The sequence below is a fragment of the Poeciliopsis prolifica genome, unplaced genomic scaffold (genome assembly GCF_027474105.1).
Source record: "Poeciliopsis prolifica strain line A6 unplaced genomic scaffold, Auburn_PproV2 SCAFFOLD039, whole genome shotgun sequence".
Classification (NCBI taxonomy): domain Eukaryota; kingdom Metazoa; phylum Chordata; class Actinopteri; order Cyprinodontiformes; family Poeciliidae; genus Poeciliopsis; species Poeciliopsis prolifica.
The window spans coordinates 774,528-899,936 of record NW_026562414.1 but is presented as its reverse complement, the minus strand read 5'-3'; the positions used below and the strand labels follow the sequence as shown (position 1 = coordinate 899,936).

The 125,409-nt window shown below is 38.1% G+C and overlaps 11 protein-coding genes across 15 annotated transcripts; 5 read left to right on the top strand and 6 right to left on the bottom strand.

Annotated features, from left to right (window-relative positions):
- The first annotated feature begins 15,050 nt into the window (after window positions 1–15,050).
- Window positions 15,051–22,376, top strand: rd3 (retinal degeneration 3, GUCY2D regulator). The gene is made up of 3 exons (XM_055054534.1): window positions 15,051–15,307; window positions 18,108–18,415; window positions 21,555–22,376. Exons 2-3 carry the CDS (start codon window positions 18,126–18,128, stop codon window positions 21,913–21,915), a joined length of 651 nt encoding a protein of 216 aa, XP_054910509.1. The 5' UTR covers window positions 15,051–15,307; window positions 18,108–18,125; the 3' UTR covers window positions 21,916–22,376.
- A 166-nt stretch (window positions 22,377–22,542) lies between these two features.
- On the bottom strand, window positions 22,543–26,663 carry si:ch211-22i13.2 (uncharacterized protein LOC553945 homolog). Its single transcript, XM_055054535.1, has 7 exons — window positions 26,508–26,663; window positions 26,178–26,254; window positions 25,183–25,331; window positions 24,043–24,101; window positions 23,851–23,940; window positions 23,426–23,515; window positions 22,543–23,325 (listed from the first exon to the last, which is right to left on the bottom strand). Exons 1-7 carry the CDS (start codon window positions 26,508–26,510, stop codon window positions 23,275–23,277), a joined length of 519 nt encoding a protein of 172 aa, XP_054910510.1. The 5' UTR covers window positions 26,511–26,663; the 3' UTR covers window positions 22,543–23,274.
- A 398-nt stretch (window positions 26,664–27,061) lies between these two features.
- Window positions 27,062–35,413, bottom strand: rhag (Rh associated glycoprotein). Its single transcript, XM_055054380.1, has 10 exons — window positions 35,153–35,413; window positions 31,375–31,558; window positions 30,718–30,868; window positions 30,483–30,630; window positions 29,899–30,065; window positions 29,677–29,814; window positions 28,736–28,860; window positions 28,577–28,647; window positions 28,420–28,493; window positions 27,062–28,326 (listed from the first exon to the last, which is right to left on the bottom strand). Exons 1-10 carry the CDS (start codon window positions 35,328–35,330, stop codon window positions 28,252–28,254), a joined length of 1,311 nt encoding a protein of 436 aa, XP_054910355.1. The 5' UTR covers window positions 35,331–35,413; the 3' UTR covers window positions 27,062–28,251.
- A 7,271-nt stretch (window positions 35,414–42,684) lies between these two features.
- On the bottom strand, window positions 42,685–53,652 carry LOC129375272 (cysteine-rich venom protein TEL1-like). 3 transcript variants are annotated; one of them, XM_055054237.1, is made up of 5 exons: window positions 53,578–53,652; window positions 52,021–52,447; window positions 51,631–51,721; window positions 50,656–50,798; window positions 42,685–43,695 (listed from the first exon to the last, which is right to left on the bottom strand). In XM_055054237.1, the coding sequence occupies exons 2-5, from the start codon at window positions 52,114–52,116 to the stop codon at window positions 43,648–43,650; spliced, it is 378 nt and encodes a 125-aa protein (XP_054910212.1). In that variant the 5' UTR covers window positions 52,117–52,447; window positions 53,578–53,652; the 3' UTR covers window positions 42,685–43,647. The 3 variants fall into 3 exon arrangements, 2 of the variants coding, with proteins under 2 accessions (XP_054910212.1, XP_054910213.1); XR_008607615.1 differs by lacking the exons at window positions 42,685–43,695; window positions 53,578–53,652 and adding exons at window positions 49,606–49,770; window positions 49,931–50,013 and having other exon boundaries at window positions 52,021–52,230; XM_055054238.1 differs by lacking the exons at window positions 42,685–43,695; window positions 53,578–53,652 and adding an exon at window positions 50,227–50,570 and having other exon boundaries at window positions 52,021–53,295.
- si:dkey-12h9.6 (macoilin-1) lies at window positions 53,197–68,050 on the top strand. The gene is made up of 11 exons (XM_055054236.1): window positions 53,197–53,458; window positions 55,277–55,418; window positions 55,579–55,705; window positions 56,256–56,379; window positions 57,775–57,956; window positions 58,368–58,842; window positions 58,911–59,069; window positions 61,662–61,832; window positions 63,061–63,187; window positions 63,751–63,925; window positions 64,948–68,050. Exons 1-11 carry the CDS (start codon window positions 53,382–53,384, stop codon window positions 65,136–65,138), a joined length of 1,950 nt encoding a protein of 649 aa, XP_054910211.1. The 5' UTR covers window positions 53,197–53,381; the 3' UTR covers window positions 65,139–68,050.
- A 59-nt stretch (window positions 68,051–68,109) lies between these two features.
- nrbp1 (nuclear receptor binding protein 1) lies at window positions 68,110–76,685 on the bottom strand. Of its 2 annotated transcripts, none has more exons than XM_055054234.1 (18): window positions 76,082–76,685; window positions 75,650–75,908; window positions 74,914–75,036; window positions 74,285–74,386; window positions 74,105–74,194; window positions 73,922–73,962; window positions 73,614–73,708; window positions 73,414–73,497; window positions 73,268–73,326; window positions 72,774–72,872; window positions 72,547–72,679; window positions 71,537–71,627; window positions 71,348–71,398; window positions 70,810–70,945; window positions 70,464–70,517; window positions 70,305–70,368; window positions 69,566–69,621; window positions 68,110–69,490 (listed from the first exon to the last, which is right to left on the bottom strand). In XM_055054234.1, the coding sequence occupies exons 2-18, from the start codon at window positions 75,878–75,880 to the stop codon at window positions 69,395–69,397; spliced, it is 1,605 nt and encodes a 534-aa protein (XP_054910209.1). In that variant the 5' UTR covers window positions 75,881–75,908; window positions 76,082–76,685; the 3' UTR covers window positions 68,110–69,394. The 2 variants fall into 2 exon arrangements, with proteins under 2 accessions (XP_054910209.1, XP_054910210.1); XM_055054235.1 differs by having other exon boundaries at window positions 75,650–75,905.
- Window positions 76,686–78,121: 1,436 nt separating this feature from the next.
- capn3b (calpain 3b) lies at window positions 78,122–88,128 on the top strand. Its single transcript, XM_055054187.1, has 23 exons — window positions 78,122–78,611; window positions 80,061–80,130; window positions 80,811–80,929; window positions 81,561–81,694; window positions 81,956–82,124; window positions 82,328–82,411; window positions 82,502–82,593; window positions 82,710–82,787; window positions 82,995–83,155; window positions 83,234–83,403; window positions 83,492–83,503; window positions 84,069–84,277; window positions 84,390–84,426; window positions 84,847–84,864; window positions 85,622–85,708; window positions 85,805–85,882; window positions 85,967–86,024; window positions 86,106–86,170; window positions 86,750–86,818; window positions 86,893–86,971; window positions 87,076–87,192; window positions 87,428–87,486; window positions 87,992–88,128. Exons 1-23 carry the CDS (start codon window positions 78,291–78,293, stop codon window positions 88,016–88,018), a joined length of 2,313 nt encoding a protein of 770 aa, XP_054910162.1. The 5' UTR covers window positions 78,122–78,290; the 3' UTR covers window positions 88,019–88,128.
- A 332-nt stretch (window positions 88,129–88,460) lies between these two features.
- znf106b (zinc finger protein 106b) lies at window positions 88,461–98,759 on the bottom strand. 2 transcript variants are annotated; one of them, XM_055054184.1, is made up of 21 exons: window positions 98,673–98,759; window positions 98,227–98,416; window positions 98,068–98,129; window positions 97,375–97,578; window positions 95,325–96,545; window positions 94,928–95,246; window positions 94,781–94,847; window positions 94,098–94,252; window positions 93,955–94,015; window positions 92,676–93,324; window positions 92,081–92,130; window positions 91,869–92,002; window positions 91,634–91,768; window positions 91,068–91,184; window positions 90,788–90,979; window positions 90,072–90,134; window positions 89,791–89,910; window positions 89,620–89,691; window positions 89,474–89,545; window positions 89,231–89,377; window positions 88,461–88,851 (listed from the first exon to the last, which is right to left on the bottom strand). In XM_055054184.1, the coding sequence occupies exons 2-21, from the start codon at window positions 98,350–98,352 to the stop codon at window positions 88,795–88,797; spliced, it is 4,023 nt and encodes a 1,340-aa protein (XP_054910159.1). In that variant the 5' UTR covers window positions 98,353–98,416; window positions 98,673–98,759; the 3' UTR covers window positions 88,461–88,794. The 2 variants fall into 2 exon arrangements, with proteins under 2 accessions (XP_054910159.1, XP_054910161.1); XM_055054186.1 differs by having other exon boundaries at window positions 94,943–95,246.
- A 111-nt stretch (window positions 98,760–98,870) lies between these two features.
- On the top strand, window positions 98,871–100,266 carry churc1 (churchill domain containing 1). Its single transcript, XM_055054188.1, has 4 exons — window positions 98,871–99,040; window positions 99,116–99,251; window positions 99,688–99,758; window positions 99,848–100,266. Exons 1-4 carry the CDS (start codon window positions 99,002–99,004, stop codon window positions 99,938–99,940), a joined length of 339 nt encoding a protein of 112 aa, XP_054910163.1. The 5' UTR covers window positions 98,871–99,001; the 3' UTR covers window positions 99,941–100,266.
- Window positions 100,267–100,651: 385 nt separating this feature from the next.
- On the bottom strand, window positions 100,652–109,488 carry ttbk2b (tau tubulin kinase 2b). Its single transcript, XM_055054183.1, has 16 exons — window positions 109,281–109,488; window positions 108,945–109,067; window positions 108,749–108,858; window positions 108,492–108,639; window positions 107,777–107,850; window positions 107,540–107,680; window positions 107,345–107,449; window positions 107,110–107,175; window positions 106,684–106,776; window positions 106,470–106,595; window positions 106,211–106,368; window positions 105,746–105,935; window positions 104,637–104,851; window positions 104,089–104,548; window positions 102,960–103,657; window positions 100,652–102,408 (listed from the first exon to the last, which is right to left on the bottom strand). The coding sequence occupies exons 3-16, from the start codon at window positions 108,815–108,817 to the stop codon at window positions 102,075–102,077; spliced, it is 2,877 nt and encodes a 958-aa protein (XP_054910158.1). The 5' UTR covers window positions 108,818–108,858; window positions 108,945–109,067; window positions 109,281–109,488; the 3' UTR covers window positions 100,652–102,074.
- A 2,266-nt stretch (window positions 109,489–111,754) lies between these two features.
- On the top strand, window positions 111,755–123,478 carry mideasa (mitotic deacetylase associated SANT domain protein a). Its single transcript, XM_055054359.1, has 13 exons — window positions 111,755–112,216; window positions 112,677–114,452; window positions 117,485–117,688; window positions 118,626–118,968; window positions 119,051–119,117; window positions 119,207–119,349; window positions 119,430–119,533; window positions 119,616–119,691; window positions 119,765–119,853; window positions 120,341–120,484; window positions 121,085–121,216; window positions 121,338–121,504; window positions 123,172–123,478. Exons 2-13 carry the CDS (start codon window positions 112,926–112,928, stop codon window positions 123,434–123,436), a joined length of 3,261 nt encoding a protein of 1,086 aa, XP_054910334.1. The 5' UTR covers window positions 111,755–112,216; window positions 112,677–112,925; the 3' UTR covers window positions 123,437–123,478.
- The last annotated feature ends 1,931 nt before the right edge of the window (window positions 123,479–125,409 follow it).

The following is a 125,409-nucleotide window of genomic DNA, read 5'->3' as shown; positions in this document are numbered from 1 at the left end:
AATAATGGTCAGCAGCAAAGCAAGTTGCGGAGTGCTGTTCTGCAATTACATAAGTCCATAATTGCAGCATTTTCACAGCTTCTCTTTTCTCTCTGACAAAGCAGTTTTCCCTGGGATTCTCAGCCAGCTGAGGCTGGCTGGCTGTAAGTTGGGGGCTGAGGGGAGTAGACACTTGCTGAAAGGGGGCTTATATAAGAGGCGAGGGCATTCCTGGGGGCAACAAGTGCACAGACCTACCCAGCATTCTTCTGTGCAGCCGTGGCGCTGGCTTTTCACTCGCTGTTCTCGTGTGGAATGGACAAACACTGGCTTTCATTAAACTTATGTTTTCTCTGACTCGTTTCTGTTACATTTCTCTTTTTGCGAAGTCCTGAAATGTTTACCGGCAAGGATGCTAGATAAAAGCAGATCGGTTTGGTGTTCATCTGTGTGTGTTTGTGTGTGCGTGGGTTGTGTGTGGTAAGTGTGTGTGTGTGTGTGTGGGTGTGGTGTGTGTGTGGTGTGTGTGTGTGTGTGTGTGTGGTGTGTGCTGTGTGGGATTGCACTGTCTCCGGTGAGTGGGTTCAAGGGTCACCTCAGGGGTCACTGGTTATGTATTCACCTTTGCTAACGCAGCATTTGTGGGAACAGTAACTTGTGTAAGCTGGGCAAAACCCCTTCCCTCCAAAGCAACCTGATGTCACTTTTTGTACTGCTTGCACCACTTATTATTATTTTATTAAATAGTAAAAATCTTTATAGATGGTTTTACTTTAATTGCTTTTTTGCAGTTGGTGTTAAAATAGTTCTCCATCCTATAATACTTAAATATACTTATTGTAATACTGTATGTATTTTTATTTTTTATGCATTTATGCAATGAGGGAAAAAAAAAAACTCGTATTAAGAAAACTGTAATAATATGAAGGGATATTAAGAAGTTATTGTCACAAGCAGCACAAAAAAAGAGCCTTCCCTCTCTTAGCAACTCTTAAGAGGAGTTGCAAAGAGACTCCTTAGTCTTTTATGATTATTTAGTTAATTGATTCATCTCATTTAGAGCTTATTATTTTACTATGAAGACAGTTGATTTTGCTTGTAAATAATATCCCCCGGTGATTTTGTGCCATTTTTCTCATCTTTTAACACATTTGAGTCATTAAGACTCATCTCATTCACTCATGTTAATCTGGTAATATATGTTATTTTAATCACCAAGCCTCGATAAACAGTTGAAGTACTCTCAGATAAAGATAGCTACATTTAAAACAGCAAGATAACGACAGGTGACTGTGGCAAGCGGTGCAACTACTAGAACCTTTCTCTGGTTTTCACAATAAATATTTTGGTAGTTGTATCACAGTTATACACATGGATTAAATATAACATTAAGAGCCCAATGAGTCAAAATGTTGTGGGAAAACCTTGAGTTTTATCATTTATTTTATTTGCGGCTTTGTTTTGACACATAATCAACAGCTAACCTGATTCAAGAGCACAAAGCAGAGCCTGAGGGCCAGAAAGCCCTGCTCTTATTTCTGGACAAACAAGAAAGATGTGACGTCCAGGCCCTAAACCAGATTGGCTGTATGGTTTAATCTTACAGATTATAGTGTTTACATCCAGTTGTATCAACTTAGCATTAGAAAAACAGGTCAAATAACATGTATCTGATTCCTAATTGAGCTAACATTTGAACCAAAAAAAATTGGCAATAATAATTAGTATTTTATGTCAACCATTGTAAAAAAATCCTGTTTAAAGTAACAAATAGTTAAAGATTTAAAGGCTTAGATTGGGAAATCCAATTGTGCAAAAATAAATTAAACCTATACCAAATGTGTGTGGTAGAAAAATTACATAACAAATTTCAATTGTTGTGAAATTATGTTGTAAAGAAGTGAACTGACCACAATTAAAACTTTTCTATCTTTAATTTACTGGGCTGAGCTTTCATCAGTGGTGTTTCCAGGAAGAGTCCACAATGACACGTTTTAGAGACTGTGGGATTTTTGCGTGCCGGATTATCTCCAGCTTTAGTATCAGTTGACATTAATTGGAAAAGGGGGCTCTTTTTGTCTTTGAACGTCGGGGTTTGATAAAATGCTGTGTAATCAGTTTCATGTTTGCTTTGAGGGAAACAAAAACCTGAACTGAAACAAGGACATGTGAACAAAAAGCAGAACGGGGAGCTGTGGCTCATTCACTTTGCTTTAAAACTCATCATCTGGTGAGGTTGTTCCTGCGTCAGTCGGTGTGTAAAGTGATGATGACAGGTTGTGAGTGAGGATGAAGGAACCTTTTATTTTCTCTCAATCAGGGATGCTTTCATTTTTTTGTTTTAAATTTTAGGAAGGTCATGGACAACAAAGAAAATGTGTCTCATCACCAACTAGTGCCAAGTAGTGAATTATTAAAATAAAGCAAAGTTTAACCGTCCAAGCAGATTTAATTTGGAAAATATTTATCTTTTGTCAAGCTGATTAAAGGTAGTTGTGTTAATCTTGTGGCATCACATTCAAAAAGCCTGTAATTGCTGTGAAAGGTGAATAATCTAAAAAAAACTTTTTGTCCATATTGTTGTACGGCGTATTTGTGTGTAGAAGTTTGAGGAAATAAATTAATCTGAAACAATTTAGAACAAAGATGTGTGAATATTTTTCAGAAAGTGCTGCACCAAAGTCTGGACCAAAGTGTAGAGTTCCAAAAACAAACATAAACTTTTGTGCAATATTTTCAATTGGTTAAAAACATCACTCCATGTCATAAAAAAACAAAACAACACACCCACAGCGAAACACGGTGATGGCAGCGTCATGCTCTGGAGAAACTTCTCATCATATGATTCTGAGATTTTTGTCAACATGGAAAATGTAAAATAATTTCAAATGCAATTTAGCTTTATTGTCTGATGCAGATTTTTCCCGCATTCCTTGTCGTCCGAGGTCCAAGTAAACAAAAAGGAATCACTTCATGCTTTATCAGATCGGAGCGCGCACACTGATCAGCATCATAATTCACTCATACTGTGATCAAAGTTCTTCTAATGGGGCTGAAGTGAAAGAAAGTCATAGATTAAACCTGCAGGCTGAAACTCTTCAGTACAGTAGGAGTGTTTATGTTTATTGTTCTGAAAATGCAGAAAACGGATCAACTGCAGCTCTGACTGGCACTGATTCAAGCTCAAAAGCGTGAAATCTTTCGCTTTAACGTTCAACTGGGTTTCACAGCTGACATCCAAATCCACTTTTGGGATATAAATGAAAAATGAAAGCAATACCTTTTAGATAGAAATACAGTAGGTTGAGTGATCTATGTAAGACAATTGGCAGCTCGTTGCAAATGTTACTGTGACCATCATAGTTCAATAAAAAACCAATAAACTGGGGCAATTATGTCAGATAGCTGAGTTTATCTTATCAGAGGCTGTGGTTCAACACCAGCCTGCAAGACACACAGTAGATCCCTTCGTGTTGCCAGGTGGAAGTCAAAAGTGCTCTTTAAGTGCTGCCATAACTCAGATTAGATTTTATCTCTCAGTGCACAGGGTGAAACAAACTTGAGGTGAAGAAATGATGTAATTCCATTTTTCCTTTCAGAGGGAGAAATAGTTTCTAAATTCTGTTTATACTTTCTTTCTAGCAGTTCAACATTTTTGTTTCAGTTTTACGTTCTCTCCAATTCTCATGGTTTTAAGTTTGGGCACAGAAAATTTGTTGAAGCTTTTTATAACAGAAAATATTTTTTTAGGCTCATCAATATAAAAATTAGTTCTATCCTGGATAAAAACAATCCCACCACGTAAACCAGGATGAGAAATACAAAGCAAAGCCGTAAGAATTAAGAAAGATAAAGTTAAGATGAAATAGAAGTTTGCATTTCCTCATCCTGAGTGTGTTTATCTGATTCAGATGAGTGTTTGGTTCATAGTTCTGCAGGAACACCTCAACATGTCCTGCAGACCTTCTAGCATTTGAGTTAGTGATTTCTGCAAACGACCATTTCTGCTGACAGAGGGACAAACCTCCCCCAGCATCATGCTGCCTCCACCATGCTTGACAGTTGGTGAAGCATTGATTCTCAAGCTTAGACTTTACTGTCTTCCTCTTCAATTGCAGGAAGTAAAGTTTATTTCTGTCTTTATGATTTTTGTTAGCAGTTTTTATAAACAGCCAGAGAGCATTTACAAAGTTGTAAAACATTTTTTTCAAAGGTAGATATACAAACTTTATAACTCAGACTGTAGAAAAACAGGCAATCAGGAGCATCATTTATTATATGCTGCCATAAAAGGAACATTGCTGAGTAAGCAGAAGCATTAAATAAATTGGAATTAGCATTTGAAGCCTTTGAAATATTTGAATCTGAGATTTTAGGTGTGTTTCCTGCGATGCAAAATGACAGGAAATAATTTCAAAGGTTAAAACCAGTTTATCTGAGATGGTCGGGACATTTTATCAGGTTGACAAGAGGACACTGGACTGCTTTGCATCTTTTGCAGTTGATCTGATGGAATGAAGATATGAGGATGGAAAGAAAAGGGAAGACTGCATTTTTAAAAATCAAATACTTTCATTTCATTCTTATAAAGAGGAGCTACACAATTAATTAATTTAATCAGTGTCTACAAACGGGTTGGAGTTGGAAGTTGGAAGGAATAACTGGGTTTCCCCCTCTTAACTCCAGGCCCTGTAATAAAAAAAAGGGTGAATCAGATCATGGCTTTGGGACACGGAGTTAATGTTTCACCATACAGCCGAGCCTCACTCACCAGCCTCTCAGACTTTGAACACAGAGGTGAGTGGGTTCAACCAGCAATAATTATTTCCACACCAGTTCGGTGTTAACAGCTCCAAACCTCACATTGTCGCCGTCATTATGCAATCAGCATTCAGGAACCAGAATTACTGAGGATGAATGACATGACTGCTGTCAGCATGCAGGCTGCAGCAGCTTTTTTTTTTCACTTCCTTTCCCTATTTAACCTTTAATTAACCAGGACTAAAAACAAATCTACTTCAGAAAAGTGTCCTCAGATAGAGAATGTTGAAAATAAGACAATTTCAACCTTTAAACATCGAGATTCAATATATTCAATATATGACTCTAGATAAAATCCAACAGCTAGTGGTTTCTGTCTCCTTGTTCTATAACATTAACCAGATAAATACGATTATATTTATTTATTTAACTCTATAACCAGGTCTGAGAATATTTTGGTAATTTTCTGATGAATTATGGAATAATTAGAATGACTTTCACTATAGTGTAAGATGGAGGTCAGCCATTAGTTTTTGGGGAAAGCTATTTAATCTCTAAGTAGATTGAGGCTAATAAATGCTACTAATGTCCACAAACAAATGAATAAAAAGGTCTACATAATGATGTGTGTGTGTGGTAGCTGAGGAAGACACAAAGAGAGAAAAACACGAGCTGCTGCAGACTGCTGAGTCATGGTGTCGGAAGAGGAGCGGCTGCTCAAACCTGTTTTAGGGACAGCTAACCACAACTCCTCCTTTTGAAAAGCATTTCATGGAAAGCAGGACATGAAATGCTAGTGATGATGCTCACTGAAGAAGTTATTTTCTTTTCAGGAAAATAACTTCTTCAGTGTTACTTATCAACATTCAGTTGATAAGTAGAAGGTATAGAATTAGTATTTTTGCTTAATTTGGGATAAAAAAAATAAACAATCAATAATGAATGTTTAAATCAAGAATGTCCTAAGTCTTGATTTGGGAATGTTTAAGCTTAAAAGGACAAAAACTATCAGGCCTCAGATTTCTCTAAGGAGACAAAACATGTGGTCACATGACCTCAGGTCGTCCCTTGCTGACCGACGCACAAACGCTGCTTCATGAGGATGTGAGTAAACACCGGTGATAGTAACAAAACATTCTGTTTATTTCATTGTGCTCATTTAAAGTGACTTTACTAAACTATTATATAATAATGATTAAAAAGTTTTATGAAGCTGGTTTATAAAACACCTTTAAATTCAAATTGCAACACACATCTAACTTGCAAATATGGAGGGCTAAAAGGGACATAGTTAAAAAATAAAAGCAGAAATATTTAAATGTTTAAATGCATCAGACTGAGAGGATATCTATTGATTTCTCCTCAGGGGATTCTTGTTTTTGGAACTTTAGATTTTCTAATCGTCCATTGTTTCCTTGGAAATCACTTAGATTCACTTTGATCCTAAAAATTAACACCGTTCTTCATCATCTATGGAATATCCAGAATTTGGATCAAAGCTTATTGGCATTTAAAGAATTACCATTTATATTTAATCCAAATTGTCAAAGGTGTTCCACATAGGGAATGGTAATCCTGCAGATCGCTGCTTTTACTGAAGAACAAGGGTTTCACTCTGGAAGAACACAAGAGATTGTTTTTACTTGCCAGAGATTCCTGCAGCTCCTCTGTTGTTGCTCTTGGCGTTCTCCCTGAACTGTTCTGGTTCTGTCTTCTTAACAGCTTTTAGGAGGAAATGTTATGTTTTCAAACCTCCACCTAAATGTTAAACTTGAGCAAAGAGCTTATCTGTAACCTGTCTGAAAATGCAGAGAAAGAAATAGCAGGACAATCCCAATAAACATTTTCCTTCTATAAACAGAAAAAGAAAACTAAACAAAAACAAAACATCGCCAAATGTGTGATTAATGATTAATAAATGCAGTTTGTGAGTGATTACGTCATATCTGCTGTGTTTGTGATCTGTTTCCTTTGATTAGTGAACAAACATCTGATTTCCTGTGAAGAGAGTCAATGCATAGAGGTCTTAAGATTTATTAAAATATAAGCACATCAATAGCTACTAAAGTTATGCACCTCCTCAACATAAAATTTTTCCTTCTAAAATATTGACATATTTGTACATGTTGTAAAAATAAATAATCTAAGAATTTAGTTGCAGCTTTGTAAACACTTAGTATCATTGAAACGTGTTTTACACGTGCTCTTATTATATTTACGGTAATATAATAAGATTATAGCGCGGCTCATATCCAGCTGCTGCTGAAGCTGTTCAAAGGTTTGTGTTTCTAATGACATTTCCTCTACAGTAAGAGAGGAAATGTCATTAGTTGTTTGTCATCAACAAACAAGTGTGTTTGAAAATGAATCTTCATGTGCAGCTGGGGCCACTGCGGCCGTTTCTTGTTGTGAGCTGGTTAGGGGCCCAATAGTCGGTTCATGCACTGCAAGCCTCAGGAGGATCCTCCACCTTGAGGTTCCAGAGGCATCAGCAGCTTCAAATAACTGTTTGCTGCTTTGTAAGGGCATTTTAACAGCTGCTCTCTTAATCCAATGAGTTTGTCTAACAGAAACCTTCCTCATTATACCTTTATCTGTACAAACCCATCTTTGTTCTGAATCAGCCACAAATCTCTTCACAATACAATAACGCTTCAGTTTTTGTTAAATATTTAATGTTTTCATACCTTGTCATAAGACACTGCACTGTCTGATGATTTTCGTCAGCAGAGATCCTTTCTCTTTCCCATATTGCTTCAAACCTGTGGCCTGCTTGATAATGTGGAACATCCTTCGTAAGTAGATTTCCTTTAATTGAGCTCACCAGACAAACTGATCAATCCAGCTCTCTGAAATTAATTATAGTGATTCAAAGAGCCCTGACACACAAAACCATCTGGAAATTTAATAGCACGACAAAAAATGTAATCTTTATGACACTTAAATCCAATTTGCATAATAATTTGGACCACGGTGTATGTCAGCATAGCAGACAGAGAAACAGGCCTGGGGCTGTCCCTCTGACATTCATGGCATTCCTGTAGGATTTAAAGCTTCAGGGCATGTTTGCTCTGAGGATAGTTTATCAAAAGTATCTTTTTTGACAAATCACCGTAATTCTGTCTGTGCTAAAAGGGTTTTCTTTTAGCATTTTTGTTGTTTTTACAGCTCATATTTTTATTGTTTAGTGTATTCAGCAGCAGAAAACTGGCTTTGGCTGTTTTCATAAAACTACCTGCGTAATAATGCTGAAAGAACCGTACAAACCAGAGATTTATTTCATTAGTTGATACCAAAAGGTTTGTGAATAGCTGCGATATGTCAGCATGTTATTTAGCAGAAGAAAGCAAAAAGCTTTTGAATGCAACTCATGATCCCAGAGTTGGAAACATGCCATAGAAAGAAAGAAGATCTTTCCAAAAGCATTTTATAGCAAAACCTGAGTGTCAGTATTTATGCACTTAAAGTTCACTCTGCTGAGTAGTGAGAGCTGATTCACTGACCTCAGTCCACAGAAAGTCTTTACAGCGAAATGGGACTTTGGATAAAGGCCAGAGAGAAAAAACACTAAACAAAACAAATCCGAGGTGTCAGCGTTTTGGAGGTTTTTCCCCTCTCGCTGCTCATGTGATTGGGCCTGGACTTCCTTCCCTATAAATGGATCCAGAAAGCAGCTTGAGATTTTTCTGGCTGCTCATTTCAGCACCACTCAAACAGGGAACATGTCTGTCCCTTGATAACTTTTAAACTGCGTAACTTAGTCTGATCAGAAGGAAACTGAAGAGACTAAACTCAAGGGGGCATTTTGACATGATATCAATTCTTTTTCTATTTTCACTTAATTCAATAATTTTTCTGTCTTTTCTCCACATTTTACTCTCATTTTTTATTTTTATTTTTATTTTTTGGGGTTAATTGTGTCAGCATTTTTATTTATTTATTCATTTTTTGTTTGCATCAGCGACCGGGATGCCATTGTTGTAACTTTTTCTTATATAGTAAAGATTTGCAACAAAGTGTTAAGGCTTTGATCCACATAGAGTATTACACTGTGTGATGACTGCAGAGGTAAAATCCCCAGCATTTATTTTCACTTGTTTGAATTATTCTAAGGTTTAGTTTTGTTTTCTGCTTTCTGCTTGAGTTTTTTTCACCTTTTGGTTCCTTTTCCAACACTAGAAACATTTTAGTTTTATTTTAATTTCAATTAGTTTTCATTAAAAAAAAAACACAAACAATAAGTTCTTGCCTTATTGGAGATGTAATTATGGCTGAAAACATGATTAAGTTAAATATTTTCACAATAATACCAGATAGAAAGACTTTCAACAAATCATGAGCAGGTGGGCAGAAATATTAGAGATACATGCCGATACACTTCTGCAGCATCGACTAGAAGATAAATCTGATCCTGCCCTCACCAGCAAGAACTGAGAATGTGAAATTTAATAGTCAAGCTAAATTAAAAGAAAATGAACAGAAATAAATAAAGCTGATGCTGAAAAATTTAACTTAGGTCGTTCTCCGTTTGCTCAGTACAGCCCAGATCCCAACTTTATACAAATGTGCAACAACCAAACCTGAAATTATCGTGCAAAGGAAGAATAGAAGCAACATTTGCTGGATAAAATTACCAATGTGGGCAGAAAGCTGGTTTTCCAGCTTAGACATCACATGACCAGACGTGAACAGCATTGTCCCTTCTGTGATTTCTAACAATTTCACTTACATGCACACACAAAGGGAAGTTATGTTTAGCTTTGCAAAACAGCAACTTGATTAAATCCGTGCGTTCTGAAAAGCATCTTTCAGTAAGATTACAAATTGTTTGAGGCTTTTTCTTACTTTCTAAACTTTTTATGTGTTTTATGTCTTACTCTGCCATCTTATTGTGGCATTGCAGGCTTTTTGAATGTTTACGCTGGACTAGGATGGGAAATCTATTGGCATATCAGCTCTACCAAGATTTTCTTTTTCACCAGTTAAATGAGAAACTTTAACGTTTTAAATGAACGTTATTATTTACTTAACAGAGGAAATAGATGAGTCGGTAACATTGTGTTCTGCTGTGCTAATCATGTGACTGTTAGTGCCTCTCAGTGTCGAGTGCACAAAGCTCAAAATGTGTCCATATGAGCTCAACAACGCACACATTCACAGCGTCTGCAGCCGGCCACAACGCTCCACTGCCTGATCCTTCACTGGAGAGGCGTTTATTGTCTTTTAATGTGCTGCTGGGACTGAGATACACCTCTGTTTCTGATTCTTCTAGGAGTGGGGATGTGTTCAAGCATGTGCAGTTATGTTTGTGCAGAAGTGCTGTTTGTTTGATCAGGTCTTTGTATTTTATCTAAAAAATGTGACGTTCCCAAAACAAGGACCTTTATTCCTGCTGCTTCTTTGTATCCACCCAACAGCTGCTAAACTCATGCCACATGTTGTAACTTCAGGTAGAGATTGTTTTTTTTTATTTTAAAAAAGGAGCTTTTTGAGGATTTCATGAGGTTCTTCAGGAGCTGAGACGGTGGTTCTCCTCCCCCTAGTGGTGCGTTGGAGTAGTGCAACATCAAGGAGTTGGAAGAATTCAACTTTTTAAAAAAATATTTTCTTTTAAAGGAAAAAAATATAAGTATGGAATATATAAAACCAAATATATTTATTCCAATACAATTGTAAAAATGTAAAAAAGAAATATAAAAAAATAAATGTATCTTTTTAGTTTACAGTGATAAATTGATAAATCTCCTTACTGCTGCCAGATGTAAAAAAAATAAAAAATGTAAAGATATAACACATTTTAGAATATAGATTGTTAATATATAGTTAGTTTGGTGTTCAGAACAAAAGTCACCCTGAGGCACCATGTTAAACTCTTGATGATCTGATTTGAAAATGATGGCTGTGATGATCCTGTGACCTCACAAGATGTGCTCCTGCAGTTGTTTACTCCATGGCGATCTATAGGCGTAATGTTCTTCAGTCTGAGTCAGGCTGACTCATTGATACAATAACATACGAGTCATTTCATCAGAAAAAGTGCATGCAAGATTTAAAAGTACATATATTTTGAAAATTCTTTTACAAAAATGTTCATTGCTTGTCTCTGGTCAACTTGTTGATCCTCTGCAGAAATAACCTCCAGTGTAATTGACATAAAGGTCTTCACATTAAGAGTAGATGAGCCTCAGAGACTCATGTTGTCCATGCAGAATGGACAACATGAGTCCATGAGTGAATAAAATACATTCATCAGTGGAATGAATGGGCAACAATTTGGCTTTTTGTGCAATAATGTCTTTAACTTTATTGCTGCAGCTTGAGATTGTTTTGGCTCAACAGTGAAAAAAAGAATGAAGAGCTCTATGCAAAGGTCAAAACTAAAGATTCCTGATTACATTCAGAATGTTCAGAGTTAGAACAAAGCTCCTTTCTTATTTATTTTCATTTTTAGAAAAAATCTTTTTGTTAAATAGTCTTCGAAACAGAGAATCAAATATTAACAATACAAACCATTAGAGCTGATGCTTCCACAAATTGTTCTTCTTGCTTAAATGGTTTGAGGAGTTCCCACACCCCACTCCTCAAACCACACACACATTGCAAAACAACAACAAACTTTTTTCTATGTGACAGAACAACAGATGTTATTAATCAATATCAAATACTTTAGCTCAGTTCATATCGAATGGTTTACATAATTAATGTCATTTTCAACAAGAGATAGTTTAACACAGCCCATACTCAATAAGAAATAATTACATATCATTTTAATAATGTATCTTAATCCTTAAATCTAAAATTGGGACTTCACACCATGATGAATTCATTTCAGATGCTGTTTTCTGTTTCCCAGGGATGAAAGGAAAACCAGAAATCTTCCAATTCAGCAGTTTCTGTTTTGTTGATAATCCAATTCACACAGTTAAGGTGATAAACATGCGATGAAGTGAGGAGGAGCAGAGACATGCGTCTTATCACGTAGCCGATCTGACAAAACTCTGGAATTACATCGGTGCTGATGACGCACCGCAAAGACCCCCCCACAGCAGCAGCATGCCACTGACGGAGGGAATCACTTTAGAGGATTAAGACTGTTTGGATTAGAGAGGCTGCTTACCTGGCCATCTGTCACCTTCAGATGGTTGTCCATATTATTCACATTTACAGACACAACAGATTTGCCACAAACTGATTACACTTCAGAATCAAGTCTGATGCAATGTCAGACTATTTGTATTTACAACTGAAACCAGATGTTTCCATACATGCCATGGAGCACAGGTGTCAAACTCCAGTCCTGGAGGGCAACATTCAGATGTGCCTCTGCTGCGCCACACCTGAATAGAATAATTAGGTCATTAGCAAGGCTCTACACAAGAAGGAGGTAATTAAACCATTTCATTCCAGTGTTTTGTACCTGCAGGATAGTGGTCCTTGAGGACTGGAGTTTGCCACCCCTGATGTAGAGGGATGCACAATATGACAAGAAATTAGACTAAACTTAGGGATTATCAAAGGTTTTACTATTAGCTCAACTCTAAAGTAAATTCATAAATATTTTCCCCAATAATTAATTTAAAAATAAACCAGGATGACAATTCCCGACGTCATGGCTTGATAAACTTCTTATAAAAACAAATGACACTGTGGCAGTAGCTGACGTAAGATGTTCATTATTCACAATGAAACAAAAGCTAACATGGATTAGAAAGAAGCCATTAAAGTAACAGAAAAAACACAGTAACAGTAACTCATTCTGTAGTTAATTATTTTGGTACTTTGCAAACAGAATGAATAGCAATTCTGGTGGGAACTATGTTTCTTCATATATCTTATATATATATATATATATATAAAAAAAAAAAAATTCCCTTCTCACCCACCACGGGTGGTTCTTATCCTCTGAGCTCGGTCCTCTACCAGAGGCCTGGGAGCTTGAGGGTTCTGCGCAGTATCTTGGCTGTGCCAAGGACTGCACATTTCTGGACTGAGATGTCTGATGTTGTTCCTGGGATCTGTTGTAGCCACTGCTCCAGTTTGGGGGTTACTGCCCCGAGGGCCCCGATGACCACAGGCACCACTGTGGTCTTCACCTTCCAGGCCCTCTCCAGTTCTTCCCTGAGGCCCTGCCCTGGTATTTCTCCAGTTTCTCGTGGTCCTTTTTCCTGATGTTGCAATCACTTGGTATTGCTACATCTACCACAACGGCTTTCCTCTGATGTTTATCCACTACGACAATGTCTGGTTGGTTCGCCATTACCATTTTGTCTGTCTGGATCTGGAAGTCCCACAGGATCTTAGCTCTGGCGTTCTCCACCACCTTTGGGGGTGTTTCCCACTTTGATCTCGGGGTTTCCAGTCCATATTCTGCACAGATGTTTCTGTACACTATGCCTGCCACTTGGTTATGTCGCTCCATGTACGCTTTCCCTGCCAGTATCTTGCACCCTGCTGTGATGTGCTGGACTGTCTCAGGGGCCTCCTTGCACAACCTACACCTTGGGTCTTGTCTGGTGTGGTAGATCAGGGCCTCTATTGCTCTGGTGTTTAGGGCCTGTTCCTGGGCGGCCAGGATGAGGCCTCTGTGCTGTCCTTGAGTCCAGCTTTTTCCAGCCATTGGTAGGATTTACTGATATCAGCCACTTGGGTTATTTGCTGGTGGTACATCCCATGTAGAGGTTTGTCCTCCCATGATGGTATCTCTGGCACCTCAACCTCCGTTCCCTGTTGTCTGAGACATTCACTGAGCACATTGTCTGTTGAGGCTTTGTCCCTGATGTATTTATGGATCTTAGTTGTTTCGTCCTGGACAGTGGTTCTCACACTCACTAGTCCTCTGCCTCCGTCCTTGCGGCTCGTGTACAGTCTCAGGGTGCTGGATTTGGGATGGAACCCTCCATGCATGGTTAGTAGCTTTCTAGTCTTAATATCTGTGGCTTTCATCTCCTCCTTTGGCCAGCTGATTATTCCAGCAGGGTATCTGATTACTGGCAGGGCATAGCTGTTTATCGCACGGATTTTGTTCTTGCCATTATATATATATATATATATATATATATATTATATATATATATATATTATATATATAGATATATATATATATATATATATATATATATATATATATATATATTTTAGAGAGAGAGGTGATAAACATTTCTGAATCAAAAGTGTGTTTTGTACATTCTCTTTAAATTTAGTTTTCATTAGTTGTTAGTGGAAAATCATCTTAATTAACATAAATAAAGGCTTGAATGCTTTGGTTGGTTTGTAATTAATCCACACAACGTGTTTCATTTAGTGAATTGTGTTAATGAAATAAATTTACTGCAACAGGAAAACTTCTCCCACCCACCATAAATATGGATATAAAACTTCTAACTAACTCATTCGAAGTCTTAATGAGCTTCAAAGAAATGAATATTTTAATGTTCATATACTTGCTTCTAAGCAAATTCAGATGTAGGTTTATCCAATGAAGTGCAGTACTTTGTTCAGGACTAGAAAGAAAGCAAGTCTTATGATCACTAACCACAGAGAATGTTGTATTTTTGCCTGACTGCATTTCTAAGACGCTGATAACTTCTGAGTCTTTGACCTTTTTCCTCAGATGAAGCTCAGTCAGGAAAAAATAGATCTAGGTCTTTTATTTTGCAATCAGAAACCTTTTATATTTTTTTTCACTGTGAAACTGGATGTTTTCAGTGTTTCTCGTGACTGTCCAGAGTTCGGAGGTCACGCAACGAGAAAGAAGAAGAGGAGGTCTGTTGTGGTAAGGATGGGATTTGGATTTTTCAGGTCACAGTGAAAATGTGCTGAAAGTAAAAAAGAAAGAGAGAAAGCGTCTGAGCTCAGCTACTCCCACCTACACGCAGAATAAAGCAACAAAACCTTGAAATCCACCCACACATCAACCGCGCATTCAGAATCGATTCGATTATTTGCATCACACACACACTTCCCGTAGCGGTTCAGACATTTCTGAGCCTGCTGTAAACCACGCGGACTGCCGATGCTGGTTAATTTACGCGTGGTGACCTCTCACTGCTAAACCAGCGAGAACGAACTGAACCACCATCAGTCCGTTCACTCCATCCTCACAGCAACATGTCTTTGATTTCTGTCTCTCTGTCCATCTCACCGCTCGGCCCACTCTGTTCCCTCACTATCTGCCTCTTCATCGCTCTCCAGCTCCCTTACAGCTGATGGAGCTTATCACGGACAAATAGGCTTAAGAACTTTGCTATGGCAACGGCGAATCGTAAAAAGCTGCATAAGCACTTCATCCGGGGCCGTGATCCAATGCCTCCCCTTGGAGATGGTGCCCTCAACCTCCTGCAACAAGTAAAGGCAGGCCAGAGAGGCTCCTGGGAGGAGGAAGAGGAGGAGGAGGAAGGCTCAGAGAGGTGGAGAGAGAGAAGAGAGGCAGAGCATCTCTCTTCTGTCTCTGGTTTTCATTTAGACTGTCCAGCTGCCTCTCTGATGTCCGACGACTTTGACACCTTTTTCCCTTTGTGATTTTATTCCCACTGGAGCCGGACAGCAAACCTGAGAACAAGAAGCAAAGGTAAGAAAAAAACAAAACAAAAAAAACTAAAGTTGATTTTCCATTTCAAGATTTACAGGATATTTTTTCTTTCTTTTAATGAAAAGTAAAACAGAAAACTCGCCCATTTCCAGTTTGGTGATGTAGTTTGTCTTTTTTTAGCTAGAAAGAGAAAATCAGAAAAAGTAAATCTTTGCAGTAATTGCTCAAGAAGGATGGGCTGAAATTCACTTATTTATATTTACTTTCTGAATTTTTTTATGTTAAAAAGGAAGAATTTGCAAAAGGTTGCAAGATATGACGAGTGACCTCAATATTTGAATAACTAATTAAGGATAATGTGTCGTTTGCAATTCAAAATATTATTATAATTTTACTTTTTGCACATTAACAGACAGAATAAAAATTATTATATAATTGAATTGAAATATTTTTTTGCTAAGTTCCTTGAAACAGCATTTGTTTTGAAATGGTGCTATATAATGGACAAAATTGAACTGAATTTAAGTATTTATTTACATGTTTACTGAAATGTTTTAGCAGTAACCAAGAGAAAGAATCACAATTTTTCTAATTTGCAAGAAAATGTAAAACTTGACAATGAAGACGAAAAGTTTTGTTTTCTGAATAGTACATATTTTTTGCTAGTTTTTGCTATGAAATAAAATATTTTGTAGATGGTTTATAATGTTTAATGGTGATCTTCTTGCCATCCTTTTACATGTACATACAGAATGTAAGTAAACAAATCACAAAACAATGAAAAAAGATCCTTCAGATCCTCAGACTTTTGGTGAAAAACTTACATAAACCACATTAAAGATGTTTGGTTCAGATTTTCGAATTAACTGAAATGAAAAGACAATAAGGCATCTGATAACCTATCGCCATGTTTACAGGTCAGTCACCTCTCTGTTAAACCTGCGGCTGCAGCACTAATCTCACCTCGTCTGTTTGGAAACCTTCAAGCTGAGCATGTTGAGGATAATCTGACCTGCAAGCCCTAAAAAATGCAGCAGCGTGAAGAGCAGCTGTGGTTTAGATGACAGCATGAGCAGGACAGGAGGACAGAAAAGAGGACAGGCTTTGGGGAAACACATCCAGGAGTTTTGTTTATGCCTTTAGATTACATTGAGAATTCATGAAAGCAATAGAGAAACTTTGTCTTTTAAGTGCTGGGACTTATTCATGCCTGAAAACAGGACAGATTACTCAAACCTCTCCTGCTTCTCCCCCCTTTACCATCACAAAGAATAATCAGAGGCTGTAGCCCTCAACACCAAGCAGCACAGTGACTGTAGTACCTGATTAAATCTTTCATCTCAGTCATTACACATCAATCGGCTGCCTGCACTCCAGTTTTTATTTATTTATTTATTTCCTGCGCTAACAAAAGAATCCCGATTGATTATGGCTGTAAGCAGATACAACACCTGTTGAAGAAAAAGAGGCTGGAGGACAAAAAGGAGGATGTTGAACTTTGGTCAGACGATTGGACTTCATCTAAAGGAAAATTTATTAATTAGAGCAATAACAGTAAAGGAAAAACACCAACAAAATTGCTTAATTTATGATTATTTTTATGTAAAAAGGTTTAAATGATTTGGGCCAAAACAATTTTACAGCCACAGCACATTTTTTTTAATTTTCTAAGCCAAGTCATGCTCTACCGTAGCATATTTTTAAAAAAGTGTCTCGGCATTAAAACACCAAACTTCATTTCAGTTACGTTGTAAGCAGAGGTGAAGCTGTGAGTCCAGCTGAAATCTCTCTTCTAATAAAAGCAGCAGGGTAATTTTCACAAATGCATTTTTCTTGATGATTATTGTCATAATGTCTTAGCAGATCTTCCAGGATTCCTCAATTAGCATCAAAACAATCGCTGCTAAGGTTACGAGATCTGAGATAAGTTTTATAATTCACCAAGAGCTTCAATGGAAGTGGTTGAGGAGTAAAAGCCTGTACTATTATGTATGGGCTTTGTCACTTAATGTCATGCAAGAAAAAGGTTCTGCCAGGAAAATGTGTTAAAAACAACCTGCAAAAGCAAAAAAAAAAAAAAAAGTGTTTTGCATGAATAAAATTCTATAATTCTGGGTTGGAGGAAGCGTTTTTCTGCAATGTCACAAAAAGAAATTGCGTGATTCACAGCAAATTACCGGCAGCAACGTTTTCCAGAATTTTACTGTAGTAAATACAGCCATAATGTATGAGAGCAACAGCACAGAGCTACTAAAGCTAAAGCTACTAAAGTTTTCATTTGCTTGAGACAAATTACTTAAGAGTCACAAAAGTTCAGTTTTGTTTTTTTTAGCAAAAAACAAAACTGAAGTATAAACCTGTTAATAGTAAATTCTTAAAAACATTTTCATTTTATTTTTTATTTCATTCACTCAATAATAAATATGAATAGTTTATGGAACAACTGAAAGAAATTCTAAATGAAAAGGAGCAGAAAGAAGAATAAGTTTAGAATATACAGAATGTTATACAGAATATGCAAAGCCTTTTTGTTCCTGAATTACTTTATCTTATTTAAAACAACAATGGTTTTGGATATTTTGACTTTTATAAGGGTTATATAAGATTTCCATGAAAATTGTTCACCAATGAGAACACCCTAAAATCTAACTGTTTGCATCTCAACTCCTTCAACATAATTAGTTGAGATTGGTGAAAAGCAAATCAGAACTGTCACTTTTATGCTACAGATTTCCCAAGACTTTAAACAAAAAAAGACAAACAAAAAAAAACATTTATCTGTTGCCAATAAGAGAATAAACCATGTAGGTGGTAACTTTCCGTCGTTTTTATCCTCCAGGAGACGGAGGGCAGGTCCATGGCCTCCTGGTTCAACTGGAATGAGCCGTACCAGCGGAGCCCCCGCAGGGACCCGGCTGACGTCGTCTCCGACACCCTGATGCTGGAGTTCAGCTGGCAGCTGAAGGAAGCGGAGCGGCTGCAGAGGGAGAGGGAGAACGAGTACCGGCGCTTGAAGACCGGCGTGGATTACAGCTGGCTGGCCACCACGCCTCGCTCCTCCTTCAACATCAGCACCGGGGAGAGGCTGGCCCTGGAGGACCTCTGCTCCAAGGTGCCGCCCCCCTGCTGCGGCCTGGTCATCCTCAAGTAAGGGAGTCAAAAAATGTCAAAATTTTACAGCGGCTTTTTGTTAAAACTGCAAAAATAAATAAGCAATTTGAGATCCAACAAGGTGGGGTGATTGTCTGAAACTCGATTGGTTGTTCATAGGATTTACAATTTAGAAAAAAAAAATGGTAAAGGCATTCAAGTTTGTACTTACTGTCAAGAGTCTGAACTTTTTAGAAAGACTTTTTGGTGCAACAGCTGCAAGTATTTTGGGATATTTCTATATTATGATGACGTATAAGGCCATTGTGGATATTAAAATAAATAAGAAAAAGTTTCAACAAAACAATTTTGAATTTTGAGATGAAACTCAGAAATTTTCTAGAAAAAACTTTCAAAATTTGTAAAAATATATATTTTTTTATTTTTAAAAATATAAATTTCCATGTTTTTTAGAAAATTTCTGAGATTAATCTCAAAATTGGATTGGATAGGATTTTATTTTGGAGTAACAAATGGGATTGAACGCCTGGGTTCACAACATTATACTGATTTTAATCCGTTAAAACCTTCACATTTATTTTCACTTCATATATGAACTAAAATATGTTAAGGTTTGAGGTTGCAACATGACAAAATGCAAAGTTCAGGGAATATGAATACTTTTGGAATGCACTGCATGTACAGTTCATTTACCATTTAAACAAGTATTTAGTCATATGACTGCATTAGGTCTGCAGATTTATAATAAAAAATACCCACACGGTGCTGTCAGCAGAGAAAAAATGGCTTTTTCATTTGAAACCAAGTGGAACAAAATAACACCAGTCAAACATTTTTATTTCTGATGACGAGAGTGACAAGAAGTCAATCTTCAAAAGTAATAATTTAAAAGAAATACATCTATTTAAAACAGAATTCAACCTATTTCAGAATGTTTTATAACGACTCAATTTTCTACACGAATATGGCTTCAGCATATGGGGGAAAAAAATTACACCATCAATGGCACACAGTAAGTAGCTGTGTGAGTAGATTTGTCCTTGAAAGAGACACATCTTGAATAGCAGCGCTAAGTTTATTCTCTCATTTTTTAAATAAAAAAGTAATAGCTAGATGTGTATCAGTATTTCTCTCAGGAAAGAGTCATAGCTTTACACAGAAGGACTGTGCTTGCAGTAATTTTTATAACAATAGCAGCTAAACACCAAGTCACTGGGCAGAAATAGTTTCTATAAAAAAAAAAAAAAAAAAAAAAACTTTTATGTTGTTAAGATTAACAATCACTCCATGAATGGATTTTTTTCTGGTAAAATATAGAGCTAAAGACTCATAGTCATCTCTTGTGTCGAGAGAGGTCTAGTTTTTATTATTACAGAAAACACACAACCACCACCATGTTTGTTTGATTTAAAACATTTAGAATCTCCTTTAAAATAGAGTTTGTTGTTGTATCAACACTTTTATTTATTTTATTTTAAATGACCGAAAGTGACTCAACAAACCTGTTCCCAACCACTGAAACTAACTCTATTAATGGGAGATTCAACTGATGAGCTAAAATTCACCAGTTTTATGCATTTTCTGTATAAACAGAAACATTTTAAGTAACTCTATGCATCAGATTACTTGAGGAAACCGATTATTGTGGCTCTCTTGTCTGTCGTTTGCCAGACGTTAATCTGCAGTGGAAATGTTCTGAGTTCACCTCGCCACCTGTTCTTGGAAAGCTGCTGTCGTCTCAGATGTGTCGTTAGAGCAAACAACACCCGCACCATGTTGTTTTTGCTCATGTATTCACTGTTTACCACTTATTATAACATTAACTGTTCAAACCTGTTATAGATTGTTTGCTTTTTAATGAACTATTAACGTATTTGTTACCAATAAGAGAATAGAATAATGTTTTTGTCTTCAAATGAAAGTGATTTCTGATGTAATTGGTAAATTATAAATTCTGCAAAGCCAAAACAAAGGGCAAAGGGTTCAGAAAATTTTCAGAAATGCTCCGTTCTTAGAACTGCTGCAGTCGGGCGACTTACAAAAAAATATCACTTAACAGAAGAAGCAACAAGTGCTTAAAGGCTTGTTAAGGCAAAGCCATCTCCTGTGGGGAGGCGGAGCGGTAATTGGGAGCTTGGCAGGAGTGTAGCGTTCACACAGGTGGGTGGGAGAATAACTATTATCCTCAGATGTTGTGTTCCTTGTTTCTCATCACTTTAATGTTTCTGGTCAAACCTGGCTGAGAATTTCACTTAACAGGACTGTGAGTAGGTTTAATTTTCTGTTTCGTTTAAAATCCACCTGAACGAGAACATCTTGACAGCTGTGACTCATCCTGTGCTTGTTTGTGGTTCAGATTATGATCGCTGTGTTTTGACAGTATGTGAACCCTTGGTTTTCAAGTCTTTAATTCAGGAAAGCTCGGATTTATGGCAATGGTTTTCTTTAAACTTCTTTACTTAATTACACTGTGCACAAAGGCTCATGCAAATATAAAATTCCCAATAAGATTTGGATGAAGATTCGTCTGACAAGTTTTTCTTATTTAGCCCAGTGTATAACTTCAAGTCTGTATGCATCAGAAAATGTTGCTGGTAAATAAAAATGTATACAATGAAATTCAAATTTTTAAGAAACATTAATGTTGCTCCACCCTGAGTAAAAACACCTTTTAAAGGTCTAAATGAATGTAATATTTACACATTCGTTGAGTGAACACAAACTTCTCAATCAGCTCTGCTGATGATCCTAACTCTGCTAGCGTCGTCTTGACCTTTTTTAAAATTCCACTCAGTCGTTGTTGTTTGAAAGTGAATGTAAAAGTTCACCTTATTTGTCATTTCCTATTCTGGAAAAACATTAAGCTTGACAGTTGAATATTAATGAAAATTTTTCAGCTTTGTTGCCTGAGGAAAGATTTTCATTGCACATTTCTTTGTTTATGAGATTATCCCATAAAAAATTGGCAATGGCTTGTGTTTAACTTAAAATGTACTTTAAATACATTAAGATTTGAAGCTGCAACATGACAATAGTCTTTAAGCACCATCTGCTTCTTCTAGCCTGAATGTTAAGCAAATTGACACATCAAGTAACCAGAACGAGCATCTTACCACCAGATTCCTCTCCTTTTGTTTTTCTGACCAGTTCCTGCTTTCTTCATTTCTGCTCACAGGTTCCGGGATGCTATGCAGGCCAACGAGCCCGAGCCACACGAGGTGTCGGGCCACTTCCGGGCCGTCCTGCTGGAGGTTCTGGATCAGCTGAAGGAGGAGCAGGAGGCGCAGCGGCTGGCTCGCCAGTGGAACAACAAGCGAGCCATGAGCATGAACTTCAGGTCGAAGATCAAGATCAACCCGTTTGGAAGCACGACGGGCCTCACCACCGCGGTGGGCAACGGGACGGGGCTGAGCGATCTCAAAACCGTCTCTGAGGATGTGGAGAAGGGGATGGAGAGGGACGAGAGGTCGCAGAGGGTGTGGAGCATGCCCGACTTTAGATATAAAGGAACCAGCAGCAGCAGCAGAGTGGTCTGATGGTGGGCGTGTGAAGGAAATGTGGACTGATGAGACTTTATGTCTAACACGTTCAAGGCCAAGGCAATATTTTCTCTTTTCTCTCAACCATGTTTTCAGTACTTGAAGCAGTTAATAAGTTGCCTGAGATTATTTTCTGCAGCGATGTCTCTTATTTTGTAGAAATTTGGCATCAAAGCATTGAGGGATATTTATACTGCGGCCTAATAGTATTATTTAAAAATTGTCAAAGTAATTAAAAGTTTTTTTTTCTTTTTTGACACAAAAGATGCTGCTTATTTGGTCAAGGAGGAGAAACTAAATGTGGGAATGTATAAAACGGCATTAGAGTGCAAAATGTTTCTGTAGGAGGGATGCAGTTCGTTTCCATATGATTCAAACAGTGAGTCATCCTCTGTGTGTCAAAACAGCAGGACTGAACAGTGAAATGCATTATCCAAGATTAAACAACTGAAAGCTTTTCCTCCTGCGCTTTTATTTTCAAGAGGGTTTAAAGGGAAGAAAAAATCCCCCAGAAATATTCAATAAAATGTTGTTTTTTTTTTGAGTAAAATTTCTCCAGTGGTATTTGCTGTCCTGTCAAATGGATCTGCACGCACCATCATACAAACACAGACTCAAACTGGCTTCATATAAAGAAAAGCTTTTTTTTTTTAACCACCATTTTTAAAACAGACACATACGGAAAATAATCAGCATTAATAGGTCACACCTAATTGAATCCAATGCACTGTTCCATCCTCAGAATAAAAAGAATAAACAAAAAAATTATTATTTTAGAATAAACTGAAAACACTTTGGCTCCTAAAGCCAGAATTTACATCAAAAACTTAATGATTCATTTCCTTAAATAGAGTTGGACAACATATTTTTAAAAAATATATAGTTAAAACCTTATATTTCTTTTTTAATTATGAACAGAAAAAGGTGTCAAGCCCAGAAAAGATATTTCCACACAATGCAGACATTTAAATGACAGACAGGTTTGTGTTTGACTTGACATTTCGACTGTACAGACTGAACTGGTAGATTTTATGTTTAAATGGTGTTTCAACCTAAAGCATAGTTAAAAATTGTCAAAGTAATTAAAGATCTTTAATTACTTTGACAAGTAATCCGCTCAAAAACAAAACTTTCTACATAACAGTTCTTACACTGGACTCAAGGTAAAGAAAACGCAGGTAGTGAACCTGCACTGAATCCAGCTCGACGCTGCCCCTGTGTGGTGGAAAAAAGTCACTTCAGTTCATCGCCTCTCCTTCAGAAAACTCGTTTGCTCCAGGGAAGCAGGAGGAGCCGTTTCCTGAGATCTGCAGATGCTGACGTCTATGACCAACAAGAGGGGTCACCATGGCGGCTTCACAGGGTAGAGTTCAAGAACTCCAGCAGCTCTGCTCGATTTTTATCCCGCTGTTAGCACAAATTTCACCCAAGACAACAAAAAGCATCAAATTAAACAACTCAAAAAAGTGTCTTTTTTTTACCTTAATTAGGGGAAAAAAGGTATTACCTGTTTGTCTTTTTTCGACTTCTTTACTTTCATTTTTATCTTCTTCCCTGAAATCATGCTGTACTTTCCTTTTTTTCTGTCTTTTAAATACTGAAAGAAAAAAATTGCTAAAATGAAACACTACAAACTAAAAATCATACTAAAAGGAAATAGAAATAGTTTCAGACACCTAAAAGTGATCAATTAAAAAGTTCGAATTGATCAACTATTTGATCAATATCGATCATAAACTGAATTTCAATGGTTCTGAAGCTGTAAAAAATTTTTTATCATGAATATCAATATAATGAATAATAATATTTTTAGAACTGAATCCTGCTTTTTTAATTTTGCTATCAGGGTTTCTACATTTTTTTACATTTCAAAATGCCACCCTGGTCTTTTTTCACATAATAAACATTTAAGTACAAAAAAATCTTTGCTACCTTCGAGATCTGAACCGGTCCTGATTTGTCATCCTCTCCTTTTGTCTTCTTGTCTCTTTTACGCTTTTGCTTTTTCTCTTTCTTCCCTTTCTGTTGCAAAACACAAAGAAACTAAGTTATGCATTTCAAAAGAAAATGTATTTCTCCTTTAAATATGAAGAATTAATTCAAGAAAAAAAAAGTTTTTGTTACTTTTTTGTGCTTCTCCTTTTTTCTTCTTTTGGACTGCTTTCTGGTTTTACTGCGAGAGTCTGAAAATAATAAGAAAGCAATACACTAAGACAAAAATATTGTCTTTGACATTCAGATACAAACATTAATTCCTAAACCTGACCATATGCAATTAATAAAATTATATTTCATAAAATTTCACACTTAGACACACCCACATGCTTTGATGTCCGAGAAAATTTTTATAACTTTTGACCTTCAATGCCTCAAGACTATGCTGAGTGACTCTTAAGTCTGTATCTGAAAAACTGCGGGTCAAGTTCAATCAGACACGGCGTCTATAAAAAAGAGAAAATTATGTCTTTGATCCAAAATGGTCGACTTTCTATTGGTTTCAGACCATGGCTCCAAGAGACTTTTTTGTACGTCCTGACAAGATACACATCTGTACCAAGTTTCGTAATTTGAGGACAAAGCATGGCTTGGGCTGATAATTTAAAGTATTCTAGGGGGCGCTATAGAGAAATGAGGCCACACCCACTAAAATTTGTTCTGGATTCCTGTTGGGGAGTGGAAAAGGATCCATCCTACTGAGTTTGGAGCAGATCGGCCCGAAACTGGAATTCAGAGCCAAACATATGGCATCGACATTACAGGTCACTTCGCCACACCCACCTGCTCCATAGAATCTGGTCAGGGTTGGAATCCACAACACACCAACATGTCTTCTGTCTCTGGACATAGTTTCAGGTTGATTACGTCAAAGGGATAAGATAGCGATTGTTCACAGTAAAACATGACACTTCCTGTTGTCAGGGGGCGTGGCCTAACTGATGTAATCATTTGACCATTGGGTATTGTAGGACACTCGATGATGATCAATCACTGAAAGTTTGGTGCCTCTGTGAGTTTTTGTGTAGAAGATTTAACGGTTTCGTGTTTGATGGCGAGTAGATGAACTTTCAGCTTAAAATACACCATTTTTAAACAGGCTTGACGCGTCCGCCAAGTTTGGTGAGTTTTGAATATGATAAAGCCCCCAAAAAGCCCCCTCTTTAGGGTGGAAGAATCGTAACAATAAACAGTATAAAAACAATAGGCCTTTGCAGCGCTTAGCTGCTCGGGTCTAATAAAAGCTTGGACATTTTTAGACACACTTACCACTGCTGCTAGAGCTACTTCTGCTGCTGCTTGAAGAATGTGATGAATCTGAGGAGCTGGAAGAAGTGGGAGAGGAAGAGGAGGGTGAAGATGATGAGCTAGAAGATGAAGAAGATCTGCTGCGACTCCGTTTCCGCTTTCTTTTTTCTCTTCCTAAAAAACAAAAGAAAACAGAAAGAAATCAGCAACAAAAACATAATTGATCCATCCTTAAGAATTTCCTCTGTCACATCCTCCTTCAAATAATCTATTATCCTCCTCTGTGATTTTCCTATTTTTCTTCTCCAATATTTTTTGTCCAATACATCAACAGTCCCCTGTATGCATAAGAAAGAGCTTTGCCTCTTTGACTTTGCCTTCCAACAGTGAATTGTTTCCCATTCCTTTTAAATGTTAAATATCAAAATTTTCTGCTCTGCCTCCTGTTACTTTCTTTACACCACCTCCAAACCACACTTCATTTCATTTTTGCAGCTATTCAGGGTTCCCAAGCATTTTTCAGAATTCCACACTTTTCAAAACTCAAATATCCAAAGTTTTCCTTAAATGTTTTATTTTTTTTTTAAATCTTTTTTAATTAAATAAAAAACTTCACTGTTAATTTATTGCAGCAGTTTCTAAAGATGTCAAGATTACACATATGGAACCTAGAAAATTAAGAGATGGACAAACTGGTGAATGACTGACAAAAATAAATGATGACTGGATGAATAAACTTGTAGATGCCAAACATGCATTAATGTACAGATTAACAAACAGATCAATTATCAGATGGAGACAAACTGATGGATGGATGAACAGCAAAAACCTGTCTAGAATGAATAAATAAATACTATGCACCTGCAACTTCTCTCCTTTAGCCTCTATACACTTTGTAATATAAATTGCTAAATGAAAAATAAAATAATCAAACCCCAAAATCTTCAATGGAAACAAGTAGGAAAATGTAGTGAGATTGTATCTCCATATTTAGCCAGAAAGACGGAGAAAGTAACCTGCCTCTGCTTCTTGACCTCGTTCTTTCATCTGTTCTGGACGAGGAACTGGACACCCTGTGTTCCGTTCTGGTTGACTAGAAACACAATCATCATAGTTTGTATATGGATGCACATCAGACAAATCAGGAAACTAATTTGTATTAAAACGAAACATATTATTCAAGTAATATAACATTACACACAACGTAGCGGTCTAAAAAGCTGCACAAATAACACACGTAAGATACTTTAATTCGTTAGTTGTATTTTCAGTTGGTGCTACAGTACAAGAGCTACGATAGGCTAAAGCTAAAGCTGTGCGGGTTAAACAATAGTTCCCGTACTCACCATAACGACAAGTTACGACAGTTAGGACGTCATATAATTATTAACACAAACACTACTGTGGAAAAATGTCAAATTGATATTTATTTGCAGTTATCACCGGCGTATTAGCAGCAGCTAGCCATCTTTTTACACATTTCGTATCCCATGATGCACCGCTGGTGGCTACATTCAAAACAACAGGCGCCAGAGGAAAATGCCATAGCGCCCCCCGTGGTGAGTGAATGATACCACTGCCTTACTCTTTAAAGTTAAAACTGTCAGTTTGACATGTTTTCATTTTCTTTTTATTAAGTAATAATTTATTCATAAACCAACATAAAACAAAGTCAACTCGTAGATTATAGAAATTTAAACCAATAGCTTCATGAAATACATTATTCCTGTACTAATCATAGCTTTGATTTATTATATTGTTTCTTGTTTTTCTGAGGAACTTTTTTTCTGCTACATACGATGCTCGAGTTCCTTCTTTAGTAAATAAAGAAAATGAGAAATTTTTACATTTTTATTCCAATCTTAGAGATGTATAAAAGAAACCAGCACATCAACAGTAGTATTGTACAAAACACTTTTAATATTGTATTAGAATATTGTACAAATAGGAGCAAATGCCCATATTATAAAAATGAGAAGCAAAACATGTTGAAGTATCAGTGGTTTGAGGCATGAGAGATCATTTGAAAAGCTTTGAATGTCAGATAAATCCTATTCGTGGTCAGTTTCATCAAGCCATCAGAGTAGCATTTGGATGTAGAAAGAAATAAAAAGCACTTTGGCACCATGCATCTTCAAACATAAGGAGAAGCTTTTATACTATGAATAACACATGAGTTTTGTTGCAGTTGTAGTTTTTTATGACTCAGTAACTAGAAACAAAGAAACAGACACAGAGTAAAATGAGCTGAAAATAAAACCTAAATATGATTAATAACTTTGAAAAGATTAATAGAAAATCTCAGTACCAGTTGCCATTGTTTGCTTTGATAAAACTGACCATGTCGTTCCATATACAAACTGTATGTACATTTAAAAATACTTCTACACTGAACAGAAAAAAAAAACAGTTTAGTTTGTAACATGCATTTGTGCTTATTTGTACAAGAGTCCTTGGAAATAGAGGAAACGCTTGGAAATTGATAGAATTAAAGATAAATAAAAGTTCACTAGTTATCAGAAGACAAAGCGACCATCTCAGCCTGCATCAGAGCTGAGCTGTTGGACTCTGATTCCTTGCACCAGGGCCGGGCTCCAGTGAGGTAAGGTGAAGCAGCTGATCAAAGGCCTCCTATTTTCAATTTAAGTTTCAGCAGATATACCAAGAAAAATACATGAGGCATCCATAAAATACAAAAATAACATTATCAAAAGCTTATCAGATAGCAGTGAAGGGAAGAAGTCGCCTGCTTTGACTGCTGTAATAATTATTCAACATTCTTTTAAAATCTTTAGTGAAAAAAGTAATTTCTTGCTTCCCATAATTTGGAAGAACACATATTTCTTCTTGCTTGAAAAAAATAACTCATTCCTATTTTTGAGTCTGCCATATGTCATGTTTAAGATAACAGTTTCAAATGTAAAAGCCTTTGTTCAGATGTCTTTGTGCACAAAAAATGTAAAAAGAATAGTAATGTGCTGATAAATTGTGTTTTTCAGATCATAGTAATATGTTTGAAAACCAGAGCTTGGGAAAAAAAAAAAAACCTCTGTGTCTGCTTTTCTATATGAAGGGATGAAATGATTCTATTCAGGCTTCTGTTTTGTTCTTTGAGTTTTCTCCAGCAGCCATACTTCCTTCGTTCTCCTCCTCCTCAATGGGAACCTGAAAGAAACACAACATAGCATCACAAAATACTGCAGAATAATAAATGCATGATACAAGCAATGGTTAAAATACAGCAGTAAGGATCCTAACCTCCCAGTAAAGAGAGTCATCAAAGCAGTTCTGATCTGGAGGCTGTCCCCAGAATGGTAGCTTCATTATCAACCCTGGAAGAAAAAAAAAATTAAACGTTATTGCTGCTTGTGCACAATCATAAACCAATTATTGTTTCAGCTTTACCCCTACTCACCAGTTATAGCACCTCCAATCAGAGCAAACCCGAGAGACGAAGCCAGGGCAGCAGCTTGCATGTCTGCAGAGCTGACATTTAAAGTGAGAGGAACATTATTTCAAAGCAACACGTTTGTTGTAAGTGCATAATTTTAATTACTGTATATGGAATATTCACCCTTTATTTGCCTTCCCCAAAGCCACAGCAACAATGCCAGCCAGTCCTCCAAGGATGCCAGGCATGCCGTGCAGATTGTGGACTCCACACGTGTCCTGGATGCCCAGGTTGGACGCCAGGATCGGCTGCAAAGTCAAGAAAAAGACAAAATAGTCTCTGTTTAAAAATAATAACATTTTAATAATGAAATTCTCTTTTAAATGTGTTTGCCACAAATATTTACTACTGGACAGAAAGTTGTTTAACGCAAAATGCAAAACTATAATATTGAGGAAATTTCTTTTTTCTGACTTTGAATAAAATCGAGACCTTATACACCTGGATTTTGACTTGGAGGGATAATGTATTGTGCCTAAATTCTGCTAAGTTACTTGTCTTTTTTTTGTCAATTTCTTTTTAAATTTCCATCTTTTCAGGTATACAAAAGTAAATCCCACACATAAAAATATCATAAAAGAAACCTCAGCATCCAAAAAACAATGTTCTATCCATTTTTCGGTTTTATGCTTGTGGGAACTTTTCCGGTTCCTCACAATTACCGTAGTCTTGATAAAATAAATCTAACCGATTACTGAACTTTTGGATTGAACAGGAATCCAAGGCAACTAGTGTAATCATGGAAAGGAGTGCTTCTAGTTTGGAAACATCTAGTTCTAATTTTTATAACTGATTTGGCTCTATTGGTATCTTAATGCCACTTCATTTAGAACAGCTGAGTTGTTCATAGTGCGTCTGAGACTCAGCTGGAAAAAGGTTCTGGTTCACAAAAAATGGTAAAAGATGTAAGAAGTGGGCATAGAGTCTGGGCCCTCTCCTGCAACATTGAGGACGCTGTTCTAGTTTGATGTGATGGTGACACATTCACTTTTGTGACACATTAAGGATTTGAAGAACTCCTTGCTGTGGCTATATTACTTTTAAATTGCTAATTTTCAACTCACAGAGAGGAGTTTGAAGCCCAGGGTGGAAATGATGCCAGCCACTAATCCAATCAGCATCGCTCCAAATGGCTGGATGTTCATGTCGGCACACGTTCCCACTGCAACACCACCAGCCAGAGTGGCATTCTGTATGTGGACCTGTGTTATTATAAGGCATATAAATGAGTACAAGTCTAAAATATCCTTCAGTTAACTATTTTAGATGAATGTAAGGTGCCTGACCATGTCCAGTTTCCCTTTGTGTTCAACCAGGCTGGAGATGGCGTACGCAGACAGCACACAGGCGGCCAGGGAGACATAGGTGTTGATCACTGCAGTAAGCTGACTGGCACCTGATTCAGCGATGGCTGAGTTGAAACTGGGCCAGAACATCCACAGGAACACAGTTCCTGCAGAACAAGGTTGTTCATTTAAGATGGTGAGACAGTTACAGCAAACCCAAATTTATAAGCTGCACTGCTATTTGTGTCCACTTGGTGGCAGTAGTAGCGCATGCGGAGAAGGACGGCACATGTTCTAATACAAATCACAACATTCTAGTTTCTTATTTTTATTATATGCAAGTGTTACGTCTATATGTGTTTAGGCAGAATGTGTCCAAATGTGAGGAATCCAGCGTCATATATTTGCACGTATTTGAAAAAGAAGGTAAAGATTGTGAAAAGCTGCCCAGACAAATGCATAACTCCTGAAATAAATATACCATCATGTTTATATCACTGAAATTTTCAGTACAATGTTAAATATCGGAGTGTAATGTATGCTCCCTTGCAATAAAAAAGTCATTGACAGTTATTTTCACTTACCAATCATAGCAAACAGGTCAGAATGATAAACAGATCCGTCATTTTCATGTCCGTTCCTCAAACCGGGTCGGTAAAGAACCCGAGCCACTGCCAAACCAAAGTAAGCACCAAAAGCGTGTATGATCATTGACGCTCCAACATCATTAGCCTGTAAAATGAGATGTTTCACAGTATTTTCAGGTGAAAATGCCAGAATTGGGGTTATAATCCTTAACATAAACTGTTATAAACTCACGTGAAGAATTTCAGCCACCAGATGCTCATTGACGGAGAAGATGGTGATCTCCAGAATGGTCATGATGAGGAGCTGCACTGGGCTGGTTTTACCCAGAACAGCACCAAAGGAGATCAGGACTGTTGCTGTGCTGAAGTCTGCATTTATCATTCTGCAGCAAAATAAGAAAAATAACCCAGTGATTATTACTAAAATTATTTACCCCTTGATTCTTTCTTTTTTTTATTTGACACATTTTGTCACCTTAATATTTGGTGAGGATTTTACCTGTTGGCTATGTTGCCTGGTCATTGGAATATTGTTTATTTACTACAAAAGCACAGCTGCATCCATTTTAAGATTATATATCTTTTAATGACTAGCTAACTTATGAAGGTAGTCGATTGCACTTGATTTTGTTTACGTATCAAAGTAAAGAACTTTGGACTTTTTATTGAAAAGTGCAATTTCTGCACTAAAAGCAGAAATTGAGAATCATTTTATTTCCACTTTGTCATCGGTTCTTCTTATAAAATCCCAATCAAAAGAATTGTTACATTAAAAAAATACAAGAAAATTCAAGGACTGTGAGTGCTGATGCAAGCCTAATATTAATTTTAAACGATTAGATTTTTGTGATTGCAGCACACAATGGGCTCGGCCATTTCAGAGACGTACTTGAAGATGTTCATTTTAATCTTGCCGTTATCCAGGTGCCACAATCCCTGCATGAGGAGGCCCCACTGGAGACCAAAGGCGGCCAGCAGCAGGTTGACGCCGACGCTGCTGAACCCGTATTTCTTGAGGAAAGTCATCAGGAACCCGAAGCCGATGAAGATCATGACGTGGACATCCTGAAACACTGCAGTGCGAAATAAAAAGCAGCAGTCACTTGTTCTGTTGCTAAACGAGGACACGATCAAATCGAATGAAGAACTTCAAGGTAAAAATGCCGGTCTCAGTTTAAATCATGTTTGAATGACTTATTGGAAAGTTAGTGAACTTAACAGGAGTCATGTTTCTCAACAGAGGTAACGTTGTTGTGACCTGTTTGCTGTGAAACCAAATTAATCCCACCGTTAATAGTGTTCTGGGAAAAGCCCATCCTGTTCCTGCTTGGTGTCTTTGTCCGAGGTACCTCTGATGAAGTGCATATGATCCTAATATACTCCCAAAGCATGAAGAGATGCTTTAAATTACAAAGACAGCAGTATTTTTGTCATGTGGGACTCTCTGCAGCAGAGAAGAAGAGGTAACTTCTGGTATTTTCAGGGAGGATTTACATAAAACTGGGTGCGTCCTTTAAAACTTATCATCCTCCTCATCATCAGGAAGGAAATCAATCTCCTGTTTCCATACAGCCTTTAAGCTTGACATGATGAGCTTTGCATGTGGGAAACACGTCAAGGAGGAGATATGTGGGCTGGGAGACAATAGGCTTCATTTCCTTTGCTCTAGACAAATAGCTCCTGTAAACTATGTTTGATATATAGTCTGGAGAGAAATGCTTTATGCAGCATTAAATGAGCTCTTCAGTGACTTGAGAAACATTTAGGTAGATTTTCCTACATCAAATAAAGATGAGAAAACTGGGGACTCCATTTAACCAGGAGGCCTCCTGAAGGAGGCAAGGAAATATAGGAACCACTATTAACCTCGGTTTGGCGCATCAAATCCCAAGGCTAGTTTTACTATGTTTTCATTATTTAAAAGGATTGTTTGGGTGAAAAAAATACTCTGGTAATTTATCAAACTTTTACTACTCTGCTATCTTAAAACTTCATTCACAAAATATTAAAGCTGCAAGACTGTTTGTATAGGAATGTGGTAATGCCACTGTTGCTTAGATTGTTATTAAGAATTAAAACATGAGTAGAAAATGTAGTCCACAACAATTAATTTAATATGCTTTGGATCTTAATGTTGAGAGTTGCAAGTTTGCTTTCACTTAGTGGTAGCAGGCAACATAGAGAGGCTACAATAAGTTATTATTGTAGCCAAGACATAATGTGCTATAATGTGGTGACAAAGAAAACAGCAACAACCAAAATCACCTTGATCAAAGACAAAAAATAACAATAAACACAATTATATGATGATAAGAATATACTTGCATATTTCCTAAATTTTCACAATCCAAAACTGCACAAAATTTTGTACAGTAGTGGGCCTGCAACTGATTCAATGAGTTGTGCATTGTGTCTCATTATGAAGGTAATTAGCACTGTTTATGTGAAGCAGCCATGTTGGATTCTGAAATTATAGTTGTTTTGGCTTCTGTACAGAAAGTAGTCACTAAATTAAATGAATCTTTATTCTTCTCTAATTTATGAATTTAATCTCAGGACCAGAAGACAGGAGAGTTTCCAAACTTTCACTATTTCTTTCTTTCTTCTTATTGTACTGAGTACAATATTAATGTTTTTAACACTTTTTTCAGTTGATTGTTTTCCGCTGGTATTTACACCAACATTTAGAAATTATGTAGCACCGCTTTAATTTTATTACTGCTTCTCAAATTTTCTTTTCAATCTTTCCAAAGGAAGTTTCAGAAACAACAGTTTTGGAAATGTTATGAGGTACAAGTTTTAGTTTTCAAATCTACAGATAATTTATAAAATCAAGTGCATTCTAGACATAATAAAAGTTAGACGCTACATCATTATCTTTGCACTGTGTTGTTTTTGTTCTGCAATGCCCATGAAAACTCACATTCCTCACGTCTGATTCCAAAAATGTTCTAATGTAAGTTTAATTTGTTCATTTGAACAGTTTTTAACCACATCTAGAAAGAAAGAAATATTATGTGGACATACACTTTCCTTTGAAAGACTTTTAATCTTAACTATGAAACTAAAACTTGAAACGATCCCTACTAATCGCTACTAACTACAATTTGGATTTGACTAACATTTATTACTTCTTGTTATATTTGGCTGTACGTGTGGATTATCTCATAAGACATTTTTCATCTAGTTGTTTCTCTTTTGTCCAAGCTGAAGGGATAAAAATGTTTAAACTTGCTTTCAAATGACACAAAAATAGTAATATGTCTCCTCACTTGTGTTTTGATGGAATTATTGAGTGTTAAAGTTTTAATCCAGATTTTAATGTGCACCAAAAAAGGGTATTACAGTGCAGTGAACAGTACTTTGAGGATGCCTGTAAAATAAAGATGGTGAGCAACCACTGAAAGTGGCAACGTGCCAAGAAGTTAGGTAACGCTGAGTGGGCGAGCCAAGACAGAGGAGAATCCCCTCGAGGAGCATCACAGACCTGAGTGAGGGAGATTGATGCAAGCCGCTCAAAATTTATTGTTCTTTCATTTTAATTTCTCATTTAAATTTGGCAAGCTGCATAATTTCAAGAAAGTGCTCTTAGTTTCAGTAATTTGTTACGAAGTGTTGCATATTCATTTGTTAAAACAACTATTGCATATAAATGTTTTTTTTTTTTGTTGTTGTTGTTTTTTGCATAGAACCACAAGTCTTGATTCTTTTAAGTCTCACTGCAGAAATGATTTTTGCATCACCTTCTCTGGGAGAATTAATGATTCCTCAGCATTTTTCTGAGCCATGCTTGGAGAAAATTCCAAAACATTAAAATGAGTTTCCATATTACTTTAGATTTCTAAGTTCATGGATTTTTTTCTGAAGAGAGAAAAACAGAACAAAGTCAGCCTTGAAACATGATATTTACACAGAGTTGGCCTATTAAGTTAGAGATGGAAAGAAATAAAATATAATTTTTCATGATGAAGCTAAACTGCGAAAGATTTCTACATACTGTAGACCGAGCTAATCTCTGAGACGCACACCTGCCCCACCCAGTCATCAACAGACTGAACAGTACCTTGTAGCTGTAAGTTATGTGGATGTTTATGCAGATAAGTAGTTCAAATGCAAAGAGGAGCTTGGAACTTCTTGAAACGCACTAAAAGCAGAAATTGAGAATTAAGTTTTTACAAGCACCAGAAGCTGATTTGTTGCTCCGACCATCTTATGACTGCCTATAATTACCCGTTTGACACAGTAATGCAAATCACATGTAACCTCTTTCCTGCACCAGATCACACTTTCTCCTGCAGGATCCTCTCCACTTCTCTGACTGTTGGAGAGAAAAGTGACCTCATGCACCTTTTTTTTTTAATCTCATTTCACCAACCTGCTCCAGAAACAACTTTGAAACACTTCTATATCTGTTTGCCAGGAGTCAAGGATAAGGCATTTCAGGAAAGATGTTAGAAAGAAGAAGCAGCCTCCTGTTTTTAGTCTCACACAGCTCCTATCTTAAAAAAAACAAAAGTTTTACTTAACTACCTCCCACATTTCACCTCATGTCAGAAAAACAGCATAGGTGTTGGGATATTTTCTCTGCTGCTTTGGCTAATTAAAAAGCTGCAGCACATGCAGTGTGAGCCTCAGTTAGAGTTAAAGCATCTCTCTGCTTCACTTACTAGGGTACAGCTGCAGAGGTGATTGTTCTTCAGTGGTATTAGCATCATGGTGACCATCGTGATGACCCTTCCCATCATCATAGACCACAAACACAGCAAACAAGATGATGGTGATAATCTCCAAAATCAAGGCCAGGATGGGGAACTTCAGCCTCATGTTGGTGGAGTATGCAGGCATCCTGAAGCCAATTCTTGTTATCTTTCAGTAGCTTTGACTGTCAGTCCCTCCCTATCTGTTCTGGTGTTTAGGGGTTGTGCCGTCTAAAAAGGGGGGAAGAAAGCCGTGCCTGCTTTTAAACTGGTCCAGGGTTTGTTTTTTTTAACCAATGACAGGGCAGCAGACTGAAGTCTCCTCAGTTAACACCCCCCACACTTCCCTACACCCTGTTCACTTTACTCACAGAGGGTGGGTTTCCTCTGTGGACTGTGGGGATGGCTAAACAAAAAACAAACGTAATAACACCCAACCATCAAGCAGTGATAGCTGTCAAGTCTTCGTTCAACAACATTTCTTAAAGCCAAACAAATTTCGTTTAAATTTTTTCACAGCTTTCATATGGAGAGAACTATCAAAAGCAGCGCCATGTCAAATTTTAAATTACAAACATGACTGTGTCGATATTGCCTTAAAAAGTAGTCCTACCAAATCCATTTCTAATTGGGGTGGAACCAGAATGTTTACTATGTTTTTTCTTCTTTGTAGAGCATAATTATGAGGACTTAATGTATGGTTTTCATTTTTGGTGCCATTTTACAGTAATTGATTTGTAAACATTTTAGAAGTCATTAATAAGAGTTTAATGTGCATTAATTAAGGCCATACTGGATTGATAAAATGCAACATTACATATTAAATAATTCTGTTTACAAATGCTTATTGTACTTACAAGCTTGTAACGAAGTATGAAATATTTAATTCAGCAACTCCAAATGGAATATATAGATGAAAAGATTTTGCTCACTATTTCATAAAAAGTTATCAGTTTTGTCTCTTTCTTGCACTTTAGTAATGCATAATAAACATCTATAGATTGTTTATAAAGTGTTTGCATATTGCTTAATGACATATCTATGAACTATTTGTTAATAAGAGGTGCCATACAGACCTATGTTTCATGTAAACATTCAATTATAGTTATTTCCCCTTTGTTATCATTTGATGTCACTCAATTCTTGCTAATTTTTCGTATTTTATAAATACTGACAAATGACAAGCAATGAAAATCACCAATGTTGTGATTACAGTGACCTTCAACATGATCACATGAAAAATCACTTACAAGCATTCTAATTTACTACAGGAAAACTTTTTAAAAAGTATAAAAGAGAACACTCCCCTTTCATAGAGAGACCAGCAAATTCTGGTACAGAAAAAGCTAAAAAGCAAGAGGCTTCACATTTACTCTAAATCTGATTAGATTCAGCTGCGAGTTGATTTCAACCAAGAATAGCGCTGACTAATTCATCTCAAGCGTGTAAACTTGACGTCAGATGGTCATGTTAGTTATAAAAGTGAGTGTTCAAACCTTTCTTTTAAAAAATTAGGTGCACAATTTTAAATTTGCTGTGGATTCTTGTTTTTTATCAAATACAAAAAGTGATCTTTGTGTCTCCTCTGGGCCTGATGTAGGCAGATTTGTCATTTTCCTTTCATTTCTTGATGATGGATTTAACTGAAATCCACCAGAGATTTTTTTTTTTTTTGGTATCCATTCCCTGACTTATACGTTTCAGTAATGTTTACTCTGATTTGCTTGGAGTGTTTTTTTGTCTTCCACCTGTAATGGTAGCCATGAATACTGATGAAGCAGTGAATGCACCTTCCAGACACAGACGTCTTTCTACTGAAATCACTAGAGATGCTCCCTGCACGCTGGTGATATCTCTTCCTCTCATTGTGAGGGAACAATGGGGTGGTTCTGTTGAATTAGGTCAATCACTTTAAAAGGAGATGAAAATTTACCCAATCGCTTATTTGTTGGTACTCATTTTATAATTAGATTTTCTATTAATTGTACTAATTAATTAACTTTAACTTAAATCCAAACACTTTAAAATCTAATTGGTAATATTAGATTTGTTGTAATGTGTTGCCTTCATTTTATGGGATAATCTCTTTTTTTACAGTCTGGATTTTTACTTTTGCTTTTCTGTTTGACTGGATTTTAGCTATTAAACAATCTGAATGCAACTTGTTCAACTCCTTTACTTGATTCTTTGAGCTGATCTGCAGATGCGGTTTACATTTTTTACTTCAACTCTGATCTGACTTGAGATTCTGTTTTAAATTTCCTTGGCCAAGAGGTCTTTGATAAAGGCTAGGAGCTTTACAAATGAGCTGAGTTACTATAATCACAGCCAACAAAACATTTCTGTTTGCCTTGGAGCTGAGAAGAGGAAAGGTTTTCCTTTTGGGAAATTACCTTCAAATGTTGAGAGATATTGAAACCTTTGCAGCTCTGTCGAGAGTAATCTACTTGCTCTGACTCATTATTACATCAAAGTACAATTTGTACAAATTTTCTGGGTCACTGAGATGCTTTTTTATAATGAGAGCTGAAGTGAAAGTTTATTTTATAAGTCAAGTGAGAAAATTGGGTCTTTTTTTAACCTGTGGTAGATCTGATAAAGTTCTTCACTCAAATACACGGTTCAGGGTTTTTCCTCTACTGATGTTTTGATCTGTGCCTGGTTGGTTTTTACATTCTGTTCAGTAGTAATAAAAGCTCAAACCATCTCATTTCACAGCACTTATCTGAATGCATTTATATTGTTTTGGTTTTCAGGCTGTTGCTCACACCTGATTACACTTGAGATTTTGATGCAGAGTCGTGTTTGATCCGCCATGAAACCAGCTTATTGCCTAACTGAAAGAACTAAGTCATAATCCCTCCGCAGCTATGAAAATTATATCTAAAACAAAACAATTTACCTTCCCCGGATGATTCAAATGATTTTATACATACAAATCTGCAAAGTGTGGCATGCATTTATTTCCAGAATACACTTATGTTCAATTGAGAATCTGTGGCAAGAATTGAAAATTATTATTGCTCTTAAAATCCATAAAATGTTTAGAAAATCTGCCGTGCATAATAATTTGAAACAGTTCATTTTGAGTTTTTTATTTTTGGAAAAAAAAACATACTGTTCTCATGGGAAGTTTTGTTCAGTGATATAATAGTTCATCACTTGAAATTATTATACTGACCATCATTTACATTGACCATTTAAGAAAATCTGAGAAAATATCACTTGCATAATAATTTGGAACATGGTGAGAAGCATCAGGCTTCACAATTATGAGCCACATAAAATCCCAATATAATGCACTGAATTAATGATTACAAAACAGTAGTTTGAGAAAATACTTTTGCCAGATATTTTACACAAATTTAAAATTCTGCTCAGCTAAAAAAAATTTTTTTTGCTTGACATTTTTGACGTTATTTCTGTTTTTGTCTCAGTCGTTGTGAGTAGATGCAACTCCTTGTTTTCTGTAATTTTCAGTGTTTTCTAGGAATAAGTTGGCAATTGGATCAAAGCTGAAACATGATTTCTTTCTGGGAAAAAGTTGTGTGTTTTCACAGAAAAAACATGCTCTCTGGGGCTTGCATCCTGAGGCCAACTTCACACATTAATGGCTACACCAAAGAAGTTTTTTATCAGCCAAAATCAGGCCTCTCTGTGAAGTTCACATTCCAGAAAAGCCATTAGACAATTTATCTCCCCTCATTCACTACCTTGTCGTGAAACACATATTTGAGGGGAATAAACAATCCATCAGGCTCAATGTGTTCCTTTTGTCTGAGATGCCCACATGCCGTTATGCAACATCTGCTAATCTCCATTGCTAATGCAAACATCCCCATGAATATTATTCTTGTTTTGTGAGCATTCATCCAGCTTACCCTATGATGCTGCTTTTGCAAAACACTTTGTAAATTTTAAATATTAGAAATCACAATGCCTTTGATTGAAAATTATTCTATCATGTGCATTGACCTGATGCAGTCAGTTTTTATAATTTTGGGAGTAATAAATGCTTATTTCTGACTTAGGCTTAGGTTTAGATCTGCTTTAGGCGAAGCTATTAGCAACAAGTTGTTACTTATAACAGAATGCATTCCGACATAAAAGTCTGTTAAAGAATGTAAATAACTTAACAATCAAAGTTTTTTTCACAACAACGCAATTAACTGTGGAACATCATGTAGCTCAGTATTTCTATACTGTGTTTACCCTTTAAATACTCCTGTAGAAATATCAAAAGTGTGTCGGAGGTACCAGCAAACATATCTTGGAGGTACCCTGTAAAATGGCTGTGAGTCAATCAGGCAGTTCAGACTCATGTTTTTATTAAAACCAGGATATAGAGCACATCCTGGTTTTAATAGGAACCACATTTCAATTTTAAAGTTTTTCCTCTTGCTCCCTGTAGCTCACAAAATAGACTTTTAACTACTATGAATCACTGAATGACTTAGTGCCAAAATACATTAAAGCTCTGCTGTTGTTGTATCAGGTCTTCTGGTTTTGGACTGCTCTGCATCGTCCCCAGAATCAGAACTGCATTCAGCTTCTATGCACCACAAATCTGGAACAAACTTACAGAAAACTGAAACACTGAGTTTCTTTAAATGAAGGCTAAAAACCCACCTGTTTAGAGTTAACTTTGATTAACTGGAACATTGATCAATATATCTGATTGGACAAAATGTAACGTAATTGCTGACTGTATGATGTTTTATGATGTAAGGCACTTTGACCTGCCTTGTTGCAAAAATATAATATGCAAATAAACTTGACTTGACTTAAGTACTTTCTGTTATTTTATATGTATTCTATGGCAATGTGAACACCCTGTGCTGTACGTTTCCCCCAAACTACCCCACTTGTACGTCACAACTTGAAAAACATTCTCTACACAGCTGGTAGAGAATGTGTTGAGCAAACTCCTCTTGAGGTTTTCTGGATTTTTTTTTGAGGAACCTCAGACTCCTCATTGGCTGAACTCTATAAGCATAGCTCCTTATAGATGCATGCATGTTGCTGATTAGAAGCAGGCGTTTGGTTGGTGGTTCAGACACAATCCAGACATTTTTGAGTGAAAACTGTGAAGCAATTCATCTTTTTTTGTGGGGTTTTCAAGCAGCTCTCCTGAAAAATGCTGCATGTTAAATAATATCTTCAGTAATTCAGATTGAGTTCTATATAGTGCTAACACTGTATGTGCTGAAGAAAGCATCTGTGAAACAATAAGTGTTGAGTGAAATTTTATTCCTAAGTATATACTGTGATGGTTGAGAGGCAGGAAGATCAGGCGTTGATGCTTCTTCTGTCTTTCTCCGCGCTGCTCTCCCACCACACCCGTCGTTTCCTGTGGCTGGGGCTGAAGGGAACAGTTGCACCCTGATAAGCTCACACAGAAAGAAGCCATACATACTGCTTAATCAGCGAGCTGGACGCTTTCAGTCAACAACAATCACAAGCTCTCATCATGTTTATGCTGATGTCCGTTTTTTCTGATGTTTAAGCGTGGTCAAATTCCTCCATATATGGTGTCCCATATGTGCCATGGCAACAATGGGATCCATATGATGATTTCCAGCTCTTTGCAAAACATTCAGGTGAAAAGAAAAGTAGCTTTCTTGTACAAATGGTCAGTTTTCTATTTTTGTAAACACTCTCAAATCGTCTGGAGATGGTTGGAGAGCGTCTCCAGATGAGGGCTGAATGTTTAGCAGGTGTGTGGATGGTTTTACTGCCAAGGGAGCCACAGATTGTTTCACTGTGGGATATACAACAAGGATCGGTGGGAACTGTCTACATACAGTGGAACTCCATGGGGCCAGAGGGAAAATGGGAAAATATGCAGAAAAGCGCAAGTTATGTGCAAGACTTGCTGTTTGGTTCCAGTTGGTGAAAGAAAAAAAGGAAGAAAAGAAGAAATAGAAAGGACAAAAGAAAAATACAAAAAACAAGAGATTTTAAAAAGGATTGCTGTCTTGTGTTCTGTATTTTTTTATATATTAGGGCTTTATAATTTATAATTTCACCCCTGTGAATAAGTGCCTGATTTTCGCTGTAACATGGAAACTGCAAATGACAAAGCTTGAGGGGTCACAAAATGCAAGAATCTCTAATAATGTCTGTATTCTTACTTGAAATGTATTTTTTTTTTGTTTATTTTTATGGATTTTTTGACCATTTTCCTGTTGTTTAATTGTAAAAATGTCTGATTAAGAGTCCTCAAACCTTTTCAAGGCTTGGAGTTTGCAGAAACATCATAAATTGTGTATTTTAGGAAGCATCTGTAGCAGAGCAGCTGCACTGAGAGGTGGTGGCGACAGAGGGAGGAGGTTTGGCTGCTTTGCAGTGCCGTGGGACTGCTTTGTTTGCTCACATGTAGAGATAAATGGTTGCTTTACTTTCATGTTTCCTCAATTATGAAGATAAGATAAAGAGCTTCTGAAGCCAGAATGCCCCAGCTCTATACATTTTTCATCCTAGAATTTATTCTGCTTTACTTGAGAAGTCTTAAAGACAGATACTTTTTTTTTAATCTGAAAATGCCAGGATAATTAGAAGTCTGTTGAGAATAATTTATGCTCTAAAAGAGAAAAAACAGGCTAATTACTAGATATATGTCTCCTACTTGAAATAAAATTCTGTAACAATATCCATAGGAAGGAAAACTTCAGCAGCCTGTGCTTCTGGCTTTAAGCACAGAGCCTTCCTGCATTGATGCTGTAATTGCTTTACTATCTTGGTCTAATTGAGGGGCTTCGCCGCACCCTTTCCTCAAGCGCCTCTATTGAGCAATCAACCTGAAGCGCTATCTCTGCATCTTAATAAAAACGTAAATGATTGGACCACAACCCAGGACTTCCCTTAGACATAGGAAGAGCCAAAGAGGCGTAGGTGGGAGGGGGGAGGTGGTGTCAGAAGCAGCATCCGACAAAACATCCTGATTGATCTGATGCAGGGTGGGTGGGGGGGTTCAGAGCACAGGATGTAAGGAGAATGTCTTTTTTTAATGCTGAGCGATGATGGAGAAGTTTAAGAAAGAGGGATGGAAAAAAGAAAAACTGACTTGTCACGCAAACAGCAGAGAGGGTAAATTAGCTGCAAGAAGCTGTGTTCACTGTGTGCAGTGATTAATGCGATGTATGAAGTGGACTTCAGCCAGTAGAAACAAAGATCTGTCAAGCTTCTGTCAGCAGAAAAGTACATTTCCTTTGATTAGGAGCTATTTCCTGATTAAATTAAACTCTTTATGGTAGCCATGAAAGGGGATATATGTTAATACCTTGATTATTTATGCATTTAGATGTTTTCTAGGCCAAGCACAAGGACGACTTCTGCATTTTGTGAAGCAATTGCCATGTGGTTGCATAAAATGTGGATTCCAGTTAAAGGTCATCTGTTAGCTTGGTGATAACAGGCAATTATTTTAAGCTATGATTTGAAAGGTTAAATGAAAGGCTAGTGTGAGATTCTCTGAAAAAATGAGGCTTAGAAGATTGCAATCAACATTTACTTTGCTTTATTGAATTGACGAACAGTGAAAAACGTTGAGGTTGATTTGTTTCAGTGCGATTTGTTTCGGTGCAATTCATGGGCTCCATGCGATTCATTTTTCAGCGTAATGTATTCAAATTATTCTAAAATTCAAGTCATCCATCATCTTCAAAAGAAGTAAATATTTGAAATCAGACATTTACATGAGCTTTATATGCATAAAAAGACAAGTAACCTTTTCTTTTACTGCTCGACTTTGAATGAGACCAGATATCTTGGATTACTAAAGTTATTCATATTTCTTGAAGGGTGATGAAATAAAGGCGATTTTGTTTGAGATAATTTTTACTCTCATTAAATTTAAAACATCTGATTTATATTTATGGCAGCTGGCTACTAAACCATATAATTGTTTGCATATCAATTTGCTTTTGACTGATTTCATTATAATCAGTGCATGCAAAGGTGCAACTCCAATTAACTTCAACATTCAAACGCTTGAAAAGCCTCTTTTTTTAGTTCATCCTCAGTCAGGTGCCTTGTGATTGGCTGCCTCTAATTTGACTAAGAAACATGTCTATAAGGGACACACAGCATACTGTGTGTAACCCTGTGTGTAATGATAAGCAAACTAGGCCAGAACCCAAAACGCAGCCAACACAGGAGTAGTTAACTCAGAAGTTTTAATGACGAAAATAATATTTTAGACGGGACTGAACAGGGTGGGATAAAATGAGTAGATAAGGGAGGAGGAATCCACAAGGGACAGGAATCCAGCCGGGGGTGGGTCGAAGTATGATGAAAGGACGACAGAAAGTCTTGGGGGCTCAGGGAACAAACGGACCACAGGGGCAAAGTCCACAAACCAGAGACGCAGTAGAGAGACGATCCAGGGTCATGCACAGGAGAGCCACAGGCACAGAAAATCCAGAAAACAGCAAGCAGGAGGCAGGGTCAGCAGGCAGGGTTCTTCAACAGGAGATCAGAGTACTTTCAGCAGCCGAAGGACAAGGCAGAATCTAAGGTCAAAAACAGGCAGTATCAGTAAACCAGAAAACTCCTCGTGACTTGAAACAATGGCTTGAAAGCTGTGACTAGAGCAACAGACGATCTCGCACTGAGCTGGTGAAAATCAGCTGTATAAAAAGGGAGCAGCACAGTGCAGGTGAGAGCAATGAGCAATCAGCGCAGAAGGTGGGGCAGAAGGCTGAAGTCATGACACTGTGTTTCTTATTCAAGCAGGTATTCGCAGCTCAGAAGTTCAATCTGAAAAAAAACATCATTTAAAGCATGTGAAAAATGCACAATAGAGCAAAAACACTGAAAAATAATCAAGTGAAATCGGCAGAATAAATGAGGTTATGATCAGATTTCAGGAGAACTTATTTCCCAAAAACAAGAACAGAGGAATTCAATTATCTTTTGAGTTATATTTTATTTTTAACCCAATATCTCTTAGCCGAGGCAATCAAAATATTTCAAATTATTTCTAAAACTCATAGCAGTACAGCCTTTCACAACAACATAAAGGGATAATTAAAAAGACAATTTAAAATAGAATATGTGCAACTGTAAAAAACACAACAAATACTCCACATGCCTGTGGTAGAATCCATGCTGAGACACTAAGCTGGTTATGCTACTGCTATAATTTATGTCTCATCATGAAACTTCACAACAACTTGTTTACCAAACCAGTTTTCCCTGTTATTTATGACAAGATAATTCAGTCTGTAGCAAGCATTTATAATTATGTAGCCAAAATTACAACCTGTGAAATTCTTCTCCCTTTCTCTATCAATTATTCTCCCACTAAAGATCCATCCTGTCAGTCTACAAAAAAATACAGTCCCATTGCAAAAACATTCAAAGTCCTTCATAGCCTTTTTCAAAATGTCACATGGAAAGACAAAAACTGCTGTATTTTAATAGGATTCTGAATAGATTCAAATAATGTTACAGATGGTTGTGAATTGTGGAGAAAAAATGTTATTTAACAACTAATATTGATGGTGGTGTAAGCATTATGCTTTGTTAGCAAAGACAGCAAACCCTTAGAGTTGATGGGAAGATTAATGAAGCCAAATCTTGGGAGAAAAACCTTTCAGAAGCTGCAAAAAAAGTGGAGCTTCACTGTGTAGCAGGGAAGAATAAATATCAGGATTTGAACATGTATCTTCTCAAGTGGTCTTCATCCAATCTGACTGAACTGTTCTTTAAAGAAAACGGAAAGCAATTTCAATCTCTACACAAGCAAATCTTAATTTTTGTTTTAACGGTCAAAATGTTTAAAACCATGTATTGTTTTGCAATGCATATTTTATGCTTAAAATATGTGTTGGTTTATCAAATAAAGTCTTAAACTTTTTCAACAAGAACGTGAAGCAGCTGGGATGAAACAGCTAATTTAGAATATTTTTTAAGTCAAACAGTCCAACATACTTATATTTTGCTGAACAGTTTGAATTGGTTTTACTTGTTTTATTGCAGAGAGTTGTTTATCCTAATTGTGTCATTTTCTGTATTAATAAACTGGAATTAAAACCATAATGAGTTTAAACTTCATATACTTGGACTCCAATTTTTAATATAAATGTATTTAAATGTTTATTTTCTATTTCCTACTTTTGCATGAAATACATTTCCTACTTTTAACAGATTAATTTACCGGAGAATAGTAGATCTTATAAGTAATTGAAGAAGAGGTTGCACATTTGTTAGATGTCTATAAGAGACATGTTTGTGAAATAACCTTTGATTTAACTGCGCTGCACATTTTGCAGCCCTTGCAAAAACAGTCACGTTTGAAGCTGCTTGTGAACTCCAGGTGAACTCTTCAGATGAAAGGGATGAAATCGATTTACACTTTGTTGGGGAATCAAGGCCTGAACTTCTGTCCGTGAAGACTACACCTTTTGAATATTATGTGAGAGGTTTCCCAAAGCAGAAATGTGTTTGCTGTCTGCTGAAATAATGACCTGCAAATGACTGACCCTTCCATGACCACATCATTCCTCAGTGAAGTGCACAGATTTAGTTGCTACATCTGCTAATGGCAAACAGATTTACCAGGATGAGAGGGAGGAATTTTCACTCAATCTTTTGCACAAATGTCGACCATTGCAAATGTCTGCGTCAGATTACTGGGGCAGCAGAGATAAGCACTTGTAAAGACCCTTGGGTCTTGTTTATTATTAGGGCAAGAGTGGGAAATGGTGTTCAGCGAGCGGCAAGGAAAACAGACGATCTGGAAAAACTAATGCATTGCTCTCATGCAACATTTGTCAGGCTATTATGCCTCCCCCGTGAGATAGCACTCTGGGATGTATAAGTTGTTCGTTCTATTTTCCCAGATATCAATTTTCAATATAGTAATGCGAAAATCGGTGTCAGGAAATGTGAAGAATGAAAGTTGAGGCACAAAAGTCAAGCTTTTTAAACAAAAATGGCTCTGAGATTGTAATGTGCACAAATCTCTCATGACGGTTTAATTGCGCTACTATTTTAAATAGCATTACCTTATTGCTCTCTACTTTAATGTCATTCTTCTATGTTTTTCTAATATTACATATTCCATAAAATAAAAGAAAAGAAAGCTAAATTACAAGAGGAGAAATTTATTAAAGGTGTGTTATGTAACATGTTTTTTTTTAAATGTGTAAGAGCGCCGGGACTTCCTGAAGCAAATTAATAAAAATATCAACATAAAATTCAGTATCCAACACATTAATTAGTATGAAAAGTCTATATATGTCATAGTTTTGTCACCACGTACGGGAGAACTGGCTGTTTAGATCACTCACAAAAAACCCAAAAAATCCAGAATGAATGTATTATCACTAAGGCAGAGAGCAGGTTAGCATAATCCATAACCCTACTGACTATCAGGAGATGTAGATCTATAAAAGTTTGGAAAAATAATGTGAAGTTTGGTGTATTAACTTGGATTGTTTTCCTGTGTTTTTGTGTGCTATTCAATGTTTTCTCATATGTTGTGTTTCGTCCCCACCCTTTAACCATTTCCTCATTTGGTCCGTCCCGAACTGTTTGTTTAATGTACATTTGTTCGAGGTCCGCACTGATTTAGACAAGCCATCAAGCTGACTTTCAGCTTAGAAAAAGAAAAACGCCTGTCGCCCCGATGGGTGACGTGAACCAGCATCCTGAGAGAGTCCAGGCTGAACTCAAACCAATCACATCGGATCACTAAAACAACAACCTCAGTGTCACAAAAATGAATTTTAGGAAGCATTGGGAGTACAAAGACCCCATAACGTAAACCCGATCCATTGGTTATAAGATTTTCAGGACAATATAGGGAAGTAAAAGCTTACTGGAGCACCAGCTACAATACTGAGAGTAAAACCCTCAGGCTTGCAAATGCTACAGTCTCCCTTCCTTGAAATCTTTATCAGTGATTGCCATCATCCATTGCATCGACATGTGACAGAGGGGTTCTGCATTGTTGCAAGCTGTGGTTCAGATGTTCCCTGGTTTTGCGTTATTCTGCTGCTCCTTACAAACCTTCAATGAAAGGAAGGAAACTGTGTGATAGCAGCGCTCAGAGGCCTTTTTGATTGCTTCTGCAGGAGGAACTCTCTTTAAACAGGTGATCAGATATAAAACATGACAATCAAAACCTCGGGGGTCCTGTTAGAACAATTATGAAAATGTTTCATATTGTTTCTAGCTATTTTTTTCCTTGGATTGTTCTGTAATTAGCTCCAATGCATTTTTGCATCAACTCTTATGCTGCTCAAGATAATTATCATCACAGCATGGTGCTTCTGCCACCATGCTTTACTGTGTGCATGGTGTGCTAAGTTCTATGTGTAGAGCTTTTTAATAAAGTTTATTGCTTGTTAATCAAAAGACTATTTAGCTTCTCTCACTTTGAATATTTAAATATTGCTTTGTAATCTCCTCCTACTTTTAAATTTGTCCTGTGTGCTGTTTCTTTTTGTTTGCTTACTTTCCTCTAACAAGCCCCAAAGCCTTCACAGAACAATTTGATTAATAACTGAGGAAAAATTAGACACAGATAGATTTCATCTGATAACGGCAAGATTTTTATCAGCAAATTTTGTGCATTTTATTTTTGGGTTGTAAGTAAAAAGGAGGCTGAAAACAAATGCACAGAACAGCTTTCCTTTATTATTGATTAATTACATAAAATACCAGTAAAATGCAATAAAATTTGTGTTCATAAAAAATGTAGAAAAATTCTATAATAATTGTTACTGTTAATCTTGTATTTTGTCGTTTTTTTTTTTTTTTTACTTTTTGTTTTTGTTTTATGCTGCTATCACACCTGAAATTCCCTTTTGTCATAGAATGAAGGCTGTTTTTCTTTTCCTTTTCTTATTCCAGTCATTTTTGAAAAAGCTTTTATAATTTTTAGTACCAACAAGCTCTAACTTTGATGGTGAGTTTCATGTAATATCACAACAAAAGTAATCTGAGCTGAACACATTCATCATTTAGATGTTGCTGCATTGAGGCCTGAAATGTTTGCTGGGTCCCATCGAGACGCAGCTCTTTTTCTTTTGGCTTCCTGTTTCCGATCCGAGGGGAGATGTTGCGAGATAACGGCATAGACTAAATTAACTGTCTTCAGTCTGGGCATGCTGATGTAACTGATCTGTTTGTGTCTTCCTGCCTGTGGAAATGCCTTTTTAGAGCTCCCACCAACTTATTATCCTTCTTTTTGTTTGCTTTTATCTTTCTTGAAATTAGTTTAATATAACTAGTCTGCTTAGTAGCTCGATCCTCTTGGTTCGAGATGGAGCAGTAGAGCTCCATCTTTACATTTAACTTGGTTTAACTGAGTTTAAATGGAGATACTTCAAAAATAAGCCACTATTTGCTGCAGGAATTAAATGGATAATACTGTTGGTGCTATGAAAACTAAAATATCAAATAAACATGTCCCTTTTTTTGCAATTTCAAACAAAAACAGCAACAGAAAAAAAAACTGGGACGCCGAGCTGACGCCAGTCTCGTAAACATTTTCTGGCTCTGGGACTAACTGTCGAGGCTTGCTGCTGCACATGATAAGCCCCACAGGATGGCAAGACCGGTCTTATCGAGGCCGACCAAACCAGAAGGCCTTTGCTATCGCCGGACCCGCTGGCAGACGAAAAAACTCATGTCCCTTATCTCCCCTCTGCTCCAACTCGGCTACTCTGTCCACTCTCAGCAGGTGCTGTTCTCATTAAGGCAGAAATAGGAACTTTGCATAATGCTTAACTGTAATAGGTGAAGAGAGACATTTTTGGCAAGCATGGCGGTGTTGCAAAAAACTCAGGGCAAGTGTTTATTTTGAATGGCAGTCGTCTGTTATCGCATGAAAAGTGGGTTAATTTCAATACAATGGCAGTGTGTTTTACTATGTGGTAATAGGAAATGTAATGTTGAAGTTTGGATGGATTATTTTATGCATGAGAATGAAAACAATTAAAATGCATAGAGGAAATTTGAGGTTTGCTAGTTTTTAAAAGAGACAAGAGTGGCATTGTTACATTAATTAAATGTACGTGAATTAGAAATTCTATTTTCTTTTTAATTTTTGAAAAGGATATTTATTTTACACATTTTGAGGTAACAAGTGGTCTTGATAACAGACCGTATCCAGCTTTGTTTTTCTTTCCTCCCCACCTCTATGAAATAACCCTGTCATATCTGCTATCCTTCCTCTCTGCGAGTTTGCACCATACAAATTGTCAAAGGATGCCTGCCCCTGCAGGCTGTGTTTGTTCAAAGAGTTATTGTGCCAAAGCACATTTCCTTTTTGACCTCTGATAATTACTGAGCAGCTCTAGCAGCCAGGAGTTACAAACCAGACCCTTCTGCTTCCATCTGTAGCACAAAGAGGTCTCACCTTTGGGTTAATAACCAGCAGAATAACAACACAGATTTATGCAGCGAGTGTATTTATTGAAACTGACAGGTGAGTCAGAGTACATCTGTGACTTTAAGATAGTCTGATAGTTGCATCTGCAGGAGGTAGGACTCCAGGAGGCCACATCGCTGTGGCTAAAGCCCCACCGCTGATGAATGTTGGGACGGCTGCTTTGCTAGTTATTACAGTTTGGCTGCAAAAAACCCAGCAAAAAAATTAAAAAATGAAACAATAAATCCTGCATTTTCCAAAATATTTCTTGCTATAATGGTTTTAAAAAACACATCTATGACACAAATAGTTTGCATACATACACCTCCATAAATATCCTCAGCATATATTTTTGCACTTACTGCAGAGTTTGTTGTCACAGGCGCCGGGACAGTCAGCGCAAGATGTTCCTGACTTGTAGGGATTAGTTAAATTGTAGTTTACTCTGCAAAGCAGGTAAAATAATTAAAATATAAATACTAAAATAAATAAATATTTAGTTACTATACATAAATAAATATTTAGTTACTATATATAAATAAATATTTAGTTAATAAATATATAGATACATTTATACAGTATGTAAGATTGAAAGATTCTTACTAGTTTCTATCTAGAAGGGAAAGCATGTTTTAATTACTATCTAATTACTGGAAAATGTTTTGCAGAACGAAATAATTTCTATTAATTTGATCCTGCATCCACTTGCTCATTCATTATTGTATTATGAATGAGCAAGTGGATGCATACTGAGAAGAGTATTAGAATGCTCTTCTCAGTAACCCATCCTGCCTGTGTTGTATTAATCTTTTCTAGCAGAGGGAAAATTTATAATAATTTGAGTTTTTGCTCTGAGGTGAAACAGCATGCAATTTTGAGAGAGTTATCTGCATTATAAAGTGCTTATGGTGGGCAGTAGTGGCAGACGTAGAAGTATTTGTATGTGGAGTTGGGGCAGTAGGCCATAGCGCAGCCAATATTTTTAGAGGTGGCCCAAACAACCTATGCACAAAAAAGAGACGCTGTTCAGCACTGTTTTTGACGTTTGCAAACTAATCAGAATAGGAAACTATGAAGACAACCGCACCTGTGTATAGTGTCCCACCACTCCTCTGTTGATGGATCCGACTCCGTAGCGGACGTTGGCGACCTCGTTGTACCAGGCCTGGATGGCGTTGGACCAGGAGTTCTTGAAACTGGCCATGTAGAGATTCTCCCCACATCCGCTGGCTGCAGACAAATACAATATCAACATCATTTTTGCTCAATCCATGACCACATTTTGTAATTTTATGTTTGTACATTAAATTATAATTGTCCAAAAAGTTTGTTTTGAAGAAATATGGCTGTTATATCACAAGATTAAATTAGTAAATATTTATGGGAGGAATTCAAACAGTTGTCAAGATTTCTAAAACTGTAGTTATCCACTAAGACTTACCACCATCTATTATTTTTTTAACGTTAATAAATGTTATGATAAAAGAATGCAAGCTTAGAAAAAAATGTACTAGGATTATTTTGGAATAAAAATCTTTAACTGAACTAATCAAAGTTCTGATCAAACTGAAGTACAAGTATTTGCTTCAGAGTTAATTTCTGTAAATACTGAAAATTCAAACCTTGTTCTCAGTTCCTATTATATATCAGGATATGTTTTTCTGAAGTTAAAAAATTAAAGTTAAAGTTGCATGAGTTCAATCAGGATTTTTAAACTTGCTCTGCTATCGCTGTCCTACTCTAATCTTTAGCTAGTTTGTTTATTATTGGTTCACATGACTCTCCAACAAGATAGATCTCTTTTTGAACATGAAAGCAAATCCTAATGTTATACAGAGAATACTAATATTAAGTCCAGGTACTTCTGTAAAAAATTATTTAAAAAAATATTACCATTTATCAATGCTGAAGCCTTATATTTCCTGTATCTATGCCATGTTTTAAAACTTTCTCAAAAGTAAAAGTATGCTTTGGTTGTCTTAAATTAAATGCTCTTTACTGATTTTACACATCTGCAAGTCTCGCATGTAAACAAAGATGTCTGCTGCCACGATGAGCTTACTGCTGATGACTCTGGAGCTTGAAGGGCTGTGTTTCATGGAGCAGGTTGCTGCCCATTTCTCAGCTTTGCTTGCAACCTCTTTGTTCCAGGTCTGTAGAAAAGGCAGAAATAAAACCTAAACAAATACACAACACTCCTCCAACAACATTTAGATGACCAGGTCTTCCTATTTTATTTTTATTTATTATTATTATTATTACTTCTTTTGTATTGCAGGGAAAACATTTTATATTTAAAACTGAGTGTAATGTCATTTATTTTAAAACATTCATTACAAATTCTTCGCAGGAAAAAAATTTTGTCTTCCTGTGAGGGGAAATGATTAAACCAGAAAGCTTAGATGGCAATATCAGAAGCAATAAGATTTCTTTTTTATTTCATTTGTTTTACCATTTTCATCATGTTTCTGGCAGTAGGTTGGACACCTCTCCTCAGAGTATTATGCTTGTTCACAATCTCAGTCTGCTCTGTCGAAGTCGTGCGCATGACGCCTAAATAAGAGAAACAAAATATGTAAAACCAAAAAAGAGCGAAACATCACTGCAAAATTTCAAACAATACAACTTTATAAATGCAGTAAGTACTCACCCTCTGTCTTTTGTCATTTTTAGAGGCAAGAGAGAAAATTTAATTATTCTTTGCAAGATTAATGAAAAAAATGGCAATGCTTTGAAATGCGAATATAAAGTTAATATTCTATTTACTCACCTCTGCCAAGATGCCAGGCACCTGAAGGGCAGCAGCAAAACCAAGGATACACAGGAGGTAAAAGGAGCCCATGGTTGTGGTTAATTTAGGAATTGTCCAAGTTGGAAACCTGCAGATGTGACTTTTATATGTGCAGCACCAGAGACATGTGATGACTGAATACATAAATTCAAGTTCATTCCAGTTTTTAAGAAAACAACCAAACATCAGATAACACAACACCTGTGAAATACCCGTGGTGATAAAGAATCAGTTTTTTCACGTTGATTTTGCAGAGGACCCACTGAACAAAATATGTACAGTATGATATTCAAGCATGACACTGATAGCTGTAGTTTATTAATATCCACAAACATGCTGGAGCCAATCAGCAGTCAACTTGTAAGAGGCGGGGAACGCCCTGAGTGGTTAGCCAAGGTCACCACATTATGTAAAATTTCCAAGTTTGTTCCCAGATAAGTTTTTCTGTGTTTTTCCTAATCCTAATTAATAATTTTCCAGAAATTGTAAATGTTTATAACAGAAATCATTAATTAAATCAATCATGATGTATCATGATGAATCAATTATTGAAATAATCGTCAATAAATTTATGAATTAATAATTAACTGGACTACACAGATTTGAGATGAAAAGGTATCTTGCTGAAAAAAACAACATATTCACAGCAAAAATTGGAAAAATTACACAATTGTCTTCACTCAAAATGAGGTAATAATGAATTTTACTCCATGCATTCAATAAAGCGCTCTACAGTAATTCACTGATGCAGTTCAACGCTACAAAGGGCTTTGTGTTGATCTGCTCCCCTCCTGTGATAAACACTTGTAGGTGCATCCCGCAGTGCGCATGCGCGGACATTCACAGACCTCAACGCAGGTTGGAGGGTGAGCATCATCATCCTCCATCCAAACACACGCAGAGGGAGGGATACCTTCGGTGTGTTGAATTTATTTCTGCCCTCTTCCCCTCCCTCTGGCTGCTGCCGCTGCTGTTGTAGCCGCAGCGTCAGACATCAGGACGGAGGGAGCAGAAGCCATAAGATGAAGAAACGCTATGTGGACGCGAACAGGCTCCGGAAGATGAGAAGACTGAAAATCACGGAGAAGCTGTCTGAGAGGTAGCCGAGCCGAGCCGAGCCGAGCCGAGCAGAGCAGAGCTCCTTCTGCTGCTGCTGCTGCTTTTGTTGTGGCGCCACGTCTCCGTCTTTGTGTGCATTTCAGCCGTCGTCTTCCTCACCTGGTCTGCTTCGCATCTTCTTTCTCCGTCCGTGTGTCGCATCTTTTCCTCTCAATGAGCCGCTCTGCTGCTGCTGCTGCTGCTGCTGGATTAACTGGAGCCTCTGCAGCTGAATTAAAAACAGGCGCTGGGGAATACTGTTAACTCCAGCCTACATTGTTTACAGAAAGGCAGAAAGCAGCAGCTGTGTTTGAGTTCATGTCGGCCTGCTTTCCCTCCAGGCTCCTTAACATTTATCACATTATTTATCCATATTTTTATGAATGTGAACATCTTCAGCCTAATCCTGTCAAAGGATTAAGCTGTAATGGGTTAAAATTTGACATTTGAAACGCCTTTATAGGGATTCCAGAAAAAAATGTCAGATTTTTTCCCCCTTGACATTATTTTGACTTTACTTATAAATCTTCAAACATGGAGTTGTTTTGAAGTAGTTTTCTTCAGCTTTTATTTTTTTCACTCTTATTGTGTTACATGTTGGTAGAAAACATTAAAATAATATACAAAATAATAGAAGAAAAATACAAATATTGTTAGGTTTATATCAAAATATAATAAAACATGTATAGCATTAAGATAAGATGTATTATTTTAAAACATACAAGTGTAAATTTGAAGTTAATGAGATACTTTCACAATAAAATACAAAACACTCTTTTTAAGTAAGTGATAGTTTTTGTTTTACTGCTACACTCAAGGGAAAAAGCAAAACAAAGTAAAGGAGAAAAAGGAAGTAGATAGTTTATGCAGTTAGTACATTAAGATGAGAAATTTTATATTATTTAAATATGTGCTAATGTCATACTGTCAGAGCTGTGTACAAATGGGAGGCTGTATGTTACTGTTCAATAGTTAATGCATAATTTACATAAAAGGTTTTGACTGATGCAGGCCCTTCAGAAGAAACTGCAATTTTAAAAGCACTTACTTCATTAAATATGCTAAAGGTTTAAAAATATATGCCAATTCCCCAAACCTGTTTTTTTTAGAGCTGCTGTTGATTGACAAAAAAAATGGTCCCAGTTTTTATTTTTGATGCATTTGTATTTTAAGAAAACAATGAAAATCTTATTTTTAGGTATTTGCCGAACAATAAGAGCTCATTCCGTTATCTAAAAACATGAATACGAGTCTGGCATCTGTGTGCATAAAAAAAATAAAAAATTGAAGCAACGTTTACAAAATCAATCTGAATTAACAAATCAAATGTTGCAGTTATTTTTGTGAAAGGACTGCATGTTTCTGATACTTTCAAACATGTAGGCCACTTCAGAAAGAGACGTATGTGGAGCAGCAGAAGGATGCTGTGGTGCTCCGTCTCTCCTCCAGATGAAATACTGCCATGGCAACCAAACAAAGAAGGGGTGATGTGACGGCAGTCTGGATGAGCAGAACAAAGGATGGAAAGCACCGCTCGTGTTTGGCTGCCTAATAAAAATGATCATGGGGGACAGTGGTTGTTCTTTGTTGCCTCTACTTAAGGAAATAGACTGTATTGTCAGGATGCAGCTGCTTAGTTGTAGTTTCTGGTCTGTTTTTCATTTCCAGTCTTGTGTTTGTTTGTATGTAACGCTCTGACGTAAGCATGAGACTCCTTAAGCAGAAAGAAGAGTGGTCATTTGTTCATTTATAGATATGTTTCAGTATGTACGCAGGTGATTGTTACAACGTCTTTCATGGATTTCACATGTCCTTGCAGTGCGTACACCTTCCTGAAATTCATGGTGATGTGGACGCTGGTGCTGCTGGCAGACTTCATCCTTGAATTCAGACTGGAGTATTTGTGGCCATGCTGGCTGTTCTTTGGGAGTGTGTACACCACTTTCCACTGCCACGGCCTGGTGAGGACTTCCACTGTGTGCTCTCATGTTCTGGACTGTAGCTCCAATAATGAATGTAGCTATAGTAAAACACTATGGCTAATCTTCTGTATTAAAAACAAACAAACAAAAAGAACTATTTTTTTCTGCAGCAAACTAAACTCACCTTGTTTGTTTTCAGGTTATTTGTGTTGTTTTTGTTTGTGCCGCCTTCACACTGGACATCTTTTGTTTAATTTTTGTTCCTTTGCACTGGCTGTTTTTTGTGGCGAGCACCTACGTATTATTCAACTATATATGGCACACAGGTGAGTCTGTTCTGTCTCTTTACTCACTGAAGTCACGCACACACGAACACGCATACATGTATGTAATTATTTTTATATACATATATATATATGTATATATAAGATATATTCTACCATCCATCCATCCATCCATCCATCCATCCATCCATCCATCCATCCATCCATCCATCCATCCATCCATCCATCCATCCATCCATCCATCCATCCATCATCAGCTGACCAATAAATGTAATTGAATTGTTACGATGGAAGCATGTAAGTCAGTCTGGCTGTATTGCATAATGATTTTCCACTCTGCTCTTGCATTGTGCTGATATTAGACCAGATTCTCCTCCTCGACTCAAATGACATTTTTTTTATCATTTCCTACAACAGTCACACATTCTAAATTGTGCGACAACAGAAAAAAATTGGATTGAGTTCATCCAAAAGAGAAGTTGTCATTGCTCTTATTACATATTTTAATTGCATCATAGAGCTTTAACTTTTTAACGCAGTGGTTTGAAAAGTGTCCCTGAATGCCTCCAGTAAATCCTGTTTTCGTTCCCAGAGAAAGGCATCTGTATATCAACGGTGTCCCTGTGGATTCTGCTCGTCTACACTGAGGCTTCGCTTCGACTCAAAGATCTTAATACCTCTCATCCCAACCTGTCTCATCTTTTTGCTGCACATTGGTATGCTGCTGTGATATAAATTTACCTTCTGGCTGATAGAGCACCCACCATATTTATTGGTAACTGGTAAAGATGTATGAATAGCCTTAAGATACTTCAGTATTTATTGCAGCTGCATAATCTCCCTGCACTCACTATTTTCACATAAAGTCTGCTAGTCATTTGCATCCTGTTTATTAAACTTTCTTTAGTCAAAAATGCATAACCAGAGTCCTCTCCTATGCTGTCTTCTTTTCAGCTCACATGAAAGGTTTTCTTTCATGTGAGCTGAAAGGTTTTAATTTAGGTCTTAGTGCTGGGATGATTTTATATCTTATGAATCATTTTAGTGTCATTTTGACCATTTTATCCTAACAAAAGACCTGAAATCCCAGTTTTCTTGGAAAGGCCATCCAATTTCTATATAAATAAGGCCTGATAGTTCAAAGAACTGCTTCCACTGTGTCATACTCTTTTGCAAATTTTCCCCATTTATAAAATTCAAGATTCTTGTGCTGAAATTTTATATGGCCTGCAATCTCAGCAGAGCAACTTGAATGATGTGAAAGGATGGTTGTGTGTTTATTGTGTGACTGTAATCTAAAAGAAACTTTAATCTCATCTGACCCAAGTTCCTTTTAAAGCATTGGTAGCATTTAGCCAACTCTGCACAATTAGATTGGTGATGATAGGACGAAAAAAATAAAACATTTTTCATGGCATACCTCTCAACAAAGAGTGACTTATAGACAGTGTCTAGTGGTCGTTATGAAGATCTTCAGAAACCAAAACATGCAGGTAACCCCACAAGTATTCATATCTTTGGTAAATTTAGATGTAAAATCATTTTTACTGAGCTGAGAAATTGATTTCTGATAGATGAGGTAGGGAAATCTAAAGAGATGATAAAATATTATAGACTGAGAATCAATCGCAATCAGGATATATTTACATTTTTAGTTAAACGCTGAATATCAAAGATAATTATTTCAGTAAGAAGAGTGAAGTCTATTCAATTAATAGACGACTTTAAACATATATGCAATAAATATAAATAATATATCTTGTTGTCTTTTCCGTTTGAACATTGATGAAGAAAAATTGACTTTTGTGTCATATTTATACTCTTACGCTGTCAATAAATGTGGTGGGCTCTGTATTGTTCATTATTGAAAAGTTGATCAATTAAAATGATTAGCAATCATTTCAATGTTTGTACCTTTACGAAAAAAATTGTTTTTGCACCATTTGTTTCATAGTTACTAAAGACTGAGGTGGTGCAAAATTTGACACAGTTATTTTAAATTTTTTTTGTCAGATTCTCTGGCACTTAGCCAAGCTGTGGCTCTACAGTCTCCTTTGAATTTACATTGTATTCTTTAACTGCTTTGTTCTTCCTCGTATATCTGCTTTCAGTATCGGCTATCCTGTTGTTTATCTGGGGTTTGATGCCACCTGCTACTTCACCAACATTTTCAAGCTGCGCATACAGAAAGCCGTGCAAAGCGAGAATGACTTTCACATGCACCTCCTTCAGCACTCGCTCCCACCAGGCCTGCAGGTTTACTCCAAAACCAGCACAGATGGCAGCAGCAGCAGTAAGTCTGGGCACCTGCAGCAGCACTTCAGCAACACTCCATGACCACCTTTGCAACCAGCTGCTTTTTGACTTTTTATTTGCTTCTTTCTCTCTGCATAAAAAACATTTATGCTTTTCCATCATGAAGGTTTGAGGCAGCTCTATCAATGGTTTTGCCTTTTTATTCTTGGTTTCATTCTTTAAAATCTCTGGTTCTCATGAAGGAAAACTCAGTGAGATTAAATTAGTAATAAAAAGTTGTGTAATAAACTACTGTATTTGACAGTTTCATTTCCCAGAATTTCCAATTAGTTTTTAAATGTGTCTCACGAGTGTCATTATAGAAATGTCACTACAAGCTGCAGTTTGCGTTTGTGAAATCAGAGAAGAGACTGTTCAACCTTTAGCTTTTCTTCCTGTTGTTTCACAGCCTCTAAGTGGAAGGTCAAGCCTGAGCCCGGTCAGTATCAGTGTCAGAACGGTGCCATGGTCACCCATGATGACGCACACATCGCCGACTGCCTGCAGATCCGCAGTGAGGAGCGAGCGGCTGAGAAGGCATCACAGGAGGTGAGGTCGGCCGAGCCGAGCCGACGACCGCCACCACCGTCGTCATCTAAAAACCTTGTGGCTGAGTCCAAAGATCAGCTTCACAGTGGGGAAGGAGGACCAGAGTCCATTACCCCGGAAAATCTACCTCAAGAGGATCAGGGAAGCAAAGCCACCCGAGCTGCCAAGAGCGCCTCCCCCAAAGCCCGCAGAAGCAACACAAACACTCCTTCACCTCCTGCAGGGAGGCCCGAGAAAAAACAGAGGACAAACTCAAAAACAATCAGCCCCAACAGGGACGCAGCAGACAAGAGCGCCACAGCGATACACAATTATCACACAGAACAAATCAGCAAGTACGTAGCTGTTTATGTTCACCAGATTGGGCTTAAATTGGTGCTGAGGTGTTTCTGCTTTTTATCAGACTTGACGGAGAACTGCGGAGGCTGAAGGGGGAGCTGCAGACAAGCAGGCAGAGTGAACAGGAGCTGAGAAGTCACATCTGTAACCTGACCAACAACGAGAGGAGCCTGAGGCCGGAGGTCTCCCTCCTCAGACAGTCCAACATGCTGCTGCAGAGCAAGTGAGTGATCCACTGAACCCACTTGGAGAGCTGCACAAAATATTAATTATAAGCACGGAAAAGTATAAAATGATACCAAATCGTGTCATCCATCTGGGAATAGATAGGATTTTCAACAGATCTAATCTGTTAATTGTTGATGAATTATTTAAATAAATAAGGTTGAAATTAATGTTGGAATAAAGGTGGAAATGGGTTGGAAGGACCCTAATTCCAATCCTCTTTTCAACTCCAATATACTGTTAGTTTATAAATCACTGAACACAATATATTAAAGATCTGCTGTTGTTTTATGAACCTTCCAGATCTCTCAGGTCTTCTGGTTCTGGTCTACTCTACAACCCCAGGACCAGAACCAAAAATGGAGAAAAAGCATTCAGCTTCTGTGCACCACAAATCTGGAATGAACTTCCAAAAAACTGCAAAATCTAGATGAATAACCCAATTGCTTAGAGTTGCTTTTGACACATAATTAATGTCAACAACCTGATGTCAATGGTGTTTGACAAAACGTAAAGTTCCTACTGTTGACTGTGTGTTTTATGATTTTGTGTTTTTGTGTTTTTATGATGTAAAGAACTTTGAAATGCCTTGTTGATGAGAAGTGCTTTACAAATAAAATTTAATTTGATTTAGAAGGCCTTACTCTGCATAGTGAGTTATTGTAGGCCAACACGCTAGCTCTAGTCCAGATGCTATCAATAGTATTTCAGCTAGCTTTAGTTTTGTAGCTAATATTAGTTTGTATGTTGTGTTTTCACTCTGCATGGAATACTTTACTGTTGATTAACATGCTAGTGCTAGCCTACATCCTAGATAGCTTTAGCTTTTTAGCTAGCTTTTGCTTTTACATGGGTTTTTTCACTCTGTGTGGAGTTTGTTTCTCTAAGTCAGCATGTTATTGATAGCCTAGATGTTATTAGTATTTTAGGTGGGTTTACCTTTTTAGCTAGTTTTAGCTTTTACGTGGGTTTTTAACTCTCCACAGCCTTTGGAGGTTACTGTAAGTCAACCTGCAAATGCTAGCCTAGATGGTATCATTATTTGTTAAAGCTAGTTTTAACTTTTAAGCTGATTTTAGATTGCACGTTTTATTTCACTCTGTATGTTACTGTAGGTCAACATGCTACAGCTAGCCTACACGCTATCATTAGTCTCTCTCAGTTAGCTTACCTTACTTAAATTGTTCTGCAATTTTCACCAAAAACATTCAACATTCAGCAATCCCACTGCAATTTTGTAAGAAATCCAAATATTCTAGTTTTCTGCAAAGCACTTAAAGCACCACATCATTGCCTCTTTCAGTCATCAAAAGCTTCAGATGTATTTTATGTATTTATTTATTTGGTAGAGACAGTAAAAGTAAAAACAGAAAATATAATAATTATGCCAACTGTCATTAAATTTTACACAATTTGTTCAAATCTACTCATCTTAGTCATGACAATGAATTTTATACTTTTATACTTTAAATTTTATTCCATTGTCTAAAGGAAGCAGTACATGACGGACTTGGTTATATAAAATTGAATTTACATCTGTTAGGTTGGTTTATGCCTCATGCTTTTTCTGAAAATTGCATTCGTAGGTTTCTTTTGATGCCATTGGAGAAGACGTGCATTTCTATAATTTGAGACAGTTTTCTTTGCCGTACTGAAATTTTTGTGGCATGCTTCAAACACACATTATTATCGTACATTACCTCTTTTTTTGTGAGGCTTTTTTAAAAGGCCATGGTTGTAAACTTAATGCAAGTCAAGATGTGCTTGACTTTGCAACGTTATTGTGAAGTCTTCAAAAATTTGGAATGTTAAAGTCTAGTTTGAGATAAGTATAGAAAAATGTTCAAAAACTTTATTCCTTTTCCCATATCTACAAGAAAAAAAAAATCTGAATATCTGAAAAGTAAGTTACTTTTTGTATTGATATATATTTAAATTGTGTCATTTATTTTGATATTCCAAACATTTTACAGCTTTTTTTTTTGTATTATGTATCGTCGACAGACAGGCAAAAGATCTATTTCTCAAGAGATGGTAAATGAGTATAGATTTTTTTAGTACTATTATTGTTGTTCTTACCACTACCAACATAATAAAAATTAAAAGTGTTTGGGTCCTAATTTGCCACATTTTAAAAATAGAGCTGATCTAAATTACTCCAGATTTTAAAAACTGCTGTGAAACAGCACTGTAATTTAAATCCTCCTCTTGTAGTCCAGAATTTTACAGAAACTTCCCAAAACAAATCTGAGTATTGAAAATTTTGAAAAGTGAGACATTTCTTCAAATTGTAAGTTGAACACACATTTTACGTGTTCAGTTGCTGTAAAAGCTTTAAACCGAGAGTGGAAAATAACATTTTCTGAGTGTAAGATAGTAAACAAAAAGTTTAAAATTCTGTAAGTAGTTTTTCTACAACTAATTCACAGTTAAAACATACTTACTTTAAGCTATAGTTTGAGGACTCTGAATAAAACACATTTGAATAACTCAAGAAATGACATAATGCTGGTTGAAGTTTTAAGCATCCACAAACATTATTCTTTCAGATCAAGGTCTTTTTATGATCAGTCTCCGTTTCTGCCTTCAGGATTCTGTGCTTGACTAAAACCAAGCAGAGGGACAAACAGACCTCAGCGCTGCTGGAGAAAAAGACCAGAGCTGAAGCAGAGGGTCGACTCTCCGCTGAGAAGCAGCTGGCTGAGCTTCAGGCTCAGAAACTGGAGGAGGCGGCGAATGCCGCACGGACCCTGACCAACAGGTAAACCCCTCTTGTCTGGCTTTTCATTGTCCAGAAGTGAGTGGGCGCCTTAAAATCCTGCCTGCAGTTGGTGAGAGTTAAGAGGAAGTCTGACTTTTTTTGTTAGGAAAATTAGGAATCTCAACACGAGGTTTAATACTTCTTGTCACTGATGCTGTGGAGTGACAGGAACATCTGGATTATTAGATGCAAAGCACTGAATTTATAATAAAAGCATAACTGAGGCCGTTACATTTGGGCCGAGTGGGGTTTCTATGGTCACTGTGCTGGACTTATGAAACAAATCTTGGTGAGGTCAGGCTTTCATCAACAACAAAAATGCTATTTTTATCCTTCATAGAATGTTGTGCATGGCTTTATTGCAACTCATCTTGATAATAGTAATACCCTGAAAGCAGGGATCAGTCAGGCTTCATTACATCGCCTTCCTGTTATCCAGAAAGTTGGTGCTGAGACCATACTCACCCTGCTTCTGCCTCTCTGCAGCTCAAGATTGTTTTTAAAATTAGTGTTTGAGTTTAAGGCGCTCACAGGGCTGGTCACAGCTCTCATTATGTAACTTTGGTGCAGATCAGATGATACATATGTAAAGTAGGGTGTAATGTGCTAAACCTAGTTGTTTTTAAATGTGATTTATTTAGACAAATTGTTGGCACTGAGTGGTAAAGATGTGTAAAATACTGAAAATGAATTAATTGTTCCAGTAGCTCAGGAATTAGTAGCAATAAGAATTCCTATATATTTTGAATTTAGAGGTTCTTTTTTTTGTGTATCAGAAGCTTCATGAGATCTACTTTAAATACCATTTATATAAATACCAGAAGATAAAAAGAACTGTAATTTTTCCAAATGTAGAGACTAGTGGACTGAAAAAAAAATCTTTAGTTATGTTGAAGTTAAAAGTAGCTCCACATTAAATTTTAATGTTCTTTTTCTCTTGGAAGAAGTAAACGTGTTTGGTTGCCATTTTGCACTGTCTACATGTCGAGTCCTTCTTGGCAAGCTACAAACTCTGACCAGTGAAAGGCTCCTTTTCTGCTCAAGTCTTGAAATACACATTTTTGATTTTGTAACACTTCTGCTTGCTTTGGTTGTTTTGTTTTATATTTTTGTCTTCTTTCATCAATACAACAAATGTTCTGTTTTCTTTCTGTGTGAACTGGTCTGCTGATAATCCCACTCCTTTCTCTCCAATCCAAACTGATAATCTCTCCATCTCCTACACCAGGCAGGAACACTGTGAAACCCAAATGTTGAGGAAAAGAGTTAAAGATCTAGAAACAGAGTACAAACAACTGCAGCTGGAGTATCAAGTGAAAGAGAGCCATGTGGTAGATCTAGAGAGAGATATCGAGGTATCTTTTTCTTCTGTTTGGGAATGAGTTGTGAGTTTAAGTGTCTGTGAGACCCAAATGATCGTGTACGTCGTTGTCCTGAGTTTGCTCATGATCTGGTTTTTGCTTTTTGAGTTGTTTTTTTTTTTTTTAGCAAACTGAATGATTTTCATCTGAGATTTTTTAAATTTTTTTTTTCATTTTGGCCTTCAGTCAACATAATGCACTTTGTCATTACATCAGTGAGCAATGTTACTGAATGGATGTTTGGTGTGCACGCTGTGCTGTGTTGGGATTTGATCTCGTATTAGTGAACATACACTTCACCATGCATGCTGAGATCAAAGCCAGGTCTGTTGAGAAACCATTGCAGCTGCTTTTAAAAGGACTTTGCGTCAGTCAAGTTAAAATTACTACAACTGTGGTTTAATGGTTCCCAGAGCAAAACCCCACAAAAAAAAAAAAAGAAAGAAAGAGAGGAAAAAAAGAAGTGGAAGAAGTTGGGAAACCAAAGAAAGGACTCCCTCTGGTGGGCTTAGCTTAATTAATGTGTTTTTATCTGCTGTTATCCATTCTGTTTTCAGGCTTTGGGGAAGTACCGTTGTGTGGAGAAAGAGACAGACATGCTGCTCTCCACGTTATCAGCCATGCAGGAAAAGGCTCAACATCTGGAGTACAACCTGAGCGCTGAGACGCGTATCAAGCTGGACCTTTTTTCTGCTCTGGGTGACGCCCGCAGACAGCTGGAAATTGCTCAAGGTTTACAAACATTATTACATTTTCATACAGACTGACGACATCTCCAGGGTGTACCCCACCTCTCATCCAAAATCTTTGCTTGTCAATCTACAAATTGATTACTAATTCATCACTTAAAACCTTAAGCATACTGAGAGCTTTTACTGTTCATCCACCTAAATGAGTCAGCCTGTGTGAAAACAAAAGGAAATTCCTCAAATGCAGACAAAGCCTAACCTCTTTAGTGTGTCATTAAAAGTCAGTATGAACTTTTAAGTTGTTTGAATTGTAGCCTGGAGAATTCACAATGTACTCATATGTGCAGTTTGGAGGTGTGTGTGGTTCTCTGCAGCTCTAAAGTGCAATAAATGAAAGAGCTTTGCCTCTTGGGAAGAGATCTTTTTTTTTGTTACTTGGATTTATGGAAATATTAGATTTAAACACATTTAACAGACCAGATGTCCTAAATCATCACAGATTGTAATGAATAATTTATGATCATAGCAACATATGATTTTAGTTGGAACAATTTAGAGCAAAGCAAAATAAAAAGCTATTTTGGATTTAGGAAAAATAGCTCTTTTCCAAAACATGCTTTCTCTGCAGCATAATTTGTAGAAATGTCTTTTTTTTTGTTTTGTTTTGAAAGGTTACATTGTTTGGCTTTTTCTGTTTTAACTAGAGAACTGTGAGAAGTTTGTAAAGCAGGTTTGCGTTGGAAATCTGCGCTGATATTTTTTTGTCTCATAAAATGTATCACATCTGTACGATTAGGCCTTTTAATGTGTCACCTGCTGCAACATGTGCAGAAACTCATGAAGTCATCGCGCAGCAACACCCGGATGACTCATGCAGCCAGACTTGCAGCCATTAGTCACTTAGTGCTGTTTTTGTGTACAGATGTATGAAGAGTGGCAAATTGAAAACGACAAAGAAGAAACGTCATCCTTACGTGTTTATTGTCTTATAAAATCTTAGACTGTGGATATTTGGTGTCTCCTTTGGTGTCCATGTCTTTATCTGTGTGTTTTTCTGTCTTGCAGAGAAAGTGAAGAAGCAGGACAGGGAGATCCGCGAAATGAAGCAGAAGATTGCCGAGGTGATGGCGGTCAGCCCCGGCGTGTCATACGTGGCTCCGCGGCCCCAGGTACCTCAGTATCTCACCAAGCTGCTCAACTCTGAGCGCTACATGCTGAATCCACGAGCGCTGATGTACCAGTGTTTGAAAAAATAACAAAAAAGGACCAAGTGGATCCCTGATGCATTCTCAGCCTTCCTTGCCAGGACCAGAAGAGTTTTTTTCGTGTTTTTTTTTCCCAAGTACAGAGCTAAAGCAACGCGGTGAAGACGCCTGCGTCCGGTTACCAGTGGAAACAGCTACAAACCTCCTAAAGTCCAATGCCTTCAGCTGCACTGTTGGTGCTAACTTGGTGTTATTCATTATATTTCCTGTTCTCCTCCCATATCAGAAAATTTCTCTTACAAAAGCGAGGTATTTTATATGCAGAGCTGCTAACGGCGGCGTCGTATCCATCTTCATTAAATGAGAGAAGCACAACATCGTTGCTTTTTCAGGCCTTGCAGATGAACAAACCTTTAGGTCTGGCGTTTGATGTGGATGTTCAATTGAAATGACAACAAAAGAGTAGAATACACAGAAGAAAGTACATGTCTGAGAAAGAGATGCAAATTTTGTCATTAATCATTAATTTTTGGTAATTAAATTCAATAAAATGAAGTACATAGAACAAAAAAGGATTCAGTGAAATTAAATTTAAACCATTTTCGGAGGTACTGTTTATGAATAATAATAATTATTTGGTAAAATCAGAGGTTTTCCCCACTCAATAAATTGAATCCTTTTTCTAACATTTTTTGCTGCACAAAATATTTATTACAATTTTTTTACACATCCATCAGGGGTCCTAAGAAATGTGGAGGCACTGCTATCTGACAACAATTGTATGTTTTACGCTTTAAAGAGTGCCAAATCTGACATATTGCAACTCAATTTTTAATTCAACTGCACTATTAAATAGGCAAGCTAAAGAAGTATGTAAAAGTGTATTTGTTCTTCTGAATAATTAATGAGAACGTTCTGATTTAGACCGTTTGATGAATAAAAGAAACAGTACAGATGCCAATATTAAAGCTGTCTTTTAATCTAAAGTCCTACTACATGTGCGTTTTTAGGACAGAGAAACTAAAGCAGCTGAATGGAAATTTAGCCATAATTTAACTTCAAGTTTCCAGCTGTGCCACTCTGATGTAAACATACATATTTGATGTATTGGAAATTTTTAGCCGTAAACATTTTTTTGTAAATTAGTTTCAGTTATGAAAAGTAAAACTAAAAAAAAAAAAGAAAAGATTTGTTGACTGAATAGTCAGAGTCCAAAATTGATTTAGTTGATGGACTTTATGTGAGTTTTCAATATAAAATGTCTTTATTGGATAAAATATAAATAAGACGTCCAAACGATTTACTTTATATCTATGAGAACATAAATGTGATTGATGATTAATTATTTTTGAAAACAAGCATGAAACAAGATGTTCTTGTCAGCTTGTGTTGACTGTAAATAGAGGATTATTTGGATTGTGCTGAAATTCAGATCAAAGTTTTTGTTTTTTAAATTTAAAATTACTCAGTGTTTTGGAACGAGACCCTTCAGATTTGGAATATTTCTACGTAACATATGTTGGCTTTGTTATGAAGCTTCCTGGCTGCAGTCTGGGAGACTCTTTGGAGTACTTGATTGTCTCACTGTTGAAACCCGAAAAAGGAGGAGCGCTAAAAAGAAACTGCAACCCTTGTTTCAGCAGACATTTTGACACTGGAAGCTCACGGCTGAACTGAACTGAACTGGCTTTTGAAGTTACAAATGAAAATGTGTTCACCAAACATGGCTCACGGATTTAATTACTGTGCCTATATACGTCACTTTCAAACTGGGAAGTAAAACAAGAATTTAATGTGAATGAGTAATGTGTTTGAAGTGCTATGTTCTGTTTTTGTTTGGATTTATTTTGTACTCACTGTACAGAACTGAAAATTCCCACGCAGCTGAGAAACTCATCGTTGAGACGTGGCCATTTTGGTAGCTTTTTATTTACAGTGTCTTTCTAGGGTGTTTTATATAAAAGCTATTTTTTAGTCTTCGCTGTTCTTCTATTTTAACTGCTGTAATTTTGTACGGCAACGTGTTTTGTCAGCATGAAATGTGTTTTATCCAAGTGTTGTTTGAGCACACATTGTGAACTTCTGTACATGAATATTCTTGTACAAGGGCTAACATTTGTAAACCATTTTGGATGAATAATTGTTGAATTCAAACAGTGATGCTCTGAGGTTAGAGGTTACACTCCTGATGCACCACGATGGGGTTTTGTATAAATTATTTAAAATATTCAATTTTGTTCCATTTGTTTTGTCTTTATGTAAATTATTTCTACTGGCGGACTTGAAGTTTTAATTTACACTTCAAAAATATACCATCAAAATGAGTTTTTTTCTGTAGGATTCCTAATTCCTAAACATTTGTCAATATTTTTCTTATTTTAATTGTAAGTAATTTCTTACTTCTCAGTTTTCCATGGATGGGCAAATGTTCCACAGTAGTCAAGCTTTTAATGCAAAAGTGAATGGATGGTTGAAACTTGGATGGATGGAAAAACCAAGGGGGCATTGGATGGTATATGAAAATATGAATTGTTATACAAATGGATGGACTTATGAGAAAATAGATGGATGGAGGACATAACCAGTTCATAGATGCACGAAACAATAAAATTGCGGCGCTCAAGTTTGCGGCACATTGAAGTAGATCTGTTAGCTTTGCTGTGTAGTAGGAATGATTTGTTTCTTCCTACTTTTGCACAGTTGTTATAATTAATTACTAATTTAGTTGGCATTTTTTTCCAATGATTGATTAATCACAATAAATTCCATCAATTGTTTCACCCCTACTGGAGATTCATTCTGCTGATATACTTTCATATGAATTACATTTAATTTTCTTTTGGGATACATATTCTTGAATTGACACATAAGAACATGGCTGGATGATAGATCAGTCATTGATAGATGGATAAAACTGACTTTAAATTCAGAACAGGATAGTAAATAAAGTCTGAGAGAAACTGTGTTGTGTTGGAACCCTGCTTTTTATACAGCTTTTAAAAAATGAGTCAAACACATCAGGTAGAGATAATGTGATTTTTTTTGTTACCATCTTAGTGGAGGAAGTGAAAAAGAGGGTAAAAGCGTTGTGTAAACAGCACAGTGTCCAGCATACAGAGTACATGATGGTTACAGGCATGCCAGGCAGTCCCACACTAGTATCTACAGACCCGGTCAGGATGTAGTCACAGCGCGGAGGACGCAGCTCAGGCTCACCGACATCTTTTATGTTCCGCGTGCAAGCCAGAGCCCACGGCTGGACAAGTTTACGAAAAGGAAACGAGTAAAAAAAAAAAAAGTCCCCTTATCCGATAGAAGTGGACTGAGCCAGAAACTGAAGAGCAACAAAATCTACTTCCAGATGAGCGAAAACAGATTCCATGCATTGCTTTTCCTTTTGGACATGAACCAAATGTGTATTCACAGGTGAAAATCCAGAACTTGACAACTGATCACACCAGTGAAATCTGAGTGAAAACATTAGACCTAAAGAAAACTGGTTGTTGAGGAGTGCTGCAATGTTTGCACTTGGTCATTTTTCATAGAAACTAACAGTTTGATTTAAAGAAAAACAGGGAGTAAAAGCATACAATCAGACCCGGGCCTGTGCTGGAAGTGAAATAGATCACTCAAAGAGACACACAAATAAATAGATTTTTATATATATCTTAACCTGCTCATCTGATCATGTTGCAGCTGAAGGGTTTATGACTACATGTGTGATAGTTGGAACTCTAAAGCAAAACTGAAACTGCTTATGTTTCCTCCCTAGTTTTCCACCTGAAACTGATCCAAGGTCAGCAGGCACCTCAAAAGTTTAAACGACCAGACGTTCAACTCACAACACTGTAAACACACGCTTCAGTTTGTCGGGACAGCAGACAGACACACAACTCCATTTAATGATTTAAGAAAAAAAAATAGTTTAAAATGCAACTTCAACACTGACTTAAGGAAAATACTGCTGTTATCCATTTTATTTAGCTTTCTTCTACCATTTTCTTACCACTGAAAGAAATAAAACATTTGTACTTTCCATTAGGCTTCAATTACAATTTCCTCTTTCAGAAGAGAAGAAGATGGCTGTATTTGGTGGGAGAAATTAAAAATAAAAATGAAGAGAGACCAACAACCACTTAGTGGCAGCTTTTCCCACTAGAAGATAGAAGATACTGCAGGATCTGCAGTCAGACCAAGGCTGCCCTCTCAGTTCTCACTAAAGCTTTGCAGCGATGTCGACGTGAAGCGAAAGTTAGCCCTGCTGCGGAGGATGAGGAGAGCTCAGAGAAGGCCTGGCGAGGCCTCGGCTACGATGAAACGGTCACCGGGTTGAGAGAATCGTTCCGGCTGTAGAACTTGGAGAAGGCCTCTTCGAGAACGCACGCGAGCCGCGGCTGATCGCCCTGCAACGGCAAAAGGACAAAGTGAGAAGGATTCCAGCTGGGATTTCTACGGAGAATCAGATCCTCTCTGCTCACCTCGCTGATGAATCCCAGCTGGACGAGCTCGACGGCCAGCTCCTGAACATTCTCATCTGTGCAAAAGAATAAAAGCAATCACTAATTAAAGTTGTTTTTTTTTTTTTTAATGAAACATGATATAGGTGCATCGATAACAGTGGCTTGTTTCCTGTCACTACCAACTTCTCTAAGTTCATTTGACTAGAAAGTCTGGTTCGTTTGGCGGGGGTTTGAATGTAATCAAACTCTGATGCTACCTGGACCGGAGACAAGGCATTCTGGGTAAAATCAACCAAAACAAATACGCAAGTGTAATGCTTGCAGGAGAAATGGCTCATAGTCTTTTATCAAACAATCCGACAAACGCTAAAATTTGACATCACTAGATCTTTGTTTACATTTTGTGAAGGCAGTTGGGCTCTATGTCTTCTTCAGATGGTTTTGTGTTTTTCCTCGGGTGGTTTTTGGTGCAGCGCCACCACAGGTAAGAGAGGGAACATGTTTTTTTTTTTAAAGGGTTTGGTTAATTTGACACTGTGAACTGCAACAGCTAAAAATGCAACTAAACATGTTGCAACTCTGGTCTCCAATTGAACCAAGCTTACCAGACTATCAGGTATAAATTTAGAAGAAATAAAAAAATATCTGCAGCTAAAATAAACCAAAATCTTAACTGTTCGATGACTGTGCAAGCACCCAAATTATTTTTAAACCATAGAATAACCACATCAAGAAAATGTACTCAAGTCTTACTTACTTGGTAATAAATCACAGCTCAAGTGCCTGTTCAGTTTATCCTCAAGTTTCAACAACAACGTCAGCTGTAAGAAAAACAAAACAAGTCAATATAATTTGAGCACAAAAATTTTTCCCCAACATTCAGAAGCAGAATAATTGCCCCTCGACTAAAACATACGTGATGCTTGGTGCCCTCATCAACAGGCTCGATGTTACACTGCATCTGGAGAACCTGAAATGAAAACGTGTTTGAGACTTATTACATATTTCTGCCATGAAATAATTAGAGCACAGTAAGACGACAATCCATGTCCAGACAACTTGTTTTTTTAGAGAATAATGTGTCAAATTGGTTTGTTCAGGGTAATGAACAAACCTGAACATTACCCTGAACAAACCAATTTGATTCAGATATTTTCACTATACCCTAACTCTGACTTCTCCCTGTTAATGGTGTCCCCCAAAGAAATTTTAAAAAAGTGAATCTGATGCATTAGAAGGTGTCTGAGGACTGCAGTTCCCACCTTTCTGGTCTCAACCTCTGCAGGCTCAGGTGTCGGGGATTTGACTGAAGGCGGGACGATGGGCGATTTAACGGCTTCTTGCTGAGGCTGCTGTGGACGGGGCATCCCGAAAGCAGTCAGCGGATAAATCCCATTCCTGATAACAGGAAGTAAAAAAGAACTTTGATTTTAATCAGTAAACATCAGACAATAACTGTATTTAATCATGTTTTCCAGTTTATTGAAATTTTTGATTGAACAGTGGAGAAGAGTCAAAGTAACACTTCGAAGAACAGTGTTAGTTCTCAGAAATCATTCCTTGAAATGTATTATCATAAATCAAAATATCACACCAAGAATTTTTTAATGTTGACAGTATGTAATCCCAAAAGAAAGACCATATTATGAACCCAGAGATGTAAATATGTTCGCAAATGTTGATCCACAAATTCAAACGGTTGCTTTAAGACATTGGAAATAACTTCACCGTCACTTTTTTCAACCAACTGAAAACTAAAGTGTCTTAGAAATTAGATTAGCAAAATAAATCTGCTATTACCTCACATCCTCCAGAAACTTGTCCAGTTCTAATGCAGGAAACTGGGAGAGTCTAATAAGAAGGGGAAAAAACAAATATAACTTGTGGTGTTTGTAGCTACATCTGCATATTATACACATGATTCTGTCTGTAATCAAATCAAAATAGTCAAAAATTGCAATCAACTAATTTCTGAAGTGAAAGGCTTACTTCATCTGAACTCCGTTCTTGGTTTCAACGATGACCAGGTTGGGGTCCATGTTCTTTGTCATCTCCTCTAGAGCGTTTTCTGGAATCATATCTGGAGAAACAAAACGTAAATCTGTCAATGCTTCCATCTTCAGCTTTCTAGAAAGCTTTCTAGAAAGAAAGCTGAAGATGGAAGAAGGCTTGAAATTTGTCTTCAGCTGATTCACAAACTAAAAAACAGCTCTGATTGCATTTCCAGAACTTCCTGAAGGCTCCAATCTGCTCTGATTTTCCAACTAATTGTCAGACACTTCATATTTAGTCTGGAATGGGAAAATTGATATAAGAATTTTCTATGTTCTTTGATAAATTGTATGTTTCATGCTCATTTTATACATTTTCAACACATTTTAAAGGAACTGGTTATGCTAATTGATCACGCTCTGAGCTCATGGTCGAGTCGTGGGCAGGGAAGTAGCATTCTGATTGGCTAACCAGTCTGGGAGAGGGGAAATGGCCATTTCCTTCTTTCATTCGAGGATGTTTGGTAATGAGTATAAAGGCAGAAAAGTCCCATTGTTCAGTAGAGTCTGCTGTGGGTTTTGTCCCAATTACGTGATGCTATAGCTCTGCCCGGACTGGGGAAAATTTAAAAATAAAGTTTAAAATCTGTACTGAAGAATGTTTAGGAGCTACGTTCATTGTCATTATTGCAACAAAGTCAATATCATTGAATCTTTTCATGTATAGCAAAAAATACTATATTACTATATGGACATTTGGTCCTCATATTTAACAAAAAAGTGCTGAGAATGCAACAATACAGATTTCTTTCAACACTCCGCCAATCTTTGACACAAATTCTGAAGGTTTAATTCCTGCTCAGCGCTAACAGATTTACAGCTGAGCAGCTTCAGACTCCAACAGCAGGAAATGTTTTGTAACCCAGAAAGTGCAAATAAGCAACTTAAAAAAAAACCTTAATAACAATGTAAACAGATAACACAGTTTGAGTGTGTGTGCTGACGTACGTTGGTGGCTGACGATGCAGTGTGCGGCTAGCAGCTTGAGTAAGGGCACCTCAAACAAGGCGGGATGGAACAGCAGCTCCTTGGCTGTGGGTCTTTTGCTCGGGTCGACCTCCAGACACTTCTGGATGAATTCCTAAAAATGTGAGAAAGGTGGAAAATAATCAGATGGAGAGTTTGTGCTCCGATGGCTGATTGAGATCTTAAGCTGCGGTTGATTCTTCACTGACCCGCTGCAGCGGGTCTTCTAGGGACTGAATGGCACTGTTTATGGCTTCTTGGGACACATACGACGAATCTCCATTACTCTGGATTTCCAAAACAGCCATCTGACAAAATGATTGGGCAAAAAAGGAGCATAAATCAGAGTTCATACACTTCAAGTTTTCAATGTTATCTTGTATAAGTGTACTAGTTTACCACGGCACATTTTATGTTTTAAAATAGCTCTCTTATATACACCCTATGAATCTGACTGGTCTGAGAAAGTTACAAAAAATATCTAAAAACATTCTCGCTAAGTTTTCTAGCATTTAGTAAATAGAAATAATTGTGGTAATTCTAACTAACCTAAAATGAAAAGAGCATTTAAGGATTTCAAGACCCGTACGAACCCAAAATACAAAACATAAGTGAACAGTGTACTGCTCTCGCTAATAGTCATTATGTAAAAGGAAAACACTGAAAAGAAAGAATTGAAGACATGAATCTCACTGCCTCTCACCTCTAAGGCGCACATTCCGAAGGAATAAATATCCACCGCTGTGGTAACATTGGCAACAGCTGGAAGCAGAAAAGGGTAAAGTCATATGAGAGAAAGAAAACAGTACAGAGCTGCCCGACATTATTTTGAACTCGGCAGGATCTTGCCTCCATATTCTGGAGCGAAGAAGTGGAGGCACTTCTGCTCCTCCCGGCAGGTTTTCACATGGTTATTGATGGTGTCGGGGGCAACTGGAAGAGACAAAAGGAGAACACTTTGTCAACGGTATCTGTAGAGATACACAGACCTGGACTTGAGCTTATAAAACTGATCGTATCAATTCCAGAAAATGTGAGACGAGGCTCACCTGAGCCGATCTTGATGAGGCCGTTGTGCTGGATGAAGATGGTGTCGCAGGTGAGGTTGCCGTGGATGATGGCAGGTTCACAGGAGTGCAAGTAACTGGAGGCAACACACAATAGTAACAATGACTTCTATACAAGTTGCTACCTTAATAAACACCTAAACTCAGATTGAGATCGATATTCTATTCATGTTTATGTTACACTACATTAAGAAAATGCTGAGCTGACTTATCAAAGTTATAGCTCCTTGTAAAGATTTGTTCAGAAATCATTTTATTTGATGATTAGCATCTAATTACTGCTAACTAACCTGAGGGCAGACAGTATCTGCGTACACCAGCGCTTCCAGGCCTGTCAGAAAGCAAAAAGGTTAACAGAAATCAATTCTTGGCTAAAGTACGTTTAAAACTAAAACAAAAACAACCCGAGTTATAAAGCCAATTTCAAAGTTGAGGAATTCGAACATTTCGCGATGCAATCAAACTTTTCAGACCTTTTCATTCATGGTTTTGTGGTTTTTCTTTGTCTTTTTCAGAAACTGCTTGAGACTGCCTGATGACATGTACTCAGTGATGAAAATTACCTGTAAAATATATATATATATATCAATCAAAATGAAGACTAACATTTTGTCCATGTGGTTTAAAAAAGTAGTAGTGACATGTTTTCATACCCTGGCTCTGTTTTCCTTCACATCTGCCCAGTACTTGTGGAACTTCACAATATTCAAGTGTTCCAGCTGGATTAAATTGTCAAACACAGCTTTCACCTTTTCCTGTGATAAAAAAAAGAGGAAAAAGTTACTTTTAAGTACAAAGTCAAGTTGTTTAAAAAAAAAAAAAAAAGATAAGATGACTACACTCGTTTTATTCCCTGTCATTTTTCACTGAATCAGTCTTGGTGCAAGAATGAAATGCACTTCTGCTGCTCTTAGTGATGCTGCATTCAATTTGCAGTCTTACACTGAACACCCTCAAAGACAAAATTCCAACTTTAAGTGTCTGAGGTCTTTAACCCAATCTAAAAATTAACTGGAAATCAGCCTTATCGTGTGACCAGAAGGTTGGGAACCCAAACCTTTCAACCAATTTTCCCCGTCAGTGAACGCACCATAACTAGAGACCGGATCTTTCACTGGAAAAATGTGATCGGCACTCTGAAGGACGGAGTGCCTGTCACAGTTAAGTGTAATTTCTGAAACGCTAACACATAACTGAATTAATAAAGCCGTACAGCAACATCTTCTATAAACAGTAACAAGTCCTACTATTTTAAACTTGGATGCTTTTCAACGCATTTTACCTCCTGCAGTTTGAAGTTCTTCCTTTCTGAGAACATGACTTCATTCCACACCACCTCAACCCCTTCCTCTGTGTCCATGGCCAAGTAAGCATTATCGATCCCAGGCACATTACGCTGATTCACCTTTAATGAGGGAAAGAAAAACGATTAGAGCACCAGTATGTGAGTCATTGAATCCCAGTTAATTATCAATATTATAGTAATTACAAGAGACTATAACCCAAATTTAAAATGAACAGTAAAATGTGGTAAACAGACAAAACTCTATCTGATCTGGTTTAGTCTCTTGATTAAACCAGATCATAAACATAATTTTTCACATTATGTGACAAGGATTAAACCAGTACAGAAAATGGATGGATGGTCAAAGAAGAGGCTGTATAATGACAAATAGCAATGCAGACACTTTATACAAGAAAATACACTTGTAAAAAAAGAGATACCGTTTAATGTGGTGCACTTCTGCATTTTGAAGCACAAAATATGTAATAAACTATCATCTGTTTGCAATCCTTTGTTTTAATAATTCAGATACCTCTGTGCCATAACTTAATGCAGAACAGCAGCTCTGTAGCTGCTTTTGTCACGTCAAATTCTTTGAGTTCTCTATTATCAACAGTTTGATCAGTTCCAGGTGAGGTATTTAGCTCCAATTCCCAACAAATCCCATCTCCATTTCAAAGACAAACTTCCAAGTTTCGGAAAAACTTAAATGAAGACACTCAGTCACACGTACCTCTTCCCTGCGCTTCTGCCAGCGTCCACACGGGCTTTCCTCCAAAATCTCTGACTCATCCTCGCTCTCCTCTTCCTCGTCCTCCGTGGCAGCAGCGGGAGGAGGCTGGGTCACCGTGGACACCGGCGGCGACACGGACGCCACCGCTTGGCCTGCGGGAGCAGCTGCCCCCGAGTCCGGCTTCGTCTCCTGGGCAGGATCCGGGGCCTGTCTGCTCTCTCCCTCAGACATCTTCTCCCCTGTCAGGCCCAACAGCCTGCTGCATAAAACAGAAGCCACAACATAAACACGTTAATTAAATAGCCTAAAGAAGAGAATGACAAGTAGTTTATTAAGACAGCAGCAACAGAGGAAGTTGGCGTTAATTATCTGGCTTTAACAGACAAACGTATCTCAAACAAAAGTGAACATACTTTATGAAGAAGCACTTGCCTGTAAAAAACGACGAAATTGACGATTGCAGCTCCAGTTTATCAGAGTCCCACTGCTACAGACCAATCTTGGCAGAATGTTAAGTCCTATTAGCTTTAAATCTCAGGTTCCTCAACGGAGACACAGCTAGCCCTGGCGCTGCTAGCTCCTTGGTTGTGGTCAGTTACGAACTTAAGAGCAGAAAACTACCTCTTAGTTTGCAGCAACGTTCAAAGCGGATTGTTTTTGTTTTCTGAAAACGTATATTAACGATTTGACTTTCTCGAGCTACCAAGCAAGCTCGTTGCTAACGAGCAACGGTTCCAGCAGCCCAACGCCCCTTTGCTGCCTCTCAAGACTCCAGCCTGCTAATGTGAGCTCTGAAAATAGATCCTGCTGTTGGTTTTGAGAAAACGACACAACACTGCAGCACAACTAATCGCGTTTACTGGTTGTTGACATCATAACAGCTCACAAAACAGCGATGTGAAACACAGAAAAGGCAGTTAACTGTGTCAGATAGTGCTTCTTCGGACACAACGGCTGACGACTTGAGAGCTAGCTGCAACATTTAGCTACTTATGATGGCGACAACTTCCAGATGCACACTGCACTAACGAACTGCGGCTGGTTGCCAGGTAAAACTCTTATTATCCCCCTTTATTGCCTTCCAAGGAAGGCGGAACGAAAATTGGAGTCTCTATAATAATGACTCTTTCGGTTTTTCTAATCCTCTTTTGTACATTTACCAACTTTTTGCATACAGATCCTTTCCTCATTTTTTTGTAAAATAGCTCTATCAAATTGGATAGAGAACAGCCTTTGAATATTCGATCCTGTTCTGTTTTTGTAACCTTGAGCAGGTTTTTCCCCCCAGAATTCCCCTGTATTTATCAGACTCCATATTCACATCAACTCTTGCCGATCATCTTCCCTATTTTAGTTTAAAAAAAAACAGACCCACAGCATATTGCTTCCTCCCTAAAGTTTTACTCTGATGTTCAATGTTAGTTTTCTTTCTTTTTTTTTGTATTTACATTTCCTTCTTTCACATGTTTGCTGCATTAAAAACTTCAAACAGATCTTCTTATTATTCTCTTTAAACAATGGTTCTCTTCTTGCCACTTTAATTGAGGATCATCTGAAATGCCATCTGAAGCCGTAATTTGATCAGAAATTCTACAGAACATTAATACTAACGAGAGACACATATAATGCAAACTACAGCATCATCACGGTGTGGGAAAAATGTGAAGATTGTGTGGTAAATCTTTTGTCTTTTGATTTCTGTATTTTTTTTTTCCTTTTATGCTTACTCCTTAACTTTTAAGCCACAACTTATTTAGGGTCGTTTGTTTGTTAGATTGTTTTAAAAAACAAAAAAATAAGCTCAAACTGTTTTGTGTGTGTGTGTGTGTGTGTGTGTGTGTGCGCGCGCGCGCTCGCGCGCGTGGTTGAGATACTTCAAATTACGACGGTGTAAAAATAAGGATTTTTCTCAAATCTGGCAACCTCGTCCTCAACCGCCCTGTGTTTGTATTTGTTATGGACACTGGCTGAGCGCAAATTCAACCAATCAAAAAGAGATAAATCATGATTGGTTGGTTTTTTGCGACAGAAAAAGAGGTAAAATATATTTTATTCCACTAGGGGTCCCTATTGCTACCATTCAATAAACGTAACTACCTTTTCCACTTAGATTGTTTTTTGTCTGTGGAGAAGACTGATGGTAGCAGATATGTAATTTCTTTTTTTAATACATATTCTTAATCAGATATCAAGCTGTTAGTGTTTGTTGTAATTTTGATTTATTATGCAAATATTCCAGAATAATATTGCAGAATAAATCTAAATTCCCATCATATTATTAAAATCTAGCTACAAAACATGGCTTTCAGGGGGAATCTATGAATTTGAGTATATACTTAACTTCATATTTCATTCTACGCTGTTCATCTGACAGCTACACTGTTAACTTTGGATATTGAGAACCACTGAGAAGCCTCCCCCCCTTCTTAAAAAGGTTTATATTTAGGTGCAGCTACTCCAGGGGCACTACTAGTGTGTTAGTGTGCCCACGGAAGCAGTGATAACTCTTGCTTTAGAAAAGAAAGGAACTAAAAGTGATTAGTTTAGGACAATACAGGAAGTTTCTCAGGGTTATTTTGCAACTTGACTTGTTTCAGCAAAGAAAAGCCCCAAACTTGCAGTAGAGACAGTGGAGGGTTAGATGATGGAGGACAGGAACCATCCAGAGAAGGAACCTGTGGTTGAAGAAACAAAGGTGAAAGTGCTTCGTGACACTGAGGCGTCACTGGAGGCTGATGGCAACGTTGACTACGGGATCACAGGAGCAAACTCCATCTACTCTGCCATTCTCAGCAGAAACGAGGCCGTCAAAGATGCAAAGCGCCTGAAGACCTTTTTGGAGCTGAGGGATAAATATGTGACAAAGCATGTTCTTTTTGAGGACCCTCTCTTCCCTGCAAACGACTCCTCACTTTTTTACAGCCAGAAGCCCAAAATGAAGTTCGAGTGGAAGCGTCCCTCAGTGAGTACCCTTCTCGGTTTTTGTCAGATGCTTCAGGATATGTTGCACATAACGAAGTAGAGGCTTTAAGTTGTTTATAAAAGCTCTCCACAACAAACCCTGCATATCTCAACACCTCCACTGCAGCATATGCGCGAAGCATTTGGTTGACGTGGCAGCAATGAGATGCAAGTGCATACTTGTGGGTTATCACCTTCCAGTCACACTCAGTAGACTAACACTGGAAAATGTGAAGGCAAAGTTGTCTTGCATAGTTTTCTGAGACACACATGAGTTTGAGATTTGTCTTTGACCCCATGTAACCTTTTGTAGCAGGTGCGACAGGAGCATTTGGCAGAAACTAGCATCATTTGAGACACTTCCCTGCCAACATACTGACACAGATGTGCACACTAAAAACAAACACAGACATTGCAGAATCCTTATCTAAGACCCTAGCTTACAGCATTAAACACCCTTGAAAACTGTGGTTAAAAAAGAAAACGTCCAAAACTTAAGGAACGCTGCAACGGAAGGTCAAACATATAGCAGAGTACACTCACTGTAGTAGAATAATCTCACACTGAAAGAAAATGTTACTGAAGCTTTCTTCAATTTATGCTTTACTTTTGTAAGCTGACCAGAATTTCTGGTTCTTTTTGTTAGTAATCATTGATTTTTTGTTTTCTTGGTGAATAAATATAAATTCACAGAAAGAAGAAAAAACAAGCTTTAACTCTCACTGTTAAATATTGCAAAAAAGAATATCATCTTGGGATCATAAGTTCTCTATAGCAACCATATGATGCAAATTAAAGTTAGCATGTGAAGTTCTTTGAACTCTTCTGTTTAAAGTTTAAAGTGGTGGAGGATCTGTGATGCTGTGGGCCTGTTTCTCTTTCAAACGTCCTGGGAATGTTGTCAGAATAAAAAGCCTCATGAGTACTTTAACATAACAACTGCCTGAAGTCAAAACGTGCTTCAAGGTCAAACAATATTTTTTTGACAAAAGTAGTTTTCAGCATGGATGTTTGGTAATTTATGTAAAATTGTGTCTCATATTGTCACAGATGACTCTATTTGGAGTGTGATTTCTGCACGATCACAGATCATTTATGCAGCTTGAGGCATTTGGCTGAGATTAGTGACACAAGAATCCCTTCCGGGGGGGTCAGCAGTGGAGCAAGCTCTAATTTAAGAACATGACTCCAGCTTTTTAGGCCTCTATGTTGGTAGCTCATGTGCACAGGATTTCAGAGTTTACCTGACTTAATAAATCCATTGTTTTCATTTGCATTTTCTTACCTTTAAATGCACCTTAAAGTGGTTTAAAGGGCCAATTTTGAGTCAAAAAAATATAAATTAATTTAATATATTACATTATTAATGTTTAGCTTTTTGCACTGTTGCTGTTAAATCTAAGTAGACTTTTGATAGTTGACTGTATGTAACAGCTTTTTTAACTTCCAGGAAATCTGTGAAGATCCCCAGTTCATTGTCGATGGAGCCAACAGAACCGACATCTGCCAAGGAACTCTGGGTAATTTTTAAGTTGGTCCTGCTTTTACAGACAACGTTGCTTACTGCTTTTCAAAACTGCAGCATAACCCCAGCCCAGAGCAGTCTAGAATATTATATAATTATAAAATATTTTAAAGATTTAAGATTAAAAAAAAAATCTAAAAATGCACCGGTTTTTATCTTTCATCTATAATATTTTATCATTAATTTTCCATATTTACAGCTTTTTGTGGCTTATTGTGGCTCTTTATCATTAATATGATAAAGAGGTCAGTTTCCTTGTTTTATGTCTCTAACCAATTCTGTGTCTGCATTTTAAACTTTATTTAACTGGGCATGGGTAAAGTAGCAAACAAAATTCTAAAGTTTCAAAAATTACTTTCACAAATATAATATCAAAGTTGCTTTGAGAGTGGGATAATTCAGTTTTGAGAAGACTTGGTGTTTAAGAATGGTCGCACAGGTTGAAAAGCAGCAAAATGTCCCTTTACAACGATTCCTAAATGAGGCAAACGCTGCGAAGCTTCTGATCACGTCACCATCAAGAGGTTGATTTTATACAGACAAAATGACCCATCGACAACTAATGGAGCAACTTTCATTGTAACTGTTGAGGAGCACCTGCTGCAATGTGGCTCGAAGTCAAATGTTTGCTTGGAATAAACCCACAGCTATCATAGATCATGAATCTGTTGGCAGGGGACTGCTGGCTGCTCGCCGCCATCGCCTGCCTGACTCTGAACGAGAATCTGCTGTACAGAGTGATTCCTCCAGACCAGAGCTTCACTGAAAATTACGCCGGAATCTTCCACTTTCAGGTTTCATAGTGCTGATGCAAGGTGGAGCTGAAAATGAAAGTCTGTGGTACTGTTGTTAAATACTGTCACCTTCCTAAAATAATGGCCTACGTCAATGTTTGTACAGATGAGGACAAATACTGTTATTTGGCTGTAATACGCAGCATTTTTGGAGAAAACTGAATATGGTATATAAGCACAAACACTTCATACTATTAAGCACGGTGGTGAAAGATTATTATTCTGGAAAAACAGCACTAGTTAGTGTCAGTGGTAATGTTTTAAAATGCAAGGACCTCAAATTCAGTGACCCAATAAATTAAAATACACTTAAAATGTGTGCTTAGAAAGAACAGATTCACAAAAAAACAATGTATGGAAGTTTTTGATTTCATACATACCTTTGTAAATACTATGATGATGTACCATAGATTACATGTTACTTTATCTAAATTTTCACAAGCCACTGTAAAAGAAAAATTAATGCTGAGGATACTGATAAGAGAGTCCCATAACTCCATGCAGATGAAACGCTTGATTCATTTTCTTAAGGAAATATTTTAAAATATACTATAGAGATAGTCATTGGCAGTTTTAAGTGGTAATGTTTAAATTTACTCTCACACAAAGGTGACATTTTTCTCTCACTTAGTTCTGGCGTTATGGTGAATGGATTGATGTGGTTGTGGATGACCGCATCCCCACCTGCAACAACCAGCTGGTTTTCACCAAATCTTTCAGAAAGAACGAATTCTGGAGTGCTTTGTTGGAAAAAGCGTATGCCAAGTAAGGAACGTCTGTCTACGAGGTTCAGTCACAACCTACTTGTTTAAAAGCATATTTATAATACATTATTTCCTGGGGATTAGATGTAAAAAGCTTTTATGACGGAAAGCAGAAAACCAAATGTCTAATCAAGATGTACACATTTTGGCATGTAACCACGAAACATCTCATGTTCCCTGAGTTGGCTGCAGAAGCTGTGATAAAAGCCTTTGAGATGAGACATGTCAGCAATGCATCAGGAATGATTGACCTCTCTCTCAGGTTGCATGGATCTTATGAGGCACTGAAAGGGGGAAACACGTTGGAAGCCATGGAGGATTTCACAGGTGGAGTCACTGAGTTTTTTGAGCTGTCCGAGGCACCTGCTGATCTCTTCACCATCATGAGGAAGGCGCTGGAGAGGGGCTCGCTGATGGGCTGCTCCATAGATGTAAGTGTTGGAGAAAACACTCCATATTTACTACTAAAAGGAGTAAAAAATGCAGTAAAGATGTATTTTTCTCCCGAAAGAAGAATAAGCGGGCCTTCTGTCAGCTGATGAACATTTCACAATTGGTCTGAATCACTTTGACCTGCCTTGTTGCAAATAAATTTTACTAAAAAAGTATATCTTTGTTTTGAAATGTCTGCCAGGTTTCCTCCACCAAAGAAATGGAGACCCAGACTGACCAAGGGCTGGTCAGGGGTCATGCCTACTCCATCATCGGCCTGGAAGAGGTGCAACAGAAATTTCATTTGAATGCAGACTTATGCATCCTGGGAGTAGAAGACGTTTCTAATGTGAAATGGGATGTGGTGTTTTCTCAGTGTGACGAAGCCTCAAAGGACTCCAGAATCCGCCTGATTCGTCTACGCAACCCCTGGGGATTTGTGCTCTGGAAGGGTCGCTGGAGTGCCAAGTAAGATGTGAAACTGCCACATGGCTTCTGCAAACTAATTTAAAATCAAGAATGAAAGAATAATTGCATATTAAATCTGTAAAGTCTACTGATCAATCTGCTGATCTTCATCATAGTTCAGACGAGTGGTCGACTATTTCCACTGCAGACAGGGAGAACTTGAAAAAACAGACGGTGGAGACAAGTGAATTCTGGTGAGCGAAAATGCTGGAGCTGCTTCGTTATCACAGCCTTTCCTCTTTAAATGCAACCACAACATATGAAAGGCTGGATTTGCTGGTTTGATCCTTTAAAGTAATGTTTATTCACAATAATTACTGGCAGAAATTGCTCTCATCTTATTATGATGTGATTAAGCTCTCCTTACAAGCTTTCTTTTTGGTCTTTTTTTTTTTTACCAGGATGTCCTTTGATGACTTCAAGAAGACTTTCACCAAGCTTGAGATGTGCAACCTCACCCCCGACGGACTGCAGGGCGACGAACGGATGACCTGGACAGTTTCGGTCAATGAAGGTCGCTGGGTGAGAGGCAGCTCTGCTGGTGGCTGCAGAAACTTCCCAGGTTTGCTCTTTGAATGAACACATTTTTTATTAAACTTTAAAAAAAAAAATCTAGTTTAATATAATAATTTCTCCACAGACACATTTTGGACAAACCCTCAGTATCGGCTTGAGCTGTATGAGGAGGACGACGACCCAGAGGACGGGCAGGTGGCCTGCACTGTTGTTATAGCCCTGATGCAAAAGGGTCGTCGGATGCAGCGCCATAAAGGAGCAAAATTCCTTACCATTGGATTTTCTATCTACAAGGTTGTGTTTACATGACAAATTTATTCTCAACATCATTTGAAAACACTAAAAACTTTGTTTCAAGTCTAATTTTTGGTTTGTTCTGCAGGTGCCAGAGAAGGTACAGTATCCCCGTCTTCAAGAATCCCATCAGGACTTTCCCTTCTGAAGAAAACCGGTTGTGGTCAAACATACACTACATAGACCTTAAAAATGAACCCATGTCAATTTCTCTTAATTTATGTTTTAAGACTTAGAAAAATATTTGTAAACTTTCTTATGATGGCTTGTCAAACCTTAACCGTAACTCCAGCAAATAAACATGTAAATTTCTTAGCAAACCCATAAATTACCAATGTAATTTATAAGAAAAAAAGCAAACAAGTTAAGATATTTCTTATCTACTGTTATTTTCAAAAATAATTTATATTATTCATAACCTTAAAAGTCAACTTAAAACTTCACAGAAAAGGAAAAATGAGGGATTTTAAATAACTAATGCATCAGCATAATGAGAAGTTCAAAGTGTCCACTACCAATTTTACCAGTTTTTTATAACATTTTTGCTAATGCTTGTGGGTATTAGAGTATTTTCTCTCTTCTCTCAAATGTATTTATTCATTTTTTATTATTACAACCTTTGATGCAGAGTTTAGTCACATCTCAGGATTCTTTCAAATGTGCAGATGCAAGGCCAGAATCAACACCTGCAGAAGGACTTCTTCCTCTACACAGCCTCCACAGCTAAATGCAAGAGTTACATCAACCTGCGGGAGGTGTCGGAGCGTTTCCGACTGCCTCCGGGAGAGTACGCCATCATCCCCACGACCTTTGAACCCCATGAGGAGGGAGAGTTCATCCTCAGGGTCTTCTCTGAGAAGCAGAGCACATCTGAGTAAGTATCCCTGATGCTCCAGTTATTTGGAGGTCCAAAGTTAGGGATTCAAATGAAGAAAACAAATAAGAATGAACGTTGGTAATTAATGCCTGTGTTTTTCTTTCCATAGGGAAGTAGCGAGCACCATTGAAACCGATCAACTAGAGGTTTGCACACTGATGGCAGCTTTATAGTGGCTCATGTTGTAGCAGCTGAATTTTTTCTTTACATGTTTACAGAACTGTGTAAGAATCTATTTTATTAACTTTTCCAGTTATTGAGGGTTTGAAGGTTTAGAGATAGGTGACAGTTAAATGTTAAGGCCAATTGCTTTAGTAAAATTCAGAACTGTTTTATTGCACAAGGACTGAAAATATGCTGCTAAATCTGTATCAGAAATGAATAATATAGACAGACTGTACAATTAAAAACTAACCGAATAATAATATATTGTGCTACATAAGGACATTTCTGGAATAAAATGAAATTTAACTGTTAGCTGTGTCTTACATTTATCATTGCTATTCATTTTCTTGCCATTAATTTGTTTTCTAATCTAATTTTTTCTCTTCCTCCTTGTCCTTTAGCAAGACAAGAAAAAGAAGGTAATAATAGAATAAAGCTGAAATTCCTGGATTTTGAGCTAAATTTATTCGTAGTATGCATGTCTGTGAAAAAGTAGCCCCCACGCTCCTTCAGATCTTTTACTTTTAATTTTTGCTTAAATGTTTTGTCATTAAAGAAATGTTAATTTCAGACAAAGATAACTTAAGACATATATAAAATACAAATGACCACCAGTTTGTGACTGTTCACTTATCTTGCATTATTTAGCAAGATAAGGAATTAAAGCCCTCCAAAACAAGTCCTCCTTTGAACGGCTAAAACAATGGAGAATAGTCAAATTTCCTGACTTGAAACTGATTGAGAAGCTTTAAAAATGCTTTAGTCCAACTATTAAAGCATTTTTACTCTATTTAGTAGTTAAAATGCTCTATTAGTTAGAGTAATTGTTTTTTTTTACTTTCACTTGACAGCAGAGACCAATTACTCCTAGTGATGTTTCAAAATGGGAAAGACAAGAGAACATGCCATCCCAATTAGGTTCTTGATGTTCACCAGTAAGGACATGGCAAAAAGCTTACCTTGTTAGTGAAAACAACAGCTAAGGAAGTAATAACTCACTGTTGTTCAGGGTGAGATGTTAGCACTGCAATGAAAACTGAATTCATTTCAAGGTTTTTAAGACATCTTTTTTCCAGAGGTGCCAGTATTTATTTCGGTCACTATTATTATATCATGCAATTAACTCTTTGGTATTTTTTATGTCCTCTTTCATATTGGGGGTGTCACACACGCCAGCCTATTGTATTTGTATCAGACAGAGCTCAAGCCAACAAAGAAATTGAGCATGACGGCATTCAGGGGGAAAAGAGGAAGAAACCAAAGGTAACAAACTTTAATGTTTTAATGCATCTACGTGTGCAAAGGAAGTAAACTTTAAAATAATGTTTGTGAATTATTTTCTTCTCATCCGTTTGTTAGCGGAAACTGCTGCAAGCCGAGGAAGAGACTGAGGAAGAGAAAAAGTTCAGAGCCATTTACAAACAGATTGCAGGCGAGGTGTGTATGCAGGAATGAGGCAGATTTACAGAATCCATCATGTCTTGGCTGTTTAATTAGGTAAATATCTCCTCCCTCTCTCAGGACCTGGAGATCTGTGCAAATGAACTCAAGACGGTCATGAAGAACGTTCTTTCTAAACGTAAAGAGCTACTATTTGTTTACAGCACCAATGTAAAGCTTTTATATTCTGATCTTTGCTTTTTGTTTTTTTATTTTGTAGATAGTGAGATAAAGACAGAAGGCTTCAGTCTTGAGACGTGTCGAAGCATGATCGCTTTAATGGATGTATCCTTTAAAATGCTAAAAGCAGGAAGCTGTAAAAATAACCTGGAGGGCGTTTCCCTGCTGACTCGTGGATTCACAGTGAATTAATTCTCCATTTCAAAAAAGTTTTTGGGGAAATGTGGCTCAATCGGTCAGAGGGTTGAACAAGAATAAGACTTCGCAACATGATCGCACTTCCTCAAAAACAGGAAACTGTTATGAAAAACAGATTTTACTCCTTCAGTAATTTAGGTCAGAGAGAAGTTATTTTTCTGTAAGTGGCTTCATAAACTGTGTTTTGTGAATTAATATATGACTGCAAACTATTATTCTATTAATTTCAGGTTATTTTATCTATTACTGGAAGAAATAGATAAAAATCTATTTTAAGCATTTGACTTATTGAAAACACTAAAAACTGAACCTTTTAAGCTCTTTTTATATTTTACTTCCATAAACATTTTTTTAAGAAATTGACTATGGAATGTTTTAGTGTCTCAGCATTACTAAAATTATTTCTAAAAATGGTCTTGCATTTCCTTCACTAGAAACAAGAACCAGTTTTGTGAACTTATTTTTCTGTGACCAACTATTTCTCAGACTGATGGATCAGGCAAACTGAATTTCCAGGAATTCAAACACTTGTGGAAAAAGATAAAAGCATGGCAGGTAGGATACATTCAGCTCTGGTTTAATGTCTGGTGACGATGACTACTTTTGATCCAAATTTTTTTTTTTCCCAGCTCATCTTCAAGCAGTACGATCAAAACAAGTCCTGCTCCATCAGCAGCTTTGAGATGAGGAACGCCGTCAATGATGCTGGTGAGAAAGAAACCATTTAATCAGTTATAGATACTGAAATTCTAACTGTTTTTAAACTAAAGTTGTACGTCACTGGGCTTAAAAAAATGTTTCCGTCTGTGCAGGGTTTCACCTCAACAAACAGCTGTACGACATCATAGCCATGCGATACGCAGACGAACACCTCAACATTGACTTTGACAGCTACATCTGCTGTTTTGTGAGACTAGAGGGAATGTTCAGTGAGTCAAAAATTTCAACACTTAGTTCTTCATGTCACAGAAACCAAAAGAAAAAAAAACAAACCTTTTGCCTTTTTACCAAGGAAAAAAGTGAAAAATAACCAAATGACAAGAATCAATCTTTTTCATATTCCACATAGGAAGCGAAAGGTCACACTAATGCCATAAATCATAGCATGAGTTGAAAGATTATTTAAAGAAAGATCTGATTTGGCTTCATCTGTTTGTTTTTCAGGGGCCTTTAATGCCTTCGATAAAGACGGAGATGGAATAATTAAACTAAATGTCCTGGAGGTACGTTGCTGTGTTAATTTCTCTGGTTTACGTTGCGTTTAGTGTTTCACCTCTTTAAAACTTAAACCTGCATTTTGTAGAAATCAGTGAACTTTTCTTTTGGCACAACCCTCAGAGGATATTTGACTGCTGACAAAAATAACTTCTATTTAATAGCATTAGCAAGTTAAATATACATCTTATAAGCTTCACAACAGGCATTCTGTTCTGAGTTGGGAGTGGATATTACAGCAAGAATTTGTTTTTTTGTTTTGAATTTCTTAAACACTCAAATATTAAAAGAATCGGAAATATTTCACACACAAAATAATTCTTTCACTGGGTTTGCTGGTTTCCCTTTAAGTGGTTTGTTGTTTGGTTACAAAATATTACTAAAACAATTTTAGGATGCATCTAAATCTAATTTACAACTAATAAGAGTTTTAAATTTAGGATTAAATTATTTGGATGATTGTGAAATACCACAGAAAAAAGGTCAAATAAAATTTTTTGTATTTTCTTCCAGTGGCTTCAGCTGACGATGTATTCCTAGATGAAGATTACCTGGCGATCTACTGGATCACAGCTCATTCGAGTCACTAAATCATGTTTTTGTACTGTTTTTTGCCATTAAAGCAAGGTTTTGATGGCAAGTTTAATCTACATTGTGGCTTAAGCATTTAATTTTTGCTTATCAAAGTTTTAAATTTCATCTCAGGCTACAAAAATATTTGTAAAAGTGTCAACTTTAATTTTATAAATGTGAAAGAACCTGTTTGAGAAATCTTTCTGGAAACAATATTTAAAAGCATGAGGGAAAACATGTTTGTTTTGCTTTATTTCCGTACACAAACGGTACGAATTATGGAATACTTTCTTTCTTTCTGCAGGAATTACATGGCAAGATACAGAAATGTAAAGAAATTGTTGCGAAAACGATTCACTCTTTCACCAAAAAAAGATCAATTTCAGTCTGATTGAAAGATGACTTCAAGTCATTTTTAGTAAGTATTTTAATCTTTAAAAACAAATCAGTATTTTACACCAGTTAGTTGATATTGGTGTAATTCTACTGGATGACAAAATCTAATGAAGTATGACAGCATTATGTTTATGTTTACAGTGTAAACGGCCTCTAAACTAAAGTCATGCTGGAGCATGTCAGCATAATTATTTGTGCTGCAGATGTTTCCATGAGAAAGTTGGATGTGATGATTTAAACCCTGAATTTGCTCCAGAATATCAATAGCAGCTGAATTTCTACAAAGGAAAGAGCAAAACACTCAGATTCTCTGCATCGTCTTCTGCATAGCTTCAACTCCCCTTCTGTCAAGGCTGGAGCTGGCAATCACTATCAGTGTGGTTCTGCATGTGTTTGGGCAGCTCCTGCGGGAAAAACCCAAACATAACTTAGCAGCTTACAAAGTTAACTTATTTATAGGAAATATAATGCTTAAATGTCAAGAATATCTGAATCCCTTTCAGGTGAGGAAATGTCTGAAGCAAAAAAGAAAAAGTTTTAAAGCTCTGAGCAGATATTAAAATACATGCAATGGGTCCCGTTATTAAAAATCTACTCTTCTCAATTCATTAAACAATCATAAAGTTCATTAAATCACATCTAAACACTGCAAAAAGAGTTATATCGCTTGAACTTTTAATATTTTGTCTTTAACGTTATTACACAAAGTAGTGCATTATTGTAAAGTGGGAGTTTCATAATTAAAAATATCTTGTATATAGATACACACAAAAAAACACTCACCTGTCTGACTGACTGCTGTGTGCTGAAAAAATGGTTGCACTCCTTCCAGCGACATTTGACTGTCTGCATTTTGGAGTTGCTGTGGTCATGGATAAGGTGCTGAAAGAGATGCTCCTGCATGCCAAAAATCAGGGAGCAACTCTGCCACTGGACAGAGGACAAACATAACCACATATTGCACAAAGAAATTTTAAAAAGCCACTGTGAGAGGGTTAAAGTTTTCCGTCTGTCTGCAGTTCTTACCCAGCAGCGGTAGTTTTTCATCAGGTTGAGTTTTACAGCTTGAACGCTGCCATCGTAGCAGCCTGTGTAGATCTGTGTGGAACAATTTATCAATGCATTTGAAAATCCAGAATCTTAATACCTAAGGCCCGTTTTAGTTCACTTACCACACTCTTGTGCACAGCCATGCACATCACCAAGTCACTGTGACCCCCATAGACCTGCAGACGATCATGGGACTATAGAAACAAACCAGACAGCATGTTTGAAGTGGTTTCATCCCCACAGATCTGCCTGACAGAATTCACATGGAAGCAAATCTCAGGATTAAACGATACCTGCAGCTCATAAACACGGACTAATTTATCCAGGCAGGCCGTCACCATCACTTTCCCCAGAATGACGATGGATGTGACGGCGTGACCGTGACCCTTATAGATCCGAACCAACTCCCCATTCTGTAAGCATCAACAACAAGTGAGAGGATGAAATACAGGTCTAGACTATCATAAAGCACAAATTATGGTTTAAACATCATCATCTTACTGGTTGAACACCAGAGATCATAAATGTGAATGTGATTTATTCAGAATGTGGACAGTTAATGTGGAGGACTTACATGGATGTTGTGGGCATGGACAGATGTGTCACTGGAACCACTAAAAACCAGATCATTCACCACCTGAACACAACAGAAAAGTAAACTAAAATAAACAAAACAACAACAGATATAGACAGCTAGAGAATAACACGGAGTAAAGAAGTTTAAAGGATTACTGCAAATTTAATTTAAAAGACATTTTAAATATCCAAAACAAACAAACAAAACGACTGAAACAACAAATAAAATGACAAAGCTGCTGGTTGAAACCAATGTACCAGACTGACGGTTTCTGTCACACAGTCTTTGGTAGAAAGAGAGAAAGACATGAGAAAAACAATCAATCATACAAATGGAAATCATGATACGATTAGTTAATTTACTGCAGCAGGTTATTCACAGACACACTTCTTCCAATCTGACTATAACAGATCAAATCATTTAGCCTCCACATGTTGAAACATGTTGGTTTAAGACATTTTGTTATTACAAGATAAATTATGAAGTTCAATTGGTATCAATTCCTTTGCAAGACATTGTAATAATGTCAAAGCCATTATGAGTGAAGATAAGGAAACAATAGGAAGCTGATTGTTAAAACAACAATTTGCAGTCTAAATTTTCCCTCAAGAAAACTATCACTCTTTTTCATCTAAGTGCAACAAAAATAATCCTAATCTAGAGCCAATACGAGCAGGAAAGTGTTACAGTACTAGACGCTGTGCTCTCGTCACCTTTAGACAAAGCACAGTCTTTGTGTGACCCTCCAGTGTCCGCAGCAGCAGGCCGCTCTTGGCGTCGCGGACGCTGATGGTGCTGTCGTACGACCCGACCAGCAGCAGGCGACGCGCGCCCTCCTGAGTCGTGCCGAGGCAGCTCACGCCGCGTGGGCCGTGGCACTCCAACACGTCCAGTTCCTTCAGCGTCTAAACGACGACATGCAGGAGACGATGAGCATTTGGCCTTTTTCTGCGGCCTCAAACGGTTCAGATTTGATGGAAAACGGCTGCTGACCTTCAGGTCATGGCTGATGACACAGCCGCTGGCGAGTCCGACGTAGAGAATATTCCAGGCGATGTGCAAACACAGCACTCTGTCTGGTAGAGTGATCTGCTCAAGACACTTTTTAGACTACAAATAACAAAAAATAAAGACATGCAAAGTATAAAAAAAGAGTCACTACTGATAAAAAAATTCTGATTTCTTTTAACTTTCAAGAGACATAACTTTCTAAGGGTTATCTGAGGAAAAGCTTAATAAACAGTCTTAATGTAATGTAATAACCCAGTCATCCACCAATAAAGTAATATTTTATATTCAAGAGCTGAAGTACTAAAAGCTTTGCACATTAAACAGTCCTTTTGAACCTAACTTTAAAAGTTTAAATAGTTTCCTACAGACATAATGTAGGAAACTATAGGCAGAAAATCACATTTTATATAAATAAAACTGCTAAATCCATGAGATGGAAGACAGAACTAAAGAAAGAAGGCAAGGAAGGAAAAAAGGGAGAAGCAAGAAATGGAGGAAGAAAGGAGAAAAGATTTACCTTGTTTTTAATGTTTTCAGACATTTTGTACCTTTATGCTGTAACAGCGAATAGTTTGGTCACTGGATCCGGTGTAGAGGCGTGCCAGCATGTTCGGTAGAGACGACACCAGCAGACAGTTCACTTTGTTTGTGTGACCCTCAAACACCGCTTCACACTCACCGGTCTGAATGAATAAAAACACATTTTTTAAGACTTCATTCATGTCTGAGACAATAAAGCTTCTCTGTTTTGTGAAGGCTGCTTTTGAATTTCCAACATCGTACCAGCAGGTTATAAGCCCGGGCCGTGTTATCTCCTGAGCATGTGAATAACTGTCCGTTGTGGATCTGAAGGCCGTGGACGGGGCCGGAATGACTCAAAAAGTCCCCTAAATAAGGATCCTCTTCTTCCACAGACTCTGGAATGTCATCATGTTTAGACGCGTCATTTTTTCAATGTGGCGCATTTAGAAAGACAAGAAAAGAGACACCCTTACCTGGAGGGTGACTGACATCTTTTTTCTGTTTAACTGCAGGCACAAATTTCCTGGGGGATTGAAGAAACAGAAGTTGGCAAAACAGGAACATTCCAGAAAACAGGGGTGTCCAAACTTTCTCTCACTTGGGCCAAAATTGCTGAGTTAAAAGTATTAGCGAGTCAATAAAAAATAAAAATAAAAAAGCAAATGAAGTAACCCATATTTTTGTCTTTTTTGATAGGAAAGAGATGTTACTTGCTGTATTGTTTTTCAAACATTTATAAAGAATTTTATGTTATCAAAACAAAGACTTGTGCCTTCAGGCTCAGTTGATAAAATTCATTTTAGTTTTAAAAACAATTTCGGTCACTTTCTTTCAAAACGTTTGCTACATTTAACTGAGTGGAATACATTTAAAAAAAGCTGATTTGGGTGCAGCAAAGTCAGCTTTTCAGTAAAAGTCACTCAATAGACGTGGTTCTATTTGTTATTCGAAGTTGATGGTAAAAAGATGGATTTTTTGTCAACATTTTCCTTTGTAAGAAAATTATGCTGGTAATAATCTTATGCCATAAAAGTTCCCGTTTCCTTCAGAGACTTGACCCCAGCTCACCTCTCTCTTTCACACTGCTGAGACGTTTGCGTGCTCACACAGTTCAACTCCAAGCTCACAGACGTCTGGGGTTCTTCGGGCTGCTCTGGAGAAACTGTCTCTGCTGAGTCTTCACATTCTGATTCCTCAATGTGTATTACATCCGGTCTGGCGGCATTTACCACCTCCACTGAGTCGTCGCTCTCGTTGCCCTCCTCATCCTCTACGTCCATGCGTGACACTTTTTCCTGCTCTTCTCCTATATCCTGTTCTGTGCTTTGATTTTCTTCTCCTACTTCCACAGCATCCAAAGATTGCATTTGTTTTTCCAGAACCTTGGTCTTTACACACGTCAGCCTGTGCCTCGGCTCCTGCTCCTGCTGCCTGGCAGAGGATTCAGGAGGAGGTCCGTGAGCTGAAGTGGGGACCTCAGTGGTAGGTTGGAGAGCAGAGGGTACGAACACCTGACTTGTCTGTCCCGTTGCGACGACATGAGTCGCCTCTTGCTTCAGCGACCCAGCCGACCAGACGAGGGGAGCCGGCAGAGGCAGAGTCACTAAAGAGGCCGGGGTTGCTGCAGGCTGCTGCAGATTCAGTGAGGAAGGAAAGGAAGTTGTTGGCATGGTGGATGCAGAACCAGGTGAGGAAATGGTGGCTCCAGAGTATCCTTCTGTTAGAGATAATTATTATATTTTATGAGTCGTAATGAACAATTATTAAAATTTATTTGAATTGTTAGTCTGGAAAGCAGTCTAAAATGAGCAAAGCAACTCGTTGGAAGGATTGGCAGTCACTACTGGTACTTACATTTACTTAAATAACTTTTTGAAGGAAAAAAAAACTTTTGAACGTATTTTTACTGAGATGTATTTTTTAAATTTTACTTACGCAATTTTATGATAAAAAAATGCAGGCCTGAACAATAAATAAATAATAATAAATACTGGGATAGATCAATGTCAATAAATAATACAACTGACAGAATATTCTGTGAACTCTGATCCAGAACACCACAGCATTCTGGGAGTTGTAGGCAAAGGAAAAGCTTTAGCCACTCAACCTCGCTGAGAAAGTTGGGTGGATTCAACAAACTCACTCAGTCTTTGGTTCTCTAGTAACAACCTGCTGGGTAACAAGCAGCTTCAAGTTCCCCCTCAACTTCAGTTACATCGCAACAACCTGTTGAGTAACTTGCAGAGCAGTTTCAACTTCTGCTAACGTGCCTCCTGACTGCTTAAAAACAAATAAACAACGCTGTGGAGTGTGATTAAATTACTTCACAGAAGAGGATTTATTTTACCTTGCATTCCTTGCAGGATCTCAATGCGTTTAGTTCTCAGGTTGTTGACCTCAGCTGTAATCTAAAGGAAAAGAGGAAAACATTCAGTTACTATCTCTGAAAGACAGAATAAAATAAGCTGCATTTTTAACAGCTGGCAGGACCTGTTGTTTCAGAAGCAGCAGTCTTTGGACCTCTGCGTACGCAGTTTGCAGAGCATTGCGCGCCTGGACCAGAGATTGGTCCAGATCCTGCAGCGAGTGGCTCAGCTCGTCCTCCCTGAGTGAGACAGCCAGCAGCTGGTCCATCCGACTCTGGTCTGAATGAACAAACATGATCATGTGTTATCCACAGATACTTATAAAATACACACATTTCCTTAAGATTGGAACATGGAAAACAAATGCATATTTTCCAAATTATCAAAATTTTCAGTCCATTTTTCAGTCAACAAACAAATCTGAATTTATCTGCAATATTTCTATGAAGGTCAGGCTTCAATTACAAGGCCTACAAAAAAAAAAAACTAAAAGCCTGGACAGAAAAAAGATGGAGTCTCTATCTTTTATCATACCAATCTAAAAAGGACAAAGCTTAAACCAAATTTCTTATTTTTGCAGATCGTAGGAGTGCTGCAGTGTTTAAGAAAAACTTTTGTCCAACCTACATAAAACAAATAGGTAAAACAGTGATTTTCCATTTTTAGGCATTATGTTCCCTACCCTAAGAAAACCTGAGGAAACAGCAAATACAAGCCTTTTTGTCTGACTTATAAATAGAAAACCTTTTGAGTAACTTATGTCCCAACAGTTTATAGGAGTCACATAAGCAAAAGATTTTCATGTACCTAAATTCTCCTTTCTTGATTTTGTTTTCTTCTTTTTACAGGTTGGTCCGTCAGAAAGGCCATCTTCCTGCAAAAATACAGAAAAATGAAATTCCACCAATATAAAAGTTCATCAAACTAGATATAGCAGTTTAAAGTGCAGCTTACTTCCACCATACTCACAGTCCTCTTCCTGCTCACTTTTTCGTTCTCATCCTCCAGTTTTGGTTCCATTTTCACATAAACCTTTTTTGCCGTCTTGCCGCTGTAGTTTGCCTGGGGGACGTTGGGTTGCTCTGAGGAATCCCGTGTCTGGGATTCTGACTGCGTTTCAAGCTGATTGTCTTGTGAACAGGCCAGAACGGGAGACGGGCCTAAAAGGCTGTCTGGAAATGATTCCCAATGGAAACCCTCAGATAGAGGAAGGTCACCTTCTTCCAGAGGGCGTTCAATGTCAGTCGGCTGGGTTCCAGACTTGATTCTGAACCTGAACGAGAAACGAAGAGAGGTCACCAAGAGGTAAAGAGATCAAACCAAGCACCTTGTGCCAGGAGAAGGTCCTCACCAGGGCTTGCCTTTTAAGCTTTTCCTTTTGCTATTGCTGTACATCTCATCCCAGTTCAATCTGCTCTTAGATCCTGATAGGTGACGCAGCTTGTCCAGGATTGGTTTATGAATGGTCTCTTTCACTGCTTTAGCCTTACTGGATTTGTGGGCGACCCGGACTTTAGGAGATTTTGTAAAATTGAGCTCAACGGGCATCACGGAGGTCGAAGCATTGCTGGCCTCCTGAGACTTTGCTTTATTGTCTTTAAGTTCCAGATTCAGTGTTTGGTTGGCTTTTTGACTTTCTTTGGGAATTGTTTGTTTCTGCTTGAGGAGAGTGATAGTGGAAGGAAAAGCACCAGCATTAGCAGTAGTAGCATGGGTGCTGGCCAGCTCAGTCTTAGCTGGATTTTCTGCCTGCTGGTCTGCAGCAACTGGCTTCTCTGTGCAGCGATCCTCAGAGTGGTCGTTCCCATTCTGCTGCCGAGCTTCTCGATCCGCCCTGCATGGCTCCCTGACACCCAGTGCTCTCCTGATTTGCTTCAGCATGGAGCCAACATCAACATCCTGTATAGGAGCCTGACTGCCACACTTGTTTTCAGAATCCCCCGGAGCCAAACTGTTTGAACTTTCTGGCCGAACTGAGTCGGTTTTCGCATGTTTTGGTTGAGTGGAATTCCCCTTCTCTGATTGGTATTGATCAAGCAAGTTGGGTCCATCTTGAGGGAACGGCCTGTTAGTGATGGAACAGTTTCCCGTCGGCTTCTGCTGGTTGAAGTTGCTCTGGCTCACTGTGGGCATCATTTGTGCTGACGGGTCAGCTGGAGGCCCAGGGTAGCTATATGGACTAGTTTGGAACCCGTTTATATTCCCTTGGTAATACACGTTGTTGGCAAAGTGATCATTATGCCATTGGTCGTTCTCATGCCAGCCATATTGGTGATGGAAATGTTGACTCACAGGAGCTCTTTGCAGATAAGGTGGTCTCCAGTTCTGTTCAGGAAATGGTCTTTGTAGAGGCGGGTTTTCCATGCGGAACATTTTGTTCTCCTTATTTTGAATAACACCATTGTTGCTTTCTGGGAAGTGTGGCTGCTGCCACTGGTTTGGAGTTCTCATTTGCATTTGTTTGGGTTGTATCGTTTCTTTGGAGTCCAGACTCCTGTTTTGGACACCAGATTGTTGCGTCTTTGCGGCTTGCTGCTTTTGTTTCTTTTTAGACTTCTTATCTTCCTTTTTTCTGAAAATACAAATAACCATTCGTTTTATATAATCAACTTCCATTTAGTTACACTTTCCACAATTTAGTACAAGGCACACTTTAAAAGGTTGCTTTACTCTTCTACCACGCAACAGGAATGCTGAACAGAATATTTTTGTGCATGCTGGGGAAAACTTCTTTATAGAGGTATAAAAACATACCTCTAAAAATAAGTCAATTTCTTCTTGTTTTAAATGGAAAATATGCAAGAGCTTTTAAAAGAGCCCTGTTTAATTATTTTATGATACAAAGCAAGGTATCCCCCGGAAAACTTGTCAAGCCCGGTGGTTGGTCTCTAGGGCAGTCATTCACCCAGAGGCTGGTGTGTTTTTGAGTTAAAAAAATGCTTAAAGTTGACAGGAAATTTAAAAATATTACTTTATGTGTTATTGAAAGATTAATACCTGAACACCAACTATAAAATCTTACAAATGCAAACATTTAAAAAAAAAAAACTTAAGTGATCAATGCTTAGCCTGGTGGGGAACAAGTAAAGCCTGGTGGCCCACCAGGCTTATAATAGACTGACGGAAAACCTGTCAAGTCTTCTAATTGTACATTTATGAATCACTATGTTAAGTCACTAATGTTATACTAAGGGTCAAGCTGTTTTTGTAATGAATGTATTTTTAATGATGTGGATCCCAGGAAGGGTAATTGTACATTTATGTACAATTACAATCACAGCAATGACTTATGGGAATCTAAAATAAACAAAACAAACAAATATTCAATCTGAGTATTTTATTTTTGTTTTACAAAATAAACTCACTTTTTTGTCTGCAACAGCAAAGCATTAAATTCTTACTTCTGTTTCGTCAGTGCCCTGTTTCTTTCCAGGATAGTCTTTACAGTCGCTGGGCTGAGAGTCTGGAACAGATTGACAGGCTTAACGTTTTTGCTCTTCAGGTTCTCAAACATTGTTTGGTGCTTTGATGTTAGGATATGACTGCCATATTCGTTCAAACCCAATGAATGTATATTGCATGCCTGGCAATTGTGAAAGGCATCCCTATTGGTACAAAGACAGAAATAACACATCAGATAGAAATACAGACAGACTTCCAGCTTTCAAACAATTTGAGATTTTTAGAAGACAAAATACTTTATGACAAAGATGCCATCAATACAATAATATAAAATTATAATCCCCGAATGCTGCAAGTTTGAGTTTTATAAAGGCTTGTTAAAACATGCATGGTTACAACTTTTAGAAACAGGTTAAAGAAAATGCCCGAAAATTCAAATATTTTTCCCTAATAATCCAGAAATGGAAAATGTCAAATTCTAATTCCAACAACATGGGACCTGTTCCAATATTGATTAAATGATGCTGATTTCTAAGGAAGGCTAGTGTGACAGCACATTTCTGTTTTAGTGAAATCATCCATTATCATTGTTATGATAATAACAATAATATCTTTTTGTTCACAATATGCCACCTTTCTACAACATAAACACATGAAATATGTATTTTTGCTGCTACGAAAATGGTACTTACTTGCCCAACACCTTCTCCAGCTCAATGTGATGATGCATGCTGTGCATATGATCATGTGTTTCCTACAGTTGAGGAGACAAAAACAAAGTTAGATTTTTTTTGAGGGGGGGAATAAAATAAAGAACAAATTAAAAATTTGTAATAATTACAGCCACTTACATCTTTTAAAAAATTGTTGCGACATAGAATGCAGTAGATTTTCTTTGCCTTTCGGTGGGGCTGTGCAGGTTTCTTCTTTTTTGGTGCTTCCTGCACCTTATTTTTTTTGTTTTGTACGTCTGCCATGTCTGAACAACTCCAATCCTGAGTCCAAACTGCAAATACTCACCGTCTGTACCTCGTTTATGCACTGGTTTAATGTTATTACAGAAAAAGACTTGTCAAGAGGCAAGCTCGATAAAATGTTTCACTTATTTTAAACAAATGAATCCATGACAACGTGGTATTAAACTGAAATCTCTGAGAATTTAGTTAGCAGTTGCACGTTAATAATCCAAGCAACTCCAATACAATGGCACACTAATTTAAGAACGTTTAAATACGGTTTGCTCGTATTTTCAAATGTAACAAAACAGTAAAGTTATTTAAACAAGTTTTGTAAATACCTGGCAAATTTCACATGGCTCCAAAACCCTCCTTCCTTACGCAGTCGCCATATTTGCTGACGTATTTGACGTCCAAATTTACGTCGTCCAATAGTTCATTCATGTTCGCACCGGAAATTCCAGCTACTAGATCTACAAAACATACGGATGAAATAGATTAAAGTTATCCGCACCATGTTGTCGCGTTGGATGTTCTATAGATCTGATCAATGTCTTCCTGCGAAAGAGTGAACGCTCCTGAAAATATTTAGCTAAATGCTAGCTATTAAGGGCTTATTGTTGTAACACTATTTTTTGTTTCGTCTTATTTTACGAAAGTTTAGGTCAACATGTGCAATGGTTGTGTGCACAAAGAATACCCGGACCGGGTAAGTTGAAGCTGCCGATATGTCTCAAAAGTTTCACTTGACGTGGTGGCGTACAGAAGAATGATGTTGTTTCAGGGTAACACTTGTCTGGAGAACGGCTCCTTCTTGATGAACTATCTGGGCTGTGCGAACTGCCATCAGAGAGACTTTGTGCTGATCAGCAACAAGGCCACCGAGGATGATGATGGGGAGGAAATTGTCACATATGACCGTTAGTGTCCCTTGTTGTCCAATCACAAATACATTATATCCTACTCATGATACAGTGGAGAACTTGATAATTTTTTGTTAGGATTTTGTGTGATAGAAAATGTGGGAATCCTTTTTTTTAAAATTGCTTTTATGTATTATAATCTAAAAAGTGCAGTGTGCATTTTTTTAGCCCCTGTCGGTGTATTGTACCATTTTCCTCCATATATCTTCTCGATGCTGTTTGTTTTTAAACATTACTCAATATAAGCTCACTATAAATGTGAGTAAAGTTTCACTTAGGGGTATGATGATAAAGGGGGCTAGTAAAATTTTAATACTTTAAAATGCATCACTTAATAATTAATGCGTTACTTGTCAGACTATCTTTCTAGTAGTTGGTGGACCATAACCAGCACTTTGAGGAAACACCCACTACGCTCTGTTTATCTTTCCAGATGTCTGCAAAAACTGTGACCACGTCATCGCCAGACACGAGTACACGTTCTCTGTTGTAGACGAGTATCAGGTGAGTAATGACATCTGATTTATCAACAGTCCTCGCTTGGATCCACAGACTTACTCAGATGGTTTTACATCCTTGTTCCGTCGGTGCAGGAGTACACGATGCTCTGCATGCTGTGTGGAAAGGCTGAGGACTCCATCAGCGTGCTACCAGATGACCCCAGGCAGTCTGCACCTCTCTTCTAAATGAGAAACAGAAAACTGCAATTTTCAGCTTCTCACCAACATGGATGACACTGGCTGCCCTTCAAAAGGTTCCAATCGCCAATCATTATCCATCGAAAGTGAATGCCAGGCTTTACTGCTTGCTTTAAAATAGTTTTGAAATGCTCTTTGTGATGTTGGCAGTTGAGCAAAATTTTATTATAGAAAAAAATCTTATGTATTTTAATTAATAATTGTGTATAAAGATTTTTGTACTGCTGCATTAGGTTGAAATTTCAAAAGATGTGCTGCTTACCCTTTCTCACTTGGTTGGTTTGGATATATTGAATTAAATGAAATCATTTCAACCGCTTGTTGTGCTCTTTGTCCAATATTAATGTTTGGTTAAATAAGAACAGAATCAATCTCTAAAGAGTGGAATTACATTTTTTAGAGCTATATAAATTAGTATATCATTGAAAAGCTTATTTTAGTGTTTCAGAAAAACTATCACAGATATATGTAATATATAATATTAAAATGTTATACCCTGGTAATGGCTAATGGGAAAGACAAAAAAATTAGGTACAGACAAACTTTACAGGGTCGTTTCCAGCAGCCCCTGCTATCATAATGGAAGATACTTTACAGAAGGCAAACATTTCTGTATTGAAAATCTTTTATTAATTTGTAATATTTAAAATATCTATGAAACTCAATTTTTGGTTTTCATGAACTAAGATTAAATCCTCAAAAAAATACTTAATATAATTTGTATAGAAGATACAGGTTTCACATTTTCAATTGAATTGCTGCAATGAATTTTTAAATATTTAAATATAAACTTTATATGGCAATTTTTATTCCGTTTAAACTCATCTCCAACAAAAAAGATCATGGAAAAAAACAATGTTCTGAGGGTTGCAGAACATTGTTTAAATCAGGGAGAGTTAAATCTAACAAAATAATGGTTTTCAAGATTGTCCCCCTTTTATGCATCAAAGCAAATAATGTTAAACCTTCAGCTGATTTTTCCTAAATGCAAATTCATCAAAACATGATTAGCTGGTGTATTTAAGGACTTAACAAAGTTGAAGTTTCCATTTTGAAGTATTAAATTAACAGGGACAAATCAGTATTTGAGCCTGCAATCAATGGCCAGAGCCAACTGTGGTAAAACTTAAGATTTCAATCACTGTTAAGGGCTGAATACTAATTATTTTAAACATAATTAAAATTCAAGAGATAAAAACAGAGTCTCCAGACTCTTCTTAACCATTTCTTCCAACTCCCTCTGTTTAGAACAACAAATCAGCGGGATTGGTGTATTTTACCTTTATTGAAACATCTATTGTGGTTCTATTTTCTCTAACTTGCTCTCCTGCTGTATAGGTGGTCAAATATTTTCACCAGCCATCCATCCCCTCCACTCCCTCTGCAAAAATTACCCAGAAACAAACAAAAAAATAAAAAATAAATCTTCCAACATCCACATTGTTTGGATCAGAACCAGTTCAATAAATCACAGATGCTTCAACAGATTGTACAAATAAATAAAAAACAAAAACAATGTTTGCAAGGAAGAAGCTCATGCATGTTTACAATAGCGCTCTTATCGTACATTCTTAGAAGCGGATGGCTGCGTGACGCGACATAAAAGCACACAACTACCCTAAGATAAGTCAAATGAGTAGCTCATTATTAAATACTAGGATTAGCAGTTTGACCAGAGTGATGTCCGTAAGCTGCATGCTCTGGCTCTGTACATGAATGCTGATCTATATATACTGATTGTGGGGTTCTTTAGTGTTTCTACAGTGAATACATGGTTTATATATTTAGTGGGTTGTTTTTTTTTTCTAATACATATCTACAGTTAGTTTTATTTTTTGTTACATATCAAGTATTAAACGTGATTATTTTGGTCTCATTAGGCCTAAATAGGGTTTTAATGGAGGAGTGAAATGAGAGGTAAAAGTTGGCAATCTCAAGATTTTCTCCACTTTTTCAGTTTCATATCCGAATAAATAAATAAATACATTTTATCATACATTTTACATTACATACAGTACATTCCTTTCAGTAAATGTCATATTTACACATGCTATCAGGGCGTAGGCAGCCTAACGCCACAGGTGCAACATTTTGGGACCAGTCAGTTGTGGGGCGGATGCAGTCATCGAGTCACTTTCCCAAAGGGTTTCCCTCTGGGGCCAGGGCCCCACTGCGCTGGCCCATACAAGGCCCTGTCCTGCGGCTGCGCATGTCGTGGCGGGGGGGAGCCCGACAAGCTCGACGGCGAGCGGCTACGGGCCGGCAGAGCACTGCTCTCCCGTAGCTCCTGGCGGGAGGGGGAGGAGCTTAGCGAGCGCTGCAGGGAGGAGGAGGAGCTGCGGGGGCGGGGAGGCGGGCTGAAGAGCATCCCGCCGCGGTCCTGCATCAGCTGGGTCAGGCTGGCCAGGAAATCCGCATCGCTAGTGCTGCTGGCACGCACCCTCAAACGCCGCCGTCTGCAGAGAAACAAACAGTGAAGAAAGAATTTGAACCAGGCAAAGCTGAAACTATGCCACTTGAGGACTTCCATGAGGAACATATTTACAGATAAATAGGTTTTGTTTATCTTAAGTGCAAAATTTATATATTTTTTGGAAAATGCTTGGCTTAAATACTGCTTTGAGTGTGTTGTTAATTCAACAAATGGCTTTTTGGGTGCTTTTACATTCAATTTCATTATTAATTGATTATTATATTAGTTGATGATTATTTCAATAATCGTTTCAGCCTTACTGAAGTGTCAACAGAACAAAATTACCCTTGAAAATGTATTAACTCATAAGGTTCATTTAGGTAAAAAGAACCTTATGAGTTCATTTTCTCATAAGTTAGGATTTTGTAAAATATAAAAATGTGTCAAATATTAGCAGCATTTTTCAATATGGAACCACAATTACATTCATCATGCGATTACTGGTAATTGTGACAGACATACATTCCTGCCTGATTGTAATCCCAGTTTGATGCCCATAAGAGTCATTGGGAAAGACACCCAGTCAACACGTACCTGCTGTCCACAACCGGACGGACGGGGGGTTTCCCTGGAGGTGGCCGAGGCAAAAACCTTCCACTGAGCTGCTCCGGCAGAAATGTGGCGCTCACAGGGCGAGGGATTTTACTTTTGCTTCCGGATGAGGAGGACAGGGACAGGGGGTCTTCTCCCCCACAGTCGGACCTGGAGCCGCGCTCCGAGGACAGCCTGTCTCTTGGCAGAGCACAGGGCAGGTTGTCACAGGACAGGGAGGGAGAGGGCGAGTGAGTGGGGGAGCCTGGGAGTGGGCTGCTCCAGCGGTGAAGCCGCTCCACGTTCGGCTCCCGGCTCGGCGAGTCCAGGGGGTTGCTGGGATCTCGCACCGGGATCCGGCTCAGTCTCGGAGACAATGGGGAGTCTCTGCGCTTGAGCAGAGCGGGAGGAGGAGAGGAGGAGACGGTGACAGTGCTCTCCACGGCGCCCCCCACTGGATCAGCTGGAGGCTGCTGATTGGGCTCTGAGGAGCGGTCAGGCAGGCCAGAGTCACTCTCGGGGTCTCTGTCATTGGTCAGGTGGGACGAGGCGCCTTTGGCAGGGATCAACTCTGGCACTGAGTCCAACCTCTTCCTGTCCTTTGAGACGTCCTCAGCAAGTTCCTGAGATTTACAGCTTGGTGTGTCTAATGGAGCCGCATCGTTCTTCCTCACAGGAGACTGCGGCCCACTGCTGGAGGACTGAAAGCAGGTACAAACATTATTAGACGCAAAGAAGAGCTTTAAAATCACAAATGTTCGAATGTGTAAGATTTCAGTCATGTTTTTAACTTGGTATTATTATATATTAATTGAGCTATTTATTTTTTTCCAGAAATTCAGATTGAGATGTTTTAGATAATGGAATAAGTCTAATAAGTCTGAAAACTCAACTTCTACGCTTTTCCAAACTGCATAGAAATTCTGTTTAAAAACCCTTTTCTGAAAGTACTACTTTTAATGTGTAGCTAAAGTCTAGAAAGAATAATGTGCTCTTAAATATTTTATGACATCTCCATTAAAGCTGAGCTTGCTCTGAGTGCAGCTGACCTTAGCTTCAGACTACTTTGTTCAGAAAATGTTCCTGCTGCTGCTCACAGCACTTGTCTGTAGAAAATGTCTTTCAGTCCTACCTGCTCCATCTGGGTTCTCCCCATCAGGACTGAAGGTCCAAGCATCCCTGGCAGCCGGCGGTGACCTAGCAACCAGGTTCCGGGCATGGCCATCTGCGACAGGACGGGGCTGCTAGGTACTGCAGGACCGGTCTGGCTGTCCTGCTGCTCAGCGGAATGATTCTCTGCTCTATCAGAACCGCACAGACCCGACTTGTCCTCACATTGGGTTTCCGCCTGAGGTTTGCTTGCTCCTGAGCTGTTGGCCTGCTCCAGCTCCAGCATCACCCATTCCTGAGAGTCAGCCTCCTGAGGCACGGGGCTGAAGTTGACAGCGACAAAGCCGCTGCTTGCCGCTGCTTCCTCCGGGTCAGGGGTCGCCGTGCCGGACTGGTCCTGGTTGCAGGGAGGCGTCTGCTGTCCGTTCTCAGGGATTGGTTTCTCCCCAACGTGACAAAGCACCGGCCGCTGTTTGCCCAAGCTGACAGAAAGAAGAAAAATAAGAGAATCGTGAGATTGTTTTTCTTTAGATTTTAGTTTGCTTATTTTGATTTGTAAAAAACTCTTACTAGGCTTCAAGGAAGCGTTCGATTGTGGGTTTTGGTTCAGGCGCCAGGCGCTTTTCAAACGCCAGGCTCTGGCTGTGCCTCATCCGGCGCAGCAGTGGTGCGGCTCGGTCCAGGAACATGGTCTCTGATCGGACCCGACGTGGAGAGCTCTGCACTGAGCCGGTGTTGGGACTCTGGTTCCCCTGATTCTGACTGTGTTCATCTTCACTTACTACCTGAAGAACGTAGACAAGAACATGTTTCAAAGAAAAGAACTACATAGAAAACTACAAACATGGATCATTTTCTATAAATAAAAAGAAGAGCAATATTTATATTCCTCAACAAAGAGGTCAGGCTCCTATGAGGAACACAGCAATGACTTCAGGAGTGCTGGACAATGACTGCACACTGTGAGAGCTCATGCTACATGTTTGTTTTCTAGGCATAGTTTATAAATCAGTCTGTCCAGAATTTTCTCATTGCAAACAAACAAAAAAATTATAAAAACCATTAAAATTGGTCATTTTGTGTTGCTACTTTGGAAATGTTTGCATAGAATTTTGAACTCCTTTAACAGATGTTGAATAGATTAATTAGCAGAATAATGGTTGGAGTGATTAGTTAAATGTTAGTTGCAGTAGTAGTTCAGTGTTTGACTTGTCTGACTGTAAAGCTTTGCAGAAGCTGTTATTGGCTTATCAATGTGGGAAGCTACAAATTTCAGCCGAGATTGTAGATTGTGATTTCAAAGCAACCTCTCAGTGACAATGCAGCTGCTTCCTGTTCAACATTAAGCTTCTGGAATTGCATCAACATCAATCCTGTGGAAAGCTTATGTTTAAAAAAGTCGGGAATGTACCAGGACACCAACCAGTTTTCATGAGATTTGTCATTTCTGAGGGAAAGTGAGCAAAGAAAACTATGAAGTTTGTTGACGGCTACAAACATTATATGGTTCATCTGCAAATTGCAAAGGACGTTTATGTGTTTGTACTACTCAGGAAGTGTAATTTTGATCCTGTGAGAACTACAGAAAACCCATAATAGATTCAAACTTGTTATAAGAAAACTGTTACAATGCATCAAAGCTTCACAGAGAGCATGCACAAAACAACAACAACCCTGACCTTCCTGATCATCGGTTGAGGATGTTTAAGGTTGCGGTTGCGGTCCATCTCTTCCCACACGTCTCCACCAGCGGTGGTCGGCGTGGGGATGGGGGGACAATTGTCGGCGTCGCTGAGGCGTTCCCCTTGAAGGACATCCTCTGTGTTTTCTCTCTGCAGCTCACCGGGCAGCACCGAAGCGTTGGCCATGCTGGGGAATGATAAGAGCGAAGGTCACCCTGCAACTCATTTCCACAACATCATTCAGAGCTGTAATTTTCTCAAGGATCTCTGACTCTGCACATTTGTGCTCTAAAAACAGAGCTGCACACCGGAACCCGTTTTCAGCAGAGTGTGAAGGAGGACTGGATAACATGAAAACTGAAAAAAAATAAAAAATAAAAATCTGCCAAAAGGGAATAAAAAAAGAAAGTGTCAAGGTTCAAATGCCAAAATGTGACAGGAGCTTTTTTTAGCATCCAGTACCCGAGGTAAGCTGGGGTGAGGCGAGTGAGCTGCTGAGCAGTGTTCGCTGCAGCAGTGATGGTCAGCACATCCTCTGAATCACATTTCTCCCAGTCATAGGGGTCGTTCTCCAGCACATTGTGGTTCTTCATGGCCTTCTCAAACACAGATGTTAGGAGCTGTCTCATAAAAAACAATGTAAAAAATAAAAACTTGTATCAGCATTTTAAGCATGGAAATGAATAAACAGAACGTGCAAAATATAACAAGCAAAAAGAACCTGATAGTCAGGTTTAGTGAAATAATCCAAGGTTAAGATGTGATCCAAGAAAGTGCTGAACTCTGAAGGAAGGTGCTTCAGCATGAGGCGGTGGTCGTACGTCTCCTTTAGGTTTCCTACTTGTTCCTGGGAGGTGAGAGGGGTTAAAACAATGAGCAGATGGACGCATCAGTGCATCCTAATTCTAGAACAAGATGGAAAAATAAGCATGTACTTTGTCCTTAATTTTTCTCCAGGGAAGTTGTCCGACCATGAACTCAACCAGCATGTAGAAGAGGGACCACAGGTCGTCATGGCGACCCATCTCCTACAAAGACACAGAGACAAGAATAAAGGCGCAGAACAGATGCAGATTTTACAATAGCATGAATCTAAAACATGTGATATTTATGATCCAGCCAAGATGGGGGGGTTTTCGCCTGGAAAAATTGCAAGCAGTGCATCTATTCCTGAGCAAGAAGTCAAGGATGCATTTGAATTAATAGCAACAGAATTCATTTACATCTCAGTAACTGCCTCTCTTGCTCTAAGGCTGTGGCACAAGTTTTTTTTTTTTTTTAGTCTCTAATAAAGACAAAAATAAATTGCTGCAAACATGGCTGAAATAGGGAAATGGATAAGTAAATAGGACAAGTCTCACCTTATTCTTATGAGCATTGACTGAGGCATATCGCACCGTTCCTCTGAAACCTGCCACAGGACGAGGCTGAAGGAGAATTAATGCAAACTCAAGCTGTAATATCTGTCAATAGTCACAGTTTTTATTTTAAAATGCTAGAATAGCCCATTGATGTCTAAACCAAATTTATCAGATTTTTAGTTGTTACTTTGAGAACCCAAATAAGTTTCGTTGATGAATTTAATAGAGCACTTACTGGACGGACTTCTTGGTTGGAGTTGGTAAACTGTCGAGCCAAACCAAAGTCTAGCATATAGCAGCATCTGCAGGTACTGGCAAGTCGACCCATTGCAAAGTTTGACTGCAAATCAAACAGAAAATCAAGTTTACAAGCCTATTTAAAAACATGTTTACAATAAGCGAATGGTACATTACACAGAATTAAACATACAGGTTTAATGTCTCGGTGCAGAAAGCCCACAGAATGGATGCTCTCTATGGCCTCTAAAATCTGCTTGCCCAGCCTCAAAGTCGTGGAAATGGAAAAGGTAGCGCGGGTCATCGTTCTGCGCAAATCTGCCAGATTCCTCCCCTTTGGACCAAATATCAGTGTTGGTTGTATCATCATACTTGTGATGCAGCAGGCGGACTAAAAGCATGGCAAATATTGGGACAACGAGGGTCTCACCTGCAGTTCCATCACTACATAGTTGAAGCGATCATTCCGACCACAGCCCACAAAGCGACAGACATGGTCTTTTCCTATTTATAAAGGGAAAATACAGTTTTACGTATGTCAATAAAAATACCTCATGCTAGTTTCAGTATGCAAACACGAGTGGACACTATCATTGTCCCAATAAACAAAAATTGGAATTAAATCCATTTTGAATCACATCTTTTCCAAATCTGCACTCCACTACTCTGCTAAAAACAATGGTGTGAAATACAAAAAGAAACAATAATAAAAACAAAAAGGACTGCACTTTATAGAGCATTTATTGACAAAACTACAACTACCAAAATGTTCAGTCTACAAATACATCAACCAACAGGCTTTTCATTATTTATGGAGAATGATATCATTTTTAACATACCATTTTTTGTTCAAATATAAATATTTCTCTTGATAATGATACTGAAGCATGGCCTTATTTAAATTTGGGTGATGTCAATGTTATTTCTAATCAGAAACAAAGACCTTGGTAGAAGGAACATAATTTTAAATCTTCCATGGATGCAAATAATTTTGAGCTTAATTTGTGTAAGGGAGAGCTATAGTATAATCTGAATTATACTGAATTATAAGCGCTGAGACAAGCTGAAAATTAAAGTCATTTTCTCCTTATTTTTTCAAATTCTCTGGGTTACTCTCCATGATGGTGTGACTTAGCATAACTTACCCTGAAGCTTCTTGAGCACAGCCACCTCCATCTTTAGCACCTGCTTGGGTTGCTGAGCGGACTCGACCTTCAAGGCAACAGTGGCCTGGCTCAGCTGATCCAGGACTTCATAGATCTCCCCAAAGCCGCCTCCTCCTATTTTCTTGACCTGAAATCAATATTGGCGAGTAAAGCCGTGGCATTTGCTGAGTAAGAAATGAGGCATTCCGAAATTGAATTCATCCACTGAATTATGACTTCACATCAACATCACCCACCACTTTCCACCTGTCCCTGACCACATCTCCCACTGACAGGATGTCCGCGTGCTCTCCAGCTCCACTCATCCTGATTGCTCTCTGCTGGCATCAGTGTCACAAGCACTTCACTGGAGGAATAAAGAGCCCACCTTAAAACTCACGTCAGCTTACCCGCACATAAAAGTGTGCAATTTATGATGCAGCAAACACTGACCTGATAGCATTTTACTGCACCCTGGTAGTCTTTAGGGACTGCGCCTCACGTTTCCAAGGCAGTCTATCAAAACGTTAGCTAGCTTGATAGTAGAAAGATCTCTCCTAGCAGGGTTCAGTTTAGCTAAAGCAGTGGCAAAACACAGCATAGCTAACACAAGAGAGCCACAATTCACAAACCACATAAGGAACCAAACAGCCTGATACAGTAAAATCTCTAAAATTGTTTATTTCGGTTGTTTAACTGCCTCCGCTGGTGCTGAGAATAAGCTAATTAGCATGCCTCCTTATGGATAACCGTTAGGAGGCACACTTCTCCGGGTTCTTTTTTTTTTACCTCGCGTCAATGCACCTCTGCGACACCAGTTAAAGTGTACCATCCAAGCAGTCTCCATGCTTCCAGGCGGTCCAGAACCAGTCGAGTCATTCCAAGCACCATCTTATTTACCAGATGAAACATCGGTGGTGGTGGACCATAGCTGAGATTAGCTGTCCGCGTTAGCCAGCGAGCTGCTAAGGAACGATGCCTTGTTGTTGACGCCACATGTCTTGAGGCTTCTGATTGGTCCGCAAACTCCTGCATCCGCTAGGAGCAGGGAATCGGGAGATGTCAGGGAGGGTATGGCAAGTTAGTTTAGCAAATAATAGAGTAGTTTTTAGAAGCAGTGGCCATTTACTATGTAATTGTTTTCATAAAAATAAGTTTAATTAAATTAAAACGTCAGGCTTGATGAGGTTAGGGTTAGACTGGCTGAAGGAGTCTGGATTGTAGACCGAAATCAACTTTAAGAAATAAGTTTTAAAGCTATCTTTAGAATTTTTTTACTAAAACAAATGAACAGAACAAGATGAAAATATTTGTTTCCAAAATTGTGGATTAGTTCAGATTGTTTTTAACTTGTTATGTTTTAGGCTTCATTGAACTTTTAAAAACATATCTACTCTTCTATTACATGTTACTGGGGTTTTATGTGTCAAGCTGGCAAGAACTAGAACATAAGTGTGAAGTGAAAGAAAAATTATATGAGTTTTACATTGTGTATGAGTAAAAATGTGAAAATGTGGATTGCACTTTCATATACTCGTTTTTACACTTTGCGCCTTAATATAATGTTGCAGAACTGCCTTCAGAAAACAATCAATTTGTAAAGGTCCACCTGTTAGTTGGGGAAACAACAAACGTGTGTAAGGGAGTGTATTGGTCAAAAAAGAACAAAAAATTACTTACTCACAGTGAAACCATGGCAGTGGCAGCATCATGATGTGGTGATGTCTTTATTCAACAGGGACTGAGAATAAATTTAGAGAGTGAAATAAGGATGAAGCGAAAAACAGGGCAAATCTAATGGGGGAAATCTGTTAAATGGACTGAACTTACATAAAGCTTTTCCAGTCATTTTGACCACTCAAAGCACTTTACAGTAGAGTCACATTCACCCATATGCAGACTGGTAGGCAATTTGGGGATAAGTGCCTTGACCAAAGGCACATCAACATATGGCAGAAAGAAGCTGGAATCGAACCTACAACATTCCGATTGCAAGACGACAACTCTGCCACACAACCACAGTTAAAGGCTTCAAATGATTTAGGGCAAGGGCAGAGTTCCACCTTCCAACATGACAAATACTATGAACATATCAAAAGCTACAATGAAGTGGTTTGGCTGAAGATATACCCAATCAAAGCGTACCACTAAATGTACAAAGCCTATGAAGCCTAAAAATTGTGGTGCATGACGTTCTTTGTCCAATATGACTGAGTATGAGTCATTTAGCAAAGAAGAATAGGCAAAGAATATAATGTCTTGATGACAGAAAAATTTAACAATGTTGAAAAGTTCCTTTAGTTCAGTAACTCAATTCACTTAGTGAAACGTAATATACAAAATAAAAGCACACAGACTGATGTTTTCAAGACTTTGTGTTAGTTATGATATTATTCTGCTCCTGGCTAACGAAACACGACATTTAGTGATTACACATTTTCACTATGAAATTTCTTTCTGACTAGAAGTAATATTAATATTTTTGCTGAGCCAGAATCCCCACGAGCTACAGAAGAGGGTGATTGCGAAGAAGCCCTACAAACACAAGGGCTTGAAGCTCATCGTAACACAGAGGTTGCTAAATTACCAGTGGAAAGTTTTCTTTAGTCAGAGTCTTTTTCAAATTTGCTGTCACATAGACTGCTACAGGAGATAGATAGATAGATAGATAGATAGATAGATAGATAGATAGATAGATAGATAGATAGATAGATAGATAGATAGATAGATAGATAGATAGATAGATAGATAGATAGATAGATAGATAGATAGATAGATAGATAGATAGATAGATAGATAGATAGATAGATAGATAGATAGATAGATAGATAGATAGATAGATAGATAGATAGATAGATAGATAGATAGATAGATAGATAGATAGATAGATAGATAGATAGATAGATAGATAGATAGATAGATAGATAGATAGATAGATAGATAGATAGATAGATAGATAGATAGATAGATAGATAGATAGATAGATAGATAGATAGATAGATAGATAGATAGATAGATAGATAGATAGATAGATAGATAGGTCAGTCTTCGTAGTTATGTAATCGGCTCAACAACGACCTCTGTCAGTCTGACAACACTCCGTCACCGGGACAACGTGAGGAGAAAAACAAACGCACACGGATGCATCGACGGGCCTCATCAGACGATCGGATTGGACAACAGGATATGAGTTGAGCTTGTTTTGGGGTGAGGCGGTGCGTTCAAGTGCGCCACAATTTTTGCATATCTGCGCAGTTTCCACAGCGCTCCAAACGCTCCGGAAAAAAACAGCACGTTTTACCCTCAGCAGAAGTTTTTAAATCTGAGGAAATACCTGCAGCCGCCGCTGCACGGCAGCATTTCCACGCACGCACCCGTCTCGTGTGTGTTTCACTCGGTGATGTGGTGTGCAGGCAGGAGGGGGAGAAAGTTGTGGACATGTTTTCCTGGAAGTGCACGGTTCTGCGGATACAGTGTGCAACAGTGTAACGACGGCGTTCAGAAGCCTCCCGCTACCCCATCGGGACTTTGGAGCGTCTTTCCGTGTTGCTGTCAAACCGCCTGATCGCCATATTGTGCGCAGCGAAACTCGATGGAAACTTGTCAGAGTTATGACATTTGCTGCGCACAAGCCCTCTATGGAGCTGCGTGCAGTCGGCTTTGATCGAAACCTAAAAGTGACTCCATGGAGCCGATCAGGGGGTCGTTTTTGCACCATTGATCAGGTAACTCGAACCCTCTGGCTTTTCTAATAATAACGCTCGTGACTCTGCGGTGTTGATCTAGAAAGCACGCAGCTCCCGAGTCGCTTCCTTATTGCTTGTTTGCAACAGAACATTGCTGGCTATCGCTCGGGTGATTGCAGGAGCCCCTTCGTTTCCTGTATTTCTTGTTAAGCCAAATGGCAGCTCCGCTCCGGAGGCGCCTCCTTGTTTTCTGCTACCTTAAAACTTCGGCTTGCAAATGTCTTCCGTGCACGCACCTGATCGCATGAATCCAAACACGGACTAGTTTCCCCTCTGCTTTATAATTTCACTTTTCACACAAGGCCATTTGCTGGTGTAGGCCTCAGTTTCCTCTTTGCTGCTGGCGACTGTAAATCGGCTGTAAACTCGTAAGTGTTTCCCCCCCTAATAGGAACTAATTCATGAATTTTATTCTCTCTGTGTGTCTGTGTTCTGTAAGGTCTAGCTCCCCTGAAGATGTTGAGAAGAATGGACAGCAGACTTCGGTTTTAATTGCTGAAAGACGACTGCATGCTCCCCACCCTGCACTTTCCTTTGGGATTTTATGTTTCCTCCCAGATACCTCTGTATACACAATTAAAGAATTTCACGACCGCGGGCAGCGGTAGCACACTAAGGAGGGATACACCAAGTTTTGCACGATTAGAAATTCACTCGAAAGCCATTTTGAAATCTTAGGAGACTTGCTATGAGTCTTCCTTCTCAGGTTAATACTGACAAGAGCAAACACCGGACTCCAGTCATGAAAGATGGAGTGCAGCACCCGGGAGAAGTTTATTATGGTATGGGCTCTCCTGCTTTAAAAGCGAGCCATAGTGACTCTGCAAGTGGCTCTGGTGTTTACAACCCAGAGAAAGGCCACCAAACTCTGCCGCACTATCAGCAGCCTTCTGCTGTGAAGTGGATGCAGGACCCCTTACAGGCACCGGGGTGGACCCAGGAGGCTCCAGTGGCAGGCTGGAGCCAGAACTTTGGCCCGTACATGAGCGGTGTGAACGTCAGGGATCAGATGGCCTTCCATAAAGGAGTTCATGAAGGCGTAGCGATGCCGATGGCAGCGGAAAACCAGCTGACAGCCCCTGTGGAGGTTTACAGAGATGCCAGCCAGGCTCAAACTCAGGGAAGGGGGCTTGAATGGGAGCAGCATGCCACTGCTGCTGCAGTAATGCATCAGGCCCAGCTACAAACCTATCAGCATGGCCACAAGGGTGTGGATCTCCAGGGACAACCCCACGTGCCTGCTCACACCATGCAGGGGCCCATTCTGCAGCCTTTCCAGGCCTCATTCAGATCCAACAAGCAGCAGTTTTCATCAGGTTACTACTCTGTTTTCCCAGCAAACAAGGGAATAATCTATGGAGAGCAGCCTAAAACTCAGCAGCAGATTCTGCATCAGATGCAGCAGCAGCAAATGCATCACCACCATCAGCAGCAACAACAACAACAACAACAACAACAACAACAACAGCAACAACAGCAGCAGCAGCAACAACAGCAACACATTCACCAGCAGCATCAGCTTCAGCTGCATCAGCAGCAGCATATGCAGCAACACCAAATGCAACAGCACCAAATTCAGCAGCAACAGCAAATGCAGCAAATACAGCAACAGTATCACCAGCAACAGCTGCAGGAGCAGCAACTTCAGCAGATGCAGCAACAGATACAGCAACAGAATGTTCCACAGCCTGAAGCAACACAACCTCAAGTCCAACCAAACCTGCAGCAGCAGACCCAAAGTTTTGGAGCTTATCCGCCTCCTGACCCTCTTCCACCGGACTCTGGAGCGAACGAAGAAGATACACAACCAACGGAGATGCATCCAGAAGGCCAAACCGGAGACGCATCTGCATTATCCAATCCGCCCTCTGAAAAGGTTGCCGCCACAAATCCTTCAGACGTTGTGGACTCAGCCCCAGCAGCCCCTCGGCGCTCGCGACGCCTCTCAAGGGAGGGCCAGTCCCCGCTTGGTCCTCCTCCCGGAAATATATGGTCCCAAACCTCCAAAGAGCCACTGCCACCACCGCCGCCGCCACCACTGCCCCAGAATGGGGTAGCAGGTGTCACAGCTGTAAAAGGAGCAGACAGCCAAGCAGTGACAGGAGGGGTCATACAGATCACCCGCAGGAGGAGGAGGGCATCCAAAGAGATCAACTTGGTGACCCTGGCTCAGAAGGCTTCAGAAATGGAGTCACTGCCTGCTAAAGCTGCCAAGGTTTTTTTTTTTCTTCAAAATTTAACATTTATACTCTTTTTATATCTACTTTATTAATTTATGGTGCAAATCTATAGTGGGGATGCATCAGTGTTTTTCTTAAATATCTTATCAGGACTATTGACATGAAATACCCATTGGATGTCAGTAACAACAAACTGAATCCACATCCAATGAAATCAATGCAAATAAGCCCAGAAATGCTGTGAAATGTGTAATTACAGCTTCAACAGCTCTGCTGTGTTGTGTATTGCCAAGGTGGGATTTTGATCTACAGAATGTCTTCAGCTGTTAAGGTTCATTAGGTCTCTTCTAAAAACTCTGATCATCAGTTTTATCCACATGTACGGTTAGTGTTGTTTGTTTGGGAAGAGATTAATTCTGTTCTCTTCTGAACACTCTTCATTCACCCAGCAAATCAAGCTCTAGCAGGCCTTTTCTTCAAGAGTGGAGTATTGTGCAGTAAACTTTCCCGTTGGTGGTTTTGTTGAGTCCATTATTTATTGTTTTATTTGAAACAACAGTATTTCCAGGTCTTTGAAAAGCTCTCAACAAATGGTCCTCATCTCTTGGACAACTCTTCTGATTACACTCTGACTAGCTAACAGAAATCATGTGAGCGGTACCGGGTCATCCTTTGTTTACAATGAAACGATGTTCCTTCCACTCCTGGATCTTTTCCCTAATGGAGCTCACTGGAACATGAAGAAGCTAAGAGAGGCATCTGTATCCAATGCTATCGGAGTAAACTCCTACAGTAAGGTTGTAAAAGTTTTAAGAGAGAGAGCTTGTTGTCGTTACCCATTGAGAAATTCTTCTTGTACTTTTGCATTTTGAAACCTTTTTATAGGCCATCAATTAGGACCAAACCAGCTGGCATTAATCTGTAATTACAGAGGCAAGAATTCCTTGATAAATACTGTCAGATTTCAGGCATTTTCTGGGCTTTCTCTGCCAGTGTCATCTAAGTTTCTGCAGGATCTTAAAAAAAAAGTCAAAATAGCTGAAATTTAATCCCAACATTTCCCATAATTGTCATCTTAAATCTTAAATTACATTCAGTTAAGTCTCAACTTTTTTCTTCTATTTATTGAGATTTCAGTTTGAGAAAATATTTGTTCAGGGAATAGAAATCAATAACATTCCTTCTACTGTGTTCATTACTAACGGAGAGTGCACAGTTCAAAAGGTCAGACTTTGAAAAAGACGCCAATCGTGGTAACTACAACAATACAGACAACAACTGCAATAAAAATTAATGCAAGTTATTAAGGGGAAAATAGAATTGAATACAATGCCAGAGCCAAAGACACCAACACAACAAAGTTAATAAATTTGCTGTTTTGTTTTTTTAGTTATTTACGTCCTAAGTTTTATTGTTAAATTTAATATATTAAAGCTCACACAAACCCTACCAATAATTTAAATTGGTAGGGTAATTTGTTTTAATTTCATTGTATGTTGTGGATTTCATGTCAATATGCATGTTAGAAACATGTTCATAGCCATTTTACACACATAAAATAGAATGGGAGCAAAGAGGGAAGTGTGGAAATCGATAGTACTGTAGCTCACAGTAGATCCATCACAGATGAAAACCACATTGAAAAAAAGAGTCTGAATCGTCTTGAGTTCGGTGTAGGAGCTGCTAGCCAATATGCCCTTTAACTATTGTGACAGTCAAGTTGTCTATTTGAGTTCGAAAGTAGCCAAGTAGATGCTCTCAGGAATAGTAGTAATCCTAGCGATGGTGATGGACTACACCAGGAGCCGGGTGGCATGTTGGATTTGCACTAACTGGTTTTCGTAACTGACTTGATCAAGTAATGGAAACAAAAAATGTTGATGTGCAGCACATCCTGCTTTATACATCGAGGGAATAGCAAAGGTAGCTTATTTGGCAAGTGAAAGCATATTTTCTCCTTTGGCAAAGTTGGCACAGTTGTGTAAAGAGGAACAGTCTTGTTTCTATGCAGAACTTCCCTACCGTTTACAAAACTCCAGCAACCGTCCGGTTTCAGCTCTTTTAAAGAGATCTCCGCTATTTAATCTGTACTTTCCCACCGCGCTCTGCTACAAACTTCCAATAGCAAATGTGGCTCAAGATTTCCTGCTCTGGATTTATTCAACACCGAGGGCATTATCTTTGTAAGACTCATGATACTGTCGCAGGTCAGGATTGATCATGTTTACACAGTAGGTGTTCACTCTCTTAGACGTTGTTCCTTTATTTCAGACTGTCAATATATAAACACAAGCACACAGAGTTCTCTGCCCCAAAGGGGTTAAGAGGCTTGTTGCAGGTTTGAGCGCAAAACGTGCAGAACGCTCGATGTACAGTTGGAGCGGCTGCATGTCTGCACACCTCCACATTCCTCAGGCCTCTTTTCTGAAAGTCGCTCAGTGGCGGCAGGGAGGGGCCGAGCTGTCAACCTGCACACTCCCGTTCTCCCCAAACTGGTTTCGTGCAGCCAGCTCACAAGGCGGAGCTGTTTGGCTGTGTTTTGTTTCATAATTGGGACTTTTTTGTTTTTGATTAAGAGAAATGGCTTTTATGCCTTTCGGTGATCACGACGGCTCTGCGTATGCCTCAGATGTAAAACGGTGGAAGTTGTTTGTAATTTTCACTTCCCACTTTTAAAATCCTGGATCAGTGTAACAAAATCTAAAAAATAAAAAAAACTGTCAGTTCAAGCAGATATGCCAGGGTGCCATTTTCATAAACAGAAATATGTAGATCTACAACAACATAGATGAAAGCATGAAGCTTGTTTTACATTTCACTTTTGAGTGAAAAGAACATACTTGTGAGTTGCAACTATTTCTTCTTTGTTCTAACACTTAAAGCCGGTCTGACTGGCCAGTTTAATATTTAATCTGATGAGAAAGTATTAATTAGACCTAAGAGATACTCATGTTTAGAAAAAATGAATCACCGTTCAAGTTTTTTTGGTATTGCACCACATTTTGAGATGATATGCATTCTCACCTTCTTCCTCTTTTCATTTGTCACTCACTTTTCGAATATGCAGGAAGATGCCCCCTCCACCATAGTGCCCTTGGTGATCCCAGTGTCTGTGCCTGTGCACAAGAGCCAGGCGGAGTCTCAGGGCGGCTGGACCCAAGGCCGCGTTGGCCAGGGCGAGTGCACCGCAGGCCTGGCGGATCGGAAACCCTCCGTGATCGTGGCTCGCCGCCGATCGCTCAGAAACTCTGTGACCGAGAGTTTTGGCCAGGTTGGTTCCATGTTGCACAGTTTTTATCGTCTTTGTGTTTTTTGTAACATCTCTTAAAACTATGGTGAGACTGATTGCTTTACTGTGCAGATTTAGTTTTTTACCAGGTTGGTTTGTTTTGAAACCAACCTGTGATTTGAAAGAAATCTATCCAAACCAAATAAGCCAGACATGACCAATAAAAGTTCTTTAAGCCTAATAAACTATTGTGCTGCTGTTGGCAGCTATAAATGAGTAGAATTCATTCAATTGCAGCGTTATGTCACAAACTGATAGTCAGACATTCTCCAACAGGATTTTCTAGTAGAGTGTACCCAAAGCAGCAAAGCAACCCTAGAGTAACTCAATACTAAAGTCATTTTTGATTGTTTGTGTGATGTTGTTTTCCTTTTTTCCTAAAATACACGACGAGATGCAAACAGTTTGAAAAGTTTCACTTTTGCCTCCTCACTCCGCACAATATTTTGCAAACAGTCTTGAGAATTAACAAGATGGGGTTTTTTTTGGCAAATGTGAAATAAGCCTTTTTATTCTTTTTATCCAAGAGTGATTCTTTTATTGAAATTTTCCCCTCAATACTATTTTTTGTCCAGTGTGTCTTTATCACTTGAATGAATCTTTAGATCAATATTGGATTTTGATTTCATGTACTTAGGGAAAGTTAACATATTTAATTCTTAATTATTTAAACCTTCCTGCTCTGGTTGAAGGTCCAGTGACTTGTGTAGATTATTTATTTCAACTTTAAAAGTTTTGTTATATAATAAAATATTTTATAAAGATGTGCATGTCCTTTATTTTAATTCATCCCCGATTTGTGGATATTATTGCATAGTTGTAGATACTGTTGCCATAACCCTAACCCGTTAGAAAAATAAAGAAGAAAAATTAAAGGATTTAATCTTTAAAATGTTTTACTTTCCCCTCATTATTCCAGGATGGAGAAAGCGATTCAGGAATGGAAGAGGACGGAAAGGCTAAAGTCAGGCGCCGGACTCGTCCCGAGCCCCTCATCATCCCTCCCCCTAAACCATCCACCTTCATCCCCCCATCCATCTACCCCAGCATCACCCAATACCAAAGCAACCTGCGCTCTCCGGTCCGCCTGCCGGACAACCTGCACGCCATCCCCCCCTATACACCTCCTCCCATCCTGTCGCCTGTCCGAGGAGGAACAGGTCTCTACTTCTCCGCCTTCCTCACCAACATTGCCGTAAGCAACCAGATCCTTCCACCTCCGGCTACTCCAAAGTCTGCAACTCGTAGCCTGCTGCGTTCCAGTAAGTCTTGGATAACTTCCGCACTTCACCTTTTTTTTAAAAATAAGGTCTAACTTTTTATTTCTTGATTTGTCTGTCTTAGCGAGTTCAGAGATCACTCCTCCAGTCTTGCCCTTGATCACTGATGCCACACCAGTGTGCCTTGAACCGTAAGCTTCACATCGCAGATTCAAACAGATTTCTACCGTATTCGTGTCGCTTACATCTCTATATCTCTTTGTTTTGTGTTGGGGTGCAGCCGTATCAATATCGGGCAGCAGTATCAAGCGGAAATACCGGATTTGCAAGATCAGCCATCTTCACAGATGGATCAGCATAAAGCCGACTTGGTCTGGCATCCTTTGAATAATGCCAACCAAAAGCAAAGCGACGAGGAGACCAGTGGGTTTTCCTCAAAAACTACTTTATCAATCTTTTATTAACTAATTAACTAATTTTTCCTCTTGCTTCTTTTTTCGCAGTAAACCATTTTATGAACTTGGCTTGTTCAAGTGTTTTCAGTGGAGGAGGAACCAATCAGGAGCTGGCTTTACACTGTTTACATGAATGCGGAGGCAATATCCTTGTGAGTAAAGAGACCAGTTGAGATTGATGTGAGCTTTTATCGCTGCAAGGTTTATTTTGCATTAACTCTGCTTAATATTAAGGAAACAATGGAGCATTTGATGCTTCAAGATCCAATTTTCCCCAAAGGCCATCACCTGGCAGGTTATCACTACTCAGGTAAAAAAAAAAAAAAAAGTTTTAACCTTCATAATCTTTCAGTTTCTTTTTTAACACATTTCTGCCTTCCCAGGCTCTGACAGCTGGACGGCAGAGGAGAAGTGTTACTTCAACAAAGGGATCTCTGCCTACAGGAAGGACTTCTTTCTGGTGCAGAAACTGGTGAGGTTGACGCTGCTGTCATGCAGGGGAAGCAATTATTTTTACTATAACAAGAATAGTAGTCATGCTTGTTAAAGCATTTTAGAAATAGAATGTAATGGAGAACATCCTTTTTCAAACAAGAAGATCTTTTTTCTTTTTTTTTTTTAGTTTTTTTGAATTTTCTTAAAGTTCAAAGAGAAAAAAATCTGAGTGAATAAATCACATCCTCTCTGCGGCAGGAAGTGTGCTTTTTAGAATCAGAACAATAACAGAGGCGTGAGCCAGACAGTTGGGGGGTTTGTGTTGCGCCTGGGAAAAGTCTGGAACGTGACGTAATTATTTTCTGGTTTAGTCCAGAACTGGTATCCTGTCCTAAAAGTCCGTCCGTCTGTCCATGTTGACTTTCGCTGCCTAAGCCATCCTTCCTTCTTTACAGTCTGTGTGTTTTGCATTTAGTCTGCTATAATTAATCACTTAGTTTGCTTGTGTCTTTTGTCTTTTGTAGGTGCGGACTAAGACTGTTGCTCAGTGCGTGGAGTTCTACTATTCATACAAAAAGCAGGTGAAAGTTGGTCGAAATGGTATCTTAACTTTCGGCCCCCCAGATTCACCTGTGGAGAAGCACTTTGAGACTATGGTGGACGTTAAGGTAACATTGAGTGTTTGTTTTCTATGTTTCCTATTTACAGAAGATTTGGATAAGTGTGGCTAAAATATACAATATTATTGAGCACAAATTATCTGAATTCAAGGAACAGGGTCATATAAGCGCTTCTGTTTTTTGATGCTACAGATGAAGTGTCCTGATATTTAAATATTGGCTAAAATAGGGGTTCACCTATAGTTTGGGTTATTCTGTAAAGCACAGGCAGAAAACACTGCCTAAAAGTCGTTCTTGTCCAAGTTTACACCTCTTTTGGATCCCTTGTAAAGCAAAAATATAAAACATTTTAATGAGAGTTTCTTTTGTTCTTTTTAGAGAACTAGAAATACAGACTGACTTATTTAAGAACAAAGGCAGAAATGGTATCCAAGTGGTAAAAAGGCACCAAAACTGATTATGCAGGGTAATGGGGCGGGAAAGCAGAAGTGATAAAAGTCATTGAAAGTCAGAAAAAAAACGACATATTTACTTGCACACAAGTAAAAACCTAATCATAATCTCACGTTTGAACATCAAAAATAACATTCCTGTCCTTTTTCTTTTTTCCACCCATTAATTTATTGTGTGTTGTGGGATTCATGGCAGAGCTCACATCAGCCCAGATTAGCTCATGGGGAGGCAGAAGAAGAAAAGAAGGAAACTTCTTTTTATGACGATAGCCATGAAACCAACCAGCAGGCGAGGGTGGCTCAGTCACTACAAGCTCATGACTATGTAGTAAGTTCTGTGCAATTGTCTTCATTCACTCATCACCCCGTAACCTTCAAAAAGGAGAAAAGGAAAACAAGAATTGTCAAACTTTCTTTGCATAGTCAACACCCACATGTTGTTGCTTCAGACAGGGACAGTTCTAGTCATCAAAGAGCCAGACCCAATGAAGAAGGAAGCTCATCAGTCATCGGTGCCTCACAGGCCTCGGGCCGAAGCCGCTGCAAAGAAGCCCAAACCGCCACCAAAACCGCCGCAGGACCCCAATGAAGTGTTTCCATGCAAGAAATGTGGCAGGTGAGGTCAATTTTCAATCTGTATTAGAAGTTTGTTAGATTTGCTGCTGAAAGTGATTAGTGTGACATTTGTATGCTTAAATTTGCTGGACTTCATTCAGCTTTAGAACCCATTCACTCTAAATTAGTGCCGTTCTGTAGTTTCTAGGGTCTTTAAAGCCGTTTAAAATTAGGAAATTTGTGATTATGAGCTCTGCGATCTACAGAATTTCCTTGTTGATATGAGGCTTCTGCAGCCCCCCACACTCAGTTTCAGTTTCAGTTTGGAGAAGACCCTTTATTTTAATCACTTTATTAGTGAGAAAGGATGCAGGTGGGAGGGATTTCTGTATGATTTATTGTAACCCAGAGCCCGCTGTCTTATCATCAGTCATTTTAAATCAGATTTTCTCAGATCACACCTAAGCTCTGAAACCTGAAGTTGTCTTTCAAGATTTGCGATGCAGCTATTTGAAATTCACCAACTATCAGGAGGATTGAAGATTGATACCATTTTTCTCTTTAAAAGTGCAACACATATATTATGCTTTTTAATTTCCTCTGCTCAGTTAGCAACAACCTGCACACATAATTTGGAGAATATGCGCACTTTTCCCCAGCTGGGAGCCCATTGGAGTCTACATCATGGTGTTTGGTTAGTTTGATATGAAGGAGTGCTGACATGCAAACCGCAAAATGAATTTTAATGTTTGACTTTGCAATTAAAACTGAATGCAAAACAATTTGAACGTTCGGCTTCTTTGGTGCTTGAAAAGATCGTTCTCACACAATAAAGCAAATGTAGTTTGCTATAGTTTATCCGAATAAACAAGGTTTATGAGGATAGTCACAACATGATTAAGAATAAAAGTAAACATTTGTTAACAAGGAGCTTACTGTTTGAGTTTTCAGTTTATATTTATGCAAAAGACAAAATATAATTTTGAGGGACAGGAATGCAGATAAAAGGAAAATCACCTATTAAAATGTGTAAATACATTTGTGAAAGACATATCTATGTTGCTACCGCTGACGACCACTAGGTGTCCCTCCAGAGCAGCAACCAGCTCGGATGAAACTCAAATAATCAGAAAATTAAAGCAATTTCAAGTCCAAGAACACAATACTAAAAGAATGAATTTGTAAAGTTTCTACGTTTATTCTTGCTCTTTTATATTTTTATGTTACATACTCCTTTGCATACAAATGCATCACCTTAAAATAAAATAGATATCATTGAAAAGTTTTATTATTAAGTCGGTTAAAGTAGTTTGACTACTATTTAAATTCATCACACACTGTGATATATTTAAATTTTGATGATAAATTGGTCCAGGTAATGGAAACCCAAAATTCTATTTGTTAGAAAGTTGGAATATTTCATAAGATCAATAAAGAATATATTTCTAATAAAATTTTTTATAATATTGCTATCATAATAATCAGAATTAACAGAAATAATTTTGACGGCTTGTAAGGGTGTTTTATGTTTACAAAGAAAATCACACTACAAGTTCACTTTATGCCACTCTATTAAAGGTAAAGTACAAGCTGAGTAATGGAAACCTTAATGTTTTGGTTTTTACCTGAAACATCAGGACTTTTGTCTGCAAGTTGCATTAAAGATGTTGATTGTCCAGCTTTTTATTGAACTAATACACAATTGTATGGGATCATATTTCTATGTAGGGTGTTTCATAAAGTGAAGAGTAGAAGTGCCCACATGAAGAGCCACGCCGAGCAGGAGAAGAAGGCTGCGGCTCTGCGGCAGAAAGAGGAGGAGGAGAAAGCAGCAGCGCAGGCTCGAGCCAGGAAGGCGGCGGCAGCAGCTGCAGCCGCAGCAGCAGCAACTCAACAGGGAGGAGAGGCGGATGGAGCTGCACAGCAGGGGGAGATCAGCAGCCGGGAGGACTCATCCGAAGGCGAGGACGATAATGATGAAGACTGGCACTGAGTATGAACATAACAGGGAAAAGAACCTCAAAGCAGGGGAATATTATGCAAACTGCATGCAGAGATGAACAAATGGATGAAAGGGTTAAAAAAAAACAACAAAGTGCTGCCTGTAAATGGGCAGAATAAGCACAAAAACTTTGGTTTTCATGTCTTCCTGTTAATCTTTACAGTGTTTTTTTTTTTTTTTTTTTTTACCAAAACTGTCTCTGTTTGACTGTTTTCTAGCTTCACACCATCAGCCTGGCTGTCACACTCCACACGCTCAGATACACTCTTGAGTCTAAATACTCAAGACTTTACTTTTTGTAAGACACAGAGAGTGTCTGTGCTTTTGCCAATATTGCCTTTTTATATCTTTTATTTAATTACAAATACATCAAATTATTTTGCATTCTCATCGTGTGAACGAAACTATTAAGAAACAAGATCAGTTAAATCTGTCTTTTATCAGCTGGAGCCTGTTTGACTAAACTTTGAAGGGCTTGAATGTAAAAACTAAAATGGGCTCGATATCAAAATTTTCCCAGATTATTAAGTTTGTTCTAGACTTTATTTTTTAAATTTCTATAATGGACCTTTTTGAAATAAAAATGTACAAAAAATAAATATTTATGGTAGCATTTGCAATGATCTTGGTAATATAAAGAATAATCATGTTGGCTTTATTATGGTAAATTGAAAATATATATTAAAAAGTTTATTGTCCAGAGAAGGCCATTTGTTTTCTGTCATAAATTGAGCACATTGTTACTGCGAAATCTCGTTGCTCCCGATGCAGACTGTTTTCTTTTTTCTTTATATATAATTGATCTGGTGCATTTATTCTCAAGAAAGAAGGTTGTGCACACATTCAGTGCTGCTAAGTTTTGCACTTTTGGAAATATTTGGAAAAAACACAAAAGAACAACCTAAATAGTCCAGATTTAAATGAAATTACAGAGAATGTGCACTGATTGAAGAAACTTAAATTTCAACCAATAAGGGGCACCACTAAAGTTCTCAACGTAGTGGTACCAGATTCCCTGCCCAAGGCCACTTTCTGTACGTCTTCTTCCCGCGCTGCCTTTTTTCCTGCCCAGCTACTGTTGGATAAAACCCACTAGTCCAATAAAAGTCTGTAACAATTTAATTTAGGTAGACTTTTCAACCTATTTCAGTTACCTGAGGTGTTGATGTTTTAAGTTTCTTCTGAATGTGCTTTTTTTTTGCCAAAATGTTTCAGGTCTTCTTGGGTTTTAATCTGAACAGCCATAAGTTTTTTATGGTTATTATTATTTGGAATTAGTTTATCAATCAAATCAAAGTAATTTTATCTGCACCAAAGTGAAAAGATGTTGAGCACTATTTCATTTTAAGGACTCATGTCAATGAACCGATGTGGAGCTAAAACATGTTTTGAAACTGACAAAAAAAAAAATTTAAACTGAAAAGCTATTTTGAAAATGGAAAAAAAAGAAGTTTGAAGTACAAAGCTACTTTAAAGATTCAAGTTTTTTCCCCTCTGCTTAAGAGTTTGAGCCAGCTTTATGGCACCAATCTAGCTCCATACACCATCAGCTACTTATTGATAATTCAAAACTTTAATGAGTAGTTTTATCAATAATTCTTGCCACAACTGGCCCTTTAAGGATTTTCATTATCTTGTTATGGCCCTGGGATGAAAATGAGTTTGATGCTCCTGTTTCACAGCATCATTTAGTAAAATGCATTGAGGTCTTCATGAATTTTTAGCAAGCAAAAATTAGTGAGAGTACTTAGTCCTCAAATGATGTTGAACATCTGCTGTGCCATGAGGCTACATTAAAAACCATATATTTTTCCCAACATTTGTGATGAAAACAAATGTCCTAAATTTAAAGAAAGCTTTATATAAATGTACATTTCTGTCTTTTGCCCCTTTCAGGATGATTTGCTTCTTCTGGGATTTGATTGTCTAGTTTCCTCTCATCAGTCACACCAGATGCCAACAAG

Excerpts from the sequence above, each read along its gene's own strand:
- rd3 (XM_055054534.1), top strand. The coding sequence starts at position 18,126 with ATGGCCTCCTGGTTCAACTGGAATGAGCCGTACCAGCGGAGCCCCCGC. Across the intron at positions 18,416-21,554 it reads TGCGGCCTGGTCATCCTCAA|GTTCCGGGATGCTATGCAGG; the intron begins GTAAGGGAGTCA and ends TTCTGCTCACAG.
- si:ch211-22i13.2 (XM_055054535.1), bottom strand. Across the intron at positions 25,332-26,177 it reads AGGTCAAGAAGCAGAGGCAG|AGAAAAAAGAAAGCGGAAAC; the intron begins GTTACTTTCTCC and ends TTTTTTAGGAAG. Across the intron at positions 23,941-24,042 it reads AAAAGGAGAAGCACAAAAAA|AAAGGGAAGAAAGAGAAAAA; the intron begins GTAACAAAAACT and ends GTTTTGCAACAG.
- rhag (XM_055054380.1), bottom strand. The coding sequence starts at position 35,330 with ATGCCTGCATACTCCACCAACATGAGGCTGAAGTTCCCCATCCTGGCC. Across the intron at positions 30,066-30,482 it reads TGACCTGTTTGCTATGATTG|GAACTGTGTTCCTGTGGATG; the intron begins GTAAGTGAAAAT and ends CTTGTTCTGCAG. Across the intron at positions 29,815-29,898 it reads ACAAAGGGAAACTGGACATG|GTCCACATACAGAATGCCAC; the intron begins GTCAGGCACCTT and ends ATAATAACACAG.
- LOC129375272 (XM_055054238.1), bottom strand. The coding sequence starts at position 52,116 with ATGCGCACGACTTCGACAGAGCAGACTGAGATTGTGAACAAGCATAAT. Across the intron at positions 51,722-52,020 it reads CCAGAAACATGATGAAAATG|ACCTGGAACAAAGAGGTTGC; the intron begins GTAAAACAAATG and ends CCTTTTCTACAG. Across the intron at positions 50,799-51,630 it reads AAGCTCCAGAGTCATCAGCA|CCAGCGGATGTGGGGAGAAT; the intron begins GTAAGCTCATCG and ends ATTTGTCTGCAG.
- si:dkey-12h9.6 (XM_055054236.1), top strand. The coding sequence starts at position 53,382 with ATGAAGAAACGCTATGTGGACGCGAACAGGCTCCGGAAGATGAGAAGA. Across the intron at positions 57,957-58,367 it reads CACAGATGGCAGCAGCAGCA|CCTCTAAGTGGAAGGTCAAG; the intron begins GTAAGTCTGGGC and ends GTTGTTTCACAG. Across the intron at positions 63,926-64,947 it reads ACAGCTGGAAATTGCTCAAG|AGAAAGTGAAGAAGCAGGAC; the intron begins GTTTACAAACAT and ends TCTGTCTTGCAG.
- nrbp1 (XM_055054234.1), bottom strand. The coding sequence starts at position 75,880 with ATGTCTGAGGGAGAGAGCAGACAGGCCCCGGATCCTGCCCAGGAGACG. Across the intron at positions 70,946-71,347 it reads AAGTTTCTGGAGGATGTGAG|GAATGGGATTTATCCGCTGA; the intron begins GTAATAGCAGAT and ends TCCTGTTATCAG. Across the intron at positions 69,491-69,565 it reads AGCTGGGATTCATCAGCGAG|GGCGATCAGCCGCGGCTCGC; the intron begins GTGAGCAGAGAG and ends TTGCCGTTGCAG.
- capn3b (XM_055054187.1), top strand. The coding sequence starts at position 78,291 with ATGATGGAGGACAGGAACCATCCAGAGAAGGAACCTGTGGTTGAAGAA. Across the intron at positions 82,125-82,327 it reads TGATGGGCTGCTCCATAGAT|GTTTCCTCCACCAAAGAAAT; the intron begins GTAAGTGTTGGA and ends AATGTCTGCCAG. Across the intron at positions 86,171-86,749 it reads GCATGATCGCTTTAATGGAT|ACTGATGGATCAGGCAAACT; the intron begins GTATCCTTTAAA and ends ACTATTTCTCAG.
- znf106b (XM_055054184.1), bottom strand. The coding sequence starts at position 98,352 with ATGGCAGACGTACAAAACAAAAAAAATAAGGTGCAGGAAGCACCAAAA. Across the intron at positions 91,185-91,633 it reads TTCGCTGTTACAGCATAAAG|TCTAAAAAGTGTCTTGAGCA; the intron begins GTACAAAATGTC and ends TGTTATTTGTAG. Across the intron at positions 89,378-89,473 it reads TGAAAAACTACCGCTGCTGG|TGGCAGAGTTGCTCCCTGAT; the intron begins GTAAGAACTGCA and ends TCCTCTGTCCAG.
- churc1 (XM_055054188.1), top strand. The coding sequence starts at position 99,002 with ATGTGCAATGGTTGTGTGCACAAAGAATACCCGGACCGG. Across the intron at positions 99,041-99,115 it reads ACAAAGAATACCCGGACCGG|GGTAACACTTGTCTGGAGAA; the intron begins GTAAGTTGAAGC and ends ATGTTGTTTCAG. Across the intron at positions 99,759-99,847 it reads CTGTTGTAGACGAGTATCAG|GAGTACACGATGCTCTGCAT; the intron begins GTGAGTAATGAC and ends CCGTCGGTGCAG.
- ttbk2b (XM_055054183.1), bottom strand. The coding sequence starts at position 108,817 with ATGAGTGGAGCTGGAGAGCACGCGGACATCCTGTCAGTGGGAGATGTG. Across the intron at positions 107,851-108,491 it reads TGTGCTCAAGAAGCTTCAGG|GAAAAGACCATGTCTGTCGC; the intron begins GTAAGTTATGCT and ends CTTTATAAATAG. Across the intron at positions 102,409-102,959 it reads CGTCCGGTTGTGGACAGCAG|ACGGCGGCGTTTGAGGGTGC; the intron begins GTACGTGTTGAC and ends GTTTCTCTGCAG.
- mideasa (XM_055054359.1), top strand. The coding sequence starts at position 112,926 with ATGAGTCTTCCTTCTCAGGTTAATACTGACAAGAGCAAACACCGGACT. Across the intron at positions 114,453-117,484 it reads TGCCTGCTAAAGCTGCCAAG|GAAGATGCCCCCTCCACCAT; the intron begins GTTTTTTTTTTT and ends TCGAATATGCAG. Across the intron at positions 118,969-119,050 it reads TCGTAGCCTGCTGCGTTCCA|CGAGTTCAGAGATCACTCCT; the intron begins GTAAGTCTTGGA and ends TGTCTGTCTTAG.